Source organism: Musca autumnalis, unplaced genomic scaffold (assembly GCF_047663935.1).
Source record: "Musca autumnalis isolate F117 unplaced genomic scaffold, ASM4766393v1 scaffold_3, whole genome shotgun sequence".
Lineage (NCBI taxonomy): Eukaryota > Metazoa > Arthropoda > Insecta > Diptera > Muscidae > Musca > Musca autumnalis.
The window spans coordinates 153,590,826-153,735,004 of NW_027411866.1; the positions used below are offsets into that span (position 1 = coordinate 153,590,826).

Sequence of the window (144,179 nt, forward strand, 5' to 3'; positions counted from 1 at the left end):
ATAAAGTAGCCTTCCACAGCCCGCTGCGTTCAAAGGTATTCCAAGCCATGTCTGAATTTGGTATCCCCGCAAAGCTCATCCGTCTTTGCAAAATGACTTTAACTGACACGAGGTCCTGAGTTAAAATAGGAAAGAACCTCTCCGAAGAGTTTGGTACCAAAAGAGGTTTCAGACAAGGAGACAGCCTTTCGTGTGATCTCTTTAACATCCTGCTGGAAAAGGTTATACGAGAGGCAAACGTCAAAAGAAGTGGCACAATCTACACCAATAGTCACATGTTACTTGCTTATGCTGATGATATAGACATCATAGGCCGATCAGTAAAAGAAGTAACTGATACCTTTATGAAGGTCGAAGGAGAATCTGCTAAAGTGGGTCTGGCGGTAAACTGTGAGAAGACCAAGTGATGGTGTCGACGCGCAATGCGTCCATTGAGCTCGGACCGGCTGTGGAAGTTGGTTCCTATAATATTGAGGTAGTAAAAGACTTCGTCTACCTCGGCACCTCCGTAAACACAACAAACGACATCAGTTGTGAAATAAAAAGAAGAATTATATTGGCCAACAGATGCTACTTTGGTTTAAGTAAGCAGTTCAAAAACAAAGCCACATCTCGTCAAACAAAAATAACACTGTACAAAACACTGATACTACCCGTGCTGATGTATGGCTCCGAAGCCTGTGTACTTGCGCAAGCAGACATGGCAGTGCTTGGTGTGTTTGAGAGAAAAATTCTTCGAAAGATCTACGGACCAATCTGCGTTGACAGTGAATATCGACGTCGTATGAACCACGAGCTGTATCTGCTGTACAACGACATCAATATTGTTAAACGTATCGAGATGCAGCGATTGCGTTGGCTAGGCCATATCATAAGAATGAGCGATGATGACCCCGCTAAAAAGGTGTATAAACCAGTGTTCGAAAATAAACACTATGGTATCGTACCGTACCGTTCTGTACCGTACCAAGGTGGATAGGTACACTATGATAATGTACCGTACCGGTACACAAACACTAAAAAATATTTTAGTGATATTGTACCGGAGCACAACGAAAATCTTACTGTACCGACTGCGGTACACTACGATTTTTAGTGTACCGACTGCGGTACGCTACGATTTTTTAGTGAACCGGCTGCGGTACAGTACGATGGTCGTAATGTACCGCTGGTCGGTTCACTAAAACATAACGTACCGGTAATGTACCGTACATGTGTGGTTTGTTAATTGTGATGAAAAATTGTATGTATGATGTTTTGATAATAAGAGTAAGAATAGTAAATAAAATTCAAGATTATATAAATTAAAAGCACGAATGTGGTAAATTCGGTCGGTTACGAATTTTGCGAAAATTAGTGTGAAATATGAAGATAGCTAAAATTGCCTATCAATAGATATTTTTAATTAATTCTATAAGAAGTTTTAAGTGAACCGCTTCCTATTATGGCATACGGGTTGAAATCCACATTTTCAATGTATGCATTTCTATTTATTATGGGCTCATTAGGGTCCTTGTAGTCAATGTACATATCAAAACATTATCATACCCTACACAACAATGTGGAAAGGGTATTATAAATTTGTTTTTCGAAAAATTCATGTAACACCGCGAAATAAGTGGTATACCAAAATTCATAACTCGGCGAGATAAAGCGATTTTGAGACGTGTGTCCGTCCGTCCACTAAAAATTGTAATCACGCTACAGGCCGCAATTATGAACCAATCGTCACGAAATTGTATATGGAGGTCGGGTTCAGACCAGAATAGACCCCTATAGTTGGCGATGATCGTGAAATATTTATGGGGTGAAATGGACCAAAAACAAAATGTTTTTCCATATTTGTAGCGGCTCTGTATGTCGCAATGGCAGTCTGAGTAGCTTGCGATTTTACGTGATGATCATATAATATTAAGCGGGTAAAATGAACCAAAACGTTTGTGTGAAATTTGCTACAATTTTTAATTTAATGAATATATATCTTTATTGCTGGAAGGCATGTTCCTTCCTCGTAAGTTATATTTGAAAGAGGAACTCTCTATACTAATTAGCTTTGTTCCCGTACTTTTTAATGGTAAAACTCGTAAAAGAGAGAACTGCAAAAAATTTGTTCTTACACACAAGTTTTTTGAAATAGTTCGGGAACGCAAAAATGGGAAATACGTCAAAAAACTGGAACAAATGTCAAAGTCGGCGTATCAGCCAATCAGACGCCGGCAACCATGTTACTATTTTTTTACTCGCCCAAATTTGTCGTGTAAAAAGTTTTTAAAGAGAGCGTCATTCAGCGCCATTTTTGTTTAAAGAGAAGTGAACTTTTTACAACTTTCTTGTGTACGGGAACGATTTTTCGAGTAAAATGTGTAAAAGTCGTAAAAATTGTAAACACTTTTTAGTTCTGGAACACAGCTATTATGTTGAAGTACGAAGTCAGATAACAGAGTTACAGCATAGTTTATACATGGATCTCGCAGTTTCAATTGTGCAGTGTAATCATAATCAACCTAGATGTCGTAGTTATAGTTCAATACTGGAAAATTTTTCACGAGGTTAGGGTTCTGGTCAAAAAAAAAACATAGCAATCATCTTGGATAGTATTTAGCGGGTAAAATCGGCCATAATTTTTTTGGGAAAATATTCACATTTAGTTTTTGTTCCATATTTTGAGTTCTGGTGGACATTTTCCGACAAAATAGGAACGCGAAACTTGAAAACTAACTCTTGACCTCTCCGCCATGTAAATTATAGCAATATAGTGGTTGAATAACAGAACTACTGTAAAACATATAAGTGGGTTCCTTGTCGTTAAGGTTTGTTTGCAAATAAGTACATTTACCTCATGCTAGAAAATGTCGCAATCATTATAGAAATGTTTTAAACATGATAGAGAAATTTATATTTGTTTTAATTGATGCAAATTGCAATGCTGAACGGGGTCTTAAGTTTGTGTATAACCTTTGGTAAAAAGCGATGCAATACCCCGATATATTATTTAGTCTTCTTTTATCTTGACCAAATATGTGCCTAATAGAAATGTCGGTTCTAGACCAAGTATGTTTGGAGGGGATTCGTTTAGAAAATATGGACTCGATTTAGCCCTACCGTCTGCCTTCGAACAAAATTTTGAATCTCGTAATATTTTTCCCAAACTATGTTAAAGTTCAAAGATGCGCCATATCGGGCAATCCTTCCCCACAAGAGTTCAAACAATTTCCAAAAAATGGTGTGAACGATAACTTTCGAAGGGAGCACTCTATTTGTTATGTTATTCCTCCTACATATACATACATCGGGTTCGAATATAGACTCTTTCGATCCACTCTTTCGAGTACCTTCTACACTTAATTTGGAGAAAGTGCAGTTTAAGAGCTCCTCTCGGATAGTTTTGAATTTTTTTCAACAGAAGTTTGAAGCAGATGTTTGCTAATTAAAATTGTTGGCAAATGCCAGTGATTTAGTATAGTCCCACATTATTCCACTAATTTTGAAGCAAACTTGTGATACAAAATCAATATATTTTATATACGGTATAATTATGGGGTTTGCTTCTTTTTATTTCTTGGTCAGAGGCACATCTAACTGGTGCTTTCTTACTTGTTCTTTGGTCATTTCCGTAAAAATCACATTTTTTCTTAATACACATTCTAAAATAACATATAACGTGTCGCAATAATATAAAAAAAAAATCGTGGAAAACTAATGCCCAGTGCAAGTAGTGTAGTGTTCGGCCCTATCCGACTATAGCCCTCTCTTACTTGTTTTTAAAATATTGTTTGTTCCTTATTTAAATAATTAGACAATTTTTACAAGTAACAAGTTAGAAAGTCGTTAAGTTCGGCAGGCCGAACTTGTTATGCCCTCCACCACGAGTTGTATTGAAGCAAAATGGAACAATTAGTTTCCTTTCGTTTATGAAGAAGACTAAATACAAAACTTCAGCAAGTTCGGTAAAACAACGTTGCTAACCTTAAAAATACCGAAATTCGGGAGATAACGTTCCTTGGACCTATATCAAAAACTCGATCTATAACTACAAATTTCAGGTGGAAAGTTTTTAGACTTAAAGAAGACTAAATACCAAATTTCCAATAATCCGGTAAAACCTTTAAAATACCGAAAATCAAGAGGTACGTTTTTTATGGGGGATATAGGGACCCGAGGACCTATACTGTTAATTCTTTTCAGGAATATTAAGTAACCCCACGGAAGACTAAATAACGAATTTCACTCTTTCGGTTGAATAATGACGTCACAACCTTCAGATTTACGAAAATGGGGAGGAACCGTTCTATGGAGCTATATCGAAATGTGGACCTATACCGACGGATTTCAGTCAGAAAGGCCATTTCGGTGGGTTGCTGCGGCCACAACCTTAAAAATACAGAAAATGGGAGGTAGCGTTCTATGAGGGCTATACTAAGGCGTGGACCTGTACCGACAAATTTCTGGTAAAACGTTTTACACCCCCAGCGAAGAATAAGTACCAAATTTCAGCCATTTCGTTGAGATAATGATGCTAAATCCTTCAAAATACGGGATATATGGTGGTGCCGTTGTGTGGGCGCTATACTAAGGCATGAACGTATACCGAAAAATTTCATATGGAACGTTTAATACCCCCAAATGAAGACTAAATACCAAATTTCAGCCATTTCGGTGTAATATTGAGGCCACAACCTTCAAAATACCGAAAATTGGGAGGTACCTTTCTATGGGGGCTATATGAAGGCGTGGACCTATACCGACAAATTTCTGGGCGAAAGTTTTTTACCCCCAACGAAGACTAAATATAAAATTTCAGCCATTTCGGTGTGATAATGGGGCTGAATCCTTCAAAATACCGAAAATCGGGTGGTACCGTTCTATGGGGCTATATCAAAACGTGGACCGATATAGCAAATTTGCAATATCAAACATCCTAGGAGTAATAGAAACTTCTATACAAAATTACAACGCTCTATCTTAAAAATTGCGAGCTGTATCTTGAATTCAACAGACGGACTGACAGACGAAAATGGTTATATCGACTTAGATTTTTACCCTGATCAAGAATATATATACTTTGTGGGGTCTCCGATGAATATTTCGATGTGTTACGAACGGAATGACAAATTTAATTATACCATCCATATTATGGTGGAGGGTATAAAATGGGGATATTGTTCACTACAAACAAAATACATGTGTATTATTTGTTGGTACAGGTAATATTAATGTGGATTGTATTGCAAATATTAATTTTTTGAATAATCTTTTTCGCAAAAATGCCAATGACACCAAAATACTAACATTCTTCTTTTCTTATTCACGTAAATGATTTTATAATTCATGAATTTTCACCCTTTTTTACATATCATAAATGTCTAAAGTGCTTAACTTGGTAAACAACATTATATTTTCTAGTAATTTTCTCAATATTTATAAACGATTAAAATTTAATTAATTTATATAATATTGAATTTATTTATTATACTTGCATATAGCAATTCATATTTCCTCATAAATAAAAAACACATGTGTGGTACATTACCGGTACGTTATTTTTTTAGTGAACCGACCAGTGGTACACTACGATATTTTAGTGTACCGACTGCGGTACGCTACGATTTTTTAGTGTACCGACTGCGGTTCACTACGATTTTCGTTGTGCTCCGGTACGGTACGCTAAAATATTTTTTAGTGGTTGTGTACCGGTACGGTACACTAAAATATTTTTTAGTGATACCGTACCTGGAGCGGTACGTTATTTTAGTGTACTGTTTCTTTTCGAACACTGGTATAAACACAGACCGCTTGGCGGTGCACGCAGAATTGGCAGGCCAAGGAATAGATGGCGCAAACAAGTGGATGATTAGATGAAAAGGCGCGGAATTCCAGAAAGCGAAGCAACAAATAGAGAGAATTGGAGATCTTTTCTTAGTTAGGCCTGTAGAACAAATGTTCTGTAATGGGCCAGCTAAGTAAGTAAGTAGAGATTTTCCGCTACAACAATGTGCTGTCGTTTTGTGTCGTTGTTATATTTATTTCAAAGCATGGGTATGACATTTTTGCGGAATGGGGGGTACATATTTATTTATCTACTTGTTGCCACCGCGAATGCTTGTATGTATACTAAAACTTTGGTTTGTTGTTTTTATGAACCTAACAAAAGAAGAGGAAAAAGAAGCATTTATTTTTATTAACCAACAGTTTGGTGGCAGTCTTTTTTAGTCATTCGCTGTGTTCAGATCAAAACGTGTGGAAATAAATCAGTTTATGTGTTAATAATGGTGCTTATACCTACATTTTATGATTGGAACCAATTTTTGTAATGTAATGCAAAAAATCGGAAAAAGGAGAAACGAAATATTTTATTGGACGAAGAAGCAATCGCACGGTAATACTGTTTTTTATATATGTATATTTGAAATATAATGCACCTACATATTTATTATATTTTATTCCAGATGCCGATTTTGATGATTTTTAATTTAACAGGAGAATTTGGTTTATTTCACAACTAACGAGAAGCGTTTTATATTTAAAAGTGTTTTATTTGTTTTCTTCCATTTAAATTCAAGTGTGACGCTAAATTATTACTTTTGTTATAAATTGTTTCATTTCGTTTCCCTTTCATTTATTTCTTGCATGTTTTATAATTGTGTATGTACCTAGCGTCTGTTGTTGTTTTGCATTTGGCATTCCACACATTTCAATAAAAAAGCAACCACCACCATTTATAAATATGTGTACATATGTGTCTATCTTTTTGTGGCTTTTGGGCTTGTATTTAACAAAAAAATCAACAAAATAATTGTAAATATGAACATATTTTTATCGATATTTACTTTGATATTTAACAAACCTTATTGTCTATGTGAAAACTTTTTTATCAAATAAAAATTAAAAAATCGATAAACCAGTTTGTTAATATGAAAAATATGTTATCGCTTGAAAAAAATAAAATTCAACAAAATTCTTAGTTACTATGAGAATTCCTTTATCAAAACAGTTTCTAATGAAAATAACAAATTTTTTATCGCCGATTGTCAATATTAACATTACTTTTATCGGCGAAAAATCAATCAAAAACTAATCAGATTTTTAAATTTTTTTATCAAATGGTTACAATTTTTTCTTTCTGTGTATAGTCGGGACGGGGCCGGCTATATGATACCCTACACCACTACCCATGTGCATAAGCTGTTCTCTCGTAAACATTTCCTTAAGGCGACCTGAACCCAAATAATTTATATTTAATTTTATATTTGACTACCGTCGACGCAAAGTGGTTCAGAAATCGATTTTCCTGGCCAAACCCCCAATTTTTTGTGGTCACCGATTGTTAATTTCTATATGAGATTCGATAGTAAGTATATTGAAACTAAGTAAAGCAAAAAATTAGTTCAAAATATTGGAAGGTGTGGGCGTGGCGTGCTCCTAAAGATGAAAAATGTTTTCCAATTTTGGAAAATACGTAATGTTGTGTTCGTTTTTTAAGTAGGCAGAATTTTAGGTAGGTAGAATTGCTGTCCTTAAAAACCGTTTTAATAAATTACCATAGCGTTTACACTATTTTATTTTTCCTCATGTACTAAATGTTAGTGAAATTCCAAGTTTAGTGGACTAGAACTTTTAGAGAACAGCTTGGAACAAAGTTCTGGATTTTCGGAACAAAGTTGCCCTAGATTGTCCTCTTTCAGCCCATATACACTTTGTACAAGTCCCGTTCGGTCGGTTTAACACTTTTTTCAATTTTTTGAAATTACATGGTAAAAATTTGTGTTATAGCATGGTATAAGTAAAGAGGTAGATTTAAATGAAAAAAATCTATAGAACCCTTGTTTTTTCCTAAATTCCTAAAACTTCAAAATTAAGCAACAAGTGGGTTTGTTTACAACACCAATTTTGAGCATTTTATAAAAATCGCTAAAAATGAATGAAGGACCAATGTTTCTCCGCATAATCAAGTTGTGGATATGATAAAATGTTTGTTTCAATGATAAACTGACGAATTATTTCCATACGAATGTTCCAAAATTAATTTTAAAAATCATTGAATTCGATTGTTTTTAAAATTGTTTGACATATTATTCAAACACCACACACACATACACAGTTGGTGTATATTGTTTTAAAGTTTTAGAAATACTCGAATTAAAAAATTTAAATTGACATAAAGCTTTGGCTAGCTAACCTTTCTTATTAAACCATGTGTTATAGATTTTTCACAAAAATTTACATATTTTAATATATGAGTTTTTATAAGAGGTTTATGATATCTCAAGGAGTATTTTTTTCAATTTTGGAAAAAAATTTAAATTTTTTGAAAAAAAAATTTGAAAAATTTTTGATACATTTTTTTAAATTTGTTTTCCAAAAAAAATGATTTGTTGTATTTTTATGGTTAGTTTATTGGGGTTTGACCTTTTTTAAATAGCCAGGGCATATAAAAAAACTCAAAAACACTAATATTTTGATGCAAAATATGAAAAAAAAATTAAATTTTCAAATTTGACTTTGAATCCCTCTGCAACCGCTAGAACAAGTTTGGTGGCTTTTAATGTGTCTGAAAAGTTACAGAGTTTTGACCAGGAAAAAACGATTCTGAACCACTGTGTGACGTCTACTTGGTACTGATTGAAAGCTGTGTCGGTATTCTTGATCGAATTTTACATGTCTTTAATACACCAAATATAAGAAGATGTATTTGTCATTAAAGTAAAAACTTAAAATTTTAAAATTGTGATAGCTTGGCGCCTTTTGCACATTTTGTATTAATTTAAAGCTCAGATGGTATAATTTTATTATTAAGCTCCCTCCTTGGAATATGTCCAACAGAAGCAGAAGTATCTGACACGGAAATAAAATTCCATAAATAGGAAATTGGTATATCTCAGGGTTTTTTGCCCATTCCGTATCTTAAATATTATCCGACCATCACCAAACTCGGTATGTTTCTTCCTCTCTGGAAGCGAAATTGCGACCTGTACTGTGATTATAAAAAATGGAAAAATGGGATGCATTACTGATTTTTGTGATATCTACGTCATTTTGGCATATACATATAGCTTTTGAAAGAAATGTGTGGGAAGGTACCCCACCTCCTCTGAAATTCAACGAAACATGGTGGAACTCATCGATTTGCATCCATTTTCCTCAGATAGAATATTAATTTTTGAATTGAAAAGGCGTAAATTTGCGTTATCTTTACCATATTTCATCTGTTTCGGACTTATAAACCTAGCAAATGTCACTTCTATGTATTTTTTTTGTGATCTTGTAAATTTTGAACACAACTCTGTATAAAATGTTGATTTTATAAAATGTTTCTACCGATTTCCTCACAAGAATATTTTTTGGAGCTCTAAGCATCGATTTCCGCTCATTCCAAGACCCTAATACACATTTTTTGCCTAATATTTGTTGGCAATCAACACTCACGGCCTTTATTTATAATTATATATAGTTGCATTTAAAGGTTTATTACATGCGACAAATGATTTATGTAAATTCTGAGGGTGGTTCTATCCCGGTGAACCACTAAAATATGCTAATATTTTGGCTTTTTTTCATAATAATAATTGTTCCACAAACATCCCAGATGGGACAAGGGAGACTTCTCTCATATCAATGAGTGCACGCCGATTCATATTAGCTCAATGATATGGGACCTACTTTTTATTGCCGAGTCCGAACGGCGTGTCTTACGACACCACTTGTAGAGAAGTTTTTCAAGGCTTAAATACTCAGGAAATGTCGCCAGCATTACTGAGGGGGAGTTTTGCCACCGTTGAAAATTTGATGTTGCTTGGCCTGGGATTCGAACCGCAGACCTTCTGAGTGCAAGGCGGACGTGGTAACCATTGCACCACGGTGGCCCCATTTTTTCATAAAGCACCGTTATAACGCATATGTGAAACATGTAAGGCATTGAAAATATCGGCTACTATATACTATACATGTCCACAAAAATATAATTTACAATCCCTCTCCTATTGTTAGATATAACTGTATTTGTAGGAAAAAATTGGTTGGTTCTATTCAGATGAACCAGAGTGTAAAATGTGCTCAGGATATGGAAAGATCATTTTTCCAAACTGTTGGTATCCAATGGTAGCGAAGACAACGAAGATATCACAGATTTAATTCAAGAAGATGATATTGGATATATACCGCCCGGCCAAGATGAGGTAATGACAGCAATAAACCGGTTGAAGAATAATTAACCTGTTCAAAACCGGAGGCGACACGCTGATGAGGTGTATGATCAGCTAGTTAGCACCATCTGTCAGGAAGAACGCGAACCCGACAATTGGAATCTGAATATCCTGTGTCCCGTCCACAAGAAAGGAGATAAGACTGTATGCTCTAACTATAGGCACATAAGTCTTCTCCCCACTTTTTGTCGATTATAAGTAGACAGCGGAATTTTAAGCAACCTCTATTTTTGGTCCGATTCATGTCAAATTTTGAGATTGGGTACATTTTTGGCTTCTGATTAAATTGCAATCGAAACATATGACAAATGCAAAATTATGCAAACTGCATAAATTTTGCATATGCAAAAAATAATATGTACATATGCAAAATTTATGCATCTTACATATTTTCTTATGCAAGAAATATTTCAATAATAGGTACAAAAGTGTTTGTGTGTAAAATTTTTCTGTTTAAGATTCTCTTCAGACAAGTCAATAAAATAGAGAAATGTTTACTACAGCCACAACCTTCAAAATACCGAAAATCGGGAGGTGTCGTTCTATGGGGGCTATATGTAAGCCTGAACCTAAACCGACAAATTTTTGGTGGAAAGTTTTTTTACCCCCAAGGAAGACGTAATACCAAATTTCAGCCATTTCGGAAAGATATTGAGGCCACAATCTTCAAAATACCGAAAATCGGGTGGTACCGTTCACTGGGGGCTATACCAAAACGTCGACCGATATAACTCATCATCGAACTTGACCTGCGTGTAAACAAAAGACGCATTTTCCCAAAATTTTGTGGATGCTAGAGTGATTACCACAGACTAGAGTTGTACAATCTAGTTCATTTAAAAGATCTAGTTCAATAGCTTAGCTCTTTTAACTGAACTAGTTCAGTAATCTAGTTCATAGTTCTCTATGCAGTGCAATCATACGGATCGGAATCGTCCACGGGCTCTTAATCGTTCGCTTGATGAAAGCTCATACATACTCTAAATAGGAGCAAACATTAGAAAAGTACAAAAATATATCATTTGGATATTTTTATTCCATTCCTATAGAAAGACTAAGCTTGCATTAAGTATAGAAAAATCGTCCTTGGAAAAAAATTGTAATTAGAATTGCATTTAAGTGGCTGTCAAAAAATCTTAACTTGTGTGTGTGTGTAGAAATGATCACTGCGAAGAAAGCTTTATGAATGTATGTTTCTTCTTATTTTTTCCTATTTCTATCCAAAACAAGGTACATACATTGAACAGTCATGGATTTGATATATTGGGTATGTTATGTTACAAAAGTTATTTATGTAGAAATTAAATTTATTAAAATAGGGGTTCACACTTCACATTGATCCAAAACATAAACAAAACTCATTACATTACGAAGGCATTACTTAGCACAGAAGACGGCGTCACTTTATTCATGTGTGAATTACATGCTGAACTAGATTGTGAATCGTTCGTTTATTGATCGTTATTCGTGGATCTTTCGGTCGGCGCTCAGTGAGCTATCGAACTATAGTGAACTATATCGACTGATCTAGTTCATACGCTCTTTTCAATGAATCGTTAAATTGAACTAGTTCGTTCATGAACTATACAACTCTACCACAGACGGACGGACGGACAACCATAGATCGACTCAGAATTTTACCTGATGAAGAATATATTTACTTTATAGGGTCGCAAATAAGAATTTCAATGCGTTACAAACGGAAAAACATATTTAATACTCCCTCCATACTATGGTGGAGGGTATAAAAACAAAAAAAAAACATGTACTAGGATTAATTATATTAACAAATACTTTGTCCTTAAAATTGCTGTACGACTGTCAGTTGGTGCTAAAATTCGCAGTATTTTAGCTAATTTATTTTTTAACAATGATTATTTCCTTATATCATGTTTCTAAATTGTCGACGGAATGCACTAAAACGCAGCGTAGTTTAAATAAATTTTATTTTTATTTTATTATTTTATATCAACATCCGGCGAAAAGGGGCACACGTCCCCTTAATGAGAATAACAACAGAACAACCACCACTCATCTAAACCTTTTAATCACTCTAAAGTCTATGTGTATAGCAGCTTCCGGCAAAAAGGGGCACACGTGCCCTTAGTGAGAATAACAACAGAACAACCACCACTCAGTCTTCGTTCAGAACTCAATGAAGAAGGTTCTGTCGTCGCTTGTTTCAATGATTTTTAATTTCAGCAATGCATTAACGCACACGCTTTTTGTGGAGAGAGCGAGAGAGAGTCGTATGCGTGAGACCGCAAACAATGCGTTTGTATTAGTGCCGATACCTGGTTTATATTATTAAGGTGCATCTAATACAGGGTCAGGCACCATACTTTTCTATTGCATACTTTACGGGGTGTCATTGTGTGAGTACATGCTTTTTCAATTGGCTGACTTGTGAGTGTGGAGAGAGCAACGTTCAATGAGCGCCCGTGGGCGCTCTCTCGCCCGACGCTGATCTAATATTATAGTATAGATTAGAAATGTGACATTTCCGTATAAAGAGCTAATATTAGATGCAGCTTAATAACACTGTACAACAAAATTGAACTTTTTTTAAATTACAAGAAACCACGCACAGATTATGAAAGAGGACCGAAAAAAGACACGTGTATCGGCGTTTTGAAAGTTTACGTCGAAAAGTAACCTAAATAGGCGTGGCAAATTCCGCCCAATTCTACAGGTTTTGAAATATTCGACATCAGATTCCTTGGAATCCTTGCATTTTTGGTATAAAGTGTCTTTGGCAATATTACTGACAACAATGCGGGGTATCTTTTTATTGAAATAATTAACCCTCATGCAAGTCACTAAAGGGGTCTTTTTGGTCCATTTTTTCAGAAACGTTTAAAAAGTCCTTTAAAATGAGATCGTATCAGATCAAAATATTCTACAGTATTATTTGTCATAAAATTTTACTATAGGTCTCCGAATACACCAAAACTCTAAATCGTACCTAAACGCCAGAAATCTGCCAAAATTAAAATCACGTTTTAGGGTTAATGTTGTACTTTATCTGAGTTTATTAAGTTTTGTCCCACAAGATTTCATTCTAGATAGAAGACGCCAAAGACAAAAATATTCTCCATCAAATTTCAATATAAGTCGCCGAATAAATGAAATATGTATTTGCAATATATATCAAGAAAATATATACATCAAGTTTGCCAACAAAACACCCAAATATTTTTTGAATAAATTAGTTTTGTTCTTTTTTCGGGTTGATGCATGAAAGTAACATGAAATTTAGTTTAAGATAAAAGTTGATAAAATAAGAAATATTCTACACAAAATTTCACTATAAGTCTCAGAACAAACTATATATCTAAATAAAACACTTTGTTACGAAAATGACGTTACAAAATTAAATATTATATGTAGAAATTATTTGTTAAACTTTTAGACTCTTAATTAAAATTTATTCCATACTGAGTCAAAATCTCCTAAAATACTTCACTTTTTGGGGATTGTGTCAATAGAAGAAATATTCCAAATTAAATTTCATTATGAGTCTCTGAACAAAAGAAATTAGTAGCTATAATATTTAACATCTCCCGAAACTTTAGCTTTTTATATATGATTTAGGACCATATTCTACCGTTTTTATTCACATTTTCGTTATCTGCGGTCACAAAATATATTTAATTGATGTTTCTTCATAATAAATTCTTTCAGAAGATTATGTATGCTCGATCCAAACTGTTTTTGAAATATCTATGGTGAACATATATAGGGAAAATATTGACAACCCAGATCGGACTTTGTAAAATTACGTATTTTAGTACTATAAACTAAAATAAAGTCATCAGGATAAGTCGTAGGTTCCTGATATTGTATGTGAAAATTCGGGGATAGTCTACGGCTATTGTCCAGTGAATATATATCTGACATACGAGTCCTAACATCAATGATTTTGGCATGGTCCTAAGTACTATAATGATGACAGCTACTCCTGCTCTGATAAAATTGACTGAATTAACCCTTGAAATCGAAGTAACTATTCATATCTTAACTAAATTTGTTATGATCGTTCATTATACTCTAAATTTTAGAGTGATTAAAAGGTTTAGATGGGCATCAGATGGAGGGACGGATGGCAGAGTGAAGGGCTAATTAAATTGTTTAATAAGAACCAAGTATGAAAACCAATTAGTTTACTGTTTAAAACATGTTTACAGTCACACTGTTATTTATAGAAATTGAAACTGGTACCGGGCGACAATGTGTAACTTTTTATACCTTCCACCATAAGCCGGACAGTGGATTGTAACACATGAAAAAATTGAAATAAGTTCGTTTTATTTCATATGAAAACAATCGATGTCGAAAAGTTTTTTGCGGCACCCACCTTAAATGTTTGATTTTGTAAGATTTAATGATTGGCAATGTTGATCATAATTGGAAGATGTTAGCACGTGCCATTGCACATAGGTTTCAAACAAGAAATTTTTGGCCAAAACTACTTTTTTGAAGTTTCAAAATTTTAACTGTTTTTTGCGCTGAATAATAAAAAACACTTCAAATCATGCGAAAATATATAGATTTTGGAAATACCGATAAATGCCGTTAGTTGGCGCAGTGTCAAAGTTGGCACTTTTTTGTATAAAAATAAAAAAGATTTTGTGTAGTAAAATATACCCTTTTTGTTGTGTTGTGTGGCTGCATAAATATAGAGAAATGAGACCAAATTTATAATGAATCAGGAAGCTGGTGGTGAGTACTTTCATAACATTTAAAAAAATAACTAAAAATCTGTAAAATTAGCGTAGCAAAATCAATATTTGTATGTATATTGGAAATTATTTTTTACAAATAATTTTTAAATATATTTAAACTTTTAAAAAAATGTCCAAATTTGTCCACCTCCAAATCGATTCTGGGAGCTAGTAGGGCGTCTGCACTATTAAATTAAGAAGTAATTTCTTGCTCTAATTTGCCACAGTTAAAATAAAGTGGAATTTTGTATTTTAATATGGGTGATTTTTTTATAAACTCCTGTTGTGACTGTGTGTAACATCCAATTGAAATATAACGGTAATACCTACATTTATGGAGCGATTTACCTTACAATTCATATTTATGGGTTTGAGAGCGTAGAAAATAATGCTGTAAAATTTTTTTGAAATTAGGTCCACCTTTTGTAATAGCTCCCATATAATAGTACCACCGATTTTCGATATGTCGGGGGTTTTAGCGGCACTTTATGACCGATTTGGCTGTAATTTGGTATTTCGACTCCTTGGGAGATAAGAATCATACCAAAAATTATTAACATATGTCAATGTTTTGGTTTAGACCCCACACAACGGGACCATCCTGTTCAACGAATTTTGACAATTTTTGGTAATTTTTGGCGAAAAAACTAAAGAATTGCTGTTTTTAAACATTTATTATAAATTATGATCAATTTCAATACAAAATGTATGCTGAAATAGTTTTGGCCAGAAAATTTCGAATTGAGACCATAGTGCATTGTTAAGAATATTTCTGAAAACTATTTTCAAAGAACAGTGCCAAAATTTTGTTCTATGCCCTAATTCTTTCCTCTATCAGGCAACGCCGTTAAAGACTAGTATAATATAGGACAAGCCTGCCTAATACAGGACTTTCCAGATATGATTAGATTGTTTGTACGTACTCTGGACATAATATAACGAGTGGTTTTGTCTAGGGCTGAGGTGAACTCAGTCGCTGCCAGGGTCGACCTAAGGACCCACAAACCTTAAGTAAAACACGAGTGTTTACAAGTTTAATCTTTATTGTGAACTCTTGGTGTTTGATGAACGAATAATATATGTGTGTGGAGAGTGGATGCAATATTAGTTATTATTATCGGCAGTGGCTCTGTAATCGTTCGGCTCGGCTCTACAAGACTCGGGTTGCTGTCGGCTCGGGGCAATCGGGTGGCTTTCGGCTCGGCAGTTGTCGGAGGTGGCTCGGCTCTACAAGACTCGGGTTGCTGTCGGCTCTGGGCAATCGGTAGCTTTCGGTTCGGCAGTGGTGGTCTCGGCTCTACAAGACTCGGGTTGCTGTCGGCTCGGGGCAATCGGTAACTTTCGGCTTGGCAGTGGTGGACTTGGCTCTACAAGACTCGGGTTGCTGTCGGCTTGGGGCAATCGGTACCGTTCGGCTCGGCAATGGTGGACTCGGCTCTACACGACTCGGCTCTGGGCAATCGGGCGGCTGTCAGCTCGGCAGTTGTCGGTTGTGGTTCGGTAATGCGTTCGGGTGGTTGTCGGCTCGGCGGTCGTCGGGTGTATGACTCGACTCGATGGCATTCGGGTTGCTGTGGGGGAAAAAGGTCGGTAAATATTTAGGAGCTGGCTATGAGCGTCGAGCTGGCTATGAGCGTTGAGCTTGCTAAGAGCTTGGAGCTTGCTAAGAGCTTGGAGCTTGCTAAGAGCGTTGAGCTTGCAAAGAGCTTGGAGCTTGCTAAGAGTCTGGAGCTTGCTAAGAGCTTGGAGCTTACTAAGAGCTTGGAGCTTGCTAAGAGCCTGGAGCTTGCTAAGAGCTTGGAGCTTACTAAGAGCTTGGAGCTTGCTAAGAGTCTGGAGCTTGCTAAGAGCTTGGAGCTTGCTAAGAGACTTGGAGCTTGCTTAGAGACTGGAGCTTGCTAAGAGACTTGGAGCTTACTAGGAGCGTGTTCGAATCGTAGCTAACGAGTAACGAGACTGCGGATGAGCCACACGTCTTGTCGTACTTTGTCGGCTGGTCATCGACGACTTCGGTGAATAAACCCAGAATACATATTCGGCTAGTTACACGAAGTGAATGAGAATTATTATAAACGGTGGTTATCGTTAATTACTCCCAAGTTAAATTTGTCCACTATACTGACTGTGAAGTGGTGGTTGATGGTAATGGATGCATGTAGAAATACATATATGAAACGGTCACGTTACAATAACCCTTAATGATTTTCCATGGTCATTTTTTGGAAAATAACTTCAAAAACTAGAAATTTCTAGCCAAATTGCCTACAAAGGGACATTAATTCAATCATGCCAATATTACGTCATGAATATAATTTTTTCTGTCGGAATCATTGACAAAACTACTGAAAACCATATGGGACCAATAATTCCATCATTCTGATTACTATAATTGCATAAAAAGCGAAAAATTTGGAAAATATTAATCGATTATTGAGGTGCATCATTTTTAATGCTCACATTAAAAAGGACCATTTTTTACGGAATACGTTTGTATGCCATCTTAACGACAACTCCTCGGCCTACAAAATTGTTTTTTTAAAAAATCTCAACTCGTTTCCAAGTCATCAACGTTTTCATTTTTTATTTCAGGTTGCATAGTTTTTAGTGACAGTCACTGTACGTGAAAAGGACAGTTAAGTGGAGAAGTGAGCACGCAGTCTTTGAAATGAGAAAGCTAAATAAATATGCCATTTACTCCGTCTACTGTGATTTTTGACGAGCAGTGACAACCTACAATGTTATGAAGATCCAAGGGAAGTCAGAGAAGTTATGTCGGAGTATAAAGAATTATATGAAAACGATTGTGCAGAAAATGAGATTTCCACCCAAAAAGAGGTTATAAATTTAATGATTATTATTCGTAAGAATGTAATGCCAACCAATAAAGTTCTTCATGAAATAGAAAATATAGAACAATTCTATTTTAGACAATACACAGGTAAAAATAAAATAAAAATAACCATAGTATGAAGGGTATATTAATTTTGGTTTTCCGTTTGCATCACTACCGTTTGCAACACTAAAAAAAACAAAAAAAAAAAACAAACATTGTTCCACAACATCCCATACGGGACAAGGGAGACTTCTCTCATATCAATGAGTGCACCCTGATTCATATTTAGCTCAATAATATGGGACCTACTGTTTATCGCCGAGTCCGAACGGCGTGTCTTAAGACACCACTTATGGAGAAGTTTTTCAAGGTTGAAATACTCAGAAAATGTCGCCAACATTACTGAGGGGTATTTTGCCACCGTTGAAAAATGTTTGATGTTGCCTGGCCGGGGAATCGAACCCACGACCTTCTGCGTGCAAGGCGGGCGTGCATGCCATTGCACCACGGTGGCACTATAAAGTATAAATAGTCTTTATCAGGGTAAAAATTCGGATTCGATCTATGCATTTCCGTTCCTCCGTCTGTGGTAAGCACTCTAGCATCCACAAAAATAGAGATAGAATGGTACAATTTCGGAAGATGAGCCCTTTGTTTGCAGTTCGAGTTTTGGTATAGCCCCCATATAACGGGACCGCCCGATTTCCTGTATTTTGAGGTTTTCATCTACATTTTCAGATCGAATTAGGTATAATTTTGCATTTATGGTTCCCAGTGGTCAAAAAACTTACCTATCCAAAATTGTGGACATAAGCCCATGTTTTGGTATAGGCCCAAATAACGTTACCTCCCGATTTCAGGTATTTTCAAACTTTTAGCTGACCAAATTAGCTAAAATTAGGTATTTGTGGTTCTCAGTGGGCAAAAGACTTCTCTGCCTAAAATTGTGGACATTGGTACTTTCGCAACAGCAAGAAAACTAATTATTCTATATTAGTTCAGAATTTTATGGTTCCGTCCGGCGGAACTTAAGGTAACAACACATTGAGAAATTCATGCTTATCCAAGCCTGAATTTGTGTAGAGGAATAAAGAAATCCAAAATCGCATTTGAATTAGGTAGTACCTGGTCTTCATTCATTTACTTTAAATTGAGCGTATGTCATGCCTTTAACTCCTAACAACATCTTGGGGTAGGCCAACGAGTAACAATCTGAAATGACATGCACAAAAATATTGAGCGTGAAGCAAGCAACAGAAGTCATTGTGTTTCTACCTTTAACTTCTATTGATATCCGAGCCTAATACTGCACAGAGAAGTGGGATGTTTTCTTATGAATGAAATTGCAATTTTAATAAGAATTTGTATACGGTGGATTTTTATATATGCGCCGATAGTGCTTATAAGCGGGATTTGTATATAAGCACTGCTTGTGCTTATAAACGGGATTTCGATATATGAATCCCCCGCTTATATGCACTGCTTTGCTTGCATTTTCCACAGTGCTTATATCCGGGAAATACTCTATTTACTTTCGGAAATTGAGGTATTTTCTTAGTAATAATAATAATTGCCTCTCTCGAAACAACTAATAATCGTTGACAATTTGTATGTTTTTAATTCCCTTTAAATAATTTCAATGCAAATTAAATTGATTGTCGTAAATAAAACATTTTAGAACTTTCAAATATTGATAAAACTAAAACATAAAATGTCACAATTTGTGCACATTAGGAAAAGTTAGAATTTTTTAATATTCCATTTGAAAAAATTTAAAAAAATGTTTGACGCTACATAAATGATTTTCGGTACATGGATTGAGGAAAATTCCCATTCTTAAATCTGTTCGAAATACTAATTTTGGATATTGCGCGCAAAAGTTATGGCGGTTACAATTCTGATTATTAGAAAAAAATCTTATAAAAACGCTATTCATTATATCGAGAAACATTGTTAATGTATGGCTTCCTACATACTATATGTTTACTGAGGTCCCATAACTTTAGTGAAAAAGTTGTAAATTTTCGCGGAAATTACGAAATAATTCAAAACAATTGGTAGTTTGCAAATTGTTTTAATAAAATTCATGCTGTTTATCCATCCGAAAATTATATAAAAATATGTACGTAATCTAAACATCGCGAAGATTCAAATGAAAATGAAAACTATACAAATCCGTTTAGTGGTTTGCATATTATAGCAAAAACAAAAAAATATATTGAGGAAATTTATAAAATGTTTGTAAGAGAAAATATTTATTAAAATTTATTTTGTGAGTTATCTCCTGTTTTTGTAACTAATTTTTGTTCGTTCGTCTATATTCGTAATAATTTAGGCCTCCATAGCTCAGCCCCCAGAAGACATTCATACCTAAGTTTTCGTATACCCGTTCCATATATCGTTAAGAATTCCTCATTTAAAAATCAGCGCTCTGCATTTGCGCTAAAGCGAGTAAATCGATCTACAAAATTTGACAATTCGTGTGAAAAGAATAATTTTTTTTTACAAAAACAGGGGGTTAGTTGAAGAAAATGTAGTAAAAATAGGTAGGAGTTATTCTTCTATTTTAGTAAAATTTCACGCAAAAAATCAAATTTTTTTATATCACTGTTGGGCAGAAATGCTCGGCCTCATACACAAAAGTGTAAAAAATACATGAGTCTCTCGCAATTTGCCCACCATTGTTTTATATTCACTTTGGTAGTTTTGTTGAGATGTGTGTTTTAAAATTGTTGTTTTTACATTTGAAAACAACAAATATGAGAATAAGCTTGACTTACAACAAATAGCAAGTAAAACACACTTCTCAACAAAACTACCAAAGTGAATATAAAACAATGGTGGGCAAATTGCGAGAGACTCATGTATTTTTTACACTTTTGTGTATGAGGCCGAGCATTTCTGCCCAACAGTGATATAAAAAAATTTGATTTTTTGCGTGAAATTTTACTAAAATAGAAGAATAACTCCTACCTATTTTTACTACATTTTCTTCAACTAACCCCCTGTTTTTGTAAAAAAAATTATTCTTTTCACACGAATTGTCAAATTTTGTAGATCGATTTACTCGCTTTAGCGCAAATGCAGAGCGCTGATTTTTAAATGAGGAATTCTTAACGATATATGGAACGGGTATACGAAAACTTAGGTATGAATGTCTTCTGGGGGCTGAGCTATGGAGGCCTAAATTATTACGAATATAGACGAACGAACAAAAATTAGTTACAAAAACAGGAGATACCTCACAAAATAAATTTTAATAAATATTTTCTCTTACAAACATTTTATAAATTTCCTCAATATATTTTTTTTTGTTTTTGCTATAATATGCAAACCACTAAACGGATTTGTATAGTTTTCATTTTCATTTGAATCTTCGCGATGTTTAGATTACGTACATATTTTTATATAATTTTCGGATGGATAAACAGCATGAATTTTATTAAAACAATTTGCAAACTACCAATTGTTTTGAATTATTTCGTAATTTCCGCGAAAATTTACAACTTTTTCACTAAAGTGATGGGACCTCAGTAAACATATAGTATGTAGGAAGCCATACATTAACAATGTTTCTCGATATAATGAATAGCGTTTTTATAAGACTTTTTTCTAATAATCAGAATTGTAACCGCCATAACGCCATAATGCGCGCAATATCCAAAATTAGTATCTCGAACAGATTTAAGAATCGGAATTTTTCCTCAATCCATGTACCAAAAATCGTTTATGTAGCGTCAAACAATTTTTTTAATTTTTTTCACAAACTGTGACTTTTTATGTTTTAGTTTTATCAATATTTGAAAGTTCTAAAATGTTTTATTTACGACAATCAATTTAATTTGCATTGAAATTATTTAAAGGGAATTAAAAACATACAAATTGTCAACGATTATTAGTTGTTTCGAGAGAGGCAATTATTGTTATTATTATTACTAAGAAAATACCTCCATTTCCGAAAGTAAATACAGTATTTCCCGGATATAAGCACTGTGGAAAATGCAAGCAAAGCAGTGCATATAAGCGGGGGATTCATACATATATCGAAATCCCGTTTATAAGCACAAGCAGTGCTTATATACAAATCCCGCTTATAAGCACTATCGGTGCATATATAAAAATCCACCGTATACAAATTCTTATTAAAATTGCAATTTCATTCATAGGAAAACATCCCACTTCTCTGTGCAGTATTAGGCTCGGATATCAATTGAAGTTAAAGGTAGAAACACAATGACTTCTGTTGCTTGCTTCACGCTCAATATTTTTGTGCATGTAATTTCAGATTGTTACTCGTTGGCCTACCCCAAGATGTTGTTAGGAGTTAAAGACATGACATACGCTCAATTTAAAGTAAATGAATGAAGACCAGGTACTACCTAATTCAATTGCGATTTTGGATTTCTTTATTCCTCTACACAAATTCAGGCTTAGATAAGCATGAATTTCTCAATGTGTTGTTACCTTAAGTTCCGCCGGACCGAACCATAAAATTCTGAACTAATATAGAATAATTAGTTTTCTTGCTGTTACGAAAGTACCAATGTCCACAATTTTAGGCAGAGAAGTCTTTTGACCACTGAGAACCACAAATACCTAATTTTAGCTAATTTGGTCAGCTAAAAGTTTGAAAATACCTGAAATCGGGAGGTAACGTTATTTGGGCCTATACCAAAACATGGGCTTATGTCCACAATTTTGGATAGGTAAGTTTTTTGACCACTGGGAACCATAAATGTCAAATTATATTTAATTCGGTCTGAAAATTTAGCTGAAAACCTCAAAATACCTAAAATCGGACGGTACTGATATATGGGGGCTATATCAAAACTTGGCAACATAAATGCAAAATTATACCTAATTCGATCTGAAAATGTAGATGAAAACCTCAAAATACAGGAAATCGGGCGGTCCCGTTATATGGGGGCTATACCAAAACTTGAACTGCAAACAAAGGGCTCATCTTCCGAAATTTTAGCATTCTATCTCTATTTTTGTGGATGCTAGAGTGATTACCACAGACGGAGGAACGGAAATGCATAGATCGAATCCGAATTTTTACCCTGATAAAGAATATTTATACTTTATAGTGTTGCAAACGGTAGTGATGCAAACGGAAAACCAAAATTAATATACCCTTCATACTATGGTTATTTTTATTTTATTTTTACCTGTGCATTGTCCAAAATAGAATTGTTCTATGTTTTCTATTTCATGAAGAAATTTATTGGTTGGCATTACATTCTTACGAATAATAATCATTAAATTTATAACCTCTTTTTGGGTGGAAATCTCATTTTCTGCACAATCGTTTTCATATAATTCTTTATACTCCGACATAACTTCTCTGACTTCCCTTGGATCTTCATAACATTGTAGGTTGTCACTGCTCGTCAAAAATCACAGTAGATGGAGTAAATGGCATATTTATTTAGCTTTCTCATTTCAAAGACTGCGTGCTCACTTCTCCACTTAACTGTCCTTTTCACGTACAGTGACTGTCACTAAAAATTATGCAACCTGAAATAAAAAATGAAAACGTTGATGACTTGGAAACGAGTTGAGATTTTTTAACAATTCAAAAAACAATTTTGTAGACCGAGGAGTTGTCGTTAAGATGGCATACAAACGTATTCCGTAAAAAATGGTCCTTTTTAATGTGAGCATTAAAAATGATGCACCTCAATAATCGACTAATATTTTCCAAATTTTTCGCTTTTTATGCAATTATAGTAATCAGAATGATGGAATTATTGGTCCCATATGGTTTTCAGTAGTTTTGTCAATGATTCCGACAGAAAAAATTATATTCTTGACGTAATATTGGCATGATTGAATTAATGTCCCTTTGTAGGCAATTTGGCTAGAAATTTCTAGTTTTTGAAGTTATTTTCCAAAAAATGACCATGGAAAATTATTAAGGGTTATGTCCAGAGTACGTACAAACAATCTAATCATATCTGGAAAGTCCTGTATTAGGCAGGCTTGTCCTATATTATACTAGTCTTTAACGGCGTTGCCTGATAGAGGAAAGAATTAGGGCATAGAACAAAATTTTGGCACTGTTCTTGGAAAATAGTTTTCAGAAATATTCTTAACAATGCACTATGGTCTCAATTCGAAATTTTCTGGGCAAAACTATTTCAGCATAAATTTTGTATTGAAATTGATCATAATTTATAATAAATGTTTAAAAACAGCACTTCTTTAGTTTTTTCGCAAAAAATTGTCAAAATTCGTTGAACAGGGTGGTCCCGTTGTGTGGGGTCTAATCCAAAACATTGACATATGTTAATAATTTTTGGTATGATTCTTATCTCCCAAAGAGTCGAAATACCAAATTACAGTCAAATCGGTCATAAAGTGCCGCTAAAACCCCCGACATATCGAAAATCGGTGGTACTATTATATGGGAGCTATTACAAAAGGTGGACCTAATTTCAAAAAATATTTACAGCATTATTTTCTACGCTCTCAAACCCATAAATATGAATTTTAAGGTAAATCGCTCCATAAATGTAGGTATTACCGTTATATTTCAATTGGATGTTACACACAGTCACAACAGGAGTTTATAAAAAAATCACCCATATTAAAATACAAAATTCCACTTTATTTTAACTGTGGCAAATTAGAGCAAGAAATTACTTCTTAATTTAATAGTGCAGACGCCCTACTAGCTCCCAGAATCGATTTGGAGGTGGACAAATTTGGACATTTTTTTAAAAGTTTAAATATATTTAAAAATTATTTGTAAAAAATAATTTCCAATATACATACAAATATTGATTTTGCTACGCTAATTTTACAGATTTTTAGTTATTTTTTTAAATGTTATGAAAGTACTCACCACCAGCTTCCTGATTCATTATAAATTTGGTCTCATTTCTCTATATTTATGCAGCCACACAACACAACAAAAAGGGTATATTTTACTACACAAAATCTTTTTTATTTTTATACAAAAAAGTGCCAACTTTGACACTGCGCCAACTAACGGCATTTATCGGTATTTCCAAAATCTATATATTTTCGCATGATTTGAAGTGTTTTTTATTATTCAGCGCAAAAAACAGTTAAAATTTTGAAACTTCAAAAAAGTAGTTTTGGCCAAAAATTTCTTGTTTGAAACCTATGTGCAATGGCACGTGCTAACATCTTCCAATTATGATCAACATTGCCAATCATTAAATCTTACAAAATCAAACATTTAAGGTGGGTGCCACAAAAAACTTTTCGACATCGATTGTTTTCATATGAAATAAAACGACCTTATTTCAATTTTTTCATGTGTTACAATCCACTGTCCGGCTTTTGGTGGAAGGTATAAAAAGTTACACATTGTCGCCGGTTACCAGTTTCAATTTCTATAAATTAGAGTGTGACTGTAAACATGTTTTAAACCAGGGACGTACGCAGGATCTCATTTCGGGGGGGGGGGGGGGGGCCCAACGTGACCAAAAATCATGAAAATTAAAAATGTTGTGTATCGTTACGTAAAGCTATTTTAAAGGGGTTTTAATTGATTTTATATATATTCAATATTGCCACAAAGTATATACATTCAAAAGAGAGAGATCACAATATTTTAGATACAAGATTGAAATTTGGAACTGATTATAATATATTAGTCCTTGGATGTACCATATCAGACCACGTTCGGCATAGTCTCCTTACAAAAGTTTTTAACCAAATTCTCCAACAGAAATGAAGCAATAACTAAAAAATCTTTCAAATTAATATTACCCATATAGATGTACGTTTTGGTGTATCCCAGAATTTTCAACCACATTAGCTCTTATTTGGCATTTTGGGTTCTAAATCCCGCAGCGAATAGCATTCGAAACATTTTCTATATTCGAGGCTATTAGCATAGTTTTTAAAAATATCGTCAGTAATATGGATTTTGGAAATCATTTTGTTGGGAAAACTTCCATGCAAAAAGTGGTGAAAATAGATCCACGTTCGAACGCAGGGATTGCATTCGCGAATATTTCGAATAGATATATACATTGTTTGGAGGATATAAACAGTTCGATCTGAACATAACGCCGTTTCTTCTTTATCACACACTAAGTTCAGTGCCATTAAAAAAGTTTTGTATTATTGTAAGAAAATAATATTCTTTAGTGCATAAAAACACCAAAACTTTACTATTTTACCAGAAGTGATAGAGTCCGTAAAAGCCAACTAATAATTCAGAAAATTACATTAAAAAAAGAAAAAAATATATCAATATCAGATTGCATCGCCCGGCTATCTACGACTCATAGACTCCGAATCCAACTCGCAGTACTGTTTGAGACTACGCTAACACATGGTCGAAAAAATATCTCTAAAAACGCTCGGCAACATTTTACCTAAATCCTGAAAAAATAGTTTAAGACGAAAAACTCCATCTGATACATCAATGGTTGTTGTTCCCGCTTATTTCTATCTTAATTGTACGACTAGATGTTTATGGACTCGATGACCTTAAAAACTTTCCAACGACCAATCACTCCTGTCGGCACAGCGGAAACAAACTTATGAAAATGCATAACTTTTGTTTTCTGGAAAACAAGTAAAAAGTTACAGTCGGGTTTGCCTACAGAGATATACCCTCAGCCTGTGTGAGTTGAGACTTTTATATATAAACAGATCGAATACGGGCTACATAGCCAATTTTTTTCTATAAATTGTATAGCCAAGAAGTTTCAGAATTTGATATGTACGTAATTTTAGGACGTTTCCGTCAAATCGGGTAATTGAAATTTTGTGTTGAAGGTATTTGAAGGAGTGAATCGATATAATCCATATTCGAACCTACTCTAGGTCTCGAAAAAATAGGATTGGACTTTGCTCAAGATTTGCCCCATACGACGGTACAAGTTTCATCAGGGGCACGGATCTGCCGATTTGGTCCAAAATTTGGCTTTCGTAATATTTTGTCCAAACTTAGCTTAAGTTCGAAGATGGACCATATCGGTCCACTCCTTCAGGTACCTCCCCCACAAAAGTTCAAAAATTTTCGGAAAAATTGTGCGCACGATAATTCTTGAAGGGAGTAACCGAATAAGTCCATACTTTGCACATCGTAAAATTTCTAACAGACTTAAATGAGTTTCCAATATGGACTCAATTGGTCCACTCCTTCGGGTACATCCCACACAAAATTTCGGATAAGTTCACGTTAAGACCTGCTCTCGAATCACTTTGATTTCTTTTGAAGCAACTTGCATTCGCTGCCTCAATTACGACGGTAAAATATTTTTCAGGGGCAAGTCCATACTTTTTGAGAAATAAGCCCGAAATGTGTAAAAAATCCATATGTGGTGGCTGGAGAACAGGATAGCTCTCGAACTGATCTGCCGATTTGGTCAAAAATTTGGCATTCGTCATATTTTGTCCAAGCTTAGTTTCAGTTCGAAGATGGGCAATACCGGTCCACAACTTCCAGTACTTCCCCCCAATATTTATAGAATGTCACTAAAATGGTATGCACGATATCCCTTTAACGGGGCCATAAAATTCAGAAAACACTTTAAATACATTGCAGCTGTCAGTAGATGAAATTTCCAATTCACATAGGCTGAGGGTATATCTCTGTCGGCCAAGCCGATTGATACTTTTTTACTTGTTGAGATATAGAAGTTCAGGTCACATTTTTAGGTTTTTTTGTTAGGTTTTCACGATTTGCTTCAAAACAGTAAGTCTTGTCGAAATGGGACTACAGAAAATCGTGTAGCTGTGAAAAATCTTTACAAGATTGGGATTCGTAATTTTTTACTCGGTTGTACCATTTTTGAGATATATAAGTTTAAGTTGGGAAATTGTAGTCCTGACATTGTTTTATAAGGCGACGATACAGTCAGCGAGTTGTCCAAATTTGAACTTCCATATCTAAGAAATGGTAAAAACTACGAAAATATAGTATAAGAACAATATTGTAGATAATTTTCACTGCTACAACATTTTCTTTAGTTCCATTTTGATGGGGCTTGTGGTTTCCCAGCAAAAACGTCAAAAACTAAAAAACAATAAATATTCAATTTTTTGTTTTTCGATTTTCTCATCTAAGTTTCTTTCATTTAAAGCTGGTTCAAGAGCACCGTAATATACAATACAAATAACAGCAGATTTTAATACAATACCATATAACGAAAGTTTGAGCATTAATTTCCTTTACGGTTGTTTTCAGCTACAAATTTGTTACTGACAGGAAAAAATTCAGATAGGCACGCTATTTATAGCAGATATTATCACTTTATAATGCACAACAATACATTTTTCTACTTTATTTTATCCCACTGTTTAGCAACAACTTAATATAAACTAGGAATACAAAATTTTGATTAAGGCAGTAAAACAATTTTCTAACTGCTTTTTGAGATATACTCCACGGAAAACCCTTGATATGTCGTACATATTATCCAATAGACATTTCATTTTATGTACAATCCGCACAATACTGAATTTGTAAATGTTTTGAATACAAAATGAGTTTAAAGCCTCAAGACCTTTAAATTCATTACAGAATCCCAAAACACTGGCATGGCATAAAGAAGTAATTCAGTTTTACTGGAAGTTTCTCTAAAAAGAGTATTCAAACAAAAAAAATTAAATATTTCTTAGACAACTTGATAACAAAGTACATTTTCAGTACAGAACCTTTAGAACAATATCAGTTTTCATTTGAAATTTTAAAAACAAAAATTATTTTAGAGAAAAAATCGTAATAATTTGTTAAAGTAGCTCAAAAAATTGTAGTCGACCAAACCATTTCATACTTGGTTCTTATTAAACAATTTAATTAGCCCTTCACTCTGCCATCCGTCCCTCCATCTGATGCCCATCTAAACCTTTTAATCACTCTAAAATTTAGAGTACAATGAACGATCATAACAAATTTAGTTAAGATATGAATAGTTACTTCGATTTCAAGGGTTAATTCAGTCAATTTTATCAGAGCAGGAGTAGCTGTTATCATTATAGTACTTAGGACCATGCCAAAATCATTGATGTTAGGACTCGTATGTCAGATATATATTCACTGGACAATAGCCGTAGACTATCCCCGAATTTTCACATACAATATCAGGAACCTACGACTTATCCTGATGACTTTATTTTAGTTTATAGTACTAAAATACGTAATTTTACAAAGTCCGATCTGGGTTGTCAATATTTTCCATATATATGTTCACCATAGATATTTCAAAAACAGTTTGGATCGAGCATACATAATCTTCTGAATAAATTTATTATGAATAAACATCAATTAAATATATTTTGTGACCGCAGATAACGAAAATGTGAATAAAAACGGTAGAATATGGTCCTAAATCATATATAAAAAGCTAAAGCTTCGGGAGATGTTAAATATTATAGCTACTAATTTCTTTTGTTCAGAGACTCATAATGAAATTTAATTTGGAATATTTCTTCTTTTGACACAATCCCCAAAAAGTGAAGTATTTTAGGAGATTTTGACTCAGTATGGAATAAATTTTAATTAAGAGTCTAAAAGTTTAACAAATAATTTCTACATATAATATTTAATTTTGTAACGTCATTTTCGTAACAAAGTGTTTTATTTAGATATATAGTTTGTTCTGAGACTTATAGTGAAATTTTGTGTAGAATATTTCTTCTTTTAACAACTTTTATCTTAAACTAAATTTCATGTTACTTTCATGCATCAAACCGAAAAAAGAACAAAACTAATTTATTCAAAAAATATTTGGGTGTTTTGTTGGCAAACTTGATGTATATATTTTCTTGATATATATTGCAAATACATATTTCATTTATTCGGCGACTTACATTGAAAATTGATGGAGAATATTTTTGTCTTTGGCGTCTTCTATCTAGAATGAAATCTTGTGGGACAAAACTTAATAAACTCAGATAAAGTACAACATTAACCCTAAAACGTGATTTTAATTTTGGCAGATTTCTGGCGTTTAGGTACGATTTAGAGTTTTGGTGTATTCGGAGACCTATAGTAAAATTTTATGACAAATAATACTGTAGAATATTTTGATCTGATACGATCTCATTTTAAAGGACTTTTTAAACTTTTCTGAAAAAATGGACCAAAAAGACCCCTTTAGTGACTTGCATGAGGGTTAATTATTTCAATAAAAAGATACCCCACATTGTTGTCAGTAATATTGCCAAAGACACTTTATACCAAAAATGCAAGGATTCCAAGGAATCTGATGTCGAATATTTCAAAACCTGTAGAATTGGGCGGAATTTGCCACGGTTACAATTCTGATTACACTGTGCAACAAGGTTTCTGTGCGGTGGAAAATTCCTTTTGGAGATGAAAGCCCTTAGTGAGTATATTAAGAACCCAAAAGGAAATTTTCCCCATAGGTCAAGATTCTGAGATATCGCGCGATGAATTTTTTGAATTTTCGCCTGTGATGCTTGAGAAAATAGCTTTATATCTCTGTTTGCCGTTATTGTAGCTTCATTTTGAGCTTACATGTGTTCAGTCAAATCGAATGGCGAATCTTTTTGTAGAACATTTCATTCTTCTAACTCAATTCCTTGCATGTCCTTTTCGTCCTTTCTTTCTTGAACCGTAGTAAAAGTACCACAACATGAGATTTTACAGCATCCAAATATTCCACAAAAATGTTGCTCGGAGAATTTTAGGTACGGTTCTCATTGACAACTAATCGATATTGTCACGTTTTCATTGTCTTTTTTGACATTTACCCGGTTTTTGTTCAGAAAAAACCTATGTTTTGTTTTTCTGTATATTCGTTATTTGTTATGTATTGGTAGGTAGACATACCCATTGGTTATCGCTTATATTAACATCTGGGATGTATCTGAAATATTTACCATATATAGCTCCCGATATGCTGAACACGTTAATGACAAATTTTCTTGGAAAATAGATCCGGTTATCTAATATTTTGAACCGGATATAGCGATATAAAACCCGGATTTTTTACCGATTTTAAGTAACCGATTAAGCTTATATGTATACCATTAGAAAGCTAATAAAATTGCCAATCAGGGAAAATACATTTTTTGACAGCATCTTACTTGAGTTCGGTGCTAAAACAAAAAACCCGTATTCTTGAACCGTTTTTAAGGAAAAATATCACTGCGCGTAAATATGAAGATACAAGCTTGGTGGGTGAAATATTCTTTTTGCCGATGAAAGTGGATGAGGTTAATATTATGAACCCGGAAGGACAGTTATGCCATAGGTCAAACTTCTGAGTTATAGCGAAATGGAATTTATGTTACGGGTTTATTGTCGTTCTCTTAAAGTTCATCAAGAATGTATGCATCACGCCATAACTCAGAAGTTTGACCTACGGCATAACTGTCCTTCCGGGTTCATAATATTAACTTCATCCACTTTCATCGGCAAAAAGAATATTTCACCCACCAAGCTTTGATCTTCTTATTTACGCGCAGTGATATTTTTCCTTAAAAACGGTTCAAGAATACGGGTTTTTTGTTTTAGAACCGAACTCAGGTAAGATGCTGTCAAAAAATTTATTTTCCCTGATTGGCAATTTTATTAGCTTTCTAATGGTATACATATAAGCTTAATCGGTTACTTAAAATCGGTAAAAAATCCGGGTTTTATATCGCTATATCCGGTTCAAAATATTAGATAACCGGATCTATTTTCCAAGAAAATTTGTCATTAACGTGTTCAGCATATCGGGAGCTATATATGGTAAATATTTCAGATACATCCCAGATGTTAATATAAGGGATAACCAATGGGTATGTCTACCTACCAATACATAACAAATAACGAATATACAGAAAAACAAAACATAGGTTTTTTCTGAACAAAAACCGGGTAAATGTCAAAAAAGACAATGAAAACGTGACAATATCGATTAGTTGTCAATGAGAACCGTACCTAAAATTCTCCGAGCAACATTTTTGTGGAATATTTGGATGCTGTAAAATCTCATGTTGTGGTACATTTACTACGGTTCAAGAAAGAAAGGACGAAAAGGACATGCAAGGAATTGAGTTAGAAGAATGAAATGTTCTACAAAAAGATTCGCCATTCGATTTGACTGAAGACATGTAAGCTCAAAATGAAGCTACAATAACGGCAAACAGAGATATAAAGCTATTTTCTCAAGCATCACAGGCGAAAATTCAAAAAATTCATCGCGCGATATCTCAGAATCTTGACCTATGGGGAAAATTTCCTTTTGGGTTCTTAATATACTCACTAAGGGCTTTCATCTCCAAAAGGAATTTTCCACCGCACAGACCTTGAGTTCCAATTTGTGGCACAGTGTTATTAGAAAAAAGTCTTATAAAAACGCTATTCATTATATCGAGAAACATTGTTAATGTATGTATAATTTACTGGCAATGGTGGGCTTTCATACACGCCAGCGTTGATTGTCAACACTCACGCATTCTTACGCTCTTCGAATCAGTTGCTGCTGAGAAGCCGAAGAATGAACACACATATGGGGTGTGCGCGTGATTTTCTTGTGTACACACAACGAAATCTACAATTATTTTTCAGGGAATTAAAATGTATATAAAAACATAATAAAATTTTTGTTATTTACAAAAAGTGTTACACGTTTTAAGAAAACATTTTTGCGAATATTATCATAAATTAAATACGCATAATGTTATGGAAAAATGATATTATGATGAAAAAAATACAAAAGTTTAAATATTTTTTTTTTAATTTTTCTCTAAGCAATATAAATATGTGTTTAAAATAATATTTATTATTATTTTCTTATTTAATTTTGTAAATGCACAAAGCATACAATATCATGTACATGTTTACGGATCATTAAGGCAGCAACCACAAAATGCTTGCACTTAATTCCTTTCAGTGCATTTTCATTCTCTCTCTCACTCATACTCTCAATTTAATTTTGCCCATCTATGTTTACTGGTCACAGGTCTAGCAACCATATACACTTCACCCCGGTTAACTACCTTTCATAAAATTCCAAAAAATTGAGGCAGTTATGCGGGAAAGACAGTTACGAAAATCCCGCATAACTACCTCATGTGGGTAGTTACAAAAATCTCATCTCAGCCTTACAAAAAATTACAACAATTAGAACATAATCGCCAAAAAACAAAACGGTCTATAGTAAAAAAGTCTAAAAATATATAAGTTATATTATTTAATCAATAAGAAATTTTGTCATCGGTAAGCATAACACCATAACATAACTTTGGACATCTTCATCACAATTCGCGTAGTCGTCGAAATTGATTTTCTCATAAATACACCAGTGGGGGTAATAAACCGAGAAAAACATTGTTAATATTCTTTTTGGGGAAATATTCGACGGGCAAATATCCGAATTGGGTACTTATAGAAAAGTAGTTAAGCGGGAGAGTTTGAACTCATTTATATGAAGAAACTTTGGGGATTCAGATTGTGAGGCAATTAAACGGGAAAGGCAGTTAAGCAGAGAGGTAAATAACCGGGGTGCAGTGTATTATATGGATGATCGTGGCTGATGCTGATACAAACTTTCTTGTGATTCTCTCACTACTTTACTCTCTTTTTTATTTTGAGCATCAATGATGTAAAAATAGACACAAAGCACGGTGGACGATTGGTTGTTGTTATTATTCGACAACCCAGCCAGCATTTTTTAAAAATTTTAATAAAATTCGAGTAGTTTTTGATCCGACTGCACGATTAAAAAGCTGGATTATGAGCTCATTTTCTGATCATAAATGACTCCTTTGTCGGGAGGAAAACGTAACGTCAGGCGACTCCTCTAAACAAATCACAAATAAGTCTTCCTCTGCATTAGTTTCGAGTCATTTTTGCCCATTTTCTAATGGTATGTAAAGTCTTTTTCGAGTCGAATTTCAACCATTTATTGGTGAATTGTTGATTAATTTGGGACTCTTTTTTGAGTCATGTTTATAATCGTTTATGAGTATTTACGGAGTCATTTATGTGTTTTTTATTAGACGAAAACAATTAAATGAAATTTTTTGTTTTTTGTTTCTTTCCTTTGTTTTGTTGTCTTTTCTGCTTCGTTATGTCTTCTAATTATCCTTTATGTTGCGCTGTGGTTACTATACTGCTTCTTCATTTCACTCGGCAAAACCTGAACATGTGTTGTGTTTGTCTATACTCTTAATATTATACGTTACATTTATATCAACGTTATGTAAAAAGTGTACACGCAAAAAAAAAACGGCCTCTCTAACATATGTCCCAAACATATTTTGCAGCAAACATATATATGTTTGCAACAGTCCCAAACATAATATATGTTTGGGTCTGCAAACAAATATATGTTTGGGTGCAAAGATATTTATGTTTGGGTGCAAAGATATATATGTTTGGGTGCAGACAAAGATATGTTTGGGTGGAAACAATTTTATGTTTGGGTGCAAACATTTTATATGTTTGGGTGCTAAAAAATACAAACCCAAAAGGCACAAAAAAAAAACAAACACATGCACCAGTGGGCGCTTACTGAGAGCAAGGGAGCGTAAAATTCAATGTAAAACATTTTAAAATGTGTGCTCACTTGCTCTCAGTAAGAACTCACTGGCTATCTTTATAGCAGCGTCGCCCATGATATTTCCATCAATACTACAGCATATGTGTATACATGGGTGAAAAAAACAACAACCACATGATATTCATCGTTTGTTTATTTACACGTATACTGTACGTGAGAGAGAGAAGCAAATGCAAAAACAACTCAGTGGGCGCCCTCACTATACTTCTTTGCAAAGACAGCGCGTCCCTGCTTTATAGTATACACACAAATGTTGTGGTTTTTTATTGAAAAGCAAAAGAACAACAAACACATAGGTACATACAAAATTCCAAAGAAATACATAACACACTTTAATAAAAGAAAAACTGATTGAAATAGTTTGTTAATAGTCACACTTTTAAAAAGGAAAAATATATAGAAACGTAGTTGAACGCTTCTCCTTAGTTGTGAAATAAAACAAATTGTCCTCATAGTTGAAATCAACAGCGGGGAATCGGCATCTAGAATCAAATGATTATGTAATGTAATAAATAAATATGGATATGCCATATTTCAAATATACATAAGTATGTATGAAATTACCAATATTAAATTCGATTTCTTCCTTGTCCAATAAAATAATTCCATTCAACTTTCCGATTCAATTATAAAATGTATTGGGCATTTAATTTACTAAACACAATTTCACAATTTCTTTAAGAAAACACAAAACACTGATTTATTCACTCACTTTACCGTCTTGACTCTACAAAGGCAACTAAAACACTGAAGAAAGAAAAAAATATAATTCATATCATTTCCTTTTCTTTTTCGCCTTGGTTTACAACAACAAAACAAGAAAAACACGAGTTTGACGCATACACGCCATCAAAGCACCAAAGCCCCCTTCTTCGCTTCTACGTCTTCTATTATACAATACACACAACTCTTTATTATAATACATCATTCCACAGCCGCGAGAGCACTGTTATTACTCTCGTTGACAAACATCCTCTCTCCACCCATGAAAAAAATGTTCTAACATAAAAAATATGTTTTACCCAAACATATCTCAGATCTTCTCTTTTAATTTGTACACATTTGCAGGATTTACTTTGGCCGCTAAGAGGTAGCATCGCCGTAGTGTGCAAAAAACGGTATAACGCTTATAATTTTGCACAAAGCGCATACACTTTTTTGCGCATCCGATGTCACTATCATCCAAGAAAAAATACATCGATCTAAACCTATTTCGATAAAGTCCATCAAGAACCGTGGATGTAGCATCACACACTATTTTTGGGATAAATTGGATACAGCTCCCATGCCACAAAATTTTTTAAACCGCTGTTTTCGCAAAACGCGAGTGATATCTCAGTTTCTCCATTGAAAAGGAAACAATCCACAGAAAACGCGACTAAATCCGCGATATTTCCAAAAACATTTTTCGGTTTATGCAGTTGCAGTTTTCGCCGTTCTAGTGGATGGATTTTCACGATTTATGATTTATATGATTCGGACCGTAAAAAAACTACAATATCTTGGGGTCCAAGCACAATCAAACGGATATTGTAAATACTGTACCCCAAAAATAGGGGTTTTCGGAAAAAATTTTGGCCTTTGGCAATGGATTACTCTGATGCTGTCAGGGCTACATGGTCAATATACAAGGTGGCGCAAAAGTAATCAGAAAATGCTATAATTTTTGCGATTGGCTCCTAATGTCAGTTCTGTTTTGACATTTGTGTAGTAAACACATGTAAAATACACGTTAACGCGGAATATTGGTGACTATTTATTTGGCCAATAATCGGTCGGTGACTTTGGCACAACGTGAATTTCGTCGCAGACGTTTAGCCGCTCGCCTCGAAGAGACTGGCACAACACGTGATGCTGCCATGAATGGCAGACCCCGGAGTATCTGTTCTGCAGAGAATATTGCTGCTGTAGCCGAGGATGTCATGGAAGCGCCGTCGACATAGGCCAGACGACTTGCCACGCAAATGGGTATCAGTTGACGGTCTTTACAGCGAATTTTGGTACAAGATTTGAAGATGTTTCCGTACAAAGTCCAGATGGTGCATCAGCTGTTAGATGCTGACCGCCAATCGCGTCTAACATACGATCAAGCCATCCTTAATCACCACCAACAGGAAGATGATTTTTCATCAAAAATAATCCTGAGTGATGAGACGCTCCAGACTTCTTTTTGTGGGGCTTTTTGAAGTCGCCGGTTTATGTCAACAAACCTCAGACTCTTTCAGCTCTTAAAGACAATATCCGACAAGAATGTGAGGACCTATCGCCGGAAGTTTTGGCCAAAGTGATGGAAAATGGCATAAAAAGGGCTCAAAAGACAATAAAATGTGGCGGCGGCTATTTATTTGATATCATATTCACGACTTGATGTAAAAAAAATTAAAAGACCAAATAAAAATAATGCACAAGAAAAATCAACGTTTTTCATTTTTTTTAATTACAGCTAAAAAACTTCGGAAGATTACTCTTGCGCCACCTTGTACATATCAAATTATGCGTAGGGCGGATGCAGTGGAAATGTTGAAATGTGATACATTAGAAGTGTAATCTTCATTTTTATTCTTCTACTTTTACTTTGGACAGGTATCCGTTATTTAAACGTTATTTAAAATAACAACGTAAAAAAACTCGTTTGCTTCAACGTGTTTTTACCATTTACGTGTTTTTATTCATTATTATTATATGACCGCTTACATAGCTTGCGCGAAAATTAACTTTTTAGTCACATTTTTGAGCGTTGATTTAAAACACTTCGTTTGACGCAACTATGGTCATATTTTGTGGTACACTGCAGTATTTCGCGAATTATAACAGTGTAAACCTTGGGTTCATCAATGTTAAATTTTCGCTAAAAATTTGAAAAAGGTGGAAATAAGCAAGTATACGGCAAAAGCCTCCAACAAAATGTGAGGAAACAATTAACTTTCTTCAAAATATATTTTTGCAAATGTTAGCGGATTTTTCGCCCTAAAAAAAATTAAAAAAGGTGGAAATAAGCAAGTCGACAACAAAAGCCTGCAACGAAATGTGGGGAAACAATTAACTATCTTCAAAATATATTTTTGCAAATTTTAGCGGATTTTTCGCCCTAAAAAATTTAAAAAAAGGTGGAAATAAGCAAGTCGACAACAAAAGCCTCCAACGAAATGTGAGGAAACAATAAACTTTCTTCAAAATATGTTTTTGCAAATTGTCGCGGATTCTTCGCGATATCTCAAAAATAAAATACGTCAGATCCTTCCTTGGATAAATACGAAAACTTTAAGACAAACGCGAAACAAATCGGTTGTAAATTGGTCGAGTTTTTGATTCACGTACGAACGTCATTTGAGTTTTATATAATAGAAGAAGATTATTGATCAGCATACAATTCTAAGTCGGAATAGCCATGCCCGTCAAGATACAGCCCGCATTCTTTAAGAAAGAGCTTTATAATTTGGTGTAGAATAATGATGTTTTGCATTGAAAATGGGCTATATCGGTCGACGTTTTGATAGAACAGTACATCCCAATTTTCGGCATTTTAAAGGTTGTGACCTCAATATCGCCCGAAATGGCTGAAAATTAGTATGTAGGCTTCGTTAGGGAGATTAAAACTTTCCTCCTGAAATTTGTCGATATACATATGTCCACGTCTTCATATAGCCCCCATAGAACTTACCTCCCGATTTTCTGTATTTTGAAGGTTTTAGCCTCAATATCCCACCGAAATGATTGACATTTGGTATTAAGTCTTCGTAAAATATTACACCTGAATTCTGTAGGTATAGATCCACGACTTCATATAGCCCCCATAGAACGGCACTTCCCGATGTTCGGCATTTTAAAGGTTGTGCCCTTAATATTCTACTGAAATGGCTGAAATTTGGTATTTAGTTTTCGTTGGTGGTATAAATCTTTCCACCGAAAATATGTCGGTATAGGTAAACGTCTTCATATAGCCGCCCTAGAATGGTACCTCACGATTTTTGGTATTTTCAAGGTTTTAGCCTTAATATACCACTGAAATGGCTGGAATTTGATAATTTGTCTTCATTGGGGGTATAGAACTTTCCACCTGTAATTTGTCGGTTGGGTAGGTAAACGTCATAATATACCCCCATATAGCGTTTCCTCCCAATTTTCGGTATTTTGAAAGTTGTGTCCTCGTTGGGGGTATAAAACTTTCCATCTGAAATTTGTCGGTATAGGTCCACGTCTGCATATAGTCCCCGTAGAGCGGTATATCCCAATATTCGGCATTCTGAAGGTTGTGCCCTCAACATCCTACCGAAATGGCTGAAATTTGGTATTTATTTTTCGTTGGGTGTATTAAACTGGCGGATTTTTGATATTTTTAAAGATTTAGCTGATGGTTCAAAACATTATAACAGGTACAAAACATTCGTTGCAAAAAAAAAAGAACAGACAGCATACGTCCACGTTTTGCCAAAAGCACATTTCCCTACCGAATTGGTTGTTAATTAGAATTTTGTGTTCCCCTACTCGCGAAAAACTATTCATATACATATGTGTAGGTGTTATTCTAACCCCCTTGGACTGGTTTTCAGAGATGGTCTGTATCATAATTTTTTAGTTTTTTTTCGACGGTCAACGACGGTCACGTTGAAAACGTCATATAACCGTAGAAAGCATATAAAAAGTAGTTAAAGTCCAACAAGTACCAATCCTTACCATTTTTACCATTGAGGTTTTGTATCCTCTGACAATACCGGTTCATAGGGCTAGACTAAAACCTGGATATATGTATATGGATAGTTTTTTTCTATCTTCTGGGATTACAAAATTCTAGTTAACAAAAACAATCCTAAATGTCTGATTTTTTGCAAGAGATGTTATATAAATGTTACAATTTTGTGTACCCCTAGCGGAGACTAAATACTAAATGTGAGTCATTTTGGTTAATTAAAGAGGTTAAAGCCTTCAAAATACCGAAAATGGGGTATGGGGGGTAATGTTCTATATGGGCTATATGAAGACTTGGGCATATACCGACGAATTCAACAGAAGGACGGATATTGTTATATAGTGAAACAAATTTCTAATTGGCTTTCAAAGTAACGGGTGATCCAAGAAGATGCACTTTTTTCAACAGCCTTTTTTTACAGATCACGCGTGAGTCGTGTCACTGGTTCATGTTATTTTTGTTTAGTACTGTTTGCCATCTTATCATGGAAACAGTTCAATACTGACTCTCTTTGAAAACGGTTCTCTCTACCTCAAAGCGGCATTGTGCACACAAAAAAAATTAAAAACATTAAAAATCGTTTGTGTTATAGTCATTTATTATTTGAACTATTAAATCGCGAGTGACGATTAACACAAACCATAGCTAAACACTCAAAAAAGATGGCCCCAGGGGTCAAAAATTCATGGAAGACTGTTAGTAGGGCTTCCAATATGAAACGGCCCAAATTAATACCAACAACATCTTCACAACCTGTTGCTTCAACATCAAGTAATAGATTTAGTGCTTTATCAAATCAACATGACATGGATTTGGAAGACGAATCTAATAAAGCTGAGACTAATCAGACTAAACCTCCACCATTAGTAGTTGACGAAACTACACCACTTCTTGAACTCCAAAAATTATTTGGCAAAATCTGTTTGTATAAGCGCACATCAATTGGTACAAAATTGTTTCCAATAAATGCAATATAGTTTGTTAATAGTCACACTTTTAAAAAGGAAAAATATATAGAAACGTAGTTGAACGCTTCTCCTTAGTTGTGAAATAAAACAAATTGTCCTCATAGTTGAAATCAACAGCGGGGAATCGGCATCTAGAATCAAATGATTATGTAATGTAATAAATAAATATGGATATGCCATATTTCAAATATACATAAGTATGTATGAAATTACCAATATTAAATTCGATTTCTTCCTTGTCCAATAAAATAATTCCATTCAACTTTCCGATTCAATTATAAAATGTATTGGGCATTTAATTTACTAAACACAATTTCACAATTTCTTTAAGAAAACACAAAACACTGATTTATTCACTCACTTTACCGTCTTGACTCTACAAAGGCAACTAAAACACTGAAGAAAGAAAACAAGTAAGAAAAGCGTTATGTTCGGCCGGGGCGAACTTTTTATACCCTCCACCACAAATTTCAGCCATTTCGGTGGATTAATGTGACCACAACCTTCAAAAAACCGAAATCCGGAAGGTACCGTTCTATGGGGGCTATATGATGGCGTGGACCTATACCTAAAAATTTCTGGGGGAAAGTTTTATAAGCCTAAAGAAGACTAAATACCAAATTTCAGCCATCTCTGTGTGATAATGAGGCTAAAACCTTCAAAATATCGAAAATCGGGAGATATCGGGTTATATCAACACGTGGACCTATATAAAAATTTTATGGTAGAAATGTTTCTTAGGCTCTGGAAACACAAATACAAAGTTAAAAGCGATTCTTTGGTCAAATGGGTCGGATACATTCAAAATATATTAAAATGACGCGTACTTTATAAGGGGCCTTATGTGGGGGCTATACCAAAACGTGGACCTATATAACCCAACTTTGGTAGGAATGTTTTCTGGCCTCTGAAGACACAAAGTACCAAATTACAACCAATTCCAATTCAAATGGGTCTAATACGTTCAAAATATATTAAAATGACGCGTACTTTATATGGTGCCTTATATGGGGGCTATACCAAAACGTGGACCTATATAACCCAACTTTGGTAGGAATGTTTTTTGGCCTCTGGAGACACAAAGTACCAAATTACAACCAATTCGGTCGTCAAATGGGACAAATATCTTAAAAATTCCTTAAAAAGACGACGCGTCACGCGTCATTTTGTATGGGGGCTATACGAAAGCGTGGACCTACATAGCCCGCTTTCAATACCAAAAGTCCTACGTACATATAATATATTTTCCCAAAGTTTCATCAACCTACGTCAATCCGTTCGGACGCTAGAGTGATTTCCACAGACGGACAGACGGACGGACATGGCTATATCGATGTAGAATTGCACGCTGATCAAGAATATATATACTTTGTGGGGTCTACAATGATTATTTCGAGTAGTTACAAACGTAGTGACAAACTTAATATACCCCCATCCTATGGTGGAGGGTATAAAAATATAATTCATATCATTTCCTTTTCTTCTTCGCCTTGGTTAACAACAACAAAACAAGAAAAACACGAGTTTGACGCATACACGCCATCAAAGCACCAAAGCCCCCTTCTTCGCTTCTACGTCTTCTATTATACAATACACACAACTCTTTATTATAATACATCATTCCACAGCCGCGAGAGCACTGTTATTACTCTCGTTGACAAACATCCTCTCTCCACCCATGAAAAAAATGTTCTAACATAAAAAATATGTTTTACCCAAACATATCTCAGATCTTCTCTTTTAATTTGTACACATTTGCAGGATTTACTTTGGCCGCTAAGAGGTAGCATCGCCGTAGTGTGCAAAAAACGGTATAACGCTTATAATTTTGCACAAAGCGCATACACTTTTTTGCGCATCCGATGTCACTATCATCCAAGAAAAAATACATCGATCTAAACCTATTTCGATAAAGTCCATCAAGAACCGTGGATGTAGCATCACACACTATTTTTGGGATAAATTGGATACAGCTCCCATGCCACAAAATTTTTTAAACCGCTGTTTTCGCAAAACGCGAGTGATATCTCAGTTTCTCCATTGAAAAGGAAACAATCCACAGAAAACGCGACTAAATCCGCGATATTTCCAAAAACATTTTTCGGTTTATGCAGTTGCAGTTTTCGCCGTTCTAGTGGATGGATTTTCACGATTTATGATTTATATGATTCGGACCGTAAAAAAACTACAATATCTTGGGGTCCAAGCACAATCAAACGGATATTGTAAATACTGTACCCCAAAAATAGGGGTTTTCGGAAAAAATTTTGGCCTTTGGCAATGGATTACTCTGATGCTGTCAGGGCTACATGGTCAATATACAAGGTGGCGCAAAAGTAATCAGAAAATGCTATAATTTTTGCGATTGGCTCCTAATGTCAGTTCTGTTTTGACATTTGTGTAGTAAACACATGTAAAATACACGTTAACGCGGAATATTGGTGACTATTTATTTGGCCAATAATCGGTCGGTGACTTTGGCACAACGTGAATTTCGTCGCAGACGTTTAGCCGCTCGCCTCGAAGAGACTGGCACAACACGTGATGCTGCCATGAATGGCAGACCCCGGAGTATCTGTTCTGCAGAGAATATTGCTGCTGTAGCCGAGGATGTCATGGAAGCGCCGTCGACATAGGCCAGACGACTTGCCACGCAAATGGGTATCAGTTGACGGTCTTTACAGCGAATTTTGGTACAAGATTTGAAGATGTTTCCGTACAAAGTCCAGATGGTGCATCAGCTGTTAGATGCTGACCGCCAATCGCGTCTAACATACGATCAAGCCATCCTTAATCACCACCAACAGGAAGATGATTTTTCATCAAAAATAATCCTGAGTGATGAGACGCTCCAGACTTCTTTTTGTGGGGCTTTTTGAAGTCGCCGGTTTATGTCAACAAACCTCAGACTCTTTCAGCTCTTAAAGACAATATCCGACAAGAATGTGAGGACCTATCGCCGGAAGTTTTGGCCAAAGTGATGGAAAATGGCATAAAAAGGGCTCAAAAGACAATAAAATGTGGCGGCGGCTATTTATTTGATATCATATTCACGACTTGATGTAAAAAAAATTAAAAGACCAAATAAAAATAATGCACAAGAAAAATCAACGTTTTTCATTTTTTTTAATTACAGCTAAAAAACTTCGGAAGATTACTCTTGCGCCACCTTGTACATATCAAATTATGCGTAGGGCGGATGCAGTGGAAATGTTGAAATGTGATACATTAGAAGTGTAATCTTCATTTTTATTCTTCTACTTTTACTTTGGACAGGTATCCGTTATTTAAACGTTATTTAAAATAACAACGTAAAAAAACTCGTTTGCTTCAACGTGTTTTTACCATTTACGTGTTTTTATTCATTATTATTATATGACCGCTTACATAGCTTGCGCGAAAATTAACTTTTTAGTCACATTTTTGAGCGTTGATTTAAAACACTTCGTTTGACGCAACTATGGTCATATTTTGTGGTACACTGCAGTATTTCGCGAATTATAACAGTGTAAACCTTGGGTTCATCAATGTTAAATTTTCGCTAAAAATTTGAAAAAGGTGGAAATAAGCAAGTATACGGCAAAAGCCTCCAACAAAATGTGAGGAAACAATTAACTTTCTTCAAAATATATTTTTGCAAATGTTAGCGGATTTTTCGCCCTAAAAAAAATTAAAAAAGGTGGAAATAAGCAAGTCGACAACAAAAGCCTGCAACGAAATGTGGGGAAACAATTAACTATCTTCAAAATATATTTTTGCAAATTTTAGCGGATTTTTCGCCCTAAAAAATTTAAAAAAAGGTGGAAATAAGCAAGTCGACAACAAAAGCCTCCAACGAAATGTGAGGAAACAATAAACTTTCTTCAAAATATGTTTTTGCAAATTGTCGCGGATTCTTCGCGATATCTCAAAAATAAAATACGTCAGATCCTTCCTTGGATAAATACGAAAACTTTAAGACAAACGCGAAACAAATCGGTTGTAAATTGGTCGAGTTTTTGATTCACGTACGAACGTCATTTGAGTTTTATATAATAGAAGAAGATTATTGATCAGCATACAATTCTAAGTCGGAATAGCCATGCCCGTCAAGATACAGCCCGCATTCTTTAAGAAAGAGCTTTATAATTTGGTGTAGAATAATGATGTTTTGCATTGAAAATGGGCTATATCGGTCGACGTTTTGATAGAACAGTACATCCCAATTTTCGGCATTTTAAAGGTTGTGACCTCAATATCGCCCGAAATGGCTGAAAATTAGTATGTAGGCTTCGTTAGGGAGATTAAAACTTTCCTCCTGAAATTTGTCGATATACATATGTCCACGTCTTCATATAGCCCCCATAGAACTTACCTCCCGATTTTCTGTATTTTGAAGGTTTTAGCCTCAATATCCCACCGAAATGATTGACATTTGGTATTAAGTCTTCGTAAAATATTACACCTGAATTCTGTAGGTATAGATCCACGACTTCATATAGCCCCCATAGAACGGCACTTCCCGATGTTCGGCATTTTAAAGGTTGTGCCCTTAATATTCTACTGAAATGGCTGAAATTTGGTATTTAGTTTTCGTTGGTGGTATAAATCTTTCCACCGAAAATATGTCGGTATAGGTAAACGTCTTCATATAGCCGCCCTAGAATGGTACCTCACGATTTTTGGTATTTTCAAGGTTTTAGCCTTAATATACCACTGAAATGGCTGGAATTTGATAATTTGTCTTCATTGGGGGTATAGAACTTTCCACCTGTAATTTGTCGGTTGGGTAGGTAAACGTCATAATATACCCCCATATAGCGTTTCCTCCCAATTTTCGGTATTTTGAAAGTTGTGTCCTCGTTGGGGGTATAAAACTTTCCATCTGAAATTTGTCGGTATAGGTCCACGTCTGCATATAGTCCCCGTAGAGCGGTATATCCCAATATTCGGCATTCTGAAGGTTGTGCCCTCAACATCCTACCGAAATGGCTGAAATTTGGTATTTATTTTTCGTTGGGTGTATTAAACTGGCGGATTTTTGATATTTTTAAAGATTTAGCTGATGGTTCAAAACATTATAACAGGTACAAAACATTCGTTGCAAAAAAAAAAGAACAGACAGCATACGTCCACGTTTTGCCAAAAGCACATTTCCCTACCGAATTGGTTGTTAATTAGAATTTTGTGTTCCCCTACTCGCGAAAAACTATTCATATACATATGTGTAGGTGTTATTCTAACCCCCTTGGACTGGTTTTCAGAGATGGTCTGTATCATAATTTTTTAGTTTTTTTCGACGGACGTTAAAAACGTCATATACCCATAGAAAACGTACAAAAAGTAGTTAAAGTCCAACATGCACCAATCCTTAAAATTTTTCGAATTTAGCTTTTGTATCCTCTGACAATACCGATTCATAGGGCTAGACTGAAACCTGGATATGTATATGGATAGTTTTTTTTTCTATCTTCTGGGATTACAAAATTCCAGTTAAACAAAACAATCCCAAATGTCTGATTTGTTGAAAGAGCTGTTATATAACTGTTATAATTTTGTGTATCCCTAGCGGAGACTAAATACTAAAATCGGGGTGTAATATTCTATATGGGCTATATGAAGACTTGGGCATATACCGACCAATTCAACAAAAGGACGGATATTGTTATATAGTGAAACAAATTTCTAATTGGCTTTCAAAGTAACGGGTGTTTCAAGAAGAGGAACTTTTTTCAACAGCCTTTTTTTGACAGATCACGCGTGAGTTGTGTCACTTGTTCATGTCATTTTTGTTTAGTACTGTTTGCCATCTTATCATGGAAAAGCTTACGCCTCTACAATATTTACAAATTGTTCAACTTTATTACGAAAGTTCGCTTTATGTGGGGAGCGTGTTTTGAGCCTAATTTTGTTCAGTGATGAGGCACATTTCTGGTTTTTCTGACTTTATAAATGGTGGTTAAATTGTAAGGGCCGATGTTGATTTTGAATAAAACACAAACTATTTAGGAAATTATTGTAATTTTATTTTATTATGATATATTGGTATTACTCAATTATGTATGGAACAAAATATTGGCCAAAAGGGCGCCGCGACCACGGCGGCACACCTCCATCCGATGGTCCAAATTTTCGATGACCCTGAGGCATAATGGAGATTCTATGCCGTTAATGTGCCGAATTATCTCATCCTTTAGCTCTTGAATTGTTGCTGGCTTATCGACGTACACCTTTTCTTTCAAATAACCCCAAAGAAAAAAGTCCAACGGTGTTAAATCACATGATCTTGGCGGCCAATTGACATCGCCATAACGTGAGATAAAACGGCCATTGAATTTGTTGCGCAAAAGAGCCATTGTTTCGTTAGCTGTGTGGCAAGTGGTACCGTCCTGTTGAAACCACATATCGTTCACATACATATCTTCCAATTCGGGCCATAAAAAGTTCGTTATCATCTCACGATAGCGAACACCATTCACAGTAACTGCCTGACCGGCCTCATTTTGGAAAAAATACGGCCCGATGATGCCGCCAGCCCATAAAACGCACCAAACAGTCACTCTTTGTGGGTGCATTGGTTTTTCGACAATCACTCTTGGATTCTCATTCGCCCAAATGCGGCAATTCTGTTTATTGACGAATCCACTGAGGTGAAAATGTGCCTCATCACTGAAGATGATTTTCTTCGAAAATTGATCATCCACTGATGCCATTTCTTGCCACCATTCTGCCCATTCACGACGTTTGGAATGGTCAAAAGGCTTTAGTTCTTGAGCCAATTGCACCTTGTAAGTATGTAAATGCAAGTCTTTATGCATAATGCCACACTATCGCGAACAGCAGCAATATTTTCTGCAGTACGAGCTGCACGAGCATGCACTGGTGTTCTCACAACTTCTACAGAGACGGTTTGCTCGAATTTTTTCACGATTTTTGCGATTGTACGCACATTTGGACGATCAAATTGACCAAAAAAATCACGAAGTGCACGATATGCATTTTGATTTGAACGCCCATTTTCATAATAAGTCTGGATAACTTTAACACGTTGTTGGATTGTGTATCTCTCCATGGTTCAAATTGAGTAAGTCTGAAATAGAGAAATGTCAAATAAAACTCGGAAAAAAACTTGGCGTTTAGGTGTGGTTCACATTCAACATCGGCCCTTACAATTTAACCACCCTTTAGGTATGTAAAGAAGCAAAGTTGCCACATTTGGGAAGAAGAGCAACTTAAAGAGATTCAAGAGCTGTCACTTCATCCAGAAAAAATAACGGTTTGTGGGTCGGTTGAATCGTCGGACCCTATTTCTTCAAAATGATACCGGTTAGGACTTCATCGTCAATGGCGACCGCTATTGCGCCGTGATAACCGACTATTTGATGTCTGAAATTGAAGCTCGTAATCTCGGCTACAACGGCGCCACTTCCCACACATCGCATCAATCAATGGATTTATTGACAGAACATTTCGGTGAGCACGTTTTGGGCCAGTCGATTGGCCACCAAGATCGTCTCATATCAAACCGTTAGACTTTTTCCTGTGGGAATATGTAATGTCTAAAGTGTAAACGGACAACCCCGCTTCGATTCATGCCTTGGCGGAAAACATCACGCGTGTCATTCGTCAGTTACAAATCGAAATGTTCGAATAATTCAGCGAAAATTGGACTCTACGGACAGACCGTCTAAGACGTAGCCTCAGGCAATATTTGTTAGACATAATCTGCAAAAATTAAATGGCATCGAATGTTCTTTCAAATGATAATAAACATTTCACATTTCATTTGATTTTTCTGTTTTTTTTTACACCAATGCACAGTGTCCGATTTTCCGAAAAACCTGGCCAAAGCTCTAAAAATGAATGGATTTTGACCTAACCTTTGGTTCTTATGTTTTTCGGGCCGCTGATTACATTTTTGATACGATTTAACCCTCAGGCGGTCATTTAAGGGGTCTTTTTGGTCCCTCCTCCTATAAAATGTGATCTTATCGGATCAAAATATTCTACAAATTTGTTCGCCATCTATTTTTACCAAGGGTCCTAGAATACACCAAAACTCTATACCTTACGTAAACTCCAAAAATATGCAAAATTATAAACACATTTTAGGGTTAAGGGCGTACTTCATGTGAGTTTTGGCAAAATTGTCATACAAAGCATCATTTTAGAAGAATGCCGTCAAATACAAAAATGTTCTCTGCTAAATTTCACTGTAAGTTACCAAAGAAAAGAAATCTCTATTTGCATTACATACCAAGAAAGTATCGGTATCAATTTTGCCAAAAAACCAAGAAACTAAAATAGGGTTGCAAGCTTCCACCATTTCTACAGTTTTGGAAATATTTGAGTTAAGATCACTTGGAAATCTTGCACTTTAGGTGTATAATGTCTTTGGCAACTTTACTGACAAGAATGCGAGGAATATTTGTCTTAAAAAAATTAACCCTCGTGCGAGTCATAAAAGGGGTCCTTTTGGTCCCTTTTTCCACAAATCTTTAAAATCTCCTATAAAATGTAATCGGATCTGACCAAAATATTCTAGAAATTTGTTCGCCATAAAATTTTACTATAGGTCTTAGAATATACCAAAACTCCAAATTATACCCAAACGCCAGAAAGTGACCCTATACTATATACTGACATTCTGAATGAAAGAAAATCTGTACATACCTGCAAGACAAAATATCACATAAAAACAAAAAGTGCAAATATGTGCAGGATGTTTCGATGGAAATTGGTAAAAAACCCTTCCTTTTTTATGAAATGATAAATTACACGGCCCAACTCGATCTTACTCACAACTATTTTCATTATTTATTGTGAAAATTGATCTTGAAAAAAATTAACAAGTACGGACATCAATTATTAAAGAACGCACAATTCATTGGCGACACTGAACATCTTAAATACGTTTCACATACCTTCATTACAATTACAAAAAGAAAATATTTAATAACCGTTGTTTATTTTTCATATTATCATTGATTTATAAACATCTTAAATATTGAAAAAAAAACAAATTCCAAATAGGGTCACTTCAACCTGCATTTATACCCACTTATTAAAGAAGAAATGTATATATTTTTTCATAACTACACGCACTGGGATCCTATAAACAATATCTGGCCCTTTTTAGTGTAAATTGATAAATTTTTTTTTTCGATTTTTGGCCAGGTTTTTTGGAAAATCGGACACTGTGCAATGCTTTGAAATGTCATTTTCACCAATGCTTTGGCATGTTATTTCCACCAGTGCTTTGGCATGTCATTTTCACCAACCCATTGCCATGAAATTATCATTACAACGAGAGTTTTAAAAACGTTAGTTGTGATTCCGAGTCTCCGACAACATCAAGCCTATTGTAAATAATTAATCTTATATATTTAGAAAAATGTGTATAAATAAAAACACAAAATTCATCTCAATTGGATCGATGAAATGGGTTCAAATGTTGATGAAAAGATCGGATCTTTCACGACTTCCTTTGTATTGGTTCAAATGCTACTGAAAAGATTGGATCTTTCACGACTTCGTTTGAACCAATGCAAAAGATGTTATGAAATCACGTCATCGCATGGAACCCCATCCTTCAAATTTTGCTGGGTTTTTAATATTTACTTCAATAAAGTGGTGGTGGAGGGTATTAAAAGTTCTGCCGGGCTGAACTTAACGCTGTTCTTACTTGTTTTTTCTGAACGCTTTAGTAAGTTCTTTTGGAAACGTAGACATGCTGTATGTTAAATTTTTTACAAAAAGGTTTTTGTTCCTTGATTGAAACACCTTAAGAATATTGATATTTTGAGATGCGCCCGATTTTTTGGAAATTCGAACTTAAATTAAACATTAATTAACAACAAAATTTTCATACTTCACCATTCTCATATCAAATATTGTTTATTTGTTTTTTGTTCACTTTCCGCATACGAAGTAGCGGGCACTTTGCTAATATAAAGTATATTTAAAAATCCTTAGAACTTTATATGGATTCTACAGTAAGATTTAGCAAGATATGTTTGTTCTTCTCTCAATGGTAAGTGGAGGATGATTAGCCAACTGCAGGGACAAATTATTGTGTACTACAATTTCTTCCAATTTGATTGTGGTGGAAAATTTATAACGCTTGATTATTTTGGCCATTGCAACTTTAAGGGATAGTTCGGCATAACGCATTCCTACAGAACCAAAAATAAAATATTTTTTACAATTTAATATGGACTTTTGAATATAGCTCGAAAAATTTTGTCCTTATGTTTACCTAAACAACTTCGTTTGCCTTTAGAAAAAGGTATAAAAGCATATGGATGTCGTGCTTCCACATTACTGGGAAGAAAGTTGTCAGGATTAAATTTATCAGCTAGTGGGCCCCATATGTCTTTACTACGATGTAAGTCATAAATACTTACTGCCATTTCAAGGCCTTTAGGTATAACGATGCCATTTCTCAATATTAGGTCTCCATCAACAGCTATGCGCGCTATCAATGCAATGCTAGGAAATAATCGAATTGTCTCCTTTATAAACATATCCAGGTAAGTGAGTTGCTTGGTGTGTTCATAGGACATGTTAAACTCTCCGTTATCGTTATCGGGAAATAGTTGACATATTTCTGCATATGCTATGGCTTGATAGGTAGGATGCATGGCTAACATAAACATGGTAAAGTATAAGGTAGATGAACTTGTTTCAAAGGACTGTAGTGCAACAAAAAACAATTGATGGCATTTGAATTATTTTCATTAGATATTAATAACTTTTTACAAAAAACATACCGCGCCAAATAAATGCACCATACTCGTTATGGCAAGGTCTCTATCAAGTATATTACTTTCGATGGTATCATTGATATGTTTGGCAACCGCAGTATCCTGGCTATCCAAATACTCTGGACTGTTTCGAAGACCCGATGCATAGTATGTGCATGTCTGAAAGAAACGAAAAACAAATCGCCAAATTTTAGATTCAATAAATCTTCAAACAATATTGCTATAAATTTGGATACAAACATTCATACATATGAATGTATGCATTCTGTATGAGGGACATTTCCGAGGAACCAGCCCATACTTACCTCGCCAATTAACCGCTTCAGCGAAGCCATATTTTGTTGCTCTTCTTTATATATTGTTTTATCAGCTAATGTGACAATCGGTCTTAATTGATAAGCAGGCTTAAACAATAAATCTGACATATATTCCACGCATCTATTAAGAAACATTATTTTAATATCCAAATGCTTTGTAGACGTTTTTTATTCTTACTCTGATGTTTGTTTGGCAAGCAGTTTCGTATAAAATGGCTGGTGCTTATCGAGGTCTCGTCCCAAAATTGTCTCTACAATCAGGAATACATATTGTAGAATATACTTGTTGTAATTTGTAGATATCAAACCAGCTTACCTCCTGATATACCAAAGGTATATTCACGACAATATACTAAAATATCATACGAATTTTCCATAACATGATATTTATCCATTTCGGCAAATAATTCAGTCAATTTTTTATGAAAGATGGGTATAAATTCAATAACGTTTGGCAATTTAAATACAATATCCATAAGTTTTCTTTGTGGTTGCCATTCGTTTACTATGAATAGAAATAGGTAGAAACATATTTCGTGTGCTACGCACGTCCACTTTTTCGGGAAATCGCGTTTTTGTTATAGAATGATAGTACAAGTCAAAACACGTCGTATGATACAAAGAAAATGGTAGATTGTCACTTTTTTCTATAGGTTTTTCCCATGTCGGAAAAGGTTGTAAGCCCACAAAACGTACAAATTTGAATACGAAAAGGTAGTAAGTCCACAGGAAAATGCATATTTTAAAAAAATACTACAACTAATGTAGTTCAGATATAATGTTTAACGTCATCCATGGTTGGGGTACAATGCAAAGAACTAGCCTACACCTTTGGATTATAATCGGATGATATTTTGCGGAGCCAGTGGACCAAACTTGTGAACAAAAATCTGATAATTTCTATATTGCAAAGAAAATTTACATTTGAAATCTATTTTCCTTTGGAAGCGAACTGATTATGAAAGATGGACTTCTGGCGTTTTCATTGATACTAATTGAAATGCTCACATATTGAAAAATTTGTAATTAGTCTGAATGGGGTTCCAAAGGACAACTTTACAAATTTAATGCTAATAATTTCTGAACAAAACAGAACATTAAACCACTTTGCAGGACCACATTTTATGAGATGTTTAAATCAAAAAATTAAAAAATGTTAAATTTGTGCTCGATATTTAGTTGGAAACCTCGGACAAGAAGAAGAAGAATATAACATTCACCAAAAAAAAGAAAGAAGGTGTCAAAAAAGAAAATAATTAAAGATAAGGAAGAAGAAAGTCATGTTTTTACTGTTGACCTACAAGCCGTCCTAATGGCTCCAAAATCGCAGGTCAGCAGATTATATTAACGATCAAAGCTACAAATGCATAAACAAAACATTGTTCCACAACATCCCATACGGGACAAGGGAGACTTCTCTCTGGAAAGGGTATTATAAGTTTGTTTTGGTAAAAATTCATGTAACACCGCGAAATATTCGTCGGAGACCCCCAATGTGGTATGCCAATCTTCATATCTCGGCGAGATAAAGCGATTTTGAGATTTGTGTCCGTCTGTCCATTATAAATTGTAATCAAACTCCAGGCCGCAATTATGGACCGATCGCCACGAAATTTTGTATGGAGGTCGGTTTCACATCAGAATAGATCGCTATTTTAATTGGTGATGATCGTGAAGTATTTAGCGGGTGAAATGGACCAGAAACATAATTTTTATCCTATTTTGTAGCTGCTCTGTAGGTCGCAATAATAGTCCGATCGCCTCGAAATTTTAAATAAGGTAAGAGTATATGCCAAAGATGATGCTTGCAATTTAAGATGGCGATCAGATAATATTTAGAGGGTTAAATGGACCACTACTTTTGTATGAAAATAGTGAAAATTTTTAATATACAGCTTATATCTTTATTCCTGGGATAGATATTCTGGGCAAGTAAGTTATACTTGGAAGGCGATCTTTTTACCTTTCCATTGATGTCAATTATGTTGATGTACGTGATCAGATAACAGAGTTACAGCCTAATATATCCTGTTATTTGTTAGTTGTGTAATTATAAACACGATAGAGGTTGCAATTATAGCTCAAGAGTTTAGGTAGAAGAAGATGCTTACAATTTTGGATGATGATCCGATATTTTTTAGGGGGTGAAATGGACCATTGCTTTTGTATGAATAATACACAAATGTTATTTTTGGTCCATATTTTTTTTTATTCCTGGATGGCATATACCGGTAAAGTAGCCTACATATGGAAAAAGAACTACTGACCTTTCCCCCTGATGCAAATTGCAAAAACGTGTCTTCTAGAGAAAGGACCTACTGTCTAATACATATATAATGGGTGTTGTGTAGAAAACAACATTTTCCCATTTCCAGTTTTTGCATTATTGCAAAGTACATGGTGCCCTAGCGTATTAATTGTCCAATTGGATTTTTATACATATGTACATTGCAGCATGGGTCGGTTTGTCATCTTTTTTCAAAACGGTGGCTGGGGAGGCAACATCAAATTTTCAACGGTGGCAAAATACCCTTCAGTAATATTGGCGACCTTTTCTGAGTATTGCATGTAAGACTTCTCTACAAGTGGTGTCAGAGGACACGCCGTTCGGCCTCGGAGATAAGCCGTGGGTCCCATATGATTGAGAGAATATGAATCGGGGTACACTCACTCATTGATATGGGAGAAGTCTCCCTTATCCCTTCTGGGATGTTTATGAAACAATTATTATGTTATTATTTAAGGTCGGTGGGATACGGTACCAGAATCCACAATGTTACAATAAGTTTATTTGTTCCATAAAGAAATTTTGATATGTGGAAAGCTAATTCCCAGGGGTAAAGGTGTAGGGTATCACATGGCCGGCCCCGTCCGACCATAGCCTTGGCATACTTGTTCTAAATATATAAGATTAAAATTAATCAGTGAAGATGCTAAAAAGATGACATGCCAGATCACTTGCAACCATGGCTGAATAGCATCTTTGGCATCGAATATTTTGCTGGGACTTTTTTATTGAGGGAAAAGTTCTGCCTGACAATATAATTCCTACAAAAATACTATCTTACAGTGATGGTTGTACATACCAAAATCGCAACTGTATAATAAGCACATCATTGCTTAATGCATCAATGAAACATAATATTATTATTGAACCAAAATATTCTAGAAATTGCCCACACACAAATGGACGCAGATATTGTTCACTCCTAAATAGAACGCGCCTTGAAAAGTAAAGATATTGATATCGCATCCCAATATCTTGGTATTTGCAAAGCAGCAGTATTTGGATCATAAATTTTTTTAAAAGGTTTAATTTATTAAAACTATTCGACCTGGTCGTGGAAAAGGCGATGTTAAAGTAACGGAAGTGCGTGGTTTTAAATACACGCCAAACTCAAATTTTCGGATCAGAGGAAGACTTTACCTTAAACAAGTAAGAACGGCGTTAAGTTCGGCCGGACCGAACTTGTTATACCCTCCACCACGAGTTGTAATGAAGTAAAATGTAATAATTAGTTTCCTTTTGTGTATGAAGAAGACTTAATATTAAATTTCAGCAATTTCGGCAAAACAATGTGAAGCACCGTTCTATGGGGGCTAGTTCAAAACGTCGATTTATACCGACAAATTTCTGGCGGAAAATTTTTAGACTCAAAGAAGACTCAATAACAAATTTCCTATATTTCGGTACGAGAATGTATCTAAAACTTAAAAAATACCGAAAATCACGAAGTACGCTTCTATGGGGATATAGGAAGACGTGGATATATATATGGTAACATGGGGCGCCTTCGCCACGTTTTTGTTTAAAATGTTCTCGTATCGACACCGTTAAAGTTTTTTTTCAAATATTATTTTTGGTATTTTATTTTTAAAATATTGTTTTTGATAATTTACAAAATGTCTAAAAAGTGGCGAAGCCTCCCCACCTATAGCGGCGGGGCCCAACGGACTCTAAAAGAGAAATTAACCACACTTTTTTCTTTAATATCAACATAATGCGAAAAATTGAATAATCAAAAATGATTTTAAAATTCACAAAAAGAACCAGTTTCTAGTACTTAATTGAACTAGGAAGGAACCTTGAAGTTACGTACAAAAATCACAATATTACTAAAACAAGATACGTTTAGGATAATATTTGATTTAAACTTCATCTAATAGTGTGGGGTATCTGTGGCATAAAGAATTTAAATTAAACATGAAAAATTTCTAACATTAACCCCCAACACCCCTACCATGGCTTAGGCGCCACACCCCTTACATATTTCATAATATTAATATATTGACATTTGTAATTATTTTTTTCATGCGAATTACTGGGATTTATATTCTTCAGTAGTTGTCTTCTAATGGTATAAAATATAATTTTGATATCACAAAAAGTAAATAAGATATCGCAAAACATACCCAATACCCTAAAAACACAAAACCGCGTGCGTCCGCTATCATACCTATGACACAACTGCCAACTTTTGGGAGATGATAGATGTTCATTAACCTCACAATTTTGCCTTTAACGGATTTTTACTAGCACTTATAGTTTACGATAAAATCGGCGCTGGCGTAGCCGCCTCAGTGGCGAAGGCGCCCCATGTTACCATACTGATAATACTCTTCTGGAATATTTTATAACCCCTTGAAAGACTAAATAACGAATTTCAGTCATTTCGGTGGAATATTGACGTGACAACCTTCAGTATTACGAAAATCGGGAGGTACCGCTCTAAGGGGCTATATCGAAACGTGGACCTATACCGACGAATTTTATTCGGAAATGAGGGCAATATGAAGGTGTGGACCTGCACAGACAAATTTCTGGGTAACAGTTTTATATCAGCAACGAAGACTTAATACAAATTGCAGCTATTTTGTTGGAATATTAAAGTCACAACCTCCAAAATACCGAAAATCGGGACCTGGACCTGTATCTAACAATTTAAAGGGAAAATTTGAGTACCCCCAACGAAGTCTAAATACCAAATTTCAGCCATTTCGGAGGAATTTTGAGGACACAACCTTCAAAATACTGAAAATTAGGAGGTACCGTTCAATGGGGACTATATGAAGGCGTGGATGTATACCGACAAACTTAGAGGAGAGAAGTTTTATACCCCCAACAAAGATTAAATACCAAATTTCAGCTATTTCGGAGTAATATTTAGGCCACAACCTTCAAAATACCGAAAATCGGAAGGTACCGTTCTATAGGGGATATATGAAGGCGTGGACCGATACCGACAAAAATTCTGGGGGAAAGTTGTATATCCCCAGCGAAGACTAAGTACCAAATTTCAGCCATTTCGGTGTGATAATGAAGCTAAAACTTTCAAAATACCGAAAATGGACCGATACCGACAAAATTCTGAGGGAAAATTTTGTACAGCCAAAATAGACTATGTACCAAATTTCAGCCATTTCGGTGTGATAATGAGGCCAAAACCTTCAAAATGCCGAAAATCGGGTGGTACCGTTCTATGGGGGCTATATGAATGCGTGGACCGATATAGCCCATTTGCAGTACCAAACATCCTAGGAGTAATAGAAACTCTTATACCAAATTACAAAGCTCTATCTTAAAAATTGTGAGCTGTGTGGACGGACGGACAGACGGACATGGTTAAATCGATTTAGAATTTTACCCTGATCAGCAAGTGTCCGCTACTTCGTTAGCGGAGAATTCACACGAATATAAAGGAGGATAATAAATAAATAAATTAAAATGCAGAATATAGTTTCACCCGTTCCTATTTACAAATTCTTTAACCAGTAAAGTACGACAGTTTAAGGTATTACCACATATTCTTTCGGTAATTACCGAAATTATAAGCATTTTAATTTTACCGACACTTGTCGGTAACTCACAAAATTAGTTTGTGAATCGCACTACTGAACAGATTTCATTACACATTTGTTTTAAAATAGTTGTTTGGTGGATAGAATATACGGAATCGGGAGAATATATGGGAGCTATATCCAAATCCCAACCTATTCTCGTCAAAAGCAATGGCTATAGTCCTTTGGTCAAAATTGCGACCATCATAAATTTTAACCCGGATAGGATAATAAATGCGACAAAAGTGCATTAACGGATGGACGGGCACGTATGTATAAATGGACTTAGAATGTGATGCTATGTAGATCATCGAAAGGACCCATTGACCTATTTCGTTTCCTTTTGCATGTTACATACAAATGCACAAATTGATAATACCCCTTAAGCTACTTTACTTCATCAAAAAAGTCATCCCAATGAGCAGTGGGAAAACAAATATGATCGGGAACTTTGTTTCGCAACTATTTCTTAAACTGGGAAAGAAAAGGCAATTCAAAACATATTGCACGATTCATCAGTCTTCGAATCTAAACTGATCTCTACAATTTTATCGTAGTTTGCGTTCGATCACCACAAAAAAAATTTTAACTGATATTTTTCCTCATAAACCACTGTTTTGTTTTGACACATTGTGTGCGCAATGTAAAAATAAAGTGGACTTCAATAAGAGCGCTGTTGAAAGATATTGTTTTTTAATTCGTTATAGGGAGGTTATTTTGTGTGGGAAATATATCTTGTGCTTAAAAAAACTTCTTTATAGAGAAGTATTCGTTATAGGGAAGTTCGTTATATAGAGGTTAAAATAGGTGAGCATGGACTGAAAAAACTGTGTTTTCAATATTTCTTCGTTATAGAGAAAAATTCGTTATTGGGAAGTTCGTTATAGAGAAGTTCGCGCCATACTTTTTGGGTCCCCTCGTAATAATACAACATAATGTTCGTCTCATTAGAAAATATAACGTCATCAAAGTACTTTAAAGGGCTTGAAATCTTCTCTGTAGAAAATTAGTTTCCCTATATTTTACGGGGAGAGCAGTGGTTTTTCCTATCTCTTAGTGATAATGCTTTTCTGACTTTTTCACGTAACGCACATATTCCAAAATCGTTTTCAATTACAAAACCAAAATTTGATTCTGGTTTGTGGTCTATTATTGATTTCTTAAATTATTTAGTGACGAAAAGTTATAGACTCTACATTTCTATATACCAAGAACGCCATAATAATTCTTAATTGCAAACAGAACAACTCAATTAAAAACACAATTTTTAAAACATCTTCTTCTAACAAAAACTGTATGGGGTTAGTTTTTGACGAAATCTACATACTCAGATGTAAAAGAAAATCTTGCAATTTTTCTCAAAAATCGACTTCGAAAAATGTTGAGTATTTTGGTTTGAGTCTGTTTGACAGCACTCAACATGAGTAATCCTTTGTCTATACACTTCATTTGTCTATGCCCATACCATAACTTACAGTTCTCCGAACTTTACAGTATGTATTGCATTTTCATTTTCCAGGGCTGTGAGAGGGTTGCGCCATATTTTTTGGGTTCCGTCGTAATAGTGCAACATAATTTTCATCTCATCAGAAAATATAACGTCATCAAAGTACTTTAACGGGCTTGAAATCTTCTTAGTAGAAAATCTGATTCGTTCCTTTATATTTTGCGGTGAGAGAACTTTTTCCTAACCCTTCGTGATGAATACTTGTTATGTAATACTTTTCTGCCTTTTTCACGTAACACACATACTCCAAAATCGTTTTCAATTACAGAACCAATCTTTGTCTCTGGGTCTATTATTGATTTCAGTAATTATTTAGCGATTTCTTCAAATTACAGATTTTGAAATTGAATAGTTATGACTGTACATCTCCATATACGATAAAATTCTTAATTGCAAATAAATCGTGGTAATATGCACAATTTTATTGCACTTTCAGTGATTTGCAAACATTTTGTTATTACCACAAAGTCAGGTCCATACAGTTTTTAGTTGTTGTTATTTCTGGCCGATTTCTGAATTTATTCCCCTAATGTTGTCTTCAACAGCAACTCATTCGTTCAACAAACCCAACATTAGTTATTGAAAGAATTTTTGTTTTAATTTTAAATTGAAAATCAAAATTTTTACAAATGCATCGTTTGTAAACTGGATTTTAACGAATGAAAATCTTTTGTGCGACACCTGTTATGTGAAAACTAAATCAGGATCGGTTTGTATTTTTTGTTTATACCATTATCACCAACTGCGACATCTGTTGCAATGGAAGATAACAAATGTCTTGTCTTTCTATTATTTAGTGGTTTACGATAAAATAAGTGCGCCTAGAAGTAAACTACAAAATTTGAAATTATGTGTGATCGTTTACGGTATCAAGAAGTTATAGCATTGTTAATTTGACACATGTCTTGCAGAGAGTTGGCCCTCTGTGAAAGTGAATAAGTACGTAATAATAATGAAAAATAAGGATTTTTGTTGTTGTTATTTTTTGTGGTTCCAGGACGAATTTTCTAAAACCCGGCCTTATCTCGCACATTTGCATCAACAGTGACCCACTGGTAAAATTTCAAGCTCCTAGCTTTAGCCGTTTTGGCTGGGCATTGATGATGAGCCAGTCAGTCAGTCACTTATCACCAAGCTCATTTATATATATAGATAGGGTCTCCGAGGAATATTTCGTTGTGTTACAAACGGAATGACAAATTTAATTATTTTGGCGACATAAACATGCATTTCTTTAATTTAATAAACTAACTATGTATGTATATACAGTAAATTTTTTATTTTATGAAATTCATATTGAATCAAAAGGCCGTAAGTCGCAGCAAAAATACAAAAACTGTACAAAGAAAAGGTCGCAAGTACAACGTGTCTTAAAGGAATAAAGATATAGTAATTATAATAATCATGTTTTATATTAAATATTTCACCCAAAAGTTTTGGTCCATTAAATCCGCTATTTATTATCTGATCAGCATGTTAAATTGCAAGCTTCTTCTTTATCTTAAAATCAAATTATACTTTCAATTTCACACCGATTGGACTAATATTGCGACCTACAGTACAGCTACAAAATCAGATAAGAAATTTGTTTTTGGCCCATTTCATCCTTTACGATGATCACCAACATCTAATGGGGTCTCTTTCGGTCGGAACTCGACCTATCTACAAAATTTCGTGACGATCGCTCCATTATTTAGGCCTGGAGTTTTATTAAAATGGTTAATGAACGGACATCGCTTTATCTTGTCGAGATATGAAAAATGACAAGGGGGATCTCCGACGAATACTTTGCGATGTTACATGAATATTGGACAAAACAAACTTATAATACCCTTTCCACATTGCTGAGTAAAGTATAAATATTTTATGTCAAAAAAATCCGTAAATTGAAGGAAAAGTTCGTAAGTCCCAGGAAAAATACAAAACTGTACAAGGAAAAGGTCATAAGTCCGAAAACATACAATTATATCCCAAACGCGACGGAATTTGATCAAACAAGCGGAATAAATAAACGGAGAATACTGCTCTTACCACCATATTAAAATCTTTAATACAGAAAGCGGTGGAATGTTTTTTCTTCCTCCTGAAAAATTTCCAAAAATGGACTTACGACTTTTCGTACGTAGCAGACGATTTCATATCTTCATATTCCCATTATAAGATATGCACCTCAGTAGGTGTCACTCAATATGATGCAATCTGAAATAAACAACTGGAAACAATTATAATTTCTAAACGAACTTGGTACACTTTTCCAATGAAGTTGGTACTGCATTAGTTTTAGTGTCCATTTGTTTGACTTTTTTTATTATAACTTGCATCATTTTGGAGGACACCACCCACTGTATTTTCTAGCCACTGAACGAACGCATTTTACCATCCATTGTTACAAGTCCTTTGCCCGCAACATGACGAATTCCGTTATACGTCCACCCTTTATTCAATGCTGCATTCGAATTTAGAATATCTTTTATGATATCGGGATCGCTGGTAATGAATTGAGGAAACGGTCCAATATACCTCACAAAATTTGGACCAATTCTTTGACTGCTATTTCGGGTAATTTGCACAATGGCTAAAAAAAAAACAATATTATGAAATTAGGATATGATTCGAAAACGGAAAACAAGTGAGAAAAGAATATTGTCGGACGGGGCCGACCACGTGGACATTATCTTTTGGCGGATAAAAATTAATTTAGAAAGCAAAATATAAAGGTGTTTTTGACTTTTTCAGTCAAAATTTTTTGCCAACTTTGTCTTCAAATATTTGCACAAAGAAGATTTTTTCTTGTTGATCTCTAAATCATAATAGTTTCATTCTTCTCTGTGGAAATATTTTGTAACATGTAAAAAAGCGTTAAGTTCGGCTGGGCCGAAATTTTTATACCCTCCACCATGAAATATTCGGAACTAAAACGGAATAATTATTTTTTTTCCTGTCCACAATTTTAGCGTGGCGTGGACCTATACCTACAAATTTCTGGGGGAAAGTTTTATACCCCCAACAAAGACTAAATACCAAATTTCAGCCTTCTCGGTGTGACAATGAGGCTAAAACCTTCAAAATACCGAAAATCGGGAGATATCGTCCTATGGGGGCTATATCAAAACGTGGACCTATATAAACATTTTATGGTAGAAATGTTTCTTAGCCTCTGGAGACACAAAATACCAAGTTACAACCGATTCTGCTGTCAAATGGGACTAATACATTCAAAATATATTAAAGTGACGCGTACTTTAAATGGGGCGTTATACGGGGGCTATACCAAAACGTGGACTTATATAAACCAACATTGGTAGGAATGGTCTCTAGAGACACAAAATACTAAATTACAACCAATTCGGTGGTAAAATGGGACAAATATCTTACAAATGCCTCAAAACGACGACACGTTACGCGTCATTTTGTATGGGGGCTATACGAAAGCGTGGACCTACATAGCCCGCTTTCAAAGTCCTGCGTACATATAATAGATTTTCCCAAAATTTCATCCACCGACGTCAATCCGTTCGGACGCTAGAGTGATTTCCACAGACGGACAGACGGGCGGACATGGCTATATCGATGTAGAATTACATGCTGATCAAGAATATATATAGTTCATGGGGTCTACAATGATTATTTCGAGTAGTTACAAACGGAATGACAAACTTAATATACCCCCATCCTATGATGGAGGGTATAAAAAGCATAAAAGTGTATTCAATCGGTCGGCAACCTTATCTGGGGGCTATATCGAAGTGTGGACCTAAGTTTATGGTGGATAAGTTTTGTTACCAGTTGGAACCTCAAATTTCGAATTGCAGATACTTGGGTCAAAAATTGTAGCTAAAATCCAAAAAACCGAAAGTCGGGAGGCTCCTTTAAATGGTGACCATACCAAAACATGGACCTAAATTGTAGCTACCCAGGAAAAATTCGGATCCGTTAGTCATTACGTAACCCATTACAAAATAATGTAAACAAGCTTATTTTCGCATTGCAAGTAATCTGAAAAATAATGGGTTACTTCTTAAAAAATGTACAAGGCAAACCTACTTACTTTACTCCTCACTATGTAATGAGGACGGTGGCACAGTGTGTGTGTGTCCGACTATAAATCCTGGGGTTGTGTGTTCAACGCTCACCGTAGGCACGCGAGCTTTTGTTAATTAAAAAATAACAGTTCGTGGTGCACATGTGCACTGCACATTTAAGTTCTTAAGCAACCCTTAATATTCGTGTGCGTGGCACAGTGTGTAGAGTCTTTATCTAGAAATCAGAGGGTTCGTGGGTTCAATTCGGGCAGATAGCGAAATAAAATAAAAGTAAGAAGTGTGATGAAATTAAAAAAAAAAATTCTCTACATCAATTGTTCTAAAAATAGAATTTTTTTCACCTTACTTTGCAACTTCTAGTGGCCACAGAATAACTAATTATTCTAGTGGTCATAAAATAACTAGAAACTGAGTGCGACATGCCCTTGTAAAAATAATGGGGAAGAAAGGGGGTTTGTGAGTAGTTACGGCTGCCAAAAATCCCTTACAAAACCCATGATTTTGGTAGGACTTTTTTGCTGGGTAAAATCTTCAAAATACCGAAAATCGGGAGGTACGGTTATATGGCGTCTATACCAAAACATGCACTTATGTTGATGTGACCACTCCGAACCTCAAACATCAAATTTTCAGTATTTTCGGTTAAAAATTGTAGCTAAAATCTCCAAAATACCGAAAATCGGGAACTACGGGTGTATGGGGGCTATACCAAAACATGGACCTATGTTGACGATGTTTGGTGGAAAAGGTTTGTGACCATTGACCTCATACGTCAAACAACAGCTATTTCGTAAAAAATTTTACCTAAAATCATCTAAATACCGAAAATCGGGAGGTACTATTATATGGGGGCTATACCAAATCGTGGACCTATGTTGACGGTTTTTTGTGGAGACTTTGCGTGACCGCTGAAAACTTTAAACGTCAAATTACAGCTACTTCGGTTAAAAAATTGTAGCTAAAATCCTCAAAATACCGAAAATTGGGAGGAACCGTTATATGGGGGCTATACCAAGACATAGACCTATGTTGGCGGTTTTTGGTGGAGAAATCTCGTTACAACAGAGAACCTCAGGTATCAAATTAAACTAATCCGCTTACAAATTGTGGCTTAAATCCCTAAATACCGAAACATGGACCTATGTTGACCATTTTTGTTGGTGGATCTTCCTGACCGCTGAGAACTTCAAACGTCAAATTACAGTCAATTCTTTTAAAAATTTTAGCTAAAATCCTCAAAATACCGAAAATCGGGAGGTACTCTTATATGGGGGCTATACCAAACAAAACAGTAACCTATGTTGACGACGAGAAGTTTCGTGACCACTGAGTACGTGAATCGTCAAATTACAGCTAATTCGGTTAAAAATTGCAGCTAAAATCCTCAAAATTCCGAAAGTCGGAAGGTACTGTTATATTGGGGCCATACCAAAACGTGAATCGATATACACCATCTTCGAATTTGACATGTGTACGACATAAAGACATACGGGTGCAAAAATATAGCGTTCTAGCTCAACAATTATTGTGAACTCTGGAGTGATTACAACAGACGGACATGGCTAGATCAATTTAGAAATGTATCCTCATCAATTATTTCAGTGCGTTACAAACGAAAAAAACAAACATAATAAACCCACCATGCTATGGTGAAGGGCAGGGACGTACGCAGGGGTTTGATCCAATTAGATTTTTTGAGCTACTTTAACAAATTGTTGAGTTTTTTCTCTAAAATAATTTTTTGTTTTTGAAGTTTCAAATGCTCTGAAGGTTATGTACTGAAATTGTACTTTATTAACAAGTTGTCTAAGAAATATTTAAACATTTTTTTCTTTAAATACTCTTTTTGAGAGAAACTTAGAGTAAAACTGAATTCCTTCTTTATGCCAAGTCAGTGTTGTGGAATTCTGTAATGAATATAAAGGCCTTGAGGCTTTAAACTCATTCTGTATTCAAAACGATTACAAATTCAGTATTGTACGGATTAGAAGTACATAAAAGGAAATGTCTATTGGACAATATGTACGACATATCAAGGGTTCTCTGTGGAGTACATCTCGAAAACCAATTAGAAAATTTTTTTATTGCCTTAATCAAAATTTTGTATTCCTATTTTATTTCAACTTATTGCTAAATATTGTGAGAAAATAATGGAGAAAAATTTATTAATTATTAATTTATTGTTGTGTATCAGAAAGTGATAATATCTGCTATAAATAACATGCACATCTGAATTTTTTCCAATTTGTATTGTATATCACAGCGCTCTTTAACCAACTTTAAATGAAAGAAGGTTACACCTGGGTTAATTGGTGGTTCATAGATGAGAAAAATCAAAAAACAAAAAAAAAAATCGCCGAAGCGCTTTTTAAATAAATCGCGGTCAAAGTTCCCATTTTTGGGGTTTCATAGTTTTTTTTTTATTTCGTTGGGAAATGGAACTAAAGCAAATGTTGTAGCAGTGAAAATTCTCTACAATATTGTCCTTTATGATATTTTCGTAGGTTTCATTTCACTGACTGTATCGTCTCCTTATAAAACAATATCATAACTGCAATTTCCTATCTTAAACTTATATATGTATCTCAAAAATGGTACTACCTAGGACAAAAATACGAATGCCAATCTTGTAGAGAATCTTAGCAGCTATAAGATTTGCTCTAGTCCCATTTCGATAAGACTTACCTTTTCAAGCAAATCGCGAAAACCTAACAAAAAACATAAAAATGTGACCTGAACTTCTATATCATAAAAATGGTAAAACCTAGGAACAAATCAAACAAATTTTCACAGCTAAAACATTTTCGATAAGACTTGCGGTTTCAAAATCGCGAAAACCTTAAAACTTAAGCCGTGATTTATTCAAAAATCCCTGCAGCGATTATTTCTTATTTTTGGATTTTTCTCATCTACGAACTTTGCTGTTTCAGAACCCGCAGAAATTCCCAGTTGTAAGCTCCTTTCATTTAACGTTGGTTCAGGAGCACCGTGATATTGTACCATCAGCCGTTAGGCTAACGATAAAAATGTACCTCAGCGAAATAATGTTTTGACGAAACCCGCGTCAAACAATTTGGAGTCGATTTATTCCAGTTCATCCGAACAGATCAATAGATTTGGTCCAAATTTTGGATCTCCCAATATTTTATCCCAACTTTGTCATATCGGTTTTCCCCGCAAGACTTCAAAATGTTTCCCTATAATCTTGAGCACAATAACTTTCGAAAGTCCAAATCGATTTTTTCCAGACATAGATTAGGTTCGAATATGGATCGATATAGATCAACTCTTTCAGGTTCCTCCAACACAGAATTTTAATTATACGATTTGACCGAAACTTTGAACATCCTAAAATTACTTCCTTACGTACATATATGAAGTACCAAGAGAGTCAATTTGGGACACCATCTTCGGATACATCCCTCACAAAATTCAACACAAGTGTAGTTTAAGGGCTATTCGAAGAATCATTGCACATTTTGACCAATGGTACTCCTTGCTGTCTTGTTCACAGCGATATTGTATTTTTCGTGGGTGAGTCTATGGTTATGTCAGGATTGGTCCAAAAGCTCTAAATCTTGCGGCCAACTAAATTGAAGGCTTGACATCATAATAAATGACATCAAAATAATAAGCGGGAACAACAACCATTGAGGTATCAGATGGAGTTTTTCGACTTAACCTATTTTTTTCAGGACTCTCAAACAGAACTGCGTGTTGGATTCGAATTCGCCCGGCTCTTGATAAAAATGTTTTTTTTTTTTAATGTAATTTTCTGAATTTTAAGTTGGATTTTACGGACTCTATCGCTTTTGGTAAAATAGTAAAGTTTTGGTGTTTTTATGTCATTAAAGAAAATTATTTTCTTACAATAATAAAAAACTTTTTTAATTCGACTGAAGTTAGTGTGTGATATCTGGATATCTATATATGGGGATTTCTGAGTGAAATCGGACACTTTTTCAAGATGAGGTTTTTGATTTCCTTTATTTTTTGCTGTGGCGATGCTGCTGATTAACAAAACATTTTAGTATATTTTCAAATTTTTTTGACTAACGGTTCCAGAGATATCGCGCCTTGAAAAAGTCAAATTCTGTAAAAACTACATGGAAAGAAATACTCATAACTTCTTTAATATTGGTCCAAATGGGACCATCTTTTTTTTGATTTGTTTGTTTTTTTATCAGCTATCGAAAGAAATATTTAAAAGAAAAATGCACAGTGGGCTTCAATGCAATTTTCGGGATTTAATATTTAAAATCAATTTTTAAACATGAACGAACCCTTCGATTTTTTCAAAAAAAAATTATGTTAAACTACGTTCAATTACAAAAATTTTAAGCCCTATGTGGTAATGGGATTCGGACGATTACTATTTTTTCTGAATTTTTTAAAATTTGTCAATACAATTTTTCCTTTATACCTTTGTCCAAAATTTATTATTTTATTAAAAAAATTAAAAGTTTCATTTATAAATATTTGTTTTGATTTTATATTTATGAGTTTATCTCAAACATCTTAAAAACTGCGTCATTTTTCGATTTTGAAAATGCATCAGCGAAAATTCCATTAAAGTCGACTGTGGATTTTTTTTTCTATTTTTTATGATAAATATATAATATATAATGATAAATATGTACTCTTAGCTTCAAAAATACAGGCAATACAAATTTTGGACAAAGGTATTAAGGAAAAATTGTATTGACAAATTTAAAAAAATTCAGAAAAAATAGTAATCGTCCGAATCCCATTACCACATAGGGCTTAAAATTTTTGTAATTGAACGTAGTTTAACATAATTTTTTTTGAAAAAATCGAAGGGTGCAATCATATTTAAAAATTGATTTTAAATATTAAATCCCGAAAATTGCATTGAAGCCCACTGTGCATTTTTCTTTTAAATATTTCTTTCGATAGCTGATAAAAAAACAAACAAATCAAAAAAAAGATGGTCCCATTTGGACCAATATTAAAGAAGTTATGAGTATTTATTTGAACATAGTTCTTAAAAAATTCGATAATTCAAAAGGCGACATCTCTGTACCGTTGGTCAAAAAATAATTTTAAAATATACTAAAATGTTCTGTTGGCTAGGAGCATAAATTGAACCAAAAACAATTATAATCAAAAATTACTTTTTTCAGAACTGTCCGATTTCACTTGGAATTCCCCATATATAAAATTGAAATTTGTTTGTACGTTTGTTTGTTTGTGCCTTATAGACTCGAAAACCGCTAAACAGATCTTACTGAAGTTTTTAGGGTACATTGCTACATGGCCTGAAATGAAAATAGGCTATATCATTTTTTGAAATTTCGCGTTGATCTGGAGATATAGCATCAAAACCGGAGGTATCTCCAAAAAATTTAGATTTTGTATGCAAATATCTTTAGAACTATTACAGACACAATCTCCAAATTTTGTATTTGTGACGGAATTTGATGTAGAAATAAATTTACAAAATTATATTCAAATCGGTTCAGATTTGGATATAGCTCCCACATACAGATATTTTCGGCCGATTTCCTTATTTTATGTACCAAACATGCTATTTTTGTCCAACTTCAATGAAATTTGGAATGTGTGACGGAACTTGGTCTAGAAATAAATGCACCAAATTATATCGAAATCGGTTCATATTTGGATATTGCCCTTATATATATATTTTCGGCCGATTTCCTGTTATTTATGCACCAAACACTGTATGTATGTCCAATTTCGCTGAAATTTGGAATGTCTGACGGAATTTGGTCTAGACATAAATGTGCAAAATTATATCGAAGTCGGTTATAATTTGGATATAGCTCCCTTATATATTTTCGTCCGATTTACTGTATTTTATGCACCAAACACGCTATATATGTCCAATTTCGCTGAAATTTGGAATGTGTAACGGAATTTGGTCTAGAAATAAATGCACCAAATTATATCGAAATCGGTTCATATTTGGATATTGCCCTTATATATATATTTTCGGCCGATTTCCTGTTATTTATGCACCAAACACTGTATGTATGTCCAATTTCGCTGAAATTTGGAATGTCTGACGGAATTTGGTCTAGACATAAATGTGCAAAATTATATCGAAGTCGGTTATAATTTGGATATAGCTCCCTTATATATTTTCGTCCGATTTACTGTATTTTATGCACCAAACACGCTATTTAGGTCAAATTTCAATGAAATTTAGAATGTGTGACGGAATTTGGTCTAGAAATGAATGTGCCAAATTATACCGAAATCGGTTCATATTTGGATGTTGCCCCTATATATACATATTTTCGGCCGATTTCTTGTATTTTATGTACCAAACACACTATTTATGTCCAATTTCAATGAAATTTGGTATATGTGACGGAATTTTGTCTAGAAACAAAAGTGTCAAATTATATCGAAATCGATTCAGATTTGAATATAGCTCCCATATATATTTTCGGCCGATTTCCTGCATGTTGTGCACCAAACACGTTATGTATGTTTAATTTCATTGCAATTTGGAATATGAGACGGGATTTGGTGTAAAAATAAATGTGCAAAATGATAGCGAGATCTGTTCAGATCGGAATATAGCTCCCATATATATTTTCATGTTTTTGTTACGTATGTCCAATTTCAATGAAATTTTGAAGATACTTAGAAGTCATCATTATATACAAAAGTACTCATAGTTGAGAAGGAATTGACCAAGGCTACAGCTTTAAATATTATATCTTTGAAAGACTTATGAGAATAATGTTTTAATATGATATACATAACTAAATAATATTTGAGTAAAAATTATGAATACGAATGGGAGTTATCCTAAGAGTAACTTAAGATACCACAATATGTTAATATGTATATGACCTGGAAATAAAAAGTCCTATTTATAAAATAAATTACAACTATCCTCAAACCTAAGGTTCTCAAACCTTGTTCTATTCTTAATTTTATTCACTCCAAATCCAATCTGTACAAATAAAGAGAAATTAATACTGTAAGAGCATATAACTGCCGTAGGAATACCTATAGTCGAAAAGGCTTTAGGAGGAGTGTTACCTCCTGAAATAGACAAAAATACCATAGTAGCTCCAAAACAGCCCTAAATGGGTAGGGAACGCCTTCATATCTCCTATATTTATACGTTAAAATATTAAAAAAATATTCCATTATATGTTATCTAAGTCGGGGTAGCAAAGCGCACCGGGTTCAGCTAGTGTACTATAAAGAAGAAAAGGCGTTCGGGCCGAACTGTTTATATCCTCCAACCCCTGTATATCTCTATTCGAAATATTCGCGATTGCAATCCCTGTATTCGAACGTGGATGCAATCCCTGTATTCGAACGTGGATCTATTTTCACCGCTTTTTGTTTGGAGGTTCTCCCACCAAAAGGATTTCCAAAATCCATTTTACGTACGATATTTTTAAAAATTATGCTAATTGCCTTGAATTATAGAAAATCTTTCGAAAGCTATTTTCTGTGGGATTTAGAACCCAAAATGCCAAATAAGAGGTAATGTGGGTGAAAATTCTGGGATACACCAAAACGTAAATCTATATGGGTAATATTCAATTGATATATTTTTTAGTTATTGCTTCAATTCTGTTGGAGAAATTGGTTAAACACTTTTGTATGGGGACTATACCGAACGTGGTCTGATACGGTTCATTTTCAATTCTATACATTACATTCTATACATTATATACATCCAAGGACTAATATTCCAAATGTCAATCTTGTTTCTAAAATATTGTGATCTCTCTCTATTGAATGTATATGGCGAATAACAAAATTCCTTTACAATTCCATTTGAAAAAAATTAAAAATTTTTTTTACGAGCACATCTACGATTTTTGGTACAGAGGTAAAGGAAAAAAAATCCGGTTTCAAATCTGCTCGCGTTCACGAAATTGGCCAATGCGCGCAAAAGTTATAGCGGTTTTTATTCTCATATAAAGAAAAAATATTTAAAAATATATTTTTTGTTGTTATGAGAAAATGTATGCATAAATCGTTAACAGCAGTCCATATCTATTCGTAGATGTTTAAATAGTTATTAAATTTATTATTATTTCCGCGGAAAGTCAACAAATAATAAAAAAATTTTGAAGTAAATCCAAATTATCCTGTCCCAGAATCCGTACAAACCCTCAAAAATAAATTAAAGAATATATGCGGAATCTAGACAATGCGTAGAAAAATATGATACCAAATTTATAGAGATTGGGTACATAAATTGCATATTATAGCAACAACAAAAGAGAAAAACTTATTGTTGGAAAATATTGTTGCAAATATTTTTTTGGTTTGATTCTAAAAATTAGAAAAAAATATTTGGGAGTTCTCCAACTATTTTGCTAAAATCCCATAGAATAATGAATGTATACAGTTAAAACTTCATCAAAACATATGGTTTACCATCGCGAGCGTTTAACTGATTACTGTGATAACTTATAAGGGTAGGAAATTAAGAGTAATATTGAAATTACAATCATTCAATTAATATTATAATTAAAAAGCCTGTTATTCGCGAATTAGTTAAAGTCGGTTGATGCGCATCCGTTTTTGGATACAGCGAATCAATCTCTGTCAAAATTTATGCATATTTCGATGTTTCACTCAGGGGCCATTGTGTGCCACCAGTTGCATCATACACTGCAAAAAACCTTAAAGTTGGTGAAAGTCGCGCAATGTGCATACGATTTTGATGCGCATCCGGTTTCGTCAGCGCCTATCAAAAATACGTGCAAATATACCAATTTTAATTAGATTCTTCAAGAACCGCGGATGTGCCTCCACATTCTATTTTTGGTGAAAAACCCATATTACACGCGAATCTCAGTAATTTATGACACGCGTTTTCGCAAATATTATAATCGCGTATAAAGGATTCCATTTACGTAAAAAAATTTCAAGAAAATCGCGGCTTAGTACGCGGATTTTTCGAAATAATTTTTTGCTGCTTTTCCTATTTTCAGGGTATCTATATCCGCGGTTTTAGTGGATGGATTCGATCGCGGAAGGTCTCATTAGATCCGTCGCGTAAAAAAACTAAATTCACGCGGGGTACAAAGGAAATTGAATGGCACTTGTAAATTTTAAACGCAAAAAATAGGTTTTTTAAAAAAAATCACGCATCAAATATTGGCCTTTAGACTCCAATTACTAGGATGCTGTAAGGAGCACACTCATGAGATATGCATTAAACGACGTAGAATCACGAGTTTTATAATCCTAATGTGAGTTTTGAATATTATCTTGTTGCGCGTCCGAATTATTAAAACAATTCAAAAAACCCCGAAATTCCGGCTTCAAAATGTCAGCATCAATTTTAGGTGGATGCAGTGGATATATCAAAAAATGATACACTAGTATCATATTGCCCATGAAGTGTTCTTTGAGTCTTTCTTTGGGCATATGTCTATAAAATATAAGGTTAAGCCTAAAATCGGAAGGGAGCATAAAAAAACTTGTTGGCTTCAACCCATTTTTACCTATTTTTCTACATTGATGCCAACACAGCTTCCACGTAAATTAATTTTAATGGTCGACCTTATGGGATTCCTCCTAAAACACTTCAGTTTAAAGAATGTATATCATACTATATAGAATATGTTAACAGTTCGCGAATTCTGAAAGGGTGAAACTCGGATTCATCGATTGTAAAAAAATTTTGTTTTTCGCCATATACTTTGTGGAAATATTGCATATACATAAAATCAACTAAACAACGTTTAAAATAGCATTATGTAACGATACACAACATTTTTAATTTTCATGATTTTTGGTGAAGTTGCCCCCCCCCCAAATGAAATCCTGCGTACGTCCCTTTTGGAGGGCATGGTACAACAATCAAAGGTAACATCAATACCCAGCTAATTGAACTGGGCTGTAACGTTAGTGTCAAATTCCATACGACATTTAATATATTTATTTCTATTTCGATGTAAATTAGGGACATATATTTGTTGAGCAAAAAAAATATCATTTCGAAAAAAAAAACTATTTCCCATAAAGACTTCTTCATACCAATGACATATAAACTCCTCCAAGTACGAACGACGTGAAGCACAGTAAACCACAACTTATAGAGGCGGTACAACATTTTTTAATATGTGTGCTATTTTGTTAAATTAAAAAAATATATTTATTTCCAATAAACATGTGCTTCTTTGATATTAAAAAACAAAAGATTGAAACAGCTTCTCCTTTTTCAATGAATTTCCTGCGACCCCAAAAATGTTTGCAAGAATTCTCCTTTCTGCTATATAATTATGCATATGGCAACATTCAGATTGAAAATGTAACGAATTTTCATTCATGTTTTCCAAAATATTCAATCAAATGTGAAAAGTTACTAGTTTTTTTTTTTTAATTCCAATAATTTATAGACATTTCCTTATTTTGTTTACATATACCGGTGACACTAACATTACAAACAAAAACAAATTTCGATGTGGTTGTTGTTGAGCTGTATTTATTGTAGTATTTACTTTACCTTATTTGTTCCACCATGGGTGGAGGGTATAAAAATTACGATATCTTCGTTGTTTGATCGAGTACGCTAACCTACTTTTCATCATTGCACAGTGGATGCACCCATATGACAAAAATCAAAAATTTGATGTCTGTGTATAACAGTATTATGACTGTCAATTTGACTTAAACATGACAAATTTCCCTGTACTAATAATGTTTTGTCAAATTATAACTGTATCTTGTTTTGCAAGCATCAAAAAACATATTTACTTTCTTGAAAATAGTGCTGTGTGAATAAACCAAATCAAGTGTATTTACAAAAAATTTTATATCATTATCAATATAAACATTAATCACGATTTATGAAATGGAAGTTGATACTGAAGGTATTAGCATATTTTCTGTGTATATACGTGAGTGTTTATTGGACCTAGTGTTCATAATAATTTTAGCCAAAATATTGTCAAATTAAATATTTTTTTTTTGTATTTTGATTAAATGTCCATAAACATTTTTTTTTTTTTGGTGACGTAGGGGATGAATGATACCAAGCAACGGTCTTGACCGGCTTTAACATGACAAAGCCCAGGATTTATCTTGGTCCCTCTTTCATCTCAAATGGACACTGACCTCCCCGTGGTGTCACCTGGGGAACTTTCTTTAACACCCGTTAAAGGTAGTGAGCTAACATGTGCCGCGCGTTCACCCATAAGAACGTTAAAAACTTGGGTTTGGGCGTCGGGTTAGTAACCCTCCCCTAGAAAAAACATCCTACTATGAAAAAACGAAAGAAAAGAAAAACAAACCCCTCTAAAGTTGACGAACCCCGCAAACGTTTTAAGGACCATGATCTGCGAATCTGCACCTGGAATGTACAAGGCTGTACATTCAAAGTACAAGGTCGATATTACTGCCATACAGGAAATACGATGGATTGGGAAAGGCGTCACAACAACACCTAAAGGTGACGCACTGTATTATAGCTGCCATGACGTAAAGCATGAGTTTGGTTGTGGATTCGTAGTTAGTCGGAGACTAAAACATCTGGTATCCAGCTTCACCCCAGTGAATGAAAGACTTGCTGTAATTCGAATAAAAGCTAAATTCTTCAACATCAGCTTTATTTGCGCTCATGCTCCCACTGAAGAAAAGGACGAACCGACCAAAGATATATCTTACGAGCGCTTAGAAGAAACATATGATCGTTGCCCTGCCCATGACATTAAAATCATTCTAGGCGATTTTAATGCCAAAATTGGAAAGGAGAATATCTTTGGCCCAACAGTCGGGAAATTCAGTCACCACAGTGAAACATCTGACAATGGTATGAGGCTGATAGACTTTGCAGCTGCAAAAAACATGGTAGTTCATAAGTTCATAAGGGCACCTGGCTGTCTCCAGATCAAAGAACAAGTAATCAAATTGATCATGTTGTAATAGATGGAAGACATTCATCCAGCGTGTTGGATGTACGATCGTTCCGAGGCGCAAACATTGATTCGGACCACTACCTTGTTGCAGCAAAGGTACGTACCCGTCTAAACGTTGCAAATAAAGCACGAACATACACAACGCGGAAGTTGGACATCGATAGGCTGCAAACACAACAGATAGACACAGCATATTCCACTCAACTAGCCCAATTGCTTTACGCGAGCACTCCTTGTCCCGATAACATAACAACACAATGGCAACATATTGCCCACTCCATGCAAACAGCCGCAGATTCCAGAGACCTCCACAAAGGAATTCATGGTATGACCAGGAGTGTCGTGCTGCTACCGAAGTTAAAAATGCGGCATATAGAGCTACTTTACAATCAGTAGCAACGCGTAGCGCACGAGAGAGATATCGGGAGAAAAGGAGAGAAGAGAAACGTCTTTTCCGCAAGAAAAGAGAGAAAGGGAAAAGCGGGAGTGTCAAAAAATCGAGATGTACAGGAGCCAGAATGAAGTCCGAAAATTCTACCAAAGTGTGAAACATCAAACAGATGGCTTTGGTACAGGCACATCCTCCTGTAGAGACCAGCTAGGTAATCTGGTAACAGATACAGATAGCGTGCTCAGGATATGGAAGGAACATTTCTCCAATCTGCTGGTATCCAATAGTAGCGAAGACGATGATACCACAGATCCAATCCCAGAAGATGGTATAGAATGTATACCGCCCGGCCAAGATTAGGTAAAAACAGCAATCAACCGGCTGAAGAATAATAAAGCAGCAGGAGCCGATGGCTTACAAGCCGAGCTGTTTAAAACTGGAGGCGACGCGCTGATAAGGTGTATGCATCAGCTAGTTAGCACCATCTGGCAGGAAGAACGCGTACCCGACGATTGGAACCTGAGCATCCTATGTCCCGTCCACAAGAAAGGAGATAAGACTGTATGCTCCAACTATAGGGGCATAAGTCGTCTCCCTATTGCCTATAAGATAGTGTCAGGGATATTGTGCGAACGACTAAAGCCCATGGTCAACGAAATAATTGGACCATATCAATGCGGCTTTAGACCTGTCAAGTCCACCATTGACCAGATATTTAACCTGCGCAAATCCTGGAGAAGACCCAAGCGATGCAGATCGACACCTACCACCTTTTTTCGATTATAAAGCAGCCTTCGACAGCCCGCTACGTTCAAAGGTATTCCAAGCCATGTCTCAATTTGGTATCCCCGCAAAGCTCATTCGGTTTTGTAAAATGACTCTTACTGACACAAGATCTTCAGTTAAAATAGGAAATAACCTCTCCGAAGAGTTTTGTACCAAAAGAGGTTTCAGGCAAGGAGACAGCCTTTCGTGTGATCTTTTTAACATCCTGCTAGAAAAGGTTATACGAGAGGCAAAAAAAGAAGTGGCACAATCTACGAATACATCAATAGCCACATGTTACTTGCTTATGCTGATGATATAGACATCAAGGGACGATCAGTAAAAGAAGTAACCGATACCTTTATGAAGGTCGAAGGAGAATCTGCTAAAGTGGGTCTGGTGGTAAACGGCGAGAAGACCAAGCTGATAGGACCAACTGTTGAAGTTGGTTCCTATAATTTTGAGGTAGTAAAAGACTTCGTATACCTCGGCACTGCCATAAACACAACAAACAACATCAGTTGTGAAATAAGAAGAAGAATTGTATTGGCCAACAGATGCTACTATGGTCTAAGTAAGCAATTTAAAAACAAAGCCACATCTCGTCAAACAAAAATAACACTATACAAAACGCTGATACTACCCGTGCTAATGTATGGTTCCGAAGCATGGGTACTTGCGCAAGCAGATAAGGCAGTGCTTGGTGTGTTTGAGAGGAAAATTCTTCGAAAGATCTACGGGCCGATTTGCGTTGACGGTGAATATCGACGTCGTATGAACCACGAGCTATATAAGCTATACAAAGACATGAATATAGTTAAACGTATCGAGATGCAACGATTGCGTTGGCTAGGCCATATCATGAGGATGAGCGATGATGAACCCGCTAAAAAGGCGTATGAATACATGCCACATGGCGGTGCACGCAGAATCGGCAGGCCTAAGCTTCGATGGAGCATACAAGTGGATGAAGAAATGACAAGGCGCGGTATTCCAAAAAGTCAAGCGAAAAACAGAGAGAAATGGAGATCTTTTCTTAGTTCGGTCTATGGAACAAATGTTCTGTAATGGGCCAACTAAGTAAGTAAGTTCGTATGTTGTTTACTTTTCGTGTAGCACAGTGTTAAAGTTGAACATATTTTTAAAATTTAAGAAACAGGTGAAAAGTATTAAATTTTGCTGCTTTTAAATCGCAATAACGTAGTTTTTGCTACATAAACTTGGCATTTTCAAAATGGACATTTCAAACAGAAGTAATTCTTAATATTTTAGGAAAAAAATGTTCTGAAAAAGTCTTGTAGAAATGTGTTTAAAAAATTCGTCAAAATGTGTCCAGATTTTGCATAATTTTGAAATATATTGGAGTATAACAAAAAAAAGTGTCGAGAAGGTCGTGAGAAATTTTTTTGCATTTTTCTCTTATTTGTTGTCTTTGATATTGCGCAAACAGAACTTGCATCTTGCTTGCGCATTTTGAGTTATGCCAAATATGGTGGAAATAGCCTTGGGTCAAATTTTTTGCATTTTGGGTTTTTGTCTTCATTTTCTCTGTTATTGTTGTGCAGTATGTTGTGTTTTGGCTTAATGTCAGTATTCACCCTACATAAGACAACATGAACACGTCCACCACTATGTTATAGGTACTATATAATCATTTATATGAAATGATGGCGATACACAAGGGGTGAAAACGCAAAAACATGAGATTAATTAAAAAAAATTAAATTAGTTTTTTGGTATAACTGTCGTTACATGGTAATATGGTACAAAATTCGAAATATCTAACCAAAATGTCAAGATCATATTTTGTTTACTTGTACAGCTACACTGTGTTGAAGCTAAAGAATTTTTAATAATTTAAAGAGCACCATAAAAAATTAAATTTTTTGGTGCATTAAGTGTAATATTTTTTACGCATTTAAGAATCGAATCGTCATTTTAGAATGGAATCGTCAACTTCATTAGATATTAGAATCTTAGAAAAATATATTTATGGCAAAAGAAGTTTAGAAACATATTAAAAATTAATTTAAAATGTATATGTATATTTTTTCGCTATTTTTGAAAAGTATTTAGAGTTAAAAAGTAGCGGAATATTTTATATGGAGGTTATTCCAAAACGAGAATATATGGAGATGATGTTTAATAAAAATATTTTCAATCTCTTCAAAATGCACAATTCACAATCTGAGCCAGTTTAGTTGCGATATATGCCTAAAATTTTCGAAAAACCCCCAATTTGACTGTACCTCTGTATGGGGGCTGTACCAAAACTTTGACCTATATTGACAAATTTTCGCACGACTAATTCTTAGGCATTCAGAACTATAAATCCTAATTTACAGATAAATATACCATTAAATAACCAATTGCCATAACTGTAGCGTCTGTTCCCACATTGGGCGGCTGTAAACAGGGTCTGTTCTCCTGTGGAGCGGCTGAAATCTAGAAGGAAAACTACACACCCTTCAGAAGGCAACGGGAAACCACTGAAGTAATTTCCCTTGAAAATCATGCAATATGAACAACACAAATCAAAACACACGGCCCTCAATCTCCGGCCAAACGAGGGTGCTAAGAATCCCCGGAGGTAAAAATAACCAAAAACTAAAAATTGGGACCTGGAATGTCCGAAGCCTATATGAAGTTGGCAAATTGAATAACACCATCAATGAAATGAATCGACTCAAAATTGATATACAAGGTGTCAGTGAAACTTGGTGGACAGAAAGCGGCAATTTTGAATCCAAAAACGCCTTGGTATACCATTCTGGAAATATGGAGGGAATACACAGAAGAGGGGTTGGCATTATTGTCAATAAAAACATTGCAGATTGTGTAGTTGGATATGTTCCGAAGTCAGAGAGAACTATGATGATTAAAATCTCAGCAAAACCCATAAATTTAAACATTATACAGGTATATGCCCCTACATGTGATGGAAACAACGACGAGATTGAAATTTTTTATGAAGAAATTAGTGAACTACTAAAAATTACGAAATCACATGAAATAACAAAAATTCAAGGAGATTTCAACGCCAAAGTGGGAAACGAAGAAATAAATGGAGTAACGGGGGGATATGGACTTGGTGAAAGAAATGAAAGGGGAGACAGGTTAATCCAATTCTGCCAAGAATTTAAAATGACAATAACCAACACAATATTCCGGCTACATCCTAGACGACTATACACATGGAAGTCACCATTAGATAACGAAAGAAATGTCGTACGAAACCAAATAGACTATATAATGATCAACAACAGATTTAGGACCTGTGTAACCAAATGTTCGACATATCCAGGAGCTGATGTGCCGTCAGATCATAATCTTTTGATGTGCAATATTCGAATTAAACTGGCTCGGATTCAAAAAAGAAAGAAGAAACCCCATACAATAAATATTGAAATACTTCAAAATACAACAGCCAGAAATGAAATAAAAGAACAAATAAACAACAAACTTGAAGATATCGATGCAAACGATGCAGATAATATATGGAACAAGGTGAAGGATGCGATATGTAAAGTAACAAAAAGCTACACAGGAACCCACACAAGAAGAACCCAAGAGGAATGGATGACCAACGAGATTATGGAACTTATAGAGGAACGAAGAAAATATAAAAATGTTAATTACGAACGCTATTGGGAGATCAATAAAGAGATTCGCACAGCAACCAGAGCTGCCAAAAATTCCCTGCTCAATCAAAAATGTCAAGAGATCGAACATTTGCAACACATACATGACGATTTTAATTTACATAAAAAGTTAAAAGAAGCCGCTGGGATATATAGGAGAACATCGCCAACACTACTGATGGATAATAACAATCAACCAATTTTTGAGACAGCACATACAGTCAACCAAAAAAGTCTACATACACCCTATAAATCTCGAGTTTTAAGGGTAAGGAAGCATTTTTATGAAAATCCAAGTACATAGTTTTATTTCATATCCCTAATAAACAATATTACATACAACAAAAATATATTCCATAATACGAATAACGGTAAATTCTATAAAAATTAAAAAAGTAATAGGGAAAAAGTGTACATACACCCAATGAAATATTAAGATTACCGTAAAATTTATGGAATAAGCAATACAAATTTTACATTTTATTGCTTTATCAAATGTCTCTGGTTGTCTATGATATATTTTAGACAAAATTGGAACATATTTGTGCTTCATTTGTCGTTATTTTAGGTCAGACTTCGCGTATAGCTCGTTAAGGCGGACCCTTGCAGATTTCTTTGAGTTTTTCAGTCTGGTAGTTTATGAAACCCCAGGAAATACAGTGGGACTAATTATTTCAAGATCCTAGAGCGCTTTGAAGCTGTTCTTATGGAAAATATATGCTCCTGAGCTTTGCTAAATATGCGAATTCCTGAGTTTTTCATAAATTTTATAGTTTTCACAGCATTTCAAGGGTCAAATTACACACAAGAACCTTAGAATAACCTTGTAATACATTTTTGGGTCTTAACTCAATCAGTAATGTACAACATTATTCTGCAAACCCGCTCCAAAAGTTTCCAAAGCATCAAAATAAAAGCACCTCCAAAGAATGCATGAAATTTGTATGAAATTTACACTGTTTACTATTATGCTTTCGTATTATGATCGTTAGGGTCTCTTGAAGCGCTATAAATGTCGGAAACTTTTACATTGCTGATTCAAGGGATGCTCGAGGATTGTACCGGACCTTATTACAAGGTAATTCGAAGGCTTCTGCATGTAATTTGCCCCTTGGAATGTTGTGAAAACTATAAAATTTATGAGAAAACTCATGAATTCGTATATTTAGCGAAGTTCAGGAGCATATAATGTTTACAAGGACAACTTCAAAGCGCTCTAGGATCTCAAAATTATCAGTCCCACTGTATTTTCTGGGGTTTTATAAAGTAACAACCTCAAAAACTCAAAGAAATCTGCAAGGGTCCGCTTTAACAAGTTATACGCGAAGTCTGACCTTAAATAACGGCAATTAATCCACAAATATGTTCCTATTTTGTCTTAAATATGTCATAGACAACCATAGACATTCGATAAAGCAATAAAATGTAAAATTTGTATTGCTTATTCCATAAATTTTACGGTAATCTCTATATTTCATTGGGTGTATGTACACTTTTTCCCTATTATTTTTTTAATTTTTATTGCATTTACCGTTATTCGTATTATGGAATATATTTTTGATGTATGTAATATTGTTTATTAGGGATATGAGATAGAACTATGTACTTGGATTTTCATAAAAATGCTTCCTTACCCTTTAAACCCGGGATTTATAGGGTGTATGTAGACTTTTTTGGTTGACTGTATAAAGAATACATGGAAAAACTATATTGAACAACTATTTACCGACGATAGACGCTCAATATACCAACACAACGGAAATGCTAATCTATCTGGAAACCCAATCACTAAATCAGAAGTGGAATATGCCATTCTATCATTGAAAGATAAGAGATCAACTGGACCTGACGAAATTCCTTCTGAAATTTTAAAACTTATAGATGGAGACAATGTGTTATTGATTGTCCGCCTGTTTAACTATATATATGACACAGGTCAATACCCAAACGATTGGCTAATATCAACTTTTATACCGATACCAAAAAAGTCGAATGCAAAAAAATGCTGTGGATACAGATTAATTAGTTTCATGTGTCATATTTTAAAAATCTTTCTTCGAATAATACACACGAGAATATACTCTAAATGTGAAATTGCTATGGGAGAATCCCAATTCGGATTCAAAGAAGGTATGGGTACCCGGGAATCTCTATTATCTTGTTCAAAAATGTAGAGACGTTCATAAGGATGTGTTCATATGCTTCATAGACTACGAAAAGGCATTCGACACTGTCCAACATGATAAAATGATTGACATACTGAGAGATATTGGAATTGAAGAAAAGGAAATTAGATGCATACGCAGTTTATATTGGAACCAGACGGCGAGACTTGAAATAAACGGCGAATTGACAGACGAAGTTCTCATATCCAAAGGTGTTAGACAAGGATGCATATTATCACCCCTCCTCCTCTTCAATATATACTCCCAACGAATATTTCGTGAATCAATTGAAAAAGAACGCATGGGCATAAAAATGTACGGCAAAATGATAAATAATATACGATACGCCGATGATTCCACCATACTTGCTAGCAGTATATCTGATTTACAAAAACTCCTACACAAACTGACACACACAAGCGAAATATATGGTCTCAGGATAAATATAAAAAAGCCAAAATATATGGTTGTCAGTAGAAACGATTTGATTCTTGATACAACACTACAAATAAAGAACGAGACTGTCGAAAGTGTAAAGAACTTCAAATACCTTGTTGTTCTAATAAACGACAAATGGAATACATCAAACGAAATCAAACGTCGAGTGGAGATGGCCAGAGACACATTTTTCAAATATAAGAACGTACTAACAAATCACGAGATAAGTCTAGCAACAAAGATACGATTCACGAAATGTTACATTTGGTCTGTGTTATTATATGGAGCTGAAACGTGGACAATTAAAAGTGCAGATGAAAAGAAAATCGAAGCGTTCGAAATATGGTTATATCGACGAATTTTGAAGATACCATACACTGCTCACATAACAAACCAGGAAGTACTGAGAAGAATGAACCAGGAAAGACAACTCCTACATACTGTCAAATCCCGAAAAATATGATACTTGGGTCACCTTATGAGAAATACAAAATACAAATTTCTACAACATATTATAAAAAGGAAAATAGAAGGAAGCCGAAGCAGAGGCAGGAGAGAGATATATTGGTTAAAAAACATTCAAGACTGGACGGGATACAGAGATGAAACCAACTTACTAAATGCCGCTAAAAATCGAGAACTTACCTACAACTAGATAATATATATATTTGAAATTCATTTTAAAACTTGTAAACAATAATATTGTATGATCGCTTTACATCCGAATATCGGATTCGCAAATAAAGAAGAAGAAGATACTAAAAAATGTGGTAAAGACTCTCGAAATACATAAAATTGGGAGATATCTTTGTATGGGAGCCACAAGAAAATATTGACCTAACTTTATAATTTTTTGCCAAATATTAGCTTAACCAATAATTAGTCATATTGGAAGATTTTAGATTAATCAAATAAGAACTGTAGGCAAAACCGTAAAAACACTTCATAGTTTTTATGGTACCCATTTATGAGGGCTTCGAATATACATCTTCCATCCCTTAATTTGCACCAAAACTCTGTTCCGTTATATTGATTGAGGTGTAAACATTCGAAAAATATTAACATTTTATTACCCAAATGCTTCCCTGAATTAATCTCTGTTTTTTGGAATCTTGCCCCAATGTGCGCCGCGTGTTATAATCAATTTTGTGACCTAACCTCAAAATGTGAACAATCGTTTTTAGGTGTTGGTACGGGTTTCTGTTCCGTGTTTAATGTTTGTATTCATGTGTTGTTTTTAAGAGAGACCGTTCCTAGAATGTTCATATGTTCTAGAAAGTCGTTAACTGAGATCTTAGGTACATTTTTGTAGTTGTTTGTATTCTTGAATTTTGAACGGTTCAGTATCTATTGACCAGAATCGGAGAAAAATACTAAAAAAATCAATTATTTTCTATATTTTTTACTATTTTGACCTTTAAGAGCCGTTCATAGAGAGTTGTTTATTGAAATCTTTGCGACATTATTGTGGTTGATTGTTTTCTTGAATTTTGAATGGTTTAGTTTCTATGGAGTAGAAACCGAACAAAGAGGATAAAAATCGCATTTGTTTTGTCATTTTGACGTTAAAGAACCATTTCTACAGATTTCGTATGTTCCAAAAAGTTATTTATTGAGATCTAAGGTACATTTTTGTAATTGGTTGTTTGATTCAATTTTGATCGGTTTGATATCTGTAGACCAAATTCGGAGAAAAAATTATAACGGAAATTTGACCTTAACGATTTTGACCTTGAAGATGAGGTTGAATTGATTTTATGTGTTCACAGTTATTATTCCACGAGTAAACCAAAATTCTTAGCGGTTTTAAAGATATAAGCCTGGCAAAATGATCCTTTTTTCATCAAGGCCTCAGGCCTTTGGTGTCAGAATATGGTTAATTTTCCATGACTCAAAAAACTATTTTCTTGTTAATAAATAAACATTTCTTTTTATACCCTCCACCATAGTATGGAGGGTGTATTAAGTTTGTCATTCCGTTTGTAACACATCGAACTAATCATTTGCGACCCTATAAAGTATATATATTCTTGATCAGGATAAAGATCTAGCCATGTCCGTCTGTCTGTCCGTCTGTCCGTCTGTTGTAATCACTCTAGCGTCCGCAATAATTGAGATAGAGTGCTGAAATTTTGCACCCGAGGGTCTTTTTTCCATAGGCAGGTCAAGTTCGAAGATGGGCTATATCGGTCCACTCTTTGGTATAGCCCCCATATAACGGTACCTCCGGATTTGAGGTATTTTGACGTTCTTCGCCACATTTGCAGACCCAATCAGCTATAATTTGACACTTACGGTTCGTAGTGATCAACAAACTTATATCCCAAAGGATATGGGTATAGGTTCATGTTTTGGTATAGTCCCCATATATCGGTACCTCCCGATTTTCGGTATTTTGGGAATTTTAGCTACAAATTTTAACCGAACTAGCTGTAATTTGCCATCTGAGGTTCTCTGTGGTCATGAAATATCTCCATCAAACATCGTCAACATAGGTCCATGTTTTGGTATAGCCCCCATATAACGGTACCTCCCGATTTCCGGTATTTTGAGAAGTTTAGCCGCAATTTGTAACCGAAATATCTGCAATTTGACATTTGAGGTTCTCAGTGGTCAAGAAACATCTCCACCAAACATCGTCAACTTAGGTCTAGTTTTGGTATGCCCCCCTTATAACCGTACCTCCCGATTTTCGGTATTTTGAGCATTTTAGTTACAATTTTTAACCGAACCAGCTGTAATTTGACATTTGAGGTTCTCAGTGGTCATGAAATATCTCCACAAACATCGTCAACATAGGTCCATGTTTTGGTATAGCCCCCATATATCGGTACCTCCCGATTTTTGGTATTTTTAGAATTTTAGCTACAATTTTTAACCGACCTAGCTGTAATTTGCCATTTGAGGTTCTCAGTGGTCATGAAACATCTCCGCCAAACATCGTCAACATAGATCCATGTTTTGGTATAGCTTCCATATAACGGTACCTCCCGATTTTCGGTATTTTAAGAATTGTAGCTACAGTTTTTAACCGAAATAGCTGCAATTTGACATTTGAAGTTCTCAGTGGTCATAAAACATCTCCAACGAAACATCGTCAACATAGGTCCATGTTTTGGTATAGCCCCCATATAACGGTATCTCCCAATTTTCGGTATTTTGGGAATTTTAGCTACAATTTTTAACCGAACTAGCTGTAATTTGCCATTTGAGGTTCTCAGTGGTCATGAAATATCTCCACCAAACATCGTCAACATAGGTCCATGTTTTGGTATAGCCCCCATATAACGGTACCTCCCGATTTTCGGTATTTTGAGAAGTTTAGCCACAATTTGTAACCCAACTATCTGCAATTTGACATTTTAGGTTCTCAGTGGTCAAGAAACATCTCCACCAAACATCGTCAACATAGGTCCATGTTTTGGTATGCCCCCCTTATAACCATACCTCCCGATTTTCGGTATTTTGAGCATTTTAGTTACAATTTTTAACCGAACCAGCTGTAATTTGACATTTGAGGTTCTCAGTGGTCATGAAATATCTCCACCAAACATCGTCAACATAGGTCCATGTTTTGGTATAGCCCCCATATATCGGTGCCTCCCGATTTTTGGTATTTTTAGAATTTTAGCTACAATTTTTAACCGACCTAGCTGTAATTTGCCATTTGAGCTTCTCAGTGATCATTAAACATCTCCGCCAAACATCGTCAACATAGGTCCATGTTTTGATATAGCTTCCATATAACGGTACCTCCCGATTTTCGGTATTTTAAGAATTTTAGCTACAGTTTTTAACCGAAATAGCTGCAATTTGACATTTGAAGTTCTCAGTGGTCATAAAACATCTCCAACGAAACATCGTCAACATAGGTCCATGTTTTGATATAGCTTCCATATAACGGTACCTCCCGATTTTCGGTATTTTAAGAATTTTAGCTACAATTTTTAACCGAAATAGCTGTAATGATCGGTATTTTGAGAATTTTAGCTACAATTTTGTCTATTCAAAAATAATCGTCAATATAGGTTCATGTTTTGGTATATCCCTCCATATAACAGTACCTCCCGATTTTCGGGAATTTTCAGTGGTCACGAAATTTCTTCACTAAAATTCGTCAACATGGGTCCATTTTTGAGGGTCTACATTGTTTTGATGAAACTACCCTCAATTTGACTCGTGAAGTTCCCTGCAGCTATAAAACTTTTCCGCCAAAAAATTTAAAGATAGGTTGACTCTTTGGTAGGTGGTACCTTTCACCTAGCTGAACACATATTTTTAGATTAGATTAGATAACACTGTGCAACAAAATGGAGTTGAAAGTCTGGGGCACGGAAAATTCCTCTTGGGGAAGAAAGGCCTTGGTGAATATGTTATGAACCCCGAAGGACAGATCCGCCGTGAGTCGAACTTCCGCGTTATGGCATGATGAATTTTTTGTTAGAGACACTGTGGGCCATCAGGAATTAGCGTTATATCTTTGTTCACTGTTCTTAAGTGCTCTACAAAAATAACAAACAAAGATATAATGCTAATTCATGATGGCTTACAGGGTCTCTTGCAAAAACTTAATCACGCGATAACGCGGAAGTTCGACTGACGGCGCATCTGTCCTTCGGGGTTTTTAATATACACACACCAAGGACTTTCATCTCCAAAAGGAATTATCTCTGCCCCAACATTTGTGTTCACAGTGTAATTTAAGCAATAGTGGAAGGCAGTAGGAGTCTATCCATTGTCGAAAAGTTGTTCCACCTAAAATTGTGAAAGGACCCTAATTATTCCATTTTAATTAAGACTATTTTATGGTGGAGGGTATAAAAAGTTCGGCCCGGCCGAACTTAACGACTTTTTACTTGTTTTTGTATAATTTTGCTTGTTTTTATATTGATGTTTGAATTAGAAACATTGTGGCGTTTTTTTTTTATTGGGATAGCGTTTGCAATTTTGTTTTTTCAAAATAGTCTGGCTTAATCCCATTGTTGTTGTTTTAATATTTTAAAACAACTAGTTTATTAGTGGAAAAGATTTGGCATTGTTCGCCAAGGGGTAAGGCAGGGAATACTATAGTTTCGATCCACGCCACTGGATCTCATCAGTTCCCTTGTTTCTAGTTTGTGTATATTGTCCACCAAAGTTATTTTTCAATAACTTCTACAACAAGAAACTTTTTATACCCAAACATCAATCGTCAGCTCGAAGTATAAAGGTAAGCAAAGAAAAAAGTTCAATGAGAAGTTTTTCCTTGGCAACCTCACACAACTCAGACGAAAGTGTCTGCGAAAAAAATTCAAACCTCTTCCACTAGTATGTGTCGTCGAATTTCAACGAATGCACACACCAAAATTTGGTTGGTCTGCTTTACAGCAAAAACAACACACGTCGTGCCAGTGTCTTCAATTAGAAACATTGTGGCGTTTTTCTTATTGGGATAGCGTTTGCAATTTTGTTTGAAACAAAATTTGTTGGTATTATTCATTGGTATGTATATGGATGGTTTTAGCATCGAAACGATACCTTAAGCATGTCCGATCGTGCTCAAAATTTGTTATGGTGCTTCTATAGTGATAAATACATGTTTACTATTTTTGTCTCATTGTCGTAAAGAAATGCATCCACTGTGCATTGTAAAGTTGATATTTTCTTCTTCCATTCACAAGCTTAGCTTTTTGAATACCCCAATGGAATTGGATGTATTCTTATAAGAATAAAACAATGCATATTTCCCCATTGAGTATTATTCGACCCTTCCCACCTAGTGGTGTAGAGTATAAAAATTAAATAATATAAAATTGAATTGAATACATACTTGCCGGAGTCACTAAAGGTCCAAATCCCAGTATCATCTGCAATTTATCCGATCCAATTTTTGTGCCGAGTTGAATTATTCTTCGATGATTCCAACGATAGTACAGCCATAGTAATATAACACCAATAAGCGCGTTAATCAATAGAAAGTTCATCCTTATAAATCGTAAACTTAAATATGGGATATTACGTGATTGTTTAGTGTTTATATAGTCGATGACTTCAATGGGCATCTGTAGTATTTGTAACATTGTACTCAAGAAAATTACATATGCAAACCAATAACAAAGTCACGCTAAATAAATTAACTATAATAACGGGGGGTATAATTAAAATAGGCCAATGCACACAACTACATACATATTTTGAGATTGTGTTTGTTTGAAAATACAAATATTTCCCATAGTATCCCAACATACCATTTTGTGTCATTTTATAAAATACCTAAACAAAAAATATTTATAAAAATGTTCTGCTTCTACAGGAGAAGTCTACAATAAGCGTACATATTAAATATTTTCCATGGGCTACCGTTTATATCATTTTCTAGTTATTACACATGCAGTTTAAAACTTTTTGTAATTATAGTTGTGTCTTTTTACTTTTTCAGTAATAATTATTCACTAACTTCTTTTCAGAGAGTAAGAGAGATTTTATTCTTTGATACGAAAATAGAGAAAAAAGTAAAAAGACAGCATTTAGTAAACTTTAGCAAGATAACAGTTGATAAACAAAACAAAAACATTGGCGCCAATGTATGAAAGAAAAACTAACTCCAGGCAATGAAAAAGCTCTTCAATTGTTAGCAAAATAAATAAAAAATTATTAATCTATATATATAAATGAGCTTGGTGATAAGGTACTGACTGACTGACTGACTCATCATCAACGCCCAGCCAAAACGGCTAAAGCTAGGAGCTTGAAATTTTACCAGTGGGTCACTGTTGATGCAAATGTGCGAGATAAGGCCGGGTTTTAGAAAATTCGTCCTGGAACCACAAAAAATAACAACAACAAAAATTCTTACTTTTCATTATTATTACGTACTTATTCACTTAGTTGACCCTCTGCAAGACATGTGTCAAATTAACAATGCTATAACTTCTTGATACCGTAAGAGATCACACATAATTTCAAATTTTGTAGTTTACTTCTAGGCGCACTTATTTTATCGTAAACCACTAAATAATAGAAAGACAAAGACAAACCGATCCTGATTTTGTTTTCACATAACAGGTGTCGCACAAAAGATTTTCATTCGTTAAAATCCAGTTAGAAAAAATGATTACAAACGATGCATTTGTAAAAATTTTGATTTTCAATTTAAAATTAAAACAAAAATTCTTTCAATAAATAATGTTGGGTTTTTGAACAAATGAGTTGCTGTTGAAGACAACATTAGGGGAATAAACTCAGAAATCGGCCAGAAATAACAACAACTAAAAACTGTATGGACCTGATTTGGTAATAACTAAATGTTTGCAAATCAATGAAAGTGCAATAAAATTGTGCATATTACCACGATTTATTTGCAATTAAGAATTTTATCGTATATGGAGATGTACAGTCATAACTATTCAATTTTCAATTTCAAAATCTGTAATTTTAAGAAATCGCTAAATAATTAATGAAATCAATAATATGTCCCAAACCAGATACAAAAGATTGGTTCTGTAATTGAAAACGATTTTGGAGTATGTGTGTTACGTGAAAAAGGCAGAAAAGTATTACATAACAAGTATTCATCGCGAAGGGTTAGGAAAAAGTTCTCTCCCCTCAAAATATAAAGGAAGGAATCAGATTTGCTACTAAGAAGATTTCAAGCCCGTTAAAGTACTTTGATGACGTTATATTTTCTGATGAGATGAAAATTATGTTGCACTATTACGACGAAACCCAAAAAATATGGCGCAACCCTCTCACAGCCCTGGAAAATAAAAATGCAATACATACTGTAAAGTCCGGAGAACTGTAAGCTATGGTATGGGCATAGACAAATGAAGTGTATAGACAAAGGATTACTCATGTTGAGTGCTGTCAACAGACTCAAACCAAAATACTCAACATTTTTCGAAGTCGATTTTTGAGAAAAATTGCAAGATTTTCTTTTACACCTGAGTATGTAGATTTCGTCAAAAACTAACCCCATACAGTTTTTGTTAGAACAAAATGTTTTTAAAATTGTGTTTTTAATAGAGTTGTTCTGAAAACGAAATCGATGTTAACAAATGAATCGTATAGACAAAGGATTACTCATTCGATTTGTTCCTAGGTTTTACCATTTTTGAGATATAGAAGTTCAGGTCACAGTTTTAGGTTTTTTGTTAGGTTTTCGCGAGTTTGCTTGAAAACGGCAAGTATTGTCAAAATGGGATTAAAAAAATTTGAAAAACGGTGAAAATTTCGTAATTTTTTCCTGGGTTGTACCATTTTTGCGATATATAAGTAAAAGTAGAGAAATTGCAGTCATGACATTGTTTCATATGGAGACGATACAGTCAGTGAATTTTCCTAATCTGAACATCTATATCTCAAAAATGGTAAAACCTACGATAATATCATAAAATACAATTTTGTAGACAATTTTCACTGCTACAACATTTTATTCCATTTTGATAGGGCGCGAAAACCTAAAAAAACCCCAAAAAAATGTGAACTTTGACCGTGATTTATTTAAAAAGCGCTCAGGCGATTTTTTTATTCCCAGGTGTAAGCTCCTTTCATTTAATGTTGGTTTAAGAGCACCGCATCATGTTATATGCTGTTAACCGACCCAAACAAAAATACTCAACGTTTTTCGCAGGCGATTTCAAAAAATGCAATATTTTCATTTATACATTTATCTGAGGATGTAGATTTCTTGAGGAGCTTGAAATTTGACCAAATGTGCGAGATAAGGCCGGGTTTTAGAAAATTCGTCCTGGAACCACAAAAATAACAACAACAGAAATCCTTATTTTTCATTATTATTATGTACTTATTCACTTAGTTGGCCCTCTGCAAGACATGTGTCAAATTAACAATGCTATAACTTCTTGATACCGTAAGAGATCACACATAATTTCAAATTTTGTAGTTTACTTCTAGGCGCATTTATTTTATAGTAAACCATTAAATAATAGAAAGACAAAGACAAACCGATCCTGATATTGTTTTCACATAACAGGTGTCGCACAACAGATTTTCATTCGTTAAAGTCCAGTTAGAAAAAATGATTACAAACGATGCATTTGTAAAAATTTTGATTTTCAATTTAAAATTAAAACAAAAATTCTTTCAATAAATAATGTTGGTAGGAAAAAGGTTTCTCCCCGCAAAATATAAAGGAACGAATCAGAAGAAGATTTCAAGCCCGTTAAAGTACTTTGATGACGTTATATTTTCTGATGAGATGAAAATTATGTTGCACTATTACGACGGAACCCAAAAAATATGGCGCAACCCTCTCACAGCCCTGGAAAATAAAAATGCAATACATACTGTAAAGTTCGGAGAACTGTAAGTTATGGTAAGGGCATAGACAAATGAAGTGTATAGACAAAGGATTACTCATGTTGAGTGCTGTCAACAGACTCAAACCAAAATACTCAACATTTTTCGAAGTCGATTTTTGAGAAAAATTGCAAGATTTTCTTTTACATCTGAGGATGTCGATTCCGTCAAAACTAACCCCATACAGTTTTTGTTAGAACAAGATGTTTTTAAAATTGTGTTTTTAATTGAGTTGTTCTGTTTGCAATTAAGAATTATTATGGCGTTCTTGGTAAATAGAAATGTAGAGTCTATAACTTTTCGTCACTAAATAATTTAGGAAATCAATAATAGACCACAAACCAGATTCAAATGTTGGTTTTGTAATTGAAAACGATTTTGGAATATGTGCGTTACGTGAAAAAGTCAGAAAAGCATTATCACGAAGGGATAGGAAAAACCACTGCTCTCCCCGTAAAATATAGGGAAACGAATTTTCTACAGAGAAGATTTCAATCCCTTTAAAGTACTTTGATGACGTTATATTTTCTAATGAGACGAACATTATGTTGTATTATTACGAGGGGACCCAAAAAGTATGGCGCGAACTTCTCTATAACGAACTTCCCAATAACGAATTTTTCTCTATAACGAAGAAATATTGAAAACACAGTTTTTTCAGTCCATGCTCACCTATTTTAACCTCTATATAACGAATACTTCTCTATAAAGAAGTTTTTTTAAGCACAAGTTATATTTCCCACACAAAATAACCTCCCTATAACGAATTAAAAAACAATATCTTTCAACAGCGCTCTTATTGAAGTCCACTTTATTTTTACATTGCGCACACAATGTGTCAAAACAAAACAGTGGTTTATGAGGAAAAATATCAGTTAAAATATTTTTTGTGGTGATCGAACGCAAACTACGATAAAATTGTAGAGATCAGCAAGTTTATTATTTGGTTTTGTTTAGATTCGAAGACTGATGAATCGTGCAATATGTTTTGAATTGCCTTTTCTTTCCCAGTTTAAGAAATAGTTGCGAAGCAAAGTTCCCGATCACATTTGTTTTCCCACTGCTCCTTGGGATGACTTTTTTGATGAAGCAAAGTGGCTTAAGGGGTATTATCAATTTGTGCATTTGTATGTAACATGCAAAAGGAAACGAAATAGGTCAATGGTTCCTTTCGATGATCTACATAGCATCACATTCTGAGTCCATTTATACGTGCCCGTCCATCCGTTAATGCACTTTTGTCGCATTTATTATCCTATCCGGGTTAAAATTTATGATGGTCGCAATTTTGACCAAAGGACTATAGCCATTGCTTTTGACGAGAATAGGTTGAGATTTGGATATAGCTCCCATATATTCTCCCGATTCCGTATATTCTATCCACCAAACAACTATTTTAAAACAAATGTGTAATGAAATCTGTTCAGTAGTGCGATTCACAAACTAATTTTGTGAGTTACCGACAAGTGTCGGTAAAAATAAAATGCTTATAATTTCGGTAATCACCGAAAGAATATGTGGTAATACCTTAAACTGTCGTACTTTACTGGTTAAAGAATTTGTAAATAGGAACGGGTGAAACTATACTCTGCATTTTAATTTATTATCCTCCTTTATATTCGTGTGAATTCTCCGCTAACGAAGTAGCGGGCACTTGCTGGTATATTAATAAAACAATCAATAAATATAGCTGAATCGTAATATGTATAGTATTTTTCCACAAAAATAAGGTAAACATTGAGCAGCTGACCATTTACAGATGATTAAAAACAGCTGATAGAACTTGCTAAATGTTGCTGGGAAAAATTCTTTCAGCAACTTTTAGCAATTTCTCAGCAAGCAACTGTTAAAATTGTTCTCTCACTTTGCCCTCTTTTACTGAACTTTAGTGTAAAAAGACAGCATTTAGTAACATTTTGTAATAATTATTGCAAATTATCACGTAAAAAGACACACATATTATCTCAAGTAATTTTAATATGGTGGGTTGTCTTTTGCCATAGAAAAAAATGTGCATTGAAAATTGTCATTTCAAAAACAAAAGCTCTCTTTTTTTAATTGTGTGAGTGAGCAAGTTGACACACACCGACAGCAGAAGGGCGCCTTTTGAACAGCCCTAAATTAAAATTAAATTTGTCATTCCGTTTGTAACAAATAGGAATATTCGTCGGAGACCCTATAGCAGCAGTGCTCAATTGGAGTCCCTCCCCTGCAGCGACCATCTTTAGTGAAATTGTGGTGTTTTACTAGTGACATTGTCACCAGTACCCCAACCAATGTAAATGCCTATTGACATTTAACATAGGCTTGTCATTTAAAAACTACCACTAGACCATAACTATATTGACTATGTAGTTCTTTTGTCACTATATGGAGACATTTGTACCAAATAGTCAACACAAGACTTTTTGGTACCAATGTCCACATGAGACTATGTGGAGACATTTGTACCAAAAAATCTCTACAAGACTATTTGGTACAAATGTCTCCATATAGTGACAAAAGAACTACATAGTCTATATAGCTATGGTTTAGTGGTAGTTCTTCAATGACAAGCCTATGTTAAATGTCAATAGGCATTTACATTGGTTGGGGTACACTTTGTCAGTAGTACTGGTAACAATGTCACTATTTATTCACTACAATTTTACCAAAGATTGTTCCTGATGTGTTTTTAGAGGCACTTTAGAGTAAAAAGTCTTGATTTTTTTTTTCAATTTATTTATTAACGAAACAAAATAAATCACAGTTCAGAGGTCAGTTTCTGAAAGACATATATTCATTTACAAAAATATAATCATTTAAAAAGATTGTGTATATGACCATTCTTATTGCTAGTTTAAAATTCTAAATTTAAGATTTGGTTTTTATTACAGTTATTATTACATTTTGGATTAAATTATATCTATTGTGTTCAACAGTCTTCGTATTTCATCTTATAAACTTAAAAGGATTTAAAAAGCTCACTTTTTTCAAGGCTGGCTAAACCTTACGTTATTTTAACGTATACATTCATTAAAACAGTCTTTGCATATTATTTTAAAATAAAAAGGAATTATAAAGCTCACTTTCTTCAAGGCTGGCTAAACCGTGCGTTATTTTAAAAGTCTTAAAATCTATAGTTGTTCATTATTTTCGTCATTTTGTTTTATTTTAAGCTGGCTTCGGCTGTTTTGCTTGAAATATTTTTTCTTTTGGCGTTGGAAAGCTGAACTAAGAGTTTTATCTGGGGATTCATTATATGCCGATATTACTTCTGTAGTTTTAAAAAAATATTTTAATTTACTATTCCAAAAAATATATGTAAAAACGTTTTACCTATAATTGCTGAAAGCACGTTGCTATAGTGTCGTAGACCTTTCTTGCCACATTGAAATTCATTATAATATTTTGGTATTTTGTGAAGGTTGCGTTCAGCATTAACTATAAGGAGATTTTTCATTTGTCGAATCTGGAGAAATAATAATTATTTAATTACGATTTCTGTTTTTTAAAACGAACATACTTACATATGGATCTGCATGTTTCGCAAGCAGATTATCTAGTTCCCTTAGTTTTTCTTCAGATTTTATAGGAAAAATTGACATGATCCAATAAAACTTTGTGTTCTGCCAAAATCTGCATGCTATCTAGGGGCGTTTGAGATATCATACCAAATACTATTTCTTCGAGGGGAGTTTTCTCCTGTTTGAACATTTGAGAATGATGGCAAGGATACTTTCGAGCAGCAAAGTCCTCGTCGGAAATCAGGGAGCCACTAACGCTACTATATGTCAAAACGTTATCAACTTTCTTTGCAAGTTGGGTACATTTCGTACAGCCGTGAGTTGATGTATGTCCAGGAACGCCGCAAATAAAAGCCTTCGCTGGTGCGTCACACGATAAACAACGTAATTTCAATTTAAAATGTCTCCCTTCTAACATAAACTGGTCTCTTAGTAAGGTTATTTCTTCAATGAAATCTTTTAAATAATCCTTGACGCAACCAGGTTTAGTGCTTCCCAAATAAAGGCCAACAACAAACGGTTGTGTTTTCTCCTGAATGTTGACGATTCTGCAAAGAATTGGCCACAACTGAATACGGGAGCTTTTGAACAGTGGAATTCCATATATGTTAATATCCAGTTCGACTTCGTCATGATTTTCTAAATCCTGGCCAACTTTTCTCAGTTGCGCTTCTATTCCATTGTGAGTATAAATTACAGGTGAGACATTTCTAATTAAAATATTTGTTGTTCTGCCCAACAAAGGTTCTCTAGAGAGCGGAACATCTAGACCTTCTTCATTTAATATTAATAACAGTTTTTCCAAACATTTCTTTGTAGGAGAAGTTTCCATGCACCATTTTTTAAGTTTATCGCGCAATGACAATTTCTCAACTACTCAATTTTCGACGAAATCATCAACAAAATCCACGCCGTCTTCCACAAATTCCATTTGACGATTTCCTTGTTCACATTGCAAACTTCTGTTTTTGTACACTAGTTTTTTTTTTTTTAATTAATCTTTTATAATTACTTTTACTCATTTTGTTGGTAAATCTTTGAAATATTATCAATCACCGTTTTTCACAATAAAATCTCCAAAATGAATTTCACAACTTCACACGTGTTTCACTTTTGAGATCTATAAAACAAATGACATAAAATGTGTATCTATTGCCAAAATAACACCAAAAAACAAAAACAAAACACACATAAAAGAAGCACAGCACAACGACAAAAAACAAACTGTTGACGCGTTCGTTGACAGTGTCATTAGAAAATCGCTAGAATGCGTGTCTCTAATCAAATACTACTCGCAAACAACAGACAAATTAACGACGTTGTCAAAAGTGCAACTGTCTATAGAAAAAAGGTAGTAACATAGGGACATTTGGTTCTTTGCTCGCTGCAGGGTCGTGCTGTCGGTGTTTGTCAATTTGCTCACCCACACAATTAAAAAAGAGAGATTTTGTTTTTGACATGAAAATTTTCAATTCACAAATTGTTTCTATTACAAAAGGCAACCCAACAAACCAACATTACTTGAGAAATGTGTATGCTAATTATTAGCTTATCCTTGTAATTGTAGAATGTGTATATTGCGAAAACTTGTGTCATAATTTACAGAGATACGAGAGTAATATGGGTCTTTTACCAAGAATATAATGTGGAGGCGCATCTTGAATAATCTCTTTGAAATAGGAGTTTTGTTCTTCGTAAGTAATATGCTTTAAAATTTGCAATGACTCCTTGATCCATAGGTTAAATAAGAGATGTAGTATTTTTCGGAAGATACTCAACTTGTACGTGCTCGCATATTTCGGATAAGTAAGCAGGATGTCCTGGAGCATTATACATTAGGAGTAATGCCTTGTGACTTAAATTTTTTTCTGCAAATAGGCTTTCACTTCTGTATTGGAATTCTGTAACTCATTTTTCGAGTTCCCGACAAATATCGGTAAAATTAAAATGCTAATAATTTCGGTAATTAACTAAATTTGTCTGTAAGTTAACTACCAAAATAAAGCTGTTGCTTAATACTATCGATAGCAACAGTGCTGTCAACTTTTATTGATACTTTTCATTTATAATTTTGTTTTTTAATGTTACCGATTTTTGTCGGTAACCAAAAAATGGCTTACAGAATCCCACTACTGGACAAAAATAAATTTTGAACCAATCCTCAAAAAGATTTTTTTTACTATGTCGAAAGAAAATGAATGCGAACGAAAAAACCTAAACTTTGATTTTCAAAATTTGCAAATCATTCACGAGTTTAGTAGTTTGTCTTTCGTTTTCATTTTCGTTCGACAAAGTGAAACATGCTGTTAGTCATCCAAGCCTTCTTGTTAGACTTCCATATAACAGGTAACTGCTTTTTGTCCAAACAGGTTTTCGGACATATAAACCAATGGTTTAAGTTTGAAGTCTTCAGAAGCATTACCACCGAGCAACAATGTGAGTCTTTTCTTGGACACCTTGTAACCAGATGCAGTTTCTTCATCTCTTGAAATAAATGTTCGTTCCGGCATTCGCTTCCAGTATAACCTTGTCTCGTCAACATTAAAACCCTGTTCAGTACAATATCCTCCAGAATTTAGCTCGTGTTAGAAAAACGAGGCACAAAGCTCCTTAAAGCGAAGGTGTTCCATAATTTAAACTTCGTTAACTTCAAGAGAATAAAGCACCGGGGGAAGATAGAGTAACAAATGAATTTTTTATGAATGCAACAGATGATTTTCTCATGCTACTTTGCAGACGGTATACCCAAATATTAAATGGCCTGGATGATTTCGAAACGTTTCGATCGAGTATTATTTACCCAATACACAAAAAGGGAGATGTTAACTTATCTAGCAATTACAGAGGAATAAGTTTCATGAACTGCATTGCCAAATTGATGATGGGTATGATAAACACTAGGATAACTGATTGGATAAACCGATCTAAAGTACTTAATGAATACCAAGCAGGATTTAGAAGTGGATATTCAACTGTCGACAATGTGTTTAACATATCAGCGATTGTAAATATAAAGTTTGAAGAAAAAAAGAAGGTATACGCATTTTTTGTAGACTTCAGAGCGGCGTTTGATACAATTCCTAGGCAATACCTTATATACAAATTGCATGAACTGGGATTATCAACAAAATTGGTGAGGTTTATAGAAAATGTATATATGAACAACAAGTCGGCGGTTTGGACAGGCAAAGAATTATCGGAATATTTTGAATCAACATACGGTGTTAAGCAAGGATGCCTATTGTCACCGGTATTATTTGCATTATATCTAAACGATATGCATGATTTTCTAGGAGGAGGTATTTATATAGACGATATTAACATACGATTACTCATGTACGCAGACGATATCGTTTTGCTAGCGGATGATGCCAAGACTCTACAGATGATGATTAATAATCTGTCGAAATATTGTGTTATGTGTGGTATGGAAGTGAACCAGAACAAGTCGGAAATCATGGTATTTAGGAAGGGCGGCAAACTCGCGGATAATGAAAAGTGGTTATATAAAGGAGAATGTCTCCGGATAGTAAATGAATATAAATATCTCGGAATAAAACTAACCCCTAGGCTCTCCTTCGCGAAGCACATTGAATACAAAAACAATGCACCAAAAACATGTTTAAATATAACCTGGAAACAATTCATTGGAAAACCAAATATATCTATATACGCAAAATGGAAAATGTTTCTTTCAACGCGAAAGCATGCGAAAGCAAGAGCATTTGGTTCTCAACATGTTGTCAGCTGTTCGAAAACATCAAGCAAAAAACCGTACACAATTACATAATCAATGCACAAAACTCCGCTTTCAGAATTTATAAAAGACTGAAGTACGATATTGGTCTTACATATTGTTGTAAAGATTACAATCAAAACCAAATATCTCTCATCATGCGCGCAAGAGGTGATTTACTATGTCTAAATGGCTCCACCTATCGAACAAACAGCCTACAAATTTGTTCATTATGTAACCTGCGAGAAATTGAAACAATCACACACTTTCTTGGTCGTTGTCCTATTTTTAATAACTTAAGAATACGATATTTTCAAAAAGCACAGCTAAATGACTTAGAGGTTATTTTTCAATTGAACGGTGGTGAAGATATTGCCTGGTTGCGTCTGTACAATTATTTGAGAGAAGCTTTGAATTACAGAACATTCTTAATAAATGAATTTAATTACTATTGAAATATAAAACTCAAACTTCCAGCGGACGATTCATAAGAATCATGCTGTAAACCATCTTATTTTTTCAGAAACTAATTATATTCTTTAGCGTAAGAAATACTGTTGTAACGTTTATGAAAAAATAAAGATACATACATACATACATACATACAACAGGCCGTTATAGAGAAATGTCGTAAAATGAGGGGCCGTATAAAGAGATACCCAGCAAAACATCCTCATTACAAACCTCCTTTCCCACCCATTATTTTAACAAGGGCATGTCGCGCGAAATATCTGGTTATTTTGAAACCACTGAAATAAGTAGTCAGACTCTACTCAGTATCTACTTATTTCAGTGGTTACCACGCACGACATGCTCTTGTTAAAATAATGGGTGGGAAAGGGGGTTTGTAATGAGGATTTTTGCTGGGTATTAGTGTAATTCGCGAATAACATGCATTTTAATTTTCATATTTTTTGAATGATTGTAAGTTGAATATTACTCTTAATTCCCTATCCTTATAAGTTATCACTAGACATCGGATTTTGCATATATGTATATGCATTTACCGTCGTAATTGAGGCAGCGAATGCAAGTTGCTTCAATAGAAATCAAAGTGATTCGAGAGCAGGTCTTAAAGTGAATTTATCCAAAATTTTGTGTGGGAGGTACCCGAATGAGTGGACAGATATAGTCCATGTTCAAACCTGATATACATATGGCAGATGTATTAGGATGTGTAAAGTATGACCAAATCGGTCACTCCCTTCAAGAGTTATCGTGCCCACAATTTTTCCGAACATTTTTGAACTTTTGTAGGGGAAGTACCTGAAGGTGTGGACCGATATGGCTTGTCTTCGGACTTATACTAAGTTTAGACAAAATATTACGAAGGCCAAATTTTGAAACGAGTTTGCAGATCCGTTCCTACCACTAAACACTGTGTCATAGGGGTTTTTTGCACTTTTCAGGCTATTTGCTCGGGAAGTATGGACTTGCCCCAGATAAAACTGGTACCGTCGCACAGTGCGAAATATGGGACGTTTAGTGGAACTTTAAGGAATTTTGAATGTACATAAAATTGATTCAATTTTTATTATAATAGTTACCTAAGAATTCTACTGCAATTTACAATGCGAAACGACTTAAAAAATGCACTTAAAAGTTGCACTTTTGCTTTTTTTCAAGTATGGCATGAAGGCCTACTTTACAAAGTTAGAAAACTTCTACCTATAAACTACTATTTGTTCATCAGATCGTACATACAAAACAGATATTTCTACGTCCATGAGACAAATGAAAGCAGTGCTCTAAAAGAAATAAGAGATGGAATTCCTCAGGGCAGTGTTATGGGTCCAATATTGTACTTATTATACACATCTGATCTTCCACAAACTGAATCTACGGTTGTCGGAACATTCGCTGACGACACTGCAATTCTGGTCGCTGACAAAAATCCGATAATGGCGAGTAACCTACTTCAAAATTACCTTAATACCCTTTGAAAATGGTTAAAGACTTGGCGTATAAAAGCCAACGAAACCAAGTCTTCGCATGTTAAATTTACCCCTAACCATGGAAGATGTCCTCCAGTTAAAATGAACCAAATTGAGCTTCCTAATAGTACTGAAGTCAAATACCTCGGCATGCATCTGGATGCAAAGCTTAATTAGAACACTCACATCAAAACCAAAAGAAAAGCATTGGATATTCAAGCCCACAAAATGAATTGGACAATCCTCTAAACTGTCTCTAGAAAACAAACTACTTGTTTACAAATGCACTATACAACCAATATGGACATATGACATCCAGCTATGGGGAACCGCCTCCAACACAACCATAAAATCGTTAGAACAATTCCAGTCAAAAATATTAATAAAAATTACTGGCGCACCCCACTATATAACTAACCGAAGATAATGAAATAACATATCAATTGCAAAACTACAAAATCAAATAGAATTACATCCAAACCCCCTGGCAGCGATCTTGATGTCCAACCGAGAAACCTTCAATAGGAGAAGAGCCCCACAAGATCTTTTGTAAAACATTTAAATAAATCAAATCACTCTAAATGCAAATTTATATACTTAGATTTATGTATAAGTAAACCACTGTGAGAGCTTATATAATCAATGTAAAATTCGAATTATAGATAAGAATAATGTAAATATCAAAGTAAAGAGATTGATAGAAGGCATTAATAAAAATGAATTGAAAAAAAAGAAAATTTCAAGAAATTTATTTTCTATTCATTGAAGATGGTGGTGGTGGCAAGACAGTATGACATGATTTCTCATTCTTTAATATTTTACAATACAATTAATATTTTACTCTTAAAAAATAGAAAAAAAAACTCTTATTGTTATCGTGCAATTTTAATCGGAATGAAGTGCTATTTTTGAAGTTTTCAAAATATTTTTTTATAAGTTTGTTTTGGCCAAAAAGTTTGTAACGCATCGAAATAATGGTCGTAGACCCATACATGTATATGGCGAAAACCAAAAATCCTTTGCAATTCCATTTGAAAAAAATTAATTTTTTTTTTTTTTATTAAGTCTATAGATTACAAAATCCTTACAGACTAAATTAAATACTACATACATATATACATTTCAATGACTGCAATGAATTTAAGAATAGAATTAATTTTCTTTTTATCGAGTCACGATTTTCAGACAATTCTATTAGACGGTAAAATTTATTAAATTCGACAAAAAGACGCCGTAAAGGGTCGTTATTAGCGTAATTAGATGTGTAGTAATTCACCTGAAAAAAATTATATTGACGAGATGGTCGAAAAGGTACATTTAAAGATATTCGATCAAAAATAAACTCTGACATTATTTTGCCTTGTATAACATTTAATAAGAATGTGACATTTAACATCGAGCGTCTGCTTTTTAAAGTAGGTAGTTTCAACAAATTTAAACGATATTCGTAAGATGGTAAGGTTTGTGCATTCCAACCACGATTTTTAAGGCAGAACAACAAAAATTGTTTTTGTACGGATTCAATTGCATTGCAATGGATGGTATACGCGGGATCCCATATTATCGATCCATATTCCAATTTGCTGCGTACAAGGGAAATGTATAATTGCTTAGTAACAGATGGGTCTGAAAACTCTTTACTCCATCGTTTGATAAAGCCCAGACTTTTATATGCTTTATTTATGACTAACGAAATGTGATTTCTAAAGTCCAATCTATGGTCCAAAAGGATTCCCAGGTCTGTTATAGAAGCCACAGGTTCCAACATGCAATCATTCAAATAGTAATTTGAGTCCATTTTTTGTATCCTATAGAATGACATAAGTTTGCATTTTTTAATGTTTAGTTCTAACAAATTTATATTACACCATTGGTAAAAACTGTTGAGATCTTGTTGCAAATTAAGTTGATCGGAAGGAACTTTAAAAGAGTAAAATATTTTGATGTCATCTGCATACATTAGAACATTTGAGTGGCGTATAACATTTGGCATGTCATTGATGAATAGCGAAAACATTACGGGTCCAAGGTGACTCCCTTGTGGTACACCAGAAGTTACAAAAATTTTGTTGGAAGTAGCATTACCAAATTTAACAATTTGTACTCTACCAAGTAGGTATGACTTTATCCATTTGATCAAGCAACTACTAAAACCCATGCGATGTAACTTTAGCAATAACAGACTGTGATTGACTTTGTCGAAGGCCTTGCTAAAGTCGGTATACACGCAGTCGGTTTGTTTTTTGAATCTAAATCCCTCATTGACCAGCGAGGTTAGTTCTATAATATTGGTTACAGTAGAATGATTTTTACGGAATCCATGTTGGTATCTCGAAAGAATAGAAGATACTTGGAAGGCTATCAAATCAGTCACCAGTTTTTCAAATAATTTTGGTATGGCATTAAGTTTGGCGTTGCCTCTGTAGTTGCACACATCTTCTCTACTACCTGATTTAAAAAGGGGAACAATGTAGGATTCTTTCCATATTGCTGGGAAAAACCCTGTATTTAAAGACATATTGAACATAATGGTTAGAGGAAGGGCTAAATTTTCTGCACAATTTTTTAGTATACATGGTGGAATTCCATCTGTCCCAGTAGAAGTTGTACATTTAAGACGTTTTAGGTTATTTAACACCATTGAAGTATCAAAATGTTTTACAATTATAGAATTAGCTTCAGAAATAGAGTAAGGATAATGATAATTGTCCACATGGGTCTTTGTGGAATAAGTAGTTTGAAAAAAAGAAGCAAATATGTTGGCGATACTAATATCATCTTCACCAATAATTCCATCAAATTTTATGATATTGGGAAACACATTTGAACGTCGCTTTTTATTAATGAAATCATAAAAGGATTTAGGATTGGATAGAAGCTCGTTCTTTATTTTTGAAATATAATTGTTGTAATGTTGTTTATTAGCTAGCATGTACTTCGATCTAGCAATTGAATACTGTACATAATCTAAAGATGAACCACTACGTTTAAATTTCTTGTATAACTTATTTTTTTTGTTTTTCAACTTTGACAATGTTTTAGAATTCCAGGGAGGACCAGCACTTCTAAAGAATTCTTTTTTAGGGACAGTCTTGCATATCAAGTCTTCTAGAATGCAATAGAACATATGTAGCATTTCGTCTAGAGACTTTAATGAGTAGAGTATATTCCAATCAACAGAACTCAATAATAAGTTCAATTGACGATAATCAGTTTTCCTAAAATTATACTTGAAGCTATGTGTGTTGGATTTGGCATTGTGCGAAAATTTAGAAGATAATGGAATGTGAATTTTTATGGTAGGATGATGTTTATCTTCCGGTCGTGATATTGGATCGGTCTACGAGAGTAAAATATCATTCGGTTGGCTCACAAATATAAGATCAAGTAGTTTACCATAGTGATTATAAATGTTGTTGATTTGGGACAAACCCGAACTCAATAGAAGATTAATACAATCATTTGCACTTTTATTCATTGCTGTGGGCAAAAAATCATTTCCATGAGTATTTTGAATCCACATAATATTTGGTATATTAAAGTCTCCAAGAGCAATCAGTATATCAGATGGTTTTGCTACCTTAAAGGCAAACTTTATAGAATCAACATGCTTTTTATAAATGTCTATATCTGAACAAGGAGGTATATATGAACATGTGACGAAAATCGACAATCTATTTATATGTACCTTTACACCAACTATTTCAATATCATTCGAAAAGGGGAATGAAATTTCTTCAGAGGCATATTTTGAAGAGACAGCTATTAAAACTCCCCCGCCTCTGTTTTTATTAATGTCATCACGATCGCGTCTGAAAATCTGAAAATTGTGACATAAAATCTCAGTATCGTAAATATTGTTCTTTAGCCAAGTTTCTGTTAATGCTAACAAATTGTGGTTGAAGTCGAAACTATCAATGAACAAAGAAGACAATTTAGAATTTAAACCCCTAACATTTTGGTACACTATATTAAAGTTAGGAGTGTTGTAATTGATAACAGAAGATGGAGTATTTAGTTTTTTGATGGAACATTTGGTAAGTACACTATATCAGTCTTCGGAACATCTTTAAAGATATATTCACGTATAATAGCTTTTTCTGGCCAGAATTGTTGATTTAATACTCTATCATATACACCTTCAGGAATAACAATCTTAAATGATGCTTTGTTTCGTTTTTGGGCATATTTAAATTTAGTAACTTGTATTTCAGCGTCATCATTCAGTTTGTGTTTTATGTACGACACTACATGTTCAGCGGATGTTTCAGCAGCAAAGCGGGCAGCAAATATTGCACGTTTTGGTTCAAATACTTTCAATTTTATTAGACCTTGGGAATTGGGAGGTCTGTGGCTATTTTGAGATCTGGGAGTAGCCTGAGGCGAATAAAAAGTGTTCGAGGATTTTGAACATGACGGTGTCATTTCAGATGACACAGCGTTATTTTCGGTTACTCTGGAGTTACTCTTCGATGGGGTATCATCAATATTAATTTGTGGAATATTTAAGGAGTAAGAATAACTTTGTGGAACACCAGCAGCATTATCAGAGGGTTTCTTCCTTTTTCGCTCTGAATCAACTGGAGAATCAAGGAATTGTTCAAGCATGATTTATTATCAAACATTTCTTTGTACTTTAGGAACCTATCCATTAATGAATTTAGGTCGAGACTTATTATAATGAACTCCTCCCGAGTTTTCTTGAAGAATGAAAAGAATTCCGTATCATATACACGACATTTACTACAACACCACCGCAAGCATCTGCGAGAACATCTACAATTTTTGGCATAGAGGTTAAGATAAAAATTTTGGTTTCAAATCTGTTCCCGTTCACACAATTGGACGATGCGCGCAAAAGTTATAGCGGTTTTTATTCTCATATAAAGACAAAATATTTAAAAATATCTTATTTGTTGTTATGAGAAAATGTATGCATAAATCGTTAACAGCATTCCATATATGTTCGTAGATGTTTAAATAGTTATTAAATTTATTATTACTTTCGCGGAAAATCAACAAATAATAAAAAAAATTTTGAAGTAAATCCAAATTATCCTGTCCCAGAGTCCGTACAAACCCTCAAAAAATAAACTAAAAAATATTTGCGGAATCTAGACAATGCGTAGAAAAATATGATACCAAATTTGTAGAGATTGGGTACATAAATTGCATATTATTGCAACAACAATAGAGTAAAATTTATTGTTGGAAAATATTGTTGCAAATATATTTTTTGGTTTGATTCGAAAAATTAAAAAAAAATAATTGGGAGTACTCCAACTATTTCGCTAAAATCTCATTCAATAATTAATGTGTACTGCAAAAACTTCATCAAGAAATATGGTTTACCATCGTGAAAGCTTATTTGCTTACTGTGATAACTTATAAAGATAGGAAATTAAGAGTAATATTGAAATTACAATCATTCAAAAAATGAGGAAATTAAAAAGCCTATTATTCGCGAATTAGTTAAAATCAGTTGATGCGCATCCGTTTTTGGATACAGCGAATCAATCTCTTTCAATATTTATGCATATTTCGATGTTTCACTCAGCGGCCATTGTGTGCCGTCAGTTGCATCTCACAATGCCAAAAACCTTAAAGTGGGCAAAAAACGCGCAATTTGCATACGATTTTGATGCGCATCCGGTTTCAGTAGCAGCCATCAAAAATACGTCTATATACACATATTTCAAATAGATTCTTCAAGAACCGCGGATGTGCCTCCACATTCTATTTTTGGTGAAAACCCCATATTACTTGCGAATCTCACGCGTCTTCGCACATATTTTAATCGCGTATAAAGGATTCCATTTGTAAAAAATGTTAAAGAAAATCGCGGTTTAATACGCCGATTTGTCAAAATAAATTTTTGCCGATTTTCGTATTTCCAAGGTATCTATATCCGCGGTTTTAGTGGATGGATTCGATCGCGGAAGGTCTCATCAGATCCGTCTCGTAAAAAAACTAAATTCACGCGGGGTACAAAGGAAATTGAATGGCACTTGTAAATTTTAAACGCAAAAATTAGGTTTTTTAAACAAATTCACGCATCAAATATTGGCCTTTAGACTCCAATTACTAGGATGCTGTTAGGAGCACACTCATGAGATATTAAATATTAAACGACGTAAAATCACGAGTTCTATAATCCTGTTATGAGTTTTGAATATTATCTTGTTGCGCGTCCGAATTATTAAAAAAAAAATCAAAAAACCCCGAAATTCCGGCTTCAAAATATATCGAAAAATGATACGCTAGTATCATATTGCCCATGAAGTATTCTTTGAGTCTTTCTTTAGGCATATGTCTATAAAATGTAAGGTTAAGCCAGAAATCGGAAGGGAGCATAAAAAAACTTTTTGGCTTCAACACATTTTTACCCATTTTTCTACATTGATGTCAACACAGCTTCCACGAAAATGAATTTTAATGGTCGACATTATGGGATCCCTCCTAAAACACTTCAATTTAAAGAATTACAGTCATACTATATAGAATATGTTAATAGTTCGCGAATTCTGTAGTGTTGGGCAATCTAGTTCCTGGAGCGGATCGATCTTTCTAGTTCCTTTTCCCAAAAGAAACTAGTTCCTTAATTTAGTTCCATAGTACCAAATAGTTCCGAGACCGATGTAGTACAACGAATCTTTCTCTTTCTGCGTTCTGTTTGTCTCCTTCTTTCCAAATAGTTCCGAGACCGATATAGTTCAATGAATCATTCTCTTTCACCGTTCTTTTTGTTTTCATTGTTTGGTGGATTAATTGAAATAAACAAATTGACATAAAATTAAACAATTAAAAAAATAATTCATAATAAATAACACTGTGAACCGATATTTTGGGGGGTGGAAAATTCCTTTTGGGGATGAAAGCTCTTGGTGAGTATATACAGAACCCAGAAGGACAGATCCGCCGTGAGTCGAACTTTTGAGATATGGCGTGATGAATATTTTGCTGGAGACCCTATAAGACCTCATGTATTAGCGTTATATCTTTGTCCGCTGTTGTTTTAGCTTATTTTTGAGATCACACTTCTGCAGCCAAATCAAATGAGGATTATTTTCGTAGAGCATTTTGACCTTCTATCTCGCTTCCTTCAATGTCCTTTTCGTCCTTTATTTTAAGAGCAGCTATAAAAGTACCACAAGATGACGTTTTTCAGCTTCGAAATGTACTGCAAAAATGTAGCTCAGAAAATTTTAGGTACGGCTCTCATTGACAACTATCGATTTTGTCGCGTTTTCATAGTAATTTTTTACATTTACCCCTGTTTGCTCAAAATAAACTGTGTTTTGTGTTTTTGTATGTTCTGTAACGAATATACAAAAAACAAAATATAGTCTTTTTCTGAACAAAAACAGGGTAAATGCACAAAACGACCACGAAAACGCGACAAAATCGATTTGTTGTCAATGAGAGCCGTACCTAAAATTTTCTGGCCGACATTTTTGCAGAACATTTCGAAGCTGAAAAACGTCATCTTGTGGTACTTTTATAGCGGCTTTTATAATAAAGGACGAAAACGACATTGAAGGATGCGAGATAAAAGGTCAAAATGCTCTACGAAAATAATCCTCATTTGATTTGGCTGAAGAAATGTGATCTCAAAAATAAGCTAAAACAACAGCGGACAAAGATATAACGCTAATATCTGAGGGCTTATAGGGTCTCCAGCAAAATATTCATCACGCCATATCTCAAAAGTTCGACTCACGGCGGATCTGTCCTTCTGGGTTCTGTATATACTCACCAAGAGCTTTCATCCCCAAAAGGAATTTTCCACCCCCCAGACTTTGAGCTCCATTTTGTTGCACAGTGTAATTAATAAATTTAATGAATGATAATGAACGAAACGAACGAGAATGAAAGGAACTATAATGTCTAAATGAACTATATAAATGCAAGGGCCGGATATAGTTCCAATAGTTCCTTGTCGGAATAGTTCATTGGAACTAGTTCGTTCCGGAACGACACAACTCTAGAATTCTGTAATATCCCGTTTCCACGGTACGTCGTTCGTTCTCTATTCGTTGTTCGACCCATAACTACGAATAAATTACTTATTTCCCCACACACAATTCTATGAACTAACGACGATTTTGCTACGTTGTTCGATTAGAAATACTCTCTGAACGACGAATAAGTATGTCCCATCCCTAACAAATGAGAGAATTTATCGAAAAAATTAATTATGACATGTTTAAATTAAAAATTGAAAAATTTGTTGAAAACACAAACATTTTTAGAAAAAAGGAAAAAGATGAATTAAATTTAATGAACTAAACATTTTATATAGGTGCAGAAGGAAGATGGTTGTATTTCCTTCTTAATTCCACACACATTTCTTGTCCATTAGTTCAAAATCGCGTAAAAAATCAGAAACAAATAACTGAAAGTCTGTATACACAAATATTAGGTGTGTCTTTTTACGTGATAATTTATAATAATTATTACGAAATGTTACTAAATGCTGTCTTTTTACATAAAAGTTCAGTAAAAGAGAGCGAAGTGAGAGAACAATTTTGACAGTTGTTTGCTGAGAAATTGCTAAAAGTTGCTGAAAGAATTTTTCCCAGCAACATTTAGCAAATTCGATCAGCTGTTTTTTAATCATCTGCTAATGGTCAGCTGCTCAATGTTTACCTTATTTTTGTGGAAAAATACTATAAATATTACGAATCAGCTATTTTTATTGATTATTTTATTAATATATTAATATTTTTTATTTATTTTGCTCAAAATTGAAGAACTTTTTCATTGCTTTGGAGTTCGTTTTTCTTTCATGCATTGGTGCCAATGTTTTTGTTTTGGTTATTAACTGTTATCTTGCTAAAGTTTACTAAATGCTGTCTTTTTACTTTTTTCTCTATTTTCGTATCAAAGAGTAAAATCTCTTTTACTCTCTGAAAAGAAGTTACTTAATAATTATTACTGAAAAAGTAAAAAGACACAACTATTGTTTTGACATGTCTCTCGCTCTTTAATTATGAAAATAGAAACATATAAAAATATATTAAAAATACAAAATTATTCAAAATTTATGGAAAAATCTAATGAAATGTGTGTAGTTAAATATAGAAGATACATTTGAAGGAAAGTCTATTGCTTTTCCTATTCATTTAAAGTATAGTACACATTAACAAGCACAAGTGACAGTCATCGAGGTCTATTTCGTGAATATCAAAGCCTAATTGAAAATTTTCTTTTATAATCTCTAAATAATATCGTAGATATTGTATTTCAAACGTTTTTAGCTAAATAAAAGTTGTTATTTGCCGGAAAATTGTCCTTAAAGTACGTTGACTGTCAGTTTTGACTGTTAGTGTGTACTCCCCTTAATGTATATTTTATGTGTTTTCGGTTCAAATTTTCGTGAAAACAAGGAAACAAAAATGAAGGAAATTTTGTTTATGTTTCTGTTAATTACGAATGGTGTCATGGAAACGGGTTAATTCGTGTACGTCGTTCGACAGGCGAACAACGTAATTGAAACGCTCGTGTGAACATGACATAAGGGTCAAACTCGATTTCATCGATTGTAAAACATTTTTGGTTTTTGCCATATATGGCATATTTGCCATATATATGAGAGAAAATAGTGAAATATGGGGAAAAATAAGAAAATGATTTTGTATCTCATGAAAATCTTACATATTTTTGAAAAAATAGTAGCTTTTGGATGGAAATAAGAAACTGCGCATGTATCTTATGTGAGGTACCTGTACAGTATGAAAAAACTACATCACGAACGAAAATATGTAAAAATTCTTGAAATATTTTTTTCTGTGTATGTGTGCAGAAATTATCAGAAATTATCACTGCGAAAAAAGCTGTGTGTATGTATGTTTTTTTATTTTTTTCCTTTTTTTCTATCCAAAACAACCAAATAAAGGCTCATTGAATAGGTAATGGATTCGATATATTGGGATATGTTATAACAAAAATGTTCTTTATTATGATACTTACTATGTACTTAATGGTATTCTAGTAATTTTTCCCATTTTGTACTAAAAACGTTCCCTTTATTCTAAAAACTAGAAAAAATGCGCTTTTCTCTTAAGAAAAACGGCGATGATAAACTCTAGCTCCTTTGTTTTTTCTGCTAGACAATTTTGACCGAGTAGAAACAGTCACCATATTTGGATACGTTGATTTTGACATTTTTGATTGAGTTTTGTGAAATTGTTGTAATTTACTTTACCGAAATTTGTATAGGAAAGAAACTTATGTTGTTATAGGAACGCAGGGTTATAGGACATTTTTTCACCATGTGAAAACTGATTTAATTCTTTTTAGTCCAGATAATAATCTTCAAAACATCGCCGTTAAACTATAAAACACTTAATTTAGAACACTTTGGTTGAAGATTTTCGTCAAAAAAACACATGTTTCTAATATGACCCCAAATATCGAATCGACCCTCGAAACGCCTAGATCCAAAATGTGAGTCCAATCGGATAAGAAATAAAAAACATGCTAAAATCCTATGTCTACCCAGCAAAATTTGAAGGAAGGGGTTCTTTGCGATGACGTGATTTCATGTCATCTTTTGCATTGGTTCAAAGGAAGTCGTGAAAGATCCGATCCTTTCATTAGGATTTGAACCAATGCAAAGGAAGTCGTGAAAGATCCGATCTTTTCATCATCATTTGTACCCATTCCATCGATCCAATAGAGATGATGTTTGTGTTTTTAATTACACACCTGTTTATTTTCATTTTGGTATGTTCCAGTGCTGCAAAATCTACTAATTTTTACTATTTTTTTCCGATAAAATAAAGGAAAAATTGTTATCGTATTAAAAATAAGTAGATTCTTGCAGGTTCTGGAACAGACCAAAGTTGTTAGAACTGTCGTCGTGATGTTGTCTTACATTTCCTCCTTATCAGACAACTAAAACTTCTAAACAATTGGTATTGTATGAAGCTCGAAATGTCTGCAATAAAAATGAAGTCCCAATCATCGAGCTAAAAATAGAATCGGACTGCACACATTGCTATTTTAAAAGTTCCCTTGTCTGTTCTAAATCTGACATAGAATGAAATCAATCAAATCTCGCTTCTTGGAATTTGAAAAAAAGTCCGAAACGAAAAGGAACAAGAATCTGAAAATAAAGAAGAAACGACTTTTGGAAAGAAACAATTAAAAATAAATTAATTAAGCATAAATGGTATTTTCCATAAAAAGTCTCTCCTCCCCGTTCGTTACATTTTGTTCTTAGAGATCTAAAGCAAGCCGGGTTGTAGATCCCTACATATTTTCGTCACTAAACAAAAGAGCATAAATTACCAAAATGTTGTTATAAAATAACAAAATTATAAAATAAAAGTAATTTACGAAATAAATATACTTAAAGGAGTGCATTTGGAGTCCATGTCGAAATCTGAACTGGTGATGGGAAGATAATAGAAAAAACCTTTTGTAAGATGAAAGAATATCAGTTGCGGAGAAAGTAATCTTTTGCGTTGCAGCGGTGGTGATTACATTGCAATTTTGGAAGTAAACATGAACATGAATTCGTTTGAATTAATAAAGAGTTTTGTTTTTCATGAAAACCATATTTCAATACAACATTTCCATTTTCCAAACAAGACATGGAAATTTCATGCCAAGGGGTTGAAGCATTGGTTAAAATGACATGTCAAAGCATGGGTTAAAATGACGTGTCAATGCATTAGTTAAAATGACATGCTTAGGATCCAAAAAAGAACGTCATCTTTTGGGGGTCATGCTCATATAAAATTCATGAGTGAAAATGACAAAAAGATGACATGCCAGATCACTTGCACCCATGATTCAACTCATGATTTGTCATCGAAGATTTTACTGGGTAGTTATTAGTTAAGTTGAAGTTTTAGCAGTATGCATTAATTATTGTATGGGATTTTAGCGAAATAGTTAGAGAACTCCCAAATATTTATACCCTATACCACAATGTGGAAAAGGGTATTATAAGTTTGTTTTGGTAAAAATTCATGTAATTCTTATGCCAGACTATAAAAAAATTCATTGAAAACGTTTTGCCATTTTCTTCCAAATTTTCATTGACGTCTACACACATAAATGAAATCATACTAAAATTTTGATATTTTCATTGCTTTGCATTGGTTTGAGAGTTACGAATTTAAACACAAAGAATAATTTCAGATTACAGAACCTTGTGTACAGAGTTTCACCCCCTTCACACCTCTTACCTATAAACTCATTTTCATGTTAATGAAAATTTTCATAGTCTGGCATTAGACTAACACCGCGAAATATTCGTCGGAGACCCCAATGTGGTATACCAATCTTCATATCTCGACGAGATAAAGCGATTTTGAGATGTGTGTCCGTCCGTCCGTCTGTCCATTATAAATTGTAAACACGCTCCAGGCCGCAATTATGGACCGATCGTCACGAAATTTTGTATAGAGGTCGGGTTCAGATCAGAATAGATCCCTATTCTTATTGGTGATGATCGTGTCATATTTAGCGGGTGAAATGAACCAAAAACATAATAGTTATCCAATTTTCTAGCGGCTCTGTAGGTCTCAATAATAGTCCGATCAACGCGTAATTTTAAATAAGGTAAGAGTATATCACAAAGGAGAATATTTAAAGGGTTACATGGACCAAAACTTTTGTGTGAAAATTGTGAAAATTTTTAATATACAGCCTATATCTTAATTCCTGGAAGTGACATTCCGGAAAAGTGAGATATACTTGAAAGTGGAACGCTTGACCTTTCAATTGATGCCAATTATGTTGGTGTGCATGATCAGATAACGGAGTTACAGCCTAATATATTCCGTTATATGTTTGTAGTGTAATAATAAACTCGGTAGAAGTCGCAATTATACATCAATAGTCACGAAATTTTGCACCGGGTAAGAGTATAGGTCGAAAAAGATGCCTACAATTTTGAATGATGATCTGATATTCTTTAGTGGGTGAAATGGACCATAACTTTTGTTTGAAAAATATAAAAATTTTATTTTTGGTGGATATTTTAATTCCTCGAGGACATATATATTTCGCAAAGTAGCCTACATATGGAAAAAAACTACTGACCATTCCTCTGATGTAAATTGCAATAAAGTGTTTGCTAGATAACGGGCCTACTGCCTAATATATAATGGGTTCTGTGTAGAGAACCACATTTATATACCATGCTACATATTGTCTCTCCAAAAGTTTATGTAACACCACGAATTATTCGTCCTAGACCCCTTATTTTGTATGCCAAAATTCATATCTTGACGAGATAAAGCGATTTAGCGATGTGTGTCCGTCCATTAAAAATTGTAAACAAGCTTAAGGCCGCAATTATGGACCGATTGTAACCAATTTTTTTAAGGAGGTTGGGTTCGGGCCAGAATAGAAATGATTAGTTTTTGGTGATGATCGTGAAATGTTCAGGGGATGAAATGGACCAAAAACAAAATTTTAACCAATTTTGTAGCGGCTCTGTAGGTCAAAATAATAACCCGCAAAATTTTAAACAAAGTTTGAGTTTATGATGAAGAAGAAGCGTACAAACCAACGTGAAGATCAGATAATACTAAGCGGGTTAAATGGACTGAAACTTTTGTGTGAAATTGGTAAAAATTTCAATAACGTAGCGGTTAAACAACGGAAGTAGTAGTACTACATAAGTGGGTTTCATTACATTTTAGTTTGTGTGAACTAAATTTTCCGTTCCTGCTACAAAAATGTCTTTGTCATGCTAGATAAATTTTTGGTTTTGGTCATAAGTTTTATACATTACATCTCTGATATTTGATAATTAAATTTTCACAATCACTGAAAAGAAGTTCCGTGGAGAGCGATAGTCCAGGGATAGTGGTATAGGGTATCCCATGGTCGGCTCGGTCCGACTATAGACATTTCTTATTCGTTTTTACTAATTTTTCTAATCGAACCAAAAAATATATTTTTAATAATATTTTAACAGTGACATTTTTTCTCTTTTGTTCGTGGTAGAACAAAAAAGGTAAAGTAAATACTACAACAAATACAACTAAACAACAACTACATAGAAATTTGTTTTTATTTGTAATGTTAGTGTCAAAGGTATATGTAAACAAAATAAGGAAAATATCTATAAATTATTTGAATTTAAAAAAACTTTTAAAAACATGAATGAAATTTCGTGACATTTTCAATTTGAATGTTTCCATATCATTCCACTAAAGTAGAATTCTTGCAAAAATGTATCCAAAACAAGTAAAAAAGTATCAGTCCGCTTTGCCGACAGAGATATACCCTCAGCATGGGCAAATTGAAACACTTTTTTCACAAAAAATGTATGTAGTTAGGGGGTTTCAAAATTTTGGTCGTATGAACCGCCAAAAATGTTGATTAGGATTAAAGTTCAAAATTTTTGCGGAAAAGGTACTTAAAGGAATGGACCGACATAGACAATGGGGGTGCCATAGGGGGTTTTTAAACCCTTCGGGCTTTTTTTTCAAGAAGTATGGACTTGTCCCTGAAATAACTTTTACCATCGTAATTGAGACAGCGAATGTAAGTTGCTTCAACAAAAATCAAAGTGATTGCATAGCAGGTCTTAAAGTGAACTTATCCAAAATTTTGTGTGGGAGGTACGGGATGGAGTGGACAAATATAGTCCATATTCGAACCTGATCTATATCTGGTAGATATTATGAGAATGTGTAATGTATGAACCAAATCGGTTACTCCCTTCAAGAGTTCTCGTGCGCACAATTTTTCCGAATATTTTTGAACTTTTGTGGGGTAGGTACCTGAAGGAGTGGACCGATATGTGTTATCTACGAACTTAAACTAAGTTTGGAAACAATATTACGAAGGCCAAATTTTGGCCGGAATCGGCATTTCTGTTCGAGAATTATCTTGCGCTTCCACCCATAAACATGGTGTCATAGGGTTTGTTTTTCAACTTTCAGGCTATTTTTCAGGAAGTATGGACTTGCCCCTGAGGAAACTTGTACCTTCGTATAGGGGACAGTGAATACAAGATGTTACAACAAAAACCAAGGCGATTCGTGGAGGTACTCGAAGGAGTTTACCGATTGAGTCCATATTGGAACCTCATCTAAGTCTGGTAGAAATTTCATATTGTGCAAAGTAATAACCAAATCGGTAACTTCCTTCAAGAGTTATCATACGCACAAATTTTCCGAACATTTTCGAACTTTTGTGTAGGAGGTACCGGAAGGAGTGGACCGATATAATCCATCTTTGAACTTGAACTAAGTTTGGACAAAATATTACGAAAGCCAAATTTTGGATCGAATCGGCAGATCCGTTCGAGGGTTATCTTGCGCTCCAACCATTACACACGGTGTCATAGGGCTTTTTGTAACTTTCAGGCTATTTCCTCAGGAAGTATGGACTTGCCCCTAATGAAACTTACAGCTTCGTATAGAGGACAGCGAATACAACTTGCGTAAATAAAAATCAAAGCGATTCGAGACCAGGTCCTAAACTGAACTTTTCCGAAATTTTGTGTGGGAGGTACCCGAAGGAGTGGACCAATTGAGTCCATATTGAACCTCATCTAAGTTTGGTAGAAATTGCACGATGTGCAAAGTATGGACCAAATCGGTTATTCCCTACAAGAGTTATCGTGCGCACAAGTTTTGCGACAATTTTTGAACATTTGTGGAGGAGATACCTGAAGGAGTGGACCTATATGGCCCATCTTCGAACTTAAATCGAATCTGGACAAAATAATTCGATACCCAAAATTTGAACCGAATCGATTGATCCGTTCGAGAGTTATCGTGCGCACCAGCCAGCCAGAAAACAGACGGACAGACGGACAGACGGACAGACAGACAGACAGACAGACGGACGGACATTGCTAGATCTACTCAAAATTGTCTGAAACGGATATCGTACAAACATACTTGGGGTCTAAAACCATTATTTCGATGAGGCACATTTTTGGTCGTATCAAAGTGTAAATACCCTCTTTAGCCTAAAGGCTGAGGGTATAAAAATCGATATTTTCTATACTTTAAGGTCCCAGTGGCACGTGTTAACTAACATCTTCCAATTATGCTCATACTTTGCCAATCATTAAATTTTACAAAATGAAACATTTAAGGTGGGTGCCGAGAAAAACTTTCCGACATCGATTGTTTCCATATGCAATAAAACGACCTTATTTCAATTTTTTCATGTGTTACAATCCACCGTCCATCTAATGGTGAAGGGTATAAAAAGTTACACATTGTCGCCCGGTATCAGTACTAATTACCGCTATACAAGCGAAACTTATACTAAGTTTTAATTTCTATAAATTAGAGTGTAACTGTAAACATGTTTTAAACTATAAACTAATTGGTTTCCATACTTAGTTTTTATTAAACAATTTAATTAGTCCTTCACTCTGCCACCCGTCCCTCCATCTGGTGCCCATCTAAACCTTTTAATCACTCAAAAGTCTCAAGCACTTGATTAAAAATTATAAACCCGGTTAATACGAAATGAACGTTGTGTTAAAGTGTATTTGTATAGAAGTTAGTTCTAACATTTAATACATGGGACCATGCGAGCTATTCCAAAATACATAAAGCAATTTAACTCCATTCTGCATTACCAGTAGCTGACGTAGATACAAGGCAAAATAAATTATTTATTCATTAGAAAATAACGTGTTAAAGTGACACCGATTATCCATAATCAAATACAAATCCAACGGCGACAATTTCTTAATCAATTAATAATAATTTCTTAATTAATGTTTTATTATCTCAATTATAATTTATTATTAGACATCGGATTTTGCATATTTGCATATTTTTATATAATAATATAAAGATTGGTCCAAAATTCGTTTCAAAGAAATCTAAATTCAAAGAAATCTAAGTTTTGTATTTTTTGCATATTTGCATATTTTGCATGTGCACAAAATACGCAAAAAATATGCAAAAAGTATGCAAAAATATGCAAAATATGCAGTAATACGAAAGAAGAAAATAACAAAATGATAAATCACCTGTGGTATCTTAGTCCTGAACTTGTTGGTTTGGCATTGTTTGATCCGACAGTGCAAAACACCGTAAAGAGTCAAATGGCGACAAAAATCTTAACAAAGCGTCCATCTCCCCGTCCAACTTCTCCGGAAATATTCGTCCCAAACTTACCAAAGAACAACTATAAAACAAAATTCCTAAAAAAGGTCACATTAACTCCGAGCCGAGCTTACCACAGATTACAACCAATTAATTACAAAGGACGAACAACTAAAACAATGCATTCTCCAAGTAGTCGGCTGTACCCAGATAGGCTCCATTTTCGCCCTAAGTCACGTTAATCGGGACACGGGCTTTCTTTCTCGAATTCAGTAATACTTACGCATTTTGTTTTTATACCCTCAGCATTTATGCTAACGAGGGTATATACACTTTCATACGGGCAAAATGTGCCTCATCGAAATAATGGTTTTAGACACCAGTATGTTTGGACGAAATGTGTTTCAGACAATTTGGAGTCGATTGAGCAATGTCCGTCCGTCTGTCTGTCTGTCTGGCTGGCTGGAGCGCACGATAACTCTCGAACGGATGAACCGATTTGGTTCAAATTTTGGCGATCGTAATATTTTGCCCAAACTTAGTTCAAGTTCGAAGATGAGCTATATCGGTCCACTCCTTCCGGTACCTCCCCCACAAAAGTTCGAAAATGTTCGGAAAATTTGTGCGCACGATAACTCTTGAAGGGAGTAACCGATTTGGTCCATACTTTGCCCATCGTGGAGCGTGTACCAGACTTAGATCAGGTTTTAATATGGACTCAATCGGTCCACTCCGTCGGGTACCTCCCACACAAAAATGTGGAAATGTTCAGTTTAGGACCATCTCTCGAATCGCTTTGGTTTTTGCTTTAGCAACTTGTATTTACTGCCCTCCATACGACGGTAAAAGTTTCATCAGGGGCAAGTCCATACTTCCTGAGAAAATAGCCTGAAAGTTGCAAAAAACCCCTATGACACCGTGTGAGGAGGTTGGAGAGCAAAATAACTCTCGAACAGGTCTGCCGATTCGGTCCTAAGTTTGGCCTTAGTAATATTTTGTCCAAATATAGTTTAAGTTCGAAGATAAGCCATATGGGTCCACTCCTTCAGGTACCTCCCCCACAAAAGTTCAAAAATGTTCGGAAAAATTGTGCGTACGATAACTCTTGAAGAGAGTGGCCGAATAGGACCATACTTTACACATCCTAATATATCTACCAGATATAGATCAGGTTCAAATATGGACTATATTTGTCCACTCCATCCGGTACCTCCCACACAAAATTTCGGATACATGTTCACTTTAAGACCTGCTTTTGAATCACTTTGATCTTATTTGAGGCAACTTGCATTCGCTGCCTCAATTGCGACAGTAAAAGTTGTTTCAGGTGCAAGTCCATACTTCTTGAGCAAACATCCCTGAAGTTGTAAAAAACCCCTATGGTACCATATGTAGTGGCTGGAGATCCATTCTTTTTAGTATCTCCTCCGCAAAACTTTTGATCTCTAATCCTAATCAACATTTTTGTCAGTTCGACGCCCAAAATTCTTAAAACTCCCTAAATACATGCGTTTTTGGGAAAAAAATTGTTTCAATATACACATGCTGAGGGTATATTTCTGTCGGCAAAGCCGACTGATACTTTTTTACTTGTTGAACATAAAATGAACAGAATGACCTTTAATTTAATGCATAATACGGGCAAATAGCTTTAACCGTTCCACAGATATGGGTCGCCGAGAGAGACGAGATTTTCATAACTTCGAGGCCAAAGTAGCACGTGTTAACTTATTCCAATTGTGCTCAATTGGCAATCTTAATCTTAAATCTAAATCTAAATATTCGACATCGATTTTTTCCCTTTGAGTTAAACCAGCCTAAAGCTACAAATTAAGACAAAGAAAATATTGAATTTACATAAAATGATTGATATTTTATTAAATGTTATATTTTCGCATAGTTTAACAATAAAAAATAGTATTACAATACCATATACCATACCCCACACTGTCGTAAGAGGACACTTTCGTACACTTTAAAGTTTCTTGATGATTTTTTCCAACTTTATTTGTAAATTTTACGACTTTTATGACGATTTTCGCCCAAAAACTGTTTGCCTATTTTGCATATTTTTTGCATATTCTGCATATTTTTTGCATGTTTTTGATATGACCACAAATATCGAAAAATTTACCCTTAAAACTCCTAGATCCAAAATTTGAGTCCAATCGGATAAGAAATAAAAAAACATGCAAAAATCCGATGTCTATTTATTATATACTAGCAAAATGCCCGCTACTTCGTATGCGGAAAGGATATAAAAACACAAATAAACATTAACAGCGAAATCAACGTTGCACAGCAATAATCAGCCTAACTCAAATAAATACAGATTTGAGCACTGTACTTATGGTACGTTTTTCGACGACATATCTCAACCATACGCTGACATTAATAAAAAAAATTACAGTAATCGTAATTCCAAATCTCAAGATTCCAGATGTATGCGTTCGTCCAATTCCAAATTGTACCAAACTTAGTATCATTTCGTACTATTCGTACACACAATTAAGATTTTCCTAAACTACCTCAATCCTCAATTACTGTTATATTTCAATTCCAAATTTCAGGATTCCAGCTCTATCCGTTAAACCAAATCCAAATTGTACCAAATCTAGAACAATAAAAAATTTAGTACCTATCTGATTCCTACACTTATACAGTAATATTAATTCCAAATTTCAGGATTCCAGCTCTATCCGTTCACCCAAATCCATATTGTACCATATTAAGTACCATTTAGTACTTCTCATACCCATACGTACGACTTTTCCAAATTTCCTTAATCCTACAATCCCAGAGTAATCTTAATTCCTAATTCCATGTTTTGGTATAGATCCCATACAAACCTCCCGATTTTTAGTATTTTGAGAATTTTAGCTTCTTTGTTGACCGAATTGTCTGTCGTTTGAAATTTGAGAGCTAACAAAAGTTCTACAAAAAGAATTATTAATTTAGGTCCATATTTTCGTATAGCCCACATATAGCGGTTATTTTCCGATTTTCGGTATTATGAGGATTCAAGCCACAATTTTTAACTGAACCAGCTGTTATTTGACATTTAATGTTCCCAGTGTTCGGGTGACGTAGGGGATGGAAGATACCAAGCAACGGTCCTGACCTATTTTAACATGGCAAAGCCCAGGATTTATCTTGGTCCCTCTTTAATCTCAAGTGGACACGGACCTCCCCGTGGTGTCACCTGGGGAACTGCCTTTAACACCCGCTAAAGGTAGTGAGCTAACATGTGCCGCGCGTTCTCCCATAAGAACGTTAAAAACTTGGGTTTGGGCGTCGGGCTAGTAACCCTCCCCTAGAAAAAACAGCATACTATGAAAAAACGAAAGAAAAGAAAAATAACCCCCTCTAAAGTTGACGAACCCCGCAAACGTTTTAAGGACCATGATCTGCGAATCTGCAACTGGAATGTTCGCACTCTTTATAGAGAAGGTGCAGTCTTCGCATTGGCAGACGTACTTGAAAAGTACAAGACCGATATTACTGCCATACAGGAAATACGATGGATTGGGAAAGGCGTCACAACAACACCTAAAGGTGACGCACTGTATTATAGCTGCCATGACGTAAAGCATGAGTTTGGTTGTGGATTCGTAGTTAGTCGGAGACTAAAACATCTGGTATCCAGCTTCACCCCAGTGAATGAAAGACTTGCTGCAATTCGAATAAAAGCTAAATTCTTCAACATCAGCTTTATTTGCGCTCATGCTCCCACTGAAGAAAAGGACGAACAGACCAAAGATATATTTTACGAGCGCTTAGAAGAAACATATGACCGTTGCCCTGCCCATGACATTAAAATCATTCTAGGCGATTTTAATGCCAAAATTGGAAAGGAGAATATCTTTGGCCCAACAGTCGGGAAATTCAGTCTCCACAGTGAAACATCTGACAATGGTATGAGGCTGATAGACTTTGCAGCCGCAAAAAACATGGTAGTTAGCAGTACCAGATTTAATCATCTCGATATTCATAAGGGCACCTGGCTGTCTCCAGATCAGAAAACAAGAAACCAAATTGATCATGTTGTGATAGATGGAAGACATTCATCGAGCGTGTTGGATGTACGATCGTTCCGAGGCGCAAACATTGATTCGGACCACTACCTTGTTGCAGCAAAGGTACGCACCCGCTTAAACGTAGCAAACAAAATACGAACAGACACAACACGAAAGTTAGACATCGGTAAGCTGCAATCACAACAGATAGCCACAGCATATTCCACTCAACTAGCCCAATTGCTTAATCAAAGCACTCCTCATCCCGATAACATATCAGCGCAATGGCAAAGCATTGCCCACTCCATGCAAACAGCCGCAAAATCCATACTTGGATACCAGAGACCTCCACCAAGGAATCCATGGTATGATGAGGAGTGTCGTGCTGCCACCGAAGAGAAAAATGCGGCATATAGGACTACTTTACATTCCGCAAAGCTCATCCGGCTTTGTAAAATGACTTTAACTGACACGAGGTCCTCAGTTAAAATAAGAAAGAACCAAAGCAAACCAAAAGAAGTTTCAGACAAGGAGACAGCCTTTCGTGTGACCTCTTCAAGAGGCAAACGTCAAAAGAAGTGGCACAATCTACACCAATAGTCACATGTTACTTGCTTATGCTGATGATATAGACATCATGGGCCGATCAGTAAAAGAAGTAACTGATACCTTTATAAAGGTCGAAGGAGAATCTGCTAAAGTGGGTCTGGCGGTAAACGGTGAGAAGACCAAGTTGATGGTGTCGACGCGCAATGCGTCCATTGAGCTCGGACCGACTGTGGAAGTTGGTTCCTATAATATTGAGGTAGTAAAAGACTTCGTCTACCTCGGCACCTCCGTAAACACAACGAAAAAAAGAAGAATGTTATTGGCCAACAGATGCTACTTTGGTTTAAGTAAGCAGTTTAAAAACAAAGCCACATCTCATCAAACAAAAATAACGCTCTACAAAACACTGATACTACCCGCGCTGATGTATGGCTCCGAAGCCTGGGTACTTGCGCAAGCAGACATGGCAGTGCTTGGTGTGTTTGAGAGAAAAATTCTTCGAAAGATCTACGGACCAATCTGCGTTGACGGTGAATATCCACGTCGCATGAACCACGAGCTGTATCTGCTATACAACGATATCAATATTGTTAAACGTATCGAGATGCAGCGATTGCGTTGGCTAGGCCATATCATAAGAATGAGCGATGATGAACCCGCTAAAAAGGCGTATGAATACATGCCACATGGCGGTGCACACAGAATTGGCAGGCCAAGGAATAGATGGCGCAAACAAGTGGATGATGAGATGAAAAGGCGCGGTATTCCAGAGTGCAAAGCAACAAATAGAGAGGAATGGAGATCTCTTCTTAGTTCGGCCTATAGAACAAATGTTCTGTAATGGGCCAGCTAAGTAAGTAAGTGTTCGCAAAACTTCTCCAATAAAATTTGTCAACATATGTAGGTTGGTGTTTTGTATAGCCCCCATATAACGGTACATCCCGAGTTTCGGTATTTTGAGGATTTTAGCTAAAATTTTTAACCGAACTACGTAGAATTTGTCCTACATTTTTTAACCAAACTACCAGTAATTTGACATTTGAGATTCCCAATGGTCACAAAACTTTTCCATCAAAAACTGTCAACATAGGTCCATGTTTTGTTTTAACCCCTACATAACGGTACCTCCCGATTTTTGGTGTTTTGAAGGTTTTTAGCTGAATTGATGTAATTCGTCTTTTGTGGTCCCCAGTTGTCACAAAGCTCTTCCACCATAGGCTCCTCTAAAAATAGCCACCGTATAAAATTACAGCCCGAATGAAGACATTTTAGGTACGTTATCTGACATTTTTAGGTACCCACTAAAAGTTGTGGACAGGAATGAAAACTAATTATTCCCTTTTAGTTCAGAATATGAAAAGTTCGGCCCGTTCGAACTTAACGCTTTTTTACTTGTTTTTTTTTTTTTTTTGTAATCCTACGATCGATTTATTGTAATCTCAGTGCTTCTTTACACTTGATAGGGTCAATTCTGAAATCTTAAATATAAATAAATTATTAAATTATTAATATAATTTATTATTATGAAACCACATGAGAAAATAATTTGTTCAACTTTACAAAATCAATTTTTTCGATTCAGCAGATATCGAAAATTAAAACTGCAACGCTTTCCAATACTCTGATGTCTACTAATAAGAAAACAAACACAAATGAAATATTTAAAATAATTCAAAAATTAAATTAACAATATTTTCTTGTGGAGAGTTTAATACACGAAGCGCAAAATTAATTTATTTTTAATGTCCCGACACTCTAATCGATTGAGACAAATATTTGTCAATTGCTGATACAAAAAATGTGTAAAAAAGCTATTCATAAATTTATCCAAGAACGATATTTAGAATACCAAACAAATACCAATACCCAGCAAAATTAATTGGAAGTAGTACAATGTAGTTCTTTCACGGTATGTTTTGATGCAGTTCTAAACGAGTCGTGGAAAAGGCACTCCATTCCCCACATTTTATGCGCATTCACATGCGATCCAACAATTGACATTCATTTCTCACATTTTAACAGCATCCGGATGCAGTCCAAATGAAGTCGTGAAAAAGGCAGTCCGGTCGTTGCATTTTATTAGCAGTTGTTAGAGGTCCCTACAAGTACATTAGTGACTTTGTACATCTCTACAATTCAGCCAAAAATATTTCCAAAAATTTGTTATAAAAGCTCTGTTCAAGTTTTACCACTTTTTACTCGAAAAGTGTTCCTTTACTTGATGTAAGCATACAATTTATATGAAAGCAGTTCACAACTTGTGTTAATTTTGCCACTTTTACCATTTTTAAAACTAAAGGAACCGACCAAAAATAAAATAATTTGTGAACTTTTGCGGTAACTCTTGAAAAGAAAATTTCCTAATGGAGTGCTGCTGGAGTACATGTCGAAATCTTAAATGGTAATGGGAAGAAGATATAAAAACCCCTTTAGCAGATGAAGCAAGAACAGTTCAGCTTGGATTAAATGGAGAGCGGAGGAAACAAACTCAGTTGCGATTGAATTTAATGAAGCAATTTCATAATTTGTGTTAATGTAATAAAATTCTTATTATTCTTGTTTTACACAAACAATAAATTAATATGAATAATATGAATGAGTGCACCCCGATTCATATTAGCTCAATGATATGGGACCTACTGTTTATTGCCGAGTCCGAACGGCGTGTTCTAAGACACCACTTGTAGAGAAGTTTTACATGGCTGAAGTACTAAGGAAATGTCGCCAACATCACTGAGGGGTATTTTGCTTGCCACCGTTGAAAATTTGATGTTGCCTGGTCTGGGGATCGAACCCACGACCTTTAGCGTGCAAGGCGGGTGTGCATACCATTGCACCACGGTGGCACCCACACAATAAATTAATTTTATTTATTCTGGAATATTTTGCAATGGCTTGCATTTTTATTGCATCTTTGAACTGAATAAAAACACATTCCGAAGAGTGCCTTTAAATTCATATCGAAAGCACTGCATCAAAACACGTGCTTTGGATGCAAATTGGACTGCATCCTATTCTACCCTAAAAAGTTAGTTAAAATGCTATTCCAAAGTGCTAGTTAAAATGCATAATTTGATGCACTTCCAAATCATTTGTAAATATGATTTAACTGCATCTTTGGAGGCAATATTTTTTGGCTGGGTAAATAAATAAATTTCTTAAAATAGTGTAGTTTTCATAGATGCAACAAGTTCTGTGCGGTATCTGACCTTATATGTGTTGTGAAAAAGTCCCACAAATCGCTTCTTGTATAATACACAAATAATAGAACTTAACGCATCAGTGTATCTGTGAGGGTGTGGGGCTTATCTTTCGGATTTGAATCTTTGTTTTCTGTTTTATTCGGAGTCATTGTGAATCGAACTCTGAGATTTTGCAGTTAAAAGGAAGTCTTACTGCCTTCCGAATGATGTATTGGTCAAGGTAAGCGTTCTGCTTTCTGACTTCAATCATAAAAGCTAAATGTTTGCGGTCGCTTGTATTAAACCTTATAGGAGAGATTTTCAAAACAATCGGCGACATATTGTATACTACAGTTGTACAAACATAGTAACAAATATTCTAAATCGTTTTCGGAATTCAACTGAAACCAGGATTATGCTGAAGAATTAACTATATTAATAAACTTTTTTAGCGTTTTTTAAATTGTCGACGAAATGGACTAAAAAGCTGCGTAAATACTTTCTTGATATCCCTTTTTGTGTCGGAGATATAAGTCATTTAAATAAATTTCTTTAGCTGTACGACTTTCGCTTGGATCCACTACACACTGGTCCCAACCTGCGACAAAAATCGAAAAATCGATATCAGCAAATCTCTGCGACAATTCAGCAAATTATCTCTAAACATATTATATTTTAATATTCCAGCACTGTTTTTGTAATTCATAACGGTATTTAATAAGACAAAACAGAAGAAGTTGACATTTACATATGTTCTCTTAAAAACTTTAGAAACATCAGTAAGGTTGTGACATCTTACAATGCAAGTAACTCAAAATTGAAAGGATGAAATTATTTTTTTCGAAATGGAAGTTTGAGTACACGGTTTTCTAATTACTTTTGCATAAAATTTTGTACACATTATTCGCATTAAATTTGCTGGAAATCACATTTTTTATAATACTTTTTTGTGGATTTTTGTTTCCAAGTCCTAAAAATTGAAGTTGAGTTTTACTAACTTCGCCATCCTTCGCCACTCTCCAAATTTTTTGAAGAATGTTCGAAATAGTGTCAAGTTTACAAAAAATTTGGTTCCAGCTGCATATATTTGCGCTTCCGTGCGTGACATTAAAAATACTGACGATGCCTCTGGTCGTTTCAGTGAATATGCCGTATTACTGTATGCTCAGTTTCTTCTTTGTTTTGTGTTTTAATTGTTTGTTTTGAGTTTTTTCTTTAATAATTTAGACATTTTTGTTTTGGGATCTACTTATGAGTGTATTTTTTACATTTGTATATTTTTGATATATGTATGTATGATGCTACATATAAAATGAAAAACAAGTAAAAATGTAAAGTTCGGTCGCACCGAACTTTATTTTATCCCCTACCATGAAATATTCTGACCTCAAATGGAATAATTTGTTTCCTTTCCTGTCCACGATACAAGTCGGAGACGTTTTTTTGACCACTAAGAGCTCCAAATAGCAAATTAAAACCAATTTGAACCGAAAATGTAGATAAAAACTTCAAAATAACTGAAATAAGGAGGTACCCTAATATGAGGGCTATACCGAAACCTGGACCTAAGACCACAATTTTTGGCGCAGAAGGTTTTTGATCATTGAGAACTCCAAATTGCAAATTACAACCAATTCGGGCCGAAAATGTTGATAAAATCTACAAAATACCTGAAATCGGGAGGTACCGTAATATGAGGGCTATGCCGAAACCTGGACCTAAGCGCACAATTTTTGGCGCAGAAGGTTTTTGACCATTGCGAACCCCAAATACCAAAGTACAGCCAATTAGGGCCGAAAATGTAGATAAAACCTTCAAAATACCTGAAATCGGGTGGTACCGCTACATGGGGGCTATAGGAAAAACTGGACCCATATTGATGATTTTTTTGCTAAAGTATTTTTTACTTATTTTTAGCATATACTGAAAAAATCAGATTGATCCGACGATTATAAATATTTTTGTCGCACCTTCCAATACAAGTGGGACCACAGTGCACTGTATATAAAATCATAATACCTTGGCAAAGTATGGTATAAAATGTGGTATTACAATTATCTGCCTGTTTCTGTATGTCGAAAGAATACTTCCAAACTCGTGTGTGTTTTTCAAATTTGTTTTTTTGTTTTGAAGCAAAAGCATAGGCAAACATATTTCGAAAACTAAAGTTTGGACGTGTTTCATTCGCACACTTTTTCGTTTCGACATACAGAAACAGGCTGTATATTAGGCCGGGGCGATTTGAAAACCTTAATGGGCCCTTCCCGTTTCTGATTCCTAGGATTGAACTGAGCAAAAAAGTCTACTGGACCATATGCCTACCGCGAAAATCGAGCCTCCAGATTTTGACTTTAAGTTTTTTATTGGCGTTTTTTGGATGTTTTGGCATATAACAGCCAAACCATTGACATTTGCGACCCAACACAAAGGCCGAAATTGTAGCTAACACAATAGTTAAGAACTCTGTAGTACATCGCGAAATTATTGGAATTCTCCTTCAGGCAGTTTTGGCCTTGATAAAGTGCACATTTGTCGGCAAATATCGATAAATGACATTGTGCTACAAAAGTTGACCAGAAAAATATTCAAGCGTTCTGTTACAAAATTCTATCGTGTTGGCGTCGATGGACGACGAAAATACTTTTGGTTCGGTTGGTTCACTTCGTTTTATTATTTTATAACGGTAAAAGTAGTGAAAATCTGGGTTTCTTACATTTTCAAATTTAAACGGCCATTTCTTCTTTTTTCACAACGGATTTCTATTGATCCATTTTCCTATTAAAGGGGTGAATAATATCTTCCAAATAAGCTATTATTTGTTCAAATCGGTTAATAAATGGCTAAATTATAGTGGTTGATTCATTCCAATACAATTACTTAGTACTTATACCCCTATTATTATAAGTCTTCTTTTGTTATAGTTTCGATTTACCGAACAGATTTGTAGCGTTCCGGTTAACATAAAGTTAAAGAGGAGCTTCTTGTCATTAACTTTCAATGTGAAAATTATATTTTTAATCCCTCCAAATTAGTTTATTTTGCATTTTCAAATCCATCAGATAGTAAAAGAACACATGTAATAATGGCCCTAACTGTTTTTTGTTTTGTTCAATACTAATTTTGAAAATTATGAGAAATTCAGTTTAAGTACACAGTATGTAATTGTATTGGTATGAATCAACCACTATAATATTGCCATTTATTAACCGATTTGAACAAATAATAGCTTATTCGGAAGATATTATTCACCCCTTTAATAGGAAAAGGGATCAAAAGAAAACCGTAGTGAAAAAAGAAGAAATGGCCGTTTAAATTTGAAAATGTGTTGGGTCGCAAATCTCAATGGTTTGGCTGTTATATGCCAAAATATCCAAAAACGCCAATAACAAAGTTAAAGTCAAAATCGGGAGGCTCGATTTTCGCTGTAAACATATGGTCCAGTAGACTTTTTTGATCAGTTCAATCCCAGAAATCAGAAACGCGAAGGGCCCATTAAGGTTTTTTTCCTTCCACACAAATCGCCCCGGCCTACTGTATATGTCTTGGAATTTCTTTTTAGATTTTCATACTTATAGTACGTTTATATATAACCGGATTTAACAAACCCACTGGGTTTCAAATGTCAATTCCATTGCTTATATTTCAAATAAATCCTCATAAAGAAGGTTAACCCTGTAAAAGGCTATAATATAAACATGGCCTTACTAACTGGCTTTTTACAGAACATTTGTTCCAAAAGCCGAACTAAGAAAATATCTCCAATCCTCTCTGTTTGCTGCTGTTTTTTCCCAATCTGGGATATCGAGTCTGATGTCGCGTTTCACCCCAACTTCCACTCTTGCTCCGTGCTCTATGGACGCATTGCGCGTCGGCACCATCAACTTTGTCTTTTCGCCGTTTACCGCCAGACCCACTTTTGCTGATTCTCCTTCGACCTTCTTAAAGGTATCAGTTACTTCCTTTACTATTTCCCATGATGTCAATGTCATCCGCATAAGCAAGTAACATGTGGCTGTTGCTCGTATAACCTTTTCTAGCAGGATGTTGAACAGGGCCCTATTCCACGAAACAACTTATCAACTTTTCATTGCCCTTAGCAATATTTTTGACAATTCGTAAATTTTTGCGTACCACAGAACCTTTATTATTGATAAGTGATGAGATGCTAAAGACAAGTTGAGTTTGCTAAGTTTTCAAAAAAATATTGCTCTCTTTTTGATTTCTGCTCCACAAACGTCCTCTTCTGCTAAGTGAAAAGTTGTAACTGTAAACTATATTTTGCTAAGATTTTGCAAAAAATTGTGCTCTTTCGTTCCACAGAAAACTTTGCATTTTGTTTTTGCAGACTAAATTTTGATAAGTTTGCCTAAAACTTGCGGGGTAAACGTCTTCTTTGCCAGTGTACATTGTTAAAACCAGTAAAATTTTTAAAACGTTACGACGGCAGATTTTTTTCGGAAATATTAAAAACACGATAATGCCAAGAAATTATAAGGATCGAATTAATTTTTCCGAACTTCCACCCTCCACCTCCTCTGAACTTCCCCTCTCCGAACTTCTACCCTAAGAACCATCGCCATCAGAACTTCCACCCTCCGAACTTCGACCTTGCGAACCATTTCGAACTTCCAACCTCCGAACCACCCCACAAATCGATGTTTCTCGGTTTTACAATAAGACTAAACCCTCTTTCAGAGTTTTTTTATTTTATTTTATTTTAATTTTTTTATTTTATTTTTATTTTTTGTTCATAACTCATTTTTAATAACACCAGTTTCTTTTTATTTTTGTTCTCGCGTCTCATTTTTACGTGTTCTGTGGAACAGATAGCATCCACACCAGAGCTGAGCAAAATCGAGAGAGAGGCAAATTTAAGGGAGAATTAATATTTAATTTTTCTTGATGTTTCATTATTTATTTCAACATTTTTTAAACATTAATGTTGTCTAAAATCGTACACAATGCAAATTATTAAAAAATATAAATAAAAAATTTCATAAACTTTTAATTGTTTATGGTTCACAAAAAACTAAGAGTAGGTTTTCACAATTTGCCTGTGTGCTAGCACAAAGGCGTGCTCACCCCTAATCCACACTATGCAAGAGAACGGAGAGACTTAGAAAGATGGCGGAAAAATGAAGCAAGAGAGCACAAAAACTTGGCGAAAGAGAACAGTAATACTAAAATTTGCTAAGTACAAAGAGAAACTGAAAAGTATTTTTGTGGAACAAAAAAATTATCACTTTTCAAAATAGCTAATCTTTGATAAGTGCGAAGTGAAAAGCGATAAGTTGTGTCGTGGAATGGGGCCCAGGTCTCACGAAAGGCTCCTTTTCTCAAAACTCTTTTGGTACTGAATTGTTCGGAGAGATTCTTTCCTATTTTAAGTTAAAATATCGTGTTTTCAATATTTTAAGTGTCTTATTACAGCTAGCTCGGTTAAAAATTGTAGGTTAAAACCTCAAAATACTGAAAATCGGGAGTTACCGTTATTTGGGGGCTATATATATATATACAATTCTCAAAATATCGAAAATCGGTACCAAAAGATGGACCCATGTCCATAATTTTTTGAATATAAGTTTTGTGGTCACTAGGAACATCAAATGTAAAATTATAGATAATTCGGCCTAAAAATGTGTCTAAAAACGTTGAAATACCTGAAATCGGGCGGTACCGTTATATGGGGGCTATTCCAAAACATTGACCTATGTATGTCCACAAGTTTTGATATAAATTTCTTGACACTTAAGAACCCTAAATGTCAAATTATAGCTAATTCAATCTGAAAATGTAGTTGAAAACGTTAAAATACCTGAAATCGGGCGGTACCGTTATATGGGGGCTATACCAAAACGTGGACCGACGTAGCCCATCATCGACTTGATGATGCCTGTAAACAAAAGACGCATTTTCCCAAAATTTCAGCGTCCTATCTCCATTTTGAGAATTTTACCCTGGTCAAGAATATATATACATTTTATAGGGTCGCAAATGAGTATTTCAATGCGTTACAAACGGAAAAACAAACTTAATATACCCTCCATACTGTGGTGGAGGGTATAAAAACAAAAAACATGTACTAGGATTAATTATTTAACAAATACTTTGTCTTTATAATTGCAGTACGACTGTCGTCAGTTGATGCTAAAATTCGCAGTATTTTAGCTAATTTAATTTTTTAACAGTGATTATTTTCTTATTTCATGTTTCTAAATTGTGGACGGAATGCACTAAAAAGCTTCGTAATTTAAATAAATTTCATTAGCTTTCGGACTTTCGCTTGGATCCACTGTAGGCGCAACTATGTTGTGATTCCTTATTGTAGTTATAAACGTACTTGGTTGTTGTTATTTTTTTTTATTTTATTAAATTCATATTTTGCTTACGTTAAAATTTGTACATAAAGAGATGGTTTAAAAACCTTACATCTATAATTAAACATTTAATACAACACATACATTTGTACATAGTTTATACTAAGGTAATAAATGGAGAAGGAAAAGATGACAAAAAAACTTCAATAAAATATAAATAAAAATATGTATCTAATTAGAAAACAATGAGTTAACAAGACTATTTTCATTTTGACAGCATTTCGTTTTGAAATTTTGTGATATAGTTTTGATTCTTTGCAAAATAAGGTCAGTATCAGTTAGTTTGTGGATTTGTTTTGTACTAAAATATCGAGGCAGATTTAACATCATTTTTAATATTTTATTTTGACAAATTTGAATTTTTTTGATATGAGTTTGAGCACATTCACCCCATACGGGGCAAGCATAAAGAGCAATGGATAGGAAAATGGACTTCAAAATACAGATTTTATTTTCAATGCTTAATTGAGATTTACTATTTATTAGTGGATACAATAATTTGATTGCTATGTTCATTTACTAATAGTATGCGAGACATGGTCATTGAATGTCAGTCGTGTATTTAAAATGACTCCAAGATATTTAACCGAAGTTGACCAAGGTATATCGTTGCCAAGCATTGATAGGTTTGACTGTGGAATAAAGCAAGTCTTTCGTCTTTTAGTGCAAAATATAGCCTGGGATTTTGAGGCGTTTATTTTAATATTCCATTTTGTGGAGAACTCCACAATTTTATTTAGCGATATCTGGATAGTGGATAGTATATCCTGTGCCATTAATCCAGAACTTAATACTGCGGAATCGTCCGCAAAAAAAGAGTATTCACAATTAGCTGATTTAGGGAAATCTGACATGTAGATAAGATAGAGTAAAGGCCCTAAAACAGATCCCTGAGGAACGCCTGAGGGAATGATAAAATAGTCAGAGACTTCGTTATCTATTTGAACGCAAAAAGACCTTTTATCAAGAAAAGATTGAATTATTTTTATTAAATATGTTGGGAATTTGAAATTGATGAGCTTATATATTAGTCCACTGTGCCAGATGCTTTCTCAACGTCTAATAAAATCATTGCTGTAGAACGTTTTGCTTGGAATTGGAGATTAATATAATTCGTAATACGTTTTACCTGTTGAATAGTACTGAGAGTAGGTCTGAATCCGAATTGTTCGTCAGGTAATATATTCAGTTGTATTACATAATGCCAAAGTTTTTCTTTAATTAATTTTTCAAAAATTGTACTAAAGTTGCTCAGTAGACTAATGGGTCTATAACTTGTGGTTAAGTCAGGCGGTTTACCAGGTTTTGGTATAGGAATTACTTTAGCTTTACGCCAATCAGCTGGAAAATATTGTAATTTAAAACAGGCATTGAAAATATCCCTTAAGTGAGTTAGCACTGAGTCTGAAAAGTTTTTTATAAACAAATTTTTAATATTATCCAAGCCACTGGATTTCTTAATTTTCATATCCTTGATAATATTTTTAACAGATGTCAGATCTATATTTAAATTTGGAGAAATGCAAGTGGAATTGTCAAAATCCGCGAGATTTTCCGAGACTCGACGCTCTGTGTCATGACAATTAATTTGCTCTGAGCACTTATGATTGTTAAGGAACTGTTGTGCAAATAATTCACTTTTAGACATATTGGTTTGGTCGTGGTTTGAAATGATTGGAATAACATGTTTTTTCTTTCGAATGATTTTCGAAATATTCCAAAATGGTTTGGAACGTGTATCTAGTTCTTTTAATTTGTATTTCCAAATTTCATTTCTGAAACAACATATTTCATATTTGACAAGACGATCGTACTCTTTGTAGATACGAAAATCGTTCCGATGACGATATCTATTCCATTGTTGTCTAAAATAGTTTCGTTTTTTAATAGACTCCGAGATATAGTTTGGTAGTCTAGAAAATGTATTGACGATGGGCCTTTTAGGAGTTGACACATCTACCGCTGATAAAACGGTTTTAGATAAGTGGGCAATACGATTGTCAATATCATCTGTCGAAAGTATGTCATTTTGAAAAACACTTTTTTCCCGTAAGGTGTCAACAATATGCTTATTGAATCTATTCCAATTTGACTTTGAAAAGTCATAAACTAAATTGTCATGTTTTGATAAAGCAGTGTTAATTGTAAACGACACAGGTAAATGATCAGAATTTAATGCATTTACGACACAAATATTTTCAATTAAATGTGAAGCATTTGTAAGAATTAAGTCAATGGTAGATGGTCTATATCGTGAAACACTGGGGAAATGAGTATGGTTACTTGGAAATTTGACAGTGAAGGGAAGGAACAGGGAAAGATCAGAGAGAATATTGTCCCATGAGTTTGCCCTAAAACAACCCCAGTCCCTATGTTTGATGTTCAAATCACCACAAATAAAGTATTTATCGCCAAGGCTTAGCAATTTCCTCAAGTCACTTTTGAATTCTCCTTGTAAAGAAATATTAGATCGTCCCCCTGGGAAATACACTCCAATAATTTTAACACTATCATTGTCATTTATGATTAACTCGAGTGCTAAATTTTCTATTAATTTAGTTTTTATGTTGGGTAGACGGCGAACTCTAATGCTTCTGTGAACACATATAGCGACACCGCCCCCCCCCCCCCCTTCGATTTACTCTATCATTTCTAAAACAACGATATACAGAGTGGTTAAATTTGTCTTTTGTTTCAAGCCAAGTCTCGCTTATAATACAAACGTCAATCTTTTTTTCTGTTAGAAAATGAAATAATTCCTCTTTTTTATCGCGGATGCTTCTAGCATTCCACATAAGAACATTAATTTTTTCATCCCTGTTATACATTATTACTGGAGTAAATATATTTAATTGCTAACTGAGCAATAACATTGAATTGCTCAGATTTAGTTTTACATAAATTTAATTGCTGTAATAAATCAGTGGTGAGTTGAGATATCTCGCTCTCAGAAAACAAATTATTCTGTTGTGCTGCAGAACTGTAGTTAACATTTTTCGAAGAAGTACTTGTTAAAGGTTTCATGCTGTTGTTGTTGAAAACAAAATGTGGTTGTTGTTGTTTTTGAAATTCTGGTTGCATTTTGTGAGAGTTTATGTCTCTGACATAAGATATAGGTTTGTTATTTTGATGAGAGTTACGGTACTTTGCTGATCTCTGATATTTGCTGATATCTGCTGTTGATATTTTCTCTAATTTCTAAAAACGTGCGTCGGTTTGGACAGTTGACATCGGTAGACTTATGTTCGCCGTTGCAATTGGCACATTTATTTTTTGATGTTGACTTGCAATTGAGAGTTTTGTGTTTGCCGGCGCAGTTGGCGCATTTTGTACGTACGGAGCACCACTTTTCACCATGGCCAAACATTTGGCAGTTTCTACATTGAACAATTCTGTTTTTGGGTTTTTTGTGATAATCCCATTTGACTATTGTACGAAAGAGACAGTTGTGATCTCTCATCAAAATGTTAAGGTTTACAGCTATGGTGATCACTTCCTTACGGTAGCGTAAAAACAAACCACACGTATTCTCTCTTTATTTCTCATTTGCCATTGCTTAGTAATGGGGAGAGTGTCTTACCACTACTAATACACCAACTATTCTGAGCGCCCCTGGTTTACAGAACCATTTTCGAAAGAAACAATATAAATGGTATCGGTATAACCATCAAACATTTTTGTTACTACTTTGAGTTCTTTGCATTTTAAACCACGGGAATTCAAGTCATTTTTAACTTCAGTAGATGTTTTATATTCAAGATTGTAAATTACAGCCTTAAAAGACCTATCGGATACTTTGTCATGCGAAAAAAATTGACAGCTGTTTTCTTCCAAAACTTTTTTAACATCGGCATGTAGAGATGTTGTCTCACACAAAATTTTAACTCCAATAGAATTTTTTTAAGGCGATATTTCTCAAACCCTTTGCTGAAAAGTAGAGCATTCACAAATTCAAGATTTTGACCAATAACTTTTATTGGAGGAACAAACTCCTTAACAGTTTCACTCGCTTCTTCGATTTCCGAATCATCTTCAGATAATGCTTGAAGTGGTAAAAAATAGTTTCTTTTGGGAGGTGGCTCCGGATTAATTATAGCTCTTTTTTTGCGTTTTGCAGACATGTCGCGAAAAAAGACAACGACAGTCTTATTGAGAATTTATGTAAACTTTCAACAGTAACAAAAAGCGAGAGTAAACACGTCCGATCATCAACAAGGCTGCAGTGAGACTGTGGTTGTTGTTATTAATTTGTCTTTATTTGCTTTTATACTCGAAATGCATTACACTGTTATGTCTGTACGGGTGGCAATGCTTAAGATATAATTAAGATATAATTACAATATATAATAAATAGGATTCGGATTTTTGCATGTTTTTTTATTTCTTATCCGATTGGACTCAAATTTTGGATCTAGGCGTTTTAGTTTTATTAAGACTGTTGGCCATTTAACATCGATTTTTTAGCAGATTATTATGTTATTGATACCTCTTACGACAGTGTGGTATAGGGTATATGGTATTGTAATACTATTTTTTATTGTTAAACTATGCAAAAATATAAAATTTGATAAAATATCAATCATTTTATGTAAATTCAATATTTTTTTGTCTTTATTTGTAGCTTTAGGTTGGTTTAACTCAAAGGGAAGAAATCGATGTCGGATTTTCTTAGGCGGGGGGGGGGGGGGGGTGCCGCCTAAACTGTTTACTTAGATTAGATTTTAGAAAATTTTAAGATTAGGATTGCCAATTGAGCACACTTGGATTAAGTTAACACGTGCTACTGGCGCCTCGAAGTTATGAAAATCTCGTCTCTCTCGGCGACCCATATCTGTGGAACGGTTAAAGCTATTTGCCTGTATTATGCATTATTATGATGTTCAAAAACAAAATGCGTAAGTATTACTGATTTCGATTAATTGGTTGTAATCTGTGGTGAGCTCTACTCGGAGTTAATGTGACCTTTTTAAGGAATTTCGTTGTTCTTTTGTAAGTTTGGGTCGAATATTACCGGAGAAGTTTCCATCTTCGCTTTGTTAAGATTTTTGTCGCCATTTGACTCTTTACGGTGTTTTGCACTGTCGGATCAATCAATGCCAAGCCAACAAGTTTAGGACTAAGATACCATAGGTGATTTATCATTTTGTTATTTCCTTTTTCTGATATTTGTTTGTCTATGTTTTCGTATTTCTATAGATTTTCAATGAGGTCTAGGTCTTCTTTTGATGCTAAACGCTTCGTAGAATCTAAAGAACCATCTGTCCCGAAAATAATCAAGCGCGGCTTCAACAAGAACTCCTAACCATTGCTGCTGGACCCCTGTAAAGTGTCCTATAGGAACGTTAGTCGTATCATTTTATCTACAGTAGAAGCTCTCGGAGAGGACCCCAACAAATTTAAGATCTTTAGAAGCTTTATCCGTTTATTCCGGAGAATAAACAGTGAAAAATACTCGCAACAACTACAATAATGCGTGCACTGGCATGGAAAACTATTACCAGGTATTCCCAAATTAGAGCAGAAAGAACGGGTTGCTGTTCTGGTATCATCTGGTATGGGGGTAAAGAACAACTCCTGGGCGTTCCTGAAACTGACAGTAGCTCATGGGAGAAACAAGAGAGTGTTGAGAGTGATTTTTGACTGCAAGTTTGGCAGTCAGTTTGACTGCAAGTCCGGACATCAACCAAACATATTCACGCGATTTCTTTAAGATTAGTCTGGGATTGACAAGTCCAAGTTCGATGTAGGCGAGAATGTTTTAAAACTACTTCTCAGCTGACTTCCCAAGAACAAGAGGTCGTAGAAGCACTTTGTGTTTTCATCTTTTGAGCCTGGTTTAACGCGCCCAGAACGTTTTTATTTTATTTTGTTTATTTATTTTGTATCAAACGACAACAACTGAGTGTTATAAATGAGAGCGTGGGTTATTGATTTTACAAACCGTATAATAAACAAGATAATGTTTATATAGGTTTAATATAGGATGTATTGGGTAAACATAATCAAGAGGTTGAAAAGGATTAGAGACAATAGATTGAGTTTAATACAAAAAATAGTGAAAACGAAATTCAAAAATATTTTTAGGTCCAAAATAAGACCTAAACCGCATTGAAGATTTATTGAAGTACGAAACAAATATCAGGTAAAGGATATAACAAAATGATAAATCATCTGTGGTATCTTAGTCCTGAACTTGTTGGCCTGATCTGATAGTTCAAACCACCGTAAAGAGCCAAATGCGACAAAAATCTTAACATTATTAAAAATTATTTTCTAGTTTTAAGTGCATTTATAAATAAAACACCCTAACTTATTTTTTTAACTAATTTTTATTTTTAACTTTTCAGCATTTAATTTTTTTGACCACTGAGAACCTCATAACTAAATTATAGCCAAGTTAGGCCGAAAGCGTAGATAAAAGCTTTAAAATACCTGAAATAGTGTTATACCGTTATATAGGGGCTATACCAAAACCTTGACCCGAGTCCAACATTTTTGGTGAGGAAGTTTCTGTACCATTGGGAACCCCAAATGCCAAGATATAGCCAATTCGGCTTAAAAATTAAAGTAGAATCTTCAATCGGGTGGTACCGCTATATGGGGGCTCTAAGAAAAAATGGACCCATATTGGTTTTGGTTTCATATTCATCCAAGTCTGAAAAGTGTGCAAAGTTTTAGTTCATTGGTCAACTACAACTGTGTGGAAAATAAGTTACTAGATTTGAACTAAACAGACACCAAAGCAAGTTAAATAAAACACTGTAAAAAAGGTTTTTTTAACAATAGATTCCATTTTCACCCTAAGGCGTTTTCTTGGCTTTTTTTATCTTGAATTCAGTACTACTTACGTATTTTGTTGTTCTGCAAGAAATATTAAGAATAGTATGCCATTTAATTCAATGCATAACACGGGCAAATAGCTTCAACGGTTTCATAGATATGGGTCGCTGAAGTCGTCAAATAGCCAAAAAAATCGAGATTTTCATAATTATGAGGCCCCAGTGGCATGTGTTAACATATTCCAATTGTGCTCAAACTTTAACAATCTTAAAATCTAGACAAAATAAACACTTCAGGGGAGTGCCGCATAAAAAAATCCGACTTCGATGTTTTCCCTTTGAGTTAAAATCAGACTAATGCAACAAATTAAGACAAAGAAAATATTGCATTTTAAATAAAATATTTGACAATTTAACAAATTTTATATTTTTTATAGGTTAATAATAAAAAAATTGTATTAAAATACACATATATCCATATTTTTATATCCACACTGTGGTAAGGGGTCTCAATAGCATAATAAATAATCTGCTAAAAAAGCGACGTTAAACGGCCAACAATCTTAATTTAGGGCACTTTGAAGTTTTTTGATGATTTTTTCCAACTTTAATTGTCAATTTTACGACTTTTATGACGATTTTCGGCCAAAAACTGTTTGCATATTTTTTGCATATTCTGCATATTTTTTGCATATTTTGCATACTTTTTAGATATTTTGTGCATATGCAAAAAAATACAAAATATGACCATGCCATTGAATTTAGATTTCTTTGAAACGAATTTTGGTCCAATCAGAATCTTCGTATCTTTATTACACTATGCAACACTAAAAATGCAAACAACTTCTAGTATGCATTTTTTAGAAGTTCATATTTAGACTACAAAAACCCTAGTAGGGTTTTGTCCTGTCAGATCCAGTTCGGATTTTATGGCGTCATCTAAACCGGGCTAAATCTACACTTTTTTGCATTTATCAGGCCTTTATCTCAGAATCGAATAGGAATTTGGCCTTGCTGCCTTTAGCAATATTGTAGCCCTAAACTAGTAAAACTTATCCTTTGAAAAAACCACATAAGAAAAACTCCATCTAGGCATCCAAATCTATAAAATATAGAACATTTTACATAATTGCTGGAATTCTGGTCAGTATCGGCTAAACTATTGGGAGTTGAACCAAGTAAACTTTTGCAAAAATCTTCCAAATAAAGTTCTCAACAATTCTTTAGAACGTTCTCTAAAATGCTTACTTCATGTTGTTTCAGCGGTATTTTGCATCATATCTATTACAACACGTATTTCAAACACAGTTCACATCAACAGTTTACTCTCGCATTTCCGATGTCACTACATTATTGACATTTTTATTAAATCCTCGTTGAAAAATGTACTGAAAACTACGCCATAGATGCACTTTACAACAATGACATGTTCTGAAGAGTTGTGTATTACATTCCATGGAATATTTTTCCAAAAGAAAATATTTAGAAAAAAATTAACGGTTTTGGAGATACGGTGCGAAATGTATAAAAATTGAGGAATTTTTGCATATATTTTAAAATTTGAGGCAATAAATGTAGTTTTTCGAGTTCATTATTTCTCCAAATATTTTATTCTTGTCCTTATCTACAAATTTGCTTCAGAGGTCAGAAGAAGATTCGCATTGGTTTCAGAGATATAGCCCCGAATTTCTTTAAAAACTCAATATTTAACCATGTTTAGATGGGGCCATAAAATCCGAGCTGGATCTGACACAACAAAACCCAACTAGGGTTTCTTGTCGTTTGGGTCTGTACTTTCAAAAAATCTTCAGTTCGAATTGTTTGCACAAGATCACCTTAAAAATGTTGCACAGTGTTATTAAAAAATATGCAAATATGCAAAATCCGATGTCTACCCAGCAAAATGTTCGATGCCAAAGATGCCATTCAATCATGGGTGCAAGTGAGCTGGCATGTCATCTTTTTAGCATCTTCATCGATGAATTTTATATGAGCGTGGACCCCAAAAGATGCTATTCATTTTTGTATCCAAAGCATGTCATTTACACCAATGCTTTGACATGTCATTTTCACCAATGCTTTGGCATGTGATTTTCACCAATGCTTTGGTATGTCATTTTCACCAACCCTATGCAATGACGTTATCATTACGACGAGAGTTTTAATAACGTTGGTTGTAATTTCGAGTCTGCGATAACATCAAGCCTATTGTAAATAATTAATCTTATATATTTAGAAAAATATATATACAAAATTCATCTCTATTGGATCGATGGAATGGGTTCATATGCTGATGAAAAGATCGGATCTTTCACGACTTCCTTTGCATGGGTTCAAATGCTGATGGAAAGATCGGATCTTTCACGACTTGCTTTGCATTAGTTCAAATGCTAATGAAAAGATCGGATATTCTACGACTTCGTTTGAACCAATGCAAAAGATTCCATTAAATCACGTCATCGCATGGAACAACTTCCTTCAAATTTTGCTGGGTAATAATAAATTATAATTGAGATAACAAAACATTAATTAAGAAATTATTATTAATTGATTAAGAAATTGTTTCTATTCAACGTTGTTGATTTGTATTTGATTATGGACAATCGGTGTCACTTTAACACGTTATTTTCGAATGATAAATAATTTATTTTGCCTTGTATATACGTCACCCAGCAAAAATTTGGATCCGGTAGTCATTACGTAACCCTTTACAAAGTAATGTAAACAAGCTTCTTTTCGCATTACAAGTAAGGTGAAAAGTAATGGGTTACTTCTTAAAAAAATGACAAGGTAAACCTACTTACTTTACTCCTCACTAAGTAATGACGACGGTGGCACAGTGACTATAAATCCTAGGGTTGTGTGTTCAACGCTCACCGTCGGCACGCGAGTTTTTTTTAATTAAAAAACAAGTGAGCAAAGGCTATAGTCGGGACGGGGCCGACCATGTGATACCCTACACCACTACCCCTGTGCATAAGGTTTTCACTGGTAAACATTTCTTTTAGGGAATATAATCCGACTACCACCAAAAATAATATGCCTCTTTCTCTCTGGGACCCCCATAAGCAATCAAACTTTCGTGACCATCCGATCAAAATTACGACCTGTAGCTTGATTGCAAAAAATGGAAGAATTAGATGCATTACCGACTATTGTGGTATCTCCCTTGTTTGACCACCTTCGCCAACCTGCTTTACGCCAATGTAAAGGTTATATTTTCTTCTTCCATTGACAGGTTTTGCCGTTGGAATACCCCTACTAAAAGCCAATATATTCACAAAGAATAAAACTTTGAATTTGTCTCCAAATGAGTTTTTGCCCATTCCGACCCCTAAATATTATCCGACCATCATTAAAATCAGTAGGCTTCTTCCTCTGTGAGACCCCCATTAACCCCTAAAATTTCGTGACGATCCGATCAAAATTGCAACCTGTGGCGTGATTACAAAATAATTGGAAAATGGGATGCATTATCGACTATTGTCATATCTCTGCTATTTGACCACCTACGACAACCTAATTTACATCGATGGAAAGGTGATATTTTCTACTTTCCTTGCCAGGTTTTGCTTTTTATATACCTCTTAAAGAAACAGATATATTGGCTTTGAAATAAAACGTTGACCTTTCTCTAAATAAGTGTTTGCCCATTCCGACCCCTGAATATTATCCGACCATCATCAAAATCAATAGGCTTCTTCATCTGTGAGACCCCCATTAACCCTCAAATTTTCGTGACGATCCGATCAAAATTGCGACCTGTAGCGTGATTTTCAAAAAAATAGAAAAATGGGATGTATTACCGACTATTGCGATATCTCCGTTATTTGGTTACCTACGCCGACCTAGTTTGCATCATTGTAAAGACGGGATCTTCTACTTTCATAGTCAGGCTTTGCTTTTGGAAAATTTTCAACCAAAGCTGTGATATTCGTCAATATAATTAAAATCGCAAAAATTAAAATTGGGGTTTTATTTGCTACTATTGCGATATCTTCGTTGTTTGATTATCTACGAGCACCAACTTTACATCATTAGAAAGGCGACATTTTCTACTTTCATTGTCAGGTTTTGCTTTTGGTATACCCCATATAGAAGCTGAGATATTCGCTTTGGAAAAAAACGTTGTCTTTTTATTCACCTAAGTTTTTTGCCCTTTCCGACCCCTAAATATTATCCGACCATCACCAAAATCAATAGGCTTCTTCCCCTCCGGGACCCCCATCAACATCCAAAATTTCGTGACGATCCGATCAAAATTGCGACCTGTAGCGTGATTACATGGTTTAGATGGACAGACGGACGGACGGACGGACTGACGGACGGACACACATAGCCAGATCGACTCAGCTCGTCGAGACATTCATTTTGGTATATATAAGTATGGGTCTACGACCATTATTTCAATGCATTACAAACTTTTTGGCCAAAACCAACTTATAATACCCTCCCCACATAGTGGTATAGGGTATAATAACAGTTCGTGGTGCACTGTGCACTGCACATTTAAGTTCTTAAGCAACCCTTAATATTCGTGTGCGTGGCATTGTGTGTAGTGTCTTTGGCTAGAAATCAGAGGGTTCGTGGGTTCAATTCGGGCAGACAGCGAAATAAAATAAAAGTAAGAAGTGTGATAAAATTAAAAACAAATTCTCTACATCAACTGTTCTAAAAAAAAGAAATTTTTTCACCTTACTTTTCAACTTCTAGCGGCCACAGAATAACTAGTTATTCTAGTGGTCATAAAATAACTAGAAACTGAGTGCGACATGCCCTTGTAAAAATAATGGGGAAGAAAGGGGGTTTGAGAGTAGTTACGGCTGCCAAAAATCCCTTACAAAACCCATGATTTTGGGAGGACTTTTTTTGCTGGGCAGCTACTGGTAATGCAGAATGGAGTTAAATTTGCTGTATGTATTTTGGAAAAGCTCGCCTGGTCCCATGTATTAAATGTTAGAACTAACTTCTATACAGATACACTTTAACACAGCGTTCATTTCGTATTTAACGGGTTTATAACTATTTATCAAGTAATTGAGATTTTTCATCTACATCTGTTTATATTATTAAGCTGCATCTAATATTAGCTTTTAGAGTGATTAAAAGGTTTAGATGGGCACCAGATGGACGGACGGATGGCAGAGTGAAGGACTAATTAAGTATGGAAACCAATTAGTTTATAGTTTAAAACATGTTTACAGTTACACTATAATTTAAAGAAATTAAAACTCAGTATAAGTTTCGCTTGTATAGCGGTAATTAGTATTGATACCGGGCGACAATGTGTAATTTTGTATACCCTTCACCATAAGACGGACGGTGGATTGTAACACATGAAAAAATTGAAATAAGGTCGTTTTATTGCATATGGAAACAATCGATGTCGGAAAGTTTTTCGCGGCACCCACCTTAAATGTTTCATTTTGTAAGATTTAATGATTGGCAAAGTTTGAGCATAATTGGAAGATGTAAACACGTGCCACTGGGACTTTAAAGTATAGAAAATATCGATTTTTTTGGATACATTTTTGCAAAAATTCTACTTTAGTGGAATGATATGGAAACATTCAAATTGAAAATGTAACGAAATTTCATTCATGTTTTTAAAAGTTTTTTAAATTCAAATAATTTATAGACATTTTCCTTATTTTGTTTACATATACCTTTGACACTAACATTACAAACAAAAACAAATTTCTATGTGGTTGGTGTTTAGCTGTATTTGTTGTAGTATTTACTTTACCTTTTTTGTTCTACCATGAACAAAAGAGAAAAAATGTCACTGTTAAAATATTATTAAAAATATATTTTTTGGTTCGATAAGAAAAATTAGAAAAAAATATTTTGGAGTTCTCTAACTATTTCGCTAAAATAATTAATCAACTTAACTGCTAACTGTTTAGCATGTTTTTTATTTCTTATCCGATTAGACTCAAATTAAGTTTCTAAATTAAGTTTTTTATAGTTTAACGGCGATTTTTTGAAGATTATTATCTGAACTAAAAAGAATTAAATCAGTTTTCACATGGTGAGAAAATGTCCTATAATCTTGCGTTCCTATAACAACATAAGTTGCTTTC

General features: G+C 34.5%; 2 protein-coding genes across 5 annotated transcripts; both read right to left on the minus strand.

Annotated features, from left to right (window-relative positions):
- Nucleotides 1–16,275: 16,275 nt before the first annotated feature.
- Nucleotides 16,276–87,720, minus strand: LOC141397966 (probable cytochrome P450 313a4). 4 transcript variants are annotated; one of them, XM_073975002.1, is made up of 8 exons: nucleotides 87,476–87,720; nucleotides 60,710–60,907; nucleotides 51,304–51,492; nucleotides 51,166–51,238; nucleotides 50,976–51,108; nucleotides 50,677–50,829; nucleotides 50,311–50,598; nucleotides 16,276–16,494 (listed from the first exon to the last, which is right to left on the minus strand). In XM_073975002.1, exons 1-8 carry the CDS (start codon nucleotides 87,705–87,707, stop codon nucleotides 16,291–16,293), a joined length of 1,470 nt encoding a protein of 489 aa, XP_073831103.1. In that variant the 5' UTR covers nucleotides 87,708–87,720; the 3' UTR covers nucleotides 16,276–16,290. The 4 variants fall into 4 exon arrangements, with proteins under 4 accessions (XP_073831103.1, XP_073831105.1, XP_073831104.1 ...); XM_073975004.1 differs by lacking the exon at nucleotides 16,276–16,494 and adding an exon at nucleotides 23,253–23,276; XM_073975003.1 differs by lacking the exon at nucleotides 16,276–16,494 and adding an exon at nucleotides 46,965–46,994.
- Nucleotides 87,721–93,941: 6,221 nt separating this feature from the next.
- LOC141397693 (uncharacterized) lies at nucleotides 93,942–94,583 on the minus strand. Its single transcript, XM_073974331.1, has 3 exons — nucleotides 94,476–94,583; nucleotides 94,285–94,417; nucleotides 93,942–94,222 (listed from the first exon to the last, which is right to left on the minus strand). The coding sequence occupies exons 1-3, from the start codon at nucleotides 94,551–94,553 to the stop codon at nucleotides 94,083–94,085; spliced, it is 351 nt and encodes a 116-aa protein (XP_073830432.1). The 5' UTR covers nucleotides 94,554–94,583; the 3' UTR covers nucleotides 93,942–94,082.
- Nucleotides 94,584–144,179: the final 49,596 nt, after the last annotated feature.

What these genes read in the sequence shown, in the direction of transcription:
- LOC141397966 (XM_073975001.1), bottom strand. Translation starts at nt 87,707, where the DNA reads ATGCCCATTGAAGTCATCGACTATATAAACACTAAACAATCACGTAAT. An exon ending in AGGACTTGTAACAATGGATG is followed by an intron (nt 51,493 to 60,709) that starts GTAAAATGCGTT and finishes TTCTATTCATAG; the next exon opens with TAAACGAATGGCAACCACAA. An exon ending in TGGTGCATTTATTTGGCGCG is followed by an intron (nt 50,599 to 50,676) that starts GTATGTTTTTTG and finishes GTTGCACTACAG; the next exon opens with TCCTTTGAAACAAGTTCATC.
- LOC141397693 (XM_073974331.1), bottom strand. Translation starts at nt 94,553, where the DNA reads ATGTCAATTTTTCCTATAAAATCTGAAGAAAAACTAAGGGAACTAGAT. An exon ending in CGAAACATGCAGATCCATAT is followed by an intron (nt 94,418 to 94,475) that starts GTAAGTATGTTC and finishes TTATTTCTCCAG; the next exon opens with ATTCGACAAATGAAAAATCT. An exon ending in CGTGCTTTCAGCAATTATAG is followed by an intron (nt 94,223 to 94,284) that starts GTAAAACGTTTT and finishes TTAAAACTACAG; the next exon opens with AAGTAATATCGGCATATAAT.